At 44.0% G+C, this 109811-nt stretch overlaps 1 protein-coding gene across 2 annotated transcripts; it reads right to left on the reverse strand.

Annotated features, from left to right (window-relative positions):
* Nucleotides 1-13992: 13992 nt before the first annotated feature.
* OTUD7B (OTU deubiquitinase 7B) lies at nucleotides 13993-85558 on the reverse strand. 2 transcript variants are annotated; one of them, XM_054011296.1, is made up of 12 exons: nucleotides 85420-85558; nucleotides 54349-54499; nucleotides 46438-46608; nucleotides 44827-45042; nucleotides 33514-33615; nucleotides 29947-30074; nucleotides 26879-26991; nucleotides 25059-25186; nucleotides 24222-24371; nucleotides 23175-23289; nucleotides 20796-20880; nucleotides 13993-19010 (listed from the first exon to the last, which is right to left on the reverse strand). In XM_054011296.1, the coding sequence occupies exons 2-12, from the start codon at nucleotides 54431-54433 to the stop codon at nucleotides 17697-17699; spliced, it is 2607 nt and encodes an 868-aa protein (XP_053867271.1). In that variant the 5' UTR covers nucleotides 54434-54499; nucleotides 85420-85558; the 3' UTR covers nucleotides 13993-17696. The 2 variants fall into 2 exon arrangements, with proteins under 2 accessions (XP_053867271.1, XP_053867272.1); XM_054011297.1 differs by lacking the exon at nucleotides 54349-54499.
* Nucleotides 85559-109811: the final 24253 nt, after the last annotated feature.

The raw sequence follows: 109811 nt of genomic DNA on the forward strand, positions 1-109811 counted from the left end.
CTTAACAGCCTGATAGGACAGTGTTTTAATGTCATTGAGATGGAATACGAGGATGGGACTTCCTGCTAACGGTTACTGCTCGGCCGCTCTTTTAATCTGGCTGCAGACGAAGGCCTTAGGCCGGGATCCCCGCCCTGGCGCCCGCCGGGGTGTCTAAGTGCGCCCGCGTACGGGCCGGCGGACGAGCATCTGCCAAAATGCCGCCAACAAGCGGCGTCGTCCAGAGGTGTCACTGCTGAAATGCCGCCGAAATTCGGCAGCGACACCTCTGGATGACGCCGCTGGTCGGCGGCATTTTGGCAGATGCTTGTCCGCCGCCACGGTCCTCCGTGGCTCATTGTCCGGCACCCGCCAGACAAAAAAGGTTGGGGACAACTGCCTTAGGCTTTAGGCCTTACCCTTACAGCACCACCTTGGCATTCAGGAGACCCGCTTTCCAGTCCTGCTACTGAGCTGCGGGTGACCTTGGGCAAGTCCGTTTCCCCTTCTACCTGTTGTCTATATAGGTGGTAAGTTTCTGGGGACTGGGCCAGTCTCTCAGTAGGTTGATGCAGCTGTCCCTGCAGTCTAAACAGAGCTGAGCAGGATTCAGCTGATGGGACCTGGAGCACGTTTGCAAGAGTCTTCCACTGTTTGAGATTCGACATGGGAGGAGGGACTGCGACTGGAACAGGGGGACCACAAGCTCGGCTACTGGCTGCCAGAGGGTCTGTGGCAAGGCACCTCGCGCTCTGGGCCTCCAAGACCCATCTAGGAAATTGGTTTAATCGTGCTGCTCCCCCCAGGGAGGTGACAAGGACAAAATTCATTAGTGACACCGAGCGACTGAGGGCCGGTCTGCACTTAAACGCGAGGTCGACCCAGCTACGCTGCACGGGGGTGTGAAAAATCCACCCCCTAGCACTGTCGCTTTGCTGACCTATATTTTACACAGATGCAGGTGGGTGGGTGGCAGAATGCTTCCATCAACCTCACTACTGTCACACGAGGAGGTGGCATTCCCACAACCATGGGGAAACCCCTTCCGCTGCTGTAATCTGCATCTACATGAAAGGGTTATGGCATAGGGCCGTAGCTATTGCGGGTAGAGCCCCTGTAGTGTAGACCTGGCCAGAGATACTACAACGATGAAGGCCAGGTAGAGACAGATTTTTAGGCCCACGAAGGACCATTAGATCATCTAGTCTGGCCTCCTGCATAGCACGGGCCAGAGAATCCCTCTGTTATCTCTATATTGAACCCAATGTCTTGTATTAGGCTCAAGCATCTTCCAGAGAGGGAGCCAGTCTGGATCTGAAGCCATCAAGAGCTTGAGAATCCCCCATCTGCCCTTGACAGTTTGTTCCACTGGTTAATTGCCCTCACTGGTCAAAATGAGTGACTGGGTTCTCATTTGAATTTGTCTGGCTTTAACTTCCACCCAGTGGTGCTTGTTCTGCTTTTCTCTGCTAGATTCAAGAGCCTTTTAGTTCCTGGTATATTCTAACCCTACTGGAACAGTGCAGAGAAGGGCAACTAGGATGATCCAAGGGATGGAAAACCTACGTTATGAGAGGAGACTCAAAGAACGTGGCTTGTTTAGCCTGACCAAAAGAAGGCCGAGGGGAGATGGGATTGCTCTCTATAAATACATCAGAGGGATAAATACCAGGGAGGGAGGGGAATTATTTAATATAACATAATAATATGGATATAAACCAGCCATCAACAAGTTTAGGCTTGAACTTAGATGAAGGTTTCGAACCATCAGAGGAGCGAGGTTCTGGAACAGCCTCCCAAGGGGAGCAGTGCGGAAAAAACACAACTAGACTGAGTTTGATAAGTTTATGGAGGGGATGGTATGAGGAGACTGCCTACGACGGTACGTAGCCGATCTGCGACTGCTAGCAGCAACTATCTCCAATGGCTGGTGATGGGACAGTAGCTGGGGAGGGCTCTGAGTTACTACAGAGAATTCTTTGCCAGGTGTCTGGCTGGCGGGTCTCGCCCACACGCTCAGGGTCTAACTGATCGCCAGATTTGGAGTCAGGAAGGAATTTTCCCCAAAGTCAGATTGGCAGAGATCCTGTTTTTGTTTGTTTTTCACCTTCCACTGCAGCGGGGAGGGGGGGCCCACGGGTCACTTGCAAGTTTTAAGTAGCATAAATGATGGATTCTCTAGAACTTGAAGTCTTTAAACGATGATTTGAGGACTTCAGTGATTCAGCCAGAGGCCGGGGTCTATAACAGGAGTAGGTGGGTGAGGTTCTGTGGCCTGCAACGTGCAGGAGGTCAGATTCAATGATCACAATGGTCCCCTTAAAATCTATGAGTTTTATACTCTAATCAAGTCATCTCTTGATGATATACAGCTGTGATACTCAGGCCTCAATGGTTCAGGAGCCAAATTAGTGACCAACGGTAGCCAAGGGAGCCACAGGAGTGTGAATTCATTGTTTCATTTACTATCGTACTATCCATTCATATTGAAACAGTATGAGAACTATTTAGAGAGAGAGGGAGAGAGAGTGTGTATATTATATATGTAAAATTCTCACTGCAAAATGACTGATTACGTATTATTGTATCAACTTCAACTGGTTAACACGGTCAATTAAACCACCCCATGTTTTAATATCACGTGCAGTAGAGTTGCATTAAAGAGCCACTCCCAGCTATTGATCGTGGGTCGGAGTATCTCACTGATCCCCACAGTCGGGTCCCACACAGTCAGGGTGAGAAGAGCCCCCGTCGGAACACACGTTGTAAATATTACTACCCGAAGCACAAGGATCGTTAACAGCCCCACTATCCCACCGGCCCCGCCTACAGCACGGCTCTAATCGATGGCAAGGCACATTCTATGCAAACATGGGAACAGCTTGTACCATTTAAACTGTGGGTCCGTGTCGTACGTAGGATGAGTGCTGGCAACTTCAGCCGTTCGACACGTATTAGCTTCCTCGACCTCCCCAAAGCAACATTGGAGTCTTCCGCTAACAACCCAGGGAGATCCACCCGCAGGAGTCACGTCCTTAGCCTGGCTTCATTTTATTGGCTGATCGGACATCTCACGCGCCCAGAAACAAGCACTGGGGACGTGGAAGGAGGCCCAGAGGAGATGGGCAAACAAGAGGGTTCAGAGCACACAGGACCCTGGAATTTTCGTTTGCGGCAGTTCTGCTCAGGGGAAAGAAATGGGAGCTGGGGGGGCTAAGAGATGCTATCTGCACTCTGGAAGTTAAAGACCTAGGGGAATTTATTACCGTAGTGCCTAGAGGTTCCAATTGAGACTGGTGCTAGGAGCTGTACAGACAACATGATCGACAGTTCCTGCAATGAAGAACTTACAGTTTAAACAGACAAGGGAAAAGGTGAGAGGGGAAACTGAGGCACGGGGCTAGGAAGTAACTTGCCCACGGTCACCAGCAGGCCGGTGGCAGAGCGGGGACTAGAACCCCCATCCCCTGAGCTAGGTCTCTTAAACTAAGCCGCCCTCATCTCAAAGCAGCTGGCACTCATCAGCCATTTCGTTTTTGGAATCCAGCAGAAGTCTCTTTTCCCGTTAAGCGAAGCCAGCTCAGGCGTTCTCCAGGCAGTTATGAAAACTAAAGCCTGCTCTACACTTAAGAGCTTAGCTCAATGTCCTAAAAATTCACCCCCCTCCGGGCCACGGCTTGGCCAACACCACCCAGTGTAAATACAGCTAGGCTAATGGGAGAACGCTTCCAGCAACCAAGCTGCTGGCACCTGGGGGTGGGGAGTATCTAAAGGAACAAAAAAACCCATCAGTCGTTGTAGGATGTGTCTACACTATGGGGGAGGGGTATAGGGCCATAGCCGCACCCTAGTGTAGACAAGCCCTACGCCGCTGCGTGCATAGCTATAAAGAGATTACTTCAAGCAAGAGGTGAGTGGAACGCGGGCCCCGATCCCTCTCCGCCTCCGCTTCAGAAACGGCTTCCTTTTCCGAATCAAAAAGGTGCGTGTCAGCCCAGGAAGCCGCCTCGGAGAGAGATTGGCCGGGGACATCCCAAGCCTGGCTTCAATGAAAGGGGTCATTATGCAAGACACCATCTGTTGGAAATTGCAGGAAGCTTCGGTACAGCCAGTTCTCAGGCACGGCTCCCACCCCGCGCTCACAGCAAAGCCGGCTGCCAATAGCCAGGGTGGAAAAAGGCTGACTGCAGGCGAAGTCGTCTCAGCTGATGGGGAACAGCTCCCGGGGGTGTGTGTGTGTGTGGGGGGGGGGAGACTCCGTCCCCTCCAACTGCTGGAAGGCGTTGGGGAATCACAGCCGCCTCTCGCTCCTAATGAAGATAGAATAAAAGGAGGAATCCATTCAGCTGGAAACGGAGAGGGTTAGAAAGGTTCTGTGGCACGCCCCGTGGAGCTGAATGTTAAAAGCAGGGCCTATTATGGACAGCGGATAAAAGGAGCCGGGGCTTTCAAAGGAGAACGGTTTGGACGGCTGTTTTCGACGCAACCCACTGTGCGATGAAGAGAACTCGAAAGGGATTAACCATGTGAAGACTAAAATACTTTGCAACACACTCGTCCCACAGCCTGGGAACGTAACCCCCAAGCCCCCAGTCCCGTCCCCGGGTCTACCCATTTCCGTCCCTGAGTCAGGACTAGAACCCAGGACCCAGCCCGCTCGAACCATTAGTCCACGCACTCCCCTCCCTGATTCAATAAAACCCCAGCTTCCTGATGCCCTGTGCTCTGCTCTAACCACTACACAATACACTCTCCTCCTCCAGACAGAAGGAGAACCCAGGAGTCCTGACAGCCTGTATGCTGCTCTAACCACTAGCCCGCACTCCCAGGAAAGCATTCCCAGTTTGCCAAAAAAAAATGGGGGCTTGAGGCACATGCAAGTTGCAGCCCTCAGACACTAAGCCGCCGGAGCACAGAGGGAATGGTAGGAATGAAGCAGGCATTTCTCTGCACCTCCTGCTTGCTGGAGGGACCGTCTAGACTGCACTGTACCCGCATCTGACAGCAGATCAGGCATCAGTCACCCCAAATGAGCCTTTGAGATCATCACCGGATTGCAATCGCAGATCACAACCGTGAAGGCCCGGCTCTGAAATGCAGCAAGGCCTGGGGAGTCAAGGTGAAACTACAACGGTAGCAGAGAGGCTGACCCCTTCAGCTGCAGCTCTCTCAGGAGGATGAAGGCAAACGGGTTGCTCCGGCCATACTCCCCTTCACCAGCTGCCTGCAGGCACATGGAGCGAGAGCCAAATTCTGGTTTAGTCAAGGACCTTTCCCTCGGGATCTCTGATTGCTAGGTTTGGAGCTCCTGGTTCTTCTCTCTCCCAGGCCTGCAAAAGGGACCATAGGCTGCTGGTACCTGTCAACCTGCAGGGGCAGGAAGGCTATTTGGTTCTATGTCCGTGATGGAGGAAATCTCTCCCTTTCCACTCCAGGAACATCAGGGGCTCTTTCCTTTCCAAAACACCTTTAAAAGCTTTTCTCCCCCCTGCACAAAGCCTTTGGGAAATCCCATTGACTTGACAGGACTAATACCACTGAACTGTTTTAACCTTGCAAGTGGCATCATCGACACACGTTCTACTGCAGGATGCTGGCAGATCATGAGGGGCATCAGGTCCGAACCAAGAATTGAAGTACTGACAGAGAGGAAGGGTGACAAGACACTGGACTAGCTCTCAAAAAATCTGGTTCAGTGTGGGCTCTGCCACACATTCTTCCCACGACCTTGGTCACATCACATCAAGCCTCAATTACCCATCTATAATATGGGTATAACCGCTCCGTTCTCTGCCCCCCTTCGGCTTGTCTGTTTAAATTGGGAACTCTTCAGTGCAGGGACTGTCTCGCACTAGGGGGTTGTCTTCACTACAGAGCTGAGGTTACTCCTAACCCCACTCCTGTCCACACACCAAACCCTCTCACCCAACTTTGATTGTGCTTTCAACCCAGGCCAACTGGGGGACTCACCTGTGCCAATGTCTTCCCAGTCCCCTCCCCTCCAATGGGCCCAGGAAGACAGAAATTTTCCCACAATTCACTGGGAGAGACTCAGCTAAGAATCAAGGGTTGCGTCCCAGAAGCCCTAGCGACACACACAGGGAAAGCGCCGTGCTAGTGAGGACGGGGTAACTCAGCCAGGGCGGTGCAGCGCGGCTACTCACACAAAGGCTAGCTTTTAGCCTGTGAAGATGTACCCTGAACGTCTGGACAACAGCCAGCACTATGGGGAGGGCCAGGTGCTGCCGGAATAGCATTAGAACTAGTGTTTTAATTACTCTAGTTTATTCTGTTCCCTTCCCCTTTTAAGTCAATCCATCACGTGCAGGTTTTAAAAAGTTAAGATTCTTTCACTTAACCCTCTCCCCCCCACAGCTGTTAGTTCCAACTGTGAAATCTGCCGTATTAACTTGTTTTGGGTCCTGCCTATGGGATTCCCTGTTCAAAATGCAAGCTTTACTTCCAAAATGCCACCTAATGCTCTAATGTATTTGGACACAAGCCTCCGCCAGCTCTGGCCAGTCAGTGCAGCTTTTCACCGCTACGGGTTTTCAAGAAGAATCGGAAGACTACCCCCTCTGGGATTGGCCAGTGAACGTGCTGTGAAAGTTCACCCGAAGACCCTGCTCAACTTTATCATTCAAACTTCGTGATCGGTAAAAATTCCACAGCTAAGAGTCAAGCGAGCATGAACTCAGCCCTGAATTGGAACTCAAGTTTGATGGACCGGCTGTAGATTTAAGTCTAGGCTAACAGATACCATAAGGGATGCAGAGTTAAAGAGAGATTTTCCCCTGTAAAAATCAGAAGTGTGTGTGTGGGGGGGTAGAAAGCAGGGGGAATTGCTGGAGATGTATGTTCTTTCACACAGGGAGGCGCATTTAGGATCATTAACTTAACAAAATGGTTTTTTCCTGTAATCAAAGATGGGTAACGGAGTTTAGAGCCAAAGCGGCCACAACAGCTTTGCAGAAACTGGCCGCATTGGACCACACATTGGTAACACAAGTGTCTTTATTCACCCCTCGCTAGCGTGTCTGCCAGCACAAGACTGAGGCCGATTGAAGCAGAAAGGCCTGGTAGACAGCTTTTGACCCAGGATAACTACGTGGGTTAGGTGGTGATTAATTTTACCGATACAGTTATAACGGTACAACTTCAAGCGCGGATGCAATATAAGCGCCTTATAGCCAGATAAGTTATTTCCTTTCCTATATGGAAATAAGCAACACTGGTATAAACCCCTTTATCCTGATCTAACAGCATTCAAATGAAGGTGTCCGCACTGCTTTAACTGTACCAGTGTAGTTCACTGGGATGCTGTGTGTGTTTAGACAAGACCTTACTGCAGGTAGATTGTGAACAGGCCACCCCCCAGCAAGGCAGCTGTAGGTTTAGGTGGGAGGTGGGATGGTTTAGTTCACAGAGTAGCGGTCTGACAGCCAGCTCCCTTGAGGCCCAGATGCTGCTCTGGTCTCTAGTCCATACCACCTCTCCCTTGAGATTTGCAGAGGGACATTTTGTAAGTGCACTAACACGTCTGATGCTAAGTTACTGCAACTTTTCAGCCAGTCAAGCCAGGCCCACAGCCCCGGTGATCCATCAGAACTCACTGCGTGTATCACAGCGTAAGGAAGCCGGTCCATGGCATTTAAAGCGCAGGCGTCACTCTCAACTGGAGTCGCCCAATGACAGCCAAGTCAGACAGAGAAGGGAAATTTTATCGGGTCGTCTCTGGCTTTGGTAGAGGAGCCGTGGCAAGACGGCACTAAGACCGAATGCAAGCAAGGACAATGCAGGAAAAGCTGCTGGTGGGTGGATAGTTGCTCCCTTATCCTAGCTTGCTTTTGGGGTGAAGGTTTTTCCACCAGTATCGACGGCACATATTCCTTTTATTTAGGCTTGTGCTCCCAGATGCTTGGTATGCGTTTCGACTCTCTTTCAAGCATTCAAGCAGCAGGAGATCATTAAAGCGAGGGCAGGGGACTGAAGCAAAGACCCATTAAAAAAAAAAAAAGAGGAAAATTGACAGTCCAATGACTTACGCCAACAACGAACTCTCCAGTCAATTCCAGCCATTCCATTTTTTGTTAAGGGAGAACTTGGATGCTGTCTGACCTTAGCTCAGAATCTGGCACCTCGTGAAAGAGGAATTTCCTCCAAGGTTATAAAACAAAAGCATTCTTTTCGAGCGTACGAGCTGGAGAAACCCAGCCCTCGCTCTCGCAATGGTTCAATGCCACGAGTGCAATATTGAGACCGGGGGGCTTATTCTGCACGTCAGGCTGGACTCTAATGGAAGGTCCAATACCACCGCGAATTGGGCTGTAATATTTTGGTCTCTGCCAAGTGACTGGGCTCAGTGCCAGGGGAACAGAGCACGGGTTAGCGGCAGGAGGTTAGATGACTCGGTGGCCAGTTCCGGCCTTAAATTCTATAACTCTCTGACCAATTCAGAGAGCGCACAGAGGTACAGGGTGCCCAAGGACATGTACCATAAGGCCTGTTTCTGCTCTTATTAAAGAGAGTGGTAAGACTTCCATTGGCTTCAACAGGAGCCTGGAATTGCCAGACTGCCGTGGTTCTCAGCCGGGGGGAGGGGGGGGGACGGGACGGGACACAACCCTGGGGGTACACAGAGGTCTGCCAGGGGGCACGCAACTCCTCTAGATATTTGCCTGGTTTTACCACAGGCTACATAAAAAGGACCAGCAAAGTCGATACAAACTAAAATTTCATACAGACTTGTTTATGCTGCTCTGTAGGAGAGACCCTGAAACGTAAGCACAGTATTTATATGCCGATCGATTTATTTTATCATGCTGTGGTAAAAATGAGAACGTCAGCACTTTTGCAGTACTAGTGCGCTGTGTCGCTTGTGTATTTTTAGGTTGGATTTTGTAAGCAGGTCATTTTTAAGGGAGGTGAAACTTGGGGTACGCAAGACAGATCAGACTCCTGAAAGGGGGACAGGAGTCGGGAAAGGTTGAGAGCCACTGACACACTGCAGCAGTCTATTATGGTAGCACCTACTGACCCCAACTGAGATCAGGGCCCCATTGTGCCAGGCGCTGCCTAGACCCACAGATTCTGCCCCCAAAGAACTTAACTAGACAAGCTAACTAAAGGGTGGGTCACAGATAAAGGATGGAAGGAGACAAAGGCAGAGAAGGGGGATTACTCATCCAAGGTCACTCAGCCAGAGAGGGGCAGAACCAGGAATAGAACCCATGTTCTGCTTCTCAAATCCAGTGCCCTAACCACTAGACCTGCACTACCTCATCTAGTCCAGTGTCTGAGTGGCCAACACCAGCTGCTTCAGAGGAAACTGTAAAACACCTATAGAAGGCAATTATAGGATAACCTACCCCCAAGGAAAGCTTCTTCCTAGCCCCCAGTAGTTAGCCACTGACATATGCCCTGACACATAAGGGTTTATTATCCCTTCCAAATATACCCCTACCAGTATATTTACCCTGGTCAATCTGGATATTCTTGTTAGCTATATAAATGTCCAGTCCTGTTTTAAATCTGGTGAAGCTCTTGGCTTAGCTGATATCTTGTGGCAAGGAGTTCCACAGTTCCAATGAATTGCACACGGAGTTGAAAACTGGAATGTTACAGTTTGGACTATTGTATCTTAAATTCAGATGCTGAAGTTCAAAAGGATTTCACAGTAAATGCTAAACCCAGATCAGCACAGTGCAAAGTGTAATGAAAAAACAAGACAGTATTTATACATGAGCACACAGCAGATGCTGAATCTCTTTTACAGGGTCTGACTTTCTACAGCTATAATGGTATTATTGGGCGGAGGTGTTGTTTTTTTAGGCTTACTCAGTTCACAGCTATGGAAAGAAACCATGCTGCGTTCCATAATATTAATATCATCCAGTCCTCAGAAAAAGGGATCAATTCAGAAGATTATTTTTGCACCGGAGGGTGCGGGGGACAGGAAGTGAAGTGATGCTAAAAAAAATGGTTTGTGCTGGAAAAAAAAAATGAGGGGACAGTTTGCGATCCTCTCAGCTGTGCTGAAACGTCTGCCTGCGGCCACTAGAAACTGAAATCCAGCATCTCAACAGGGGAGAATTCACACACACAAGATGCGTAAGTATGTTTCAACCTCTCCACTTTCAGGCTTGGAAAACGATGGTCACGCACAGTCACTATAGCTTTACCTCACCGCCCAGAGAGAGTCGGTAGCGTGGTTTGAGGAGGGTGCACACCAGTGCTTGACAACTGTTTGTTTGACACAGCACAGGCTGGGACTTTTGCCCATCAAGTCAAGCTAGATGGAGGGTACCAATGGGAAGCAAGGATGACTAGCAATAATCCAGATCCTCTATTTGGGGGACTTCCCACTTTTGGAGGCTAAGTAGAATCCAGAGAAAGAAGAAGCCACAGAGCTGAGGATGTTTAAGTTATGGTCAGATTTAGCTGGAATGTATCTATTATGCTATCATTAATATTCACTATAAGCAGCGCAGGGGAGGGTGGCTAGAGGTGCATGCATGGAACAGTCAAAGATGTTGGGCTGGGTGGAAAAAAAAAAAACTTTGTGGGCCTCTAGAAGTTTAGTCAGGAACATATAATAGCAAGGAGTCCTTGATCCAACCAGAGCAGTGTGATGGTCAGGTAACCAGGACTCTCTCTGGCCATCTGTGTGACAACCACACGAGCGCATGAGGGCTGAGAAAGAAGCAGCCAACCAGAAGGACAGAGCAGTTAACATGAAGCTCTGACCCCACAAAGCAAGAGGATGTAGCTTTGATACATGGCAGGTTTCTGTTATGACAAATGAGTGAACAGGTGGGGGAGGAACCCATGGCAGAGTGTCTCAGAGCCTGGGTCAACTGAAAAGCAGTGTAGACATTCCTGCTTGGGCTGGAACCCACGGTCTGAGACCCTCTCCCCTCCCCAACCTTGCTGGTTCTCAGAGCCCAGGCTCCAGCAGGCGTGGGACATCTACACTGCTATATTTAGCAGCGCAAGCCCAAGTCAACTGACCCAAGCTCCGAGACTTGCTGCCGCAGGGTTTGATTTGGTTTTTTTGCAGCGTAGATGTACGCTGGGATGCTTAGGACCTTTGCTCGTGTGTCTGCAACAGGTTGAAGCCAATCCCTCTCCGGTCTTAAAGCTGGGTGAGAAAGCGACCAGTGAGAATAAAAATAAATCAATCTAGGGATAAACATCATGGGATAATCCCAAAGTGCTAATCCAGGATGAGGGGGTCAGAGAATGCTGGAAAGTGGTGGCTTATTTGATACACCAACTGGAAAACCAATATACTTGATTCATTTACTAAACTGTTAATTCATACAATGTAAAACCAATACCAGGTATGGAGGCAAAACAGGAAGTTAGGAGTCACTGGCAAACAGCGAGAGATGCGCTGCTAAGCAAATGCATCTAAGCATGCTCCATGCAGGTAACATCAGCATCCGAAAAAGTGGGAGGATTTGGGCAGGAAATCTTGGCATTCCACGAAGACCTTCCATTATTCATGCTCTGTGTTTCTAATTTAACACAACTAACAGGGGGCACAATTCCAGCTTGGTAGCAGATTCCAGCACAATTGTCGACAATCCTCTACAAAGAATAAAAAAACCTAAAATAGGATAAAGTGTGGATTTTCCAAACAGTCATCTGAAAGCACTTAAAGAAACTCATGGTAAACCCGAGGCCATTTACCCTGGTTACTTATTACAGGCCTGACTCAAAGCCCATTACACAGAGCGGAAATCAATTGATTTCAGTGGGCTTTGGAACACAGGAGAGAGCCAAAGGAATTAATTTTACACCCAAGTCAACAAAGCACTTAAGCATTATTTAAAGTTAAGATGCACTTAAGTGCTTTTTATTTATTTATTTATTTGGACTCAGAGCCTTAAATCTTTATCTCATCATTAAAGCCATCCTCAGATCTTTGACACTTTTTTTTTTAAATTGACTCCTTTCCCAGATTTATAGGGTTTACTTTTCTGCATTCCTCTCAGTTTGGATGGAGAAGTCAGTTTCACCTTCTTGTTCTTATGTGTCGGCGCTAGCACTGCTGTGGTTAAGCTTCTAACACATCCGGGGACGGTTTACGTTCAAAAAAACCTTTTAATTCAAACAACTGCACAGAACCATTTATGTACTGGCAATTGGAAGCCTTTTCCCTGGCTTGTTTTTAGTAGAATAACCAAAATTTGTTACCCAAATAAAGGGAAACTGGACGTTTAGCACAACCCTATAGCAGCACTGCCAGCTAGTAGAAATGGGATGCTACATTACATACTTAAAAAGAGCCAACAACTAAAGTGAAGAAAATGGATACAAAAGCAGCGTAGCCCAGACTGGTTAAGGTGGAAGTTTGAAAAGGTGCCAAGGGGACATGCAAGGACCAGATACACATCTAAATCCGTGTCCTTCCTCTGTTCACAGAAGTTAGTGCCACGAAGAGAAAATTCCGGGAGAAAATTCCACACAATTTGGACTCTGGGCACCACACTTTAGGAAAGATGTGGACAGAGTCCAAAGCAGAGCAACAAAAATGACTAAAGGGTTAGAAAACTTGACCTCTGAAGAGAAGTTTGGTTCCAAAAAGAATTAGATAGATTTGTTGAGGACAGGTCCATCAATGGCTTTTAGCCAAGATGGTCAGAGATTCAACTCCATTCTCCGGGTGTCCCTAAACCTCTGACTGCCAGAAGCCGGGAGTGGGCGACAAATGGTGGATCACTCGATAATTGCCCTTTTCTGTTCATTCCCTCTGGCACTGGCCACTGTCAGAAGACAATATAGTGAGCTAGATAGACCATGGCCTTCCTTATGTTCTTATGCAAGAGGTTGACAGACCTCCACACGGTCAGCTCTTTGGGTCAGGAGGACCATCTTTTTGTTCTGTTTGTAGAGCACCAAGCATAACTAGTTTCAGAGGGCTAGCCCTGTTAGTCTGGATCTGTAAAAAGCAACAAAGAGTCCTGTGGCAAGAAAGCTTATGCTCCAATACATCTGTTAGTCTAGAAGGTGCCACAGGACTCTTTGAAGCATAACTAGGGCTCTCCTGCAATACCAATAAATCGCCCACACAGGCCGTTTGGTTTGTGTAGTTGCAAAGTTGCATCCCTCAGAGCTGGTTTTAGCAATCCAAGAAAGAAGCAGACAAAACAGCCATGGCTGCTTCTCGGCGGCTGTTAGTTGAACTTTTCTTTTTTATTGGTCAGTGAAATCTACGGTAGCATAAATGAAAGTATACCGTGTAATAAGACTGATTACAAAGCGCCATCTAGTGTTCATTACAGCAGTGCATTTCAACTAGAGTAAAAGTTGCCAACCCAATATTTAAATTAAAAAAAAAAAAAAGTTTTGTCAATAAGCAATTGAAGAATTAATTCAGGTCACTTCTCGTATGACTGGTGAAAACCAGGGTATGTGCCAAACCTTTCTATGGAGATTCTCCAGGCCTGCAAATCCCATCCATGGCTCTAAAAGTTGCTCTTTAAAATCAAATGATGCAGCAAGGCGTGTAGAATTAAAGTCTAGTAGGTGAAATACTATAAACGATGTATCCTACGGTGCTTCCCCTGCAACCGAGCTGGAGTGTAAAACAAAGGTGTCACACAGTTAAAATGCTCTTTAATGGTTCATTAAATATTTTAACCTATAAAAAAGCCTCTAGTGTCTCTCTCAGGAGCCAGGACAGTGCAGAATAAGAGACTACACCGGAATATCCAGGTCTCGACAGCAAGCAACGTTTCTTCCAACTGCACCACTAAGTGCACTTGTTTTAAGACCAAATCAAATGGCATCCTCCCCTTTTTCCGTCTCTTACGCAAGTCCTCCAGGAGCCTGTTCTGCCTCTGGGGCGTGTGCATCCTGCCGGGCCAGCCCAGACCCCGGAAAAGCCCCCTCCCGTTTGGTTCTTGGAAGAGCGGAGCGTTTGGTGCTCATTGTAAAACAAAGGTGCTTTGGAGTCCACACTGCTGTTCTTCCTTCCTCCCACCCCCCAACCCCTCCCGCCCCCTTTAAAAAAATAAAGTACCGTAAAATACTCTGCCCCACCACAGGAAGTTTAATGCTGGGTGGGCAATTGATTCGGTATGTTTATGCAAAGGAAAACTGAGGGTTAATACTGTCTTTCAATAAATATAAAATTTATATTTAATCATCCCTTTTTCAAAAGAAAAAAACCTTTCACTACAAGGAAACAAATGACCTGAAAAAATCCTAGCAGCTCTAAAGAAATTCAATTGATACCTCTCTAGTCAATTCATGATGACATAGCTAAGGCAAGAAAGCTTTGGAATCAGTTCTGCTCAGGGTAATAGTTGAAACTTTGTGGTTTATAGAAAAAATACACTTCAAGTTTTTTTTTATTGGAAACTTAACTTTGTTTGAAGTTCAAATTTTTCTTTTTTGATTTAAAAAAAAAGCTATGAACTAGACCTAAACGGCAATAAAAATGGCAGACAAGCAGATGCCAGAAACTGACTGCGAGGGTAAGATCCTACAGAAACCTCTGTCTAATAACGGACGACACACAGCAGCCTGTGGTCAGGGCCCCATCCTGCAGTCTCAGCTCCAAAGGGAGTTGTTCTTGTGCAAAAATTGCAGAGCTGGGTTAAATGGGAGAACAAACGTTTGAGGAAACTTGCCCTTCACCTGCTAAACTTCCACCGTCTCTTTGCCAAACTACTGAACAATCGGATCCTGGCATATGAGTGTCTGACTTTGTGTGTTTCTCTTCCACGCTTTCAGACTCCAATCCACTATGTACAGATTTACATTCACACCACAGTACAGCAAGCTGGGTTCAAACAGTCTTCAGAGAGGGATGACAATACAGTCAAACTTCATTAATAAGAATATACTGTCAGTGAACGCTGCCACTGGAGAATTAAAGCACCCAGCTAAGCTGTTTTTAAAAAGAATAAAGTAAGAGCAGTGAATCTTTGTAGCAAAAGCTGAAGAGATTTCAAATGAATTTCTTTTAGAAGAGTGAATTGATTCAGTGTTTGTAGCTCGCATCTTCCTAGCTAGTCTGTTATTTTTAACTAGTATTGCGTGTGTGGATGTCAGCCTACAAGATAAGTGAAGTTGCCTTAAAACCGATTGGTTAATTTCAATTTACTCTGTATGGCTAAGATTTTCTGAAGCAACTAGTGCTTTTGAGTCTCAAGTCTTGGGGGGCCCAACTTCAGACACCTTAGAGGGGTCTGACTTTGAGAAAGGGCTTCTGAGAACGAGGCCTTGGCTGGGTGCCCAAAAATCACTAGGCACTTTTGAAAACCCTTGGCTTACATCATCCTCATGAAGCATGCTGCAGACTCGTTTACCTGATAGCAGGGAGAACAGCCATTGTTCTTTCATCAGTTTGGTCTGGATGGAACAATGCTGATAGCATATTGGAATCAGCCCAGCATGGGATACGAATCCCTGTTTAGAAAAGGATACGAGACGGAAGGCTGATGTTTTATCAGCATAGGAAATGTGGAGCTGCTGTTTTGGTTCCTGGGAAAGAAAAAGGCAGCCAGGAAACACGATGAGAATATAACACTCAAACTAAACACCTGGGGCATTATTCTGTTACACTCACGCTTGGAAATACCACTCTGGCAGTGTAAATTGAGATCCGTCAATTAGTTACTCTACTTATAGGGCCTTTTACGCTGCCACAGTTGTGTACAGGGGCTTCTGATTGTCTAAACACAAAGCAGCACCAGTTTAATTAAAGGTGTGATTTAAAATCAATTTAGTGAAACCAGTGGAAGAGGCCGAGTGGACACTCATATCAACAGTCACTTGGCATCAATCTATGATTGATTCTAGCTTCAGTTAGAAAGAAGTTTAAGCTAAATAGAAAAAAGGCATTCCAGCCAAAAATAATATCCACAGGGGGTTAGCACCATTTTAAATAAAACCTTATCTACGCAAGAAAGTTACACTGGTTTAACAAATCAGTTTAGTTACGCTAGTGCAAACTCCTGGATGGACACTTATTTTGGTTTAAGAGCGGCTTCTTTCGGCTTAGCTTAAGCGGATTCCTAATTGGATGAGAGTCCATCCATTTTAAAAGCACACCTTGAGTTAAACTGGTACAACTTTTCCCTATAGACGAGGCATCAATCAGTCCTTTAAAACACACTTATGTTAAACTGGTGCAACTTGTGTGTTCAGACACAGCCTGTGTGTAAATGAAAATAAGGCTCGAAGGTCATTTTCCAGTATAAGTATACTTTCACCTTCTTTGCTGATCCTTCCCTCCCCCCAAGTTAAGGACGATGAGCAGACTTAAAATGGAAAATAATTGCATAGTTACGCCTTCTTAAACCAAAAAGGGAATGTTGTAAAGCTTTTAATTTATCACTATGATTCAAATTTTATTTCAAATGTTTGACCCTGCTCTGTACAAGACTGGAATAAGGACAGCTCCAGTTTGGGTTCTACAGTTACAAATGTCTGTGCAAACACTGCAGTGCTAAAGTTATGCCGACCCTAATGCTGCAGGGGACTCAGGGAAGATGGGGAGGGAAAGTTGTGGACCACGTAATAAAAGTGTGTTTAAAATTAAGTCATAGCTCTGCTTTACTTATTACAGCTCCTTTAGCCCTGTTATCAAAAAATATCTTTATTCCCCATTGTTCAAAAGTCAGCTATAGCTCAACAAAATAGAGCCAAATTAATGCTATTCAGCAGAACAGAGGTAGTATAGAAACAACTTGCTGAAGTAGAAAAACCAAGTTAGAGAGAGAGAGAGAAAGAGCGTGAGTGCGTGTGTTAAAATAGCAGCCAACTGGTATAGATTTAGCTTCCAGCGCTGCAGGGCGCTTGACACGTCCTTTCTACTTCTACTTCTCCACACTGATGGTTATTGCTGGGTGGAGACACCAACTTCATTTTCACATTGATTCTTACTAAGTAGGTTTGACTGTATCAGTAACAGAACGGTTTTGCACAGTACTTCTGTAAGAAAACGCAAACACCTGGTATTGCCGCCCTCCCACCCCCACAAAAAGTTTAAAAATAAAATTTAAAAAATATAGTCAAGCCCATCTAAAGGTTAGAGTCCTGAACCTGCTGCTAAGAGGCACGCTCAGAAGACATCGGATGGAGATGGGTCTTGAGGAGAGGGCCCCCCTCAGAGCCACTACACTGAAACGGTCCATTTCCAACTTTCAATTCTTTTCAGTACCAGCAAAGAATAAAAACCATGTTAAAATCTCTTATTAAAAAGGTCCAGGATATTTCAACTAAAATTGCTGGGTTGTTTTGCTAACTCCTCTGAAAAGCGATTTTAAATTAGTTTAAGTTGGAATCCAACTAAAAGGACACAGTCATGGTATTCTCCACGTGCCTTCACTTAAAGCTTTGGTCTTGTTGATTTGATCATTTTAAGAACCTGGGGTCTTACTCCCTGCTTCATCATGTGCTCTGACCCAACCATGCCTCCTACAGGGGCTTGCTAATCTTAGTCACCCTTTGCCAGAAGAAACCTGTTCGATAGCATCCCCCTCTCTCTTTCAGAGTCTCCTGGAAGGAAAGGTTTGTTTTTTTCCCCCCGCCTCCTTTTAAATGGATCCCCACTATAACACAGTAGTGGAATCACATTTGCCACCCCAGCCAGCCAGCCATCCCCACCCTCCTATGAAGAGGGAGAGAGGAGCATGGAAAAAAAGATTATTGCATTCCCCATACTTCATGGGTCCAAATGTCAGCGCGAGCCAAAGTCTTCAAAACCTGTGTATTAGTGCTTCTCGTTCCCTTTCTTTGCGTTTCAGTTCCTCTTTGTAACAGCAGGAGCAGAAATTCCCAGTTTCCGGATGCCCGTAAAAACTGCAGTTCGGCTGCTTGCATTTGGTCTGCTGAACGTTATAAAGTATTCGGCTTTTGCTTTTGTCCCCGTTTGCTCCCTTCGGCAAGCTGTCCTGCTCTAGGGTTTCCCGGGAGCCGTTGCTGTGGGGGGGCGCGCAGGGAGGGTCGTCGTACTCGACGGGGTAATTTGGGGGTACATCCATCTCGGTTGGGGAGAACCTTCCCAGGTGGGAAGGGCTGGTTTGGTATGGGTGAGGACGCCCCTGAGTGCAATGTCTGGGTAAGGTAGCATACGGAGGAAGGGTGCTGCAGGACCCACCTGCTACCTGCCTCCGGGTATCTTGATAGCTGGGGGGATGTGCGCCTTCTACACAGTTGACCACAGCGGGCCGGGGAATGGTAAAGACCCCTGAGTAGCTGGAAGGAAAAGCTGTCATTTTAGCTCCTATGGCCTGCTCCGAGGTCTGGATGCTGTAACTAGGAGCCAACTGGGGGTAGGATGGATTCAGAAGCACATCCTCGCTTTTGTGAAGATTAACCTCCGGCTCCAGCTTCTTGGCTGTGGCGCCGTTTGCAAAGGCCTTCTTCTCCGCCTCCTTTTGCTTCTGCTCGGCCAAGAAGCGCTCCTCGGCATCGGAAAGGTACCTCTCGATCATCTCTTCCTGGTACTGGTGCCGGTGGCTGGTCTTGAGGTGGCCAGCGAAGATAAATTTCCGCTCGCCCTGCATGGCGGCTCGTAGGATGCTCAAGCCAAGCTTCACGTCATTGCTGTATTTATAGGGATCCGGCTGCTTCTCTGCGGTCACTTGGCCTGGGCAGGTTTTCTCAGCAGAGACCGACAAATCCCCTTGGGAAGTTTCTTCTTTGCTGCCTTTCCTCGACTTTAAGGATCCTTTCTTCTTCTTCTCCAAGGTTTCCCCCTGCCCGTTGCTCACGCCTCCTTTGACGGTTTTACTGTGCATCAAGCCGCCCATGTTCTTTTTTAGCTTACTTCCCAAAGTCTTGCCAAAGCTGCCCAGCTTATTAGCAACCGAGTCGGCCCGTTTCTTCTCTTTCTCCTTGTCTTTGTCCTTCTCTCGGTCTCTCTTCGGCTTGTCCTTACTGCTCTTACTGCCACCGTTGCTGGTGGTACTGCTGCAGACGGATTCCTTGTCCGACTCCCCGGATTCCGCCGCTGAGCGGGCATCATCTCCGGCAGAAGCAGTAGGGGATTCTGGCTGGGCTAGCGGGGCCTAAGGAGAAAGAAAGCAACCATTAGAGAAAGCCAATTAGTTCAGCAGTTAGGTCTTCAGGCCAAATTCTGAGTGGATGCAGCACACAGGTGCTCACAAGAAAGGCCTAAACATGCACCAGGGGGAGCCTTTTCCACACCAACGCTGGCTCCCCCAAAAGCCACAGACAGGAGCCGCAGAGGGGCATGCCGAGTCTCAAGGCTGCACGTACATCACTGTCTGCAGGCCCCTGCCCAGTTAAAATACAGCCCTAACGTTACATTTACCAAGTAGGCTCCGCAGATGCAGCGACTTAGTGCAAGATTTAAATGGGGGAAAGCAAGACCTTAACTGGAAGTGTCAGTGCGCTCTACCAGGTGACCTCTCTCCTGCTGGCCAGCTACAAAAGCTATTTTGGATGCGTTCTGGAAATAGCCCTCATGGGCTGCAAGGAAGGTCACCACAATGGACAAATGCAGGAATGTATGTAGCCCACCTAATAAAACAATCCGGGAGTATAGTGGGGTGTTTCTTTAGAGTGTGTCTGTATGGGACACAGGAGCAGCCGTTTGAATGCCGGGATTCTGGAAGTAGTAACCACCATCAAGAATCGCCACATGCATCTGACAAAGTGGGTATTCACCCACGAAAGCTTATGCTCCAATACTTCTGTTAGTCTGGTGCCACAGGACTCTGTCGCTTTTTACAGATCCAGACTAACACGGCTACCCCCTGATACTTGACACAATCAAAAAGACACCACAATAAAATGGTAGATATTGCTCAAGCTCAGACCTGCGGCCCATTTCACTAGGGGGCACTATACCCCCATAGTTCACTAATGTCATTTACTTGTAATGACCTGGAGCCATCATGGCAGGTGAGGATTTAGACTCACAAGTATTGTGGACAATCTATGGGGGAGAGGGAAGGGGGTGAAGGGGGGGGGAAATGGGGACAGAAGGAAAACCATTACTTTTAAATGCAGTCATTTGAGCTTTTTCCATACAGACCATACCATGGCAGCATCTTGTTCTTGGAAATGATCCAAATTGAAATTTAACAGTTCACACGGAATTTGGAGGAGTCATTCCAGGTCCTGAATTACCAACCCCACAACTTCCTTTTAAAAAAATAATATCTATGAACCTGGAAGAATCTAAGCCATGTTTTCACTGCTAATGCAGCTGTTGTGACTTGGTGAGATGACAGCATGGGGATTTCCGAAGTATGCTAAAGTATTCAGAACACTACATATGATCCCTTAAGGTTTAAGGCCCTGAAGTTACAGCTGTATCACCTTAATATCTTGATTCACTTTCTGGTTGCTGGAAAGCAAGTGTCCAGCTCCAGCAGTGTACAGAACATAGAATATCAGGGTTGGAAGGGACCTCAGGAGGTCATCTAGTCCAATCCCCTGCTCAAAGCAGGGCCAATCCCCAGATTTTTGCCCCTGATCCCTAAATGGCCCCCTTGAGGATTGAACTCACAACCCTGGGTTTAGCAGGCCAATGCTCAAACCACTGAGCTATTCCTGTAGTGCAGTAGGTTGAATTATCGGCTCTGTGTATTGAGATCTTTAACATTTAACGTAAACTATTACTAAAGTGTGCACAGAATCCAAGAGGTCCATCTGCACGGCATTTCTCTGCTCTTTCTGAGCAAAACAAGGACAGCCAGGCCTTCTAATGGCAGGTTAAAGAAATGTACAAGAATGAACGCAAACGTCCATCCCCTGTCTAGTCCTCTGTGGGAAGGAAGCAGGACTGTGTTCAAAGGAGTAAAAAATATTTCCTGTTTCTTTACCTGCATTTCACAGGGCAAGGTGATCCATTTAACATTCATGTAACTGTGCAGCAAATGTAGTTTTGCTTCCAACGATAATGTCACACTGAAAAAAAAAAGATATGAAACAAAGTAACAATCCAGGATCATTTTAGTAACTGGGGTTCTATTTTCCATATATGGAGATTTAATTACATTTCAATTGCCTTTTTCTTCTATTAAAACTTGCTGTCTAATTTTTATAATGTAATAACTGGATCAAAAGATATTTTGAAGTTCTCAAACTGGGGGTTGGGACCCCTCAGGGGGTTGTGACGTTATTACCTGGGGGGACGCGAGCTGTCATCCTCTACCCACAACCCCTCTTTGCCTCCAGCATTTATAGTGGTGTTTAATATATAAAAAGTGTTCGTAATTTATTTGGGGGGGGGTCGCACTCAGAGGTATGCTATGTGAAAGGGGTCACCAGCATAAAAGTTTGAGAACCACTGTTTTGGAGTGATACCTGCACTTTTTTTAATATGAATTTCCTCCTTATACGACTAGCATTTATGTAAAAAGTTAACTGGAAAAATCAGCTTAATTTAAGCTCCATATTCAGGGTTTGTGTAAAAGGAATTTCTGAAAAACACTTCTGTTCACACTAGATTTGTAAAAGTTATTTCACTGAACTTTTTAAATTCAGATTCTTCTGCAGTTGCAGAAACTTGGACAAAACTAGTGCCTGAGAACCAGAAAGGAAAACTGACCACGCGCTAAAAACTTTAGTTTTATCAACAGTTTTTATCAACAAAAAAAGGCAACAATTTTCTCGTCTCTTTGGAAATCATTTACATTTTTCTGATTTTACATAACGTGAAACAAACAAATGCTACATATTCTTTCCATAAAAGAAAATAGCTTAATATTGGCCACAATGATCTCAGTTAACTGAAGCTGAAAAAGTGAAGTGGTCACATACATTTGCTGCATACTGATTTCTATCGTCGGTGTCCCTTTAAGAGACAGCAGCAATACAAGAGAAATTTGAGCATCATCCAGCATTCTAACTCAACCTTAGTAGCACGCAGACATATCATGGCTCTGTTCCTGCCTACACAGAAAGGGGAGTTATGTTGTTCTTTGGCATACCAGGGGATAAATTCCTATGAAATTAACAAATCACTTAAGAGATCCTGAGGAAGCAAGGATTAGGTTACAGCAAACATGCACGTGCAAAGTCAAAGAACAAATACATCGTGCCTTCAATTATTCAGGAGAGCTCTATCCTTTAACTGGCTGAAATTTACGAGACTGTAAAATGTTAAGACACTTGACCACACTTAAAGGGTCTTAAAGACCAAAAGGTTAGTTAATTTTGTCCAGCAGAGGGGCCTTTAAAAATAAACCCATTTGAAGTTCTGGAACTGAATAAAATAAGGCTTGTTTAAGCCTGTGCAAGAATAGACACAAGACTGAGCTGTAGAAAGTTAACTAGTGTCATTGAGTTTTCTATAAGCTTCCAAGGTCCTCAATGAGATTCTTAGGCCTGGTCTACACTGGGGGGTAGTCGATCTAAGTTACGCGACTTCAGCTACATGAATAACGTAGCTGAAGTCGACGTACTTAGCTGGACTTACCGTGGTGTCTTCACCGTAGTGAGTCGACTGCTGCCTCTCCCCCGTCAACTCTGCCTGTGCCTCTCGCCGAGAGGGAGTACAGGAGTCAACGGGAGAGCGCTCGGGGATCGATTTATCACGTCTAGACTAGACGCGATAAAATCATAGTGAAGACATACCCTTAGTATCAGAAACTTTTGTACTGTAATTATGTAAAATTAAATTACTGCATGTGAAATGTGGCCAAATTCAAAAATATTTTTCTGTATTCATTTGGCATACAGGATTATTTTTGTATTAATGTTAAAAGGCCAGTCATTTCGTACATGATGTGCACTTATTCCTGAAACGGGTATCACAGAAAAAAATCTAAATACAGCTGGTTGGGAAATAAGCATTTCCCTCCACAAAAATATGACTGTTGTTTTCAGTCAAAAGCCATTTTTCACAAAAATGTCTATTTGGTCAAAAGGCAATTGGCCCTTGAAAATACATTGCTAGAAAATTTTCTACCAGCTCTAGATCTATAACTTCAGAGAGGTTACATGTTCCATATAACCTACATAAACCTGCGCCTACCTTAAGTACTTTGATCTTAAATACTTCTCCCCACAGTCTCACGGCCTTACAATAATTGATAGCATTTGAAAAAAGGGCTGCTACATCTCTATTGATGATTTTCACACACCAAGCACAAGTTTGAAACAAGACGCTAGTAATTAAAGTTTCAGTTATTAGCTGGGGGATGCTAGGCGACAGAGCAGCTGCAGTCAGGCAGTTTGATTTCCAGCTGAGAACTCACCTTGCTAGTTTGACATTATCAGTGTCATCTCTGTCCCACTCCCATTCTTTCCCAGGATCCACAGCAAAGTGCACAGGAAGCAGTTTGTGTTCAGAGTCAGTCAGAGGGATCACCGCTGTGATGGAAAGAGGAACGGCAGCTTGTTTAGGGCCAGAAAGGACAAAGGCCTGGCCAACAAAGTGGAAGCGGACAGAGGTCGTGGGGAGCAGAAACGGCAAATCACCGTTTACTATTTCTACGGGACATCGTTTTCTTTGGAAAGCGAAGAGAGTATTAGTGAAAAGCTCTGGAGGGTGAAGCCAAATGTTTATCTACACAGTAGGACAAAATAAGCTTCCTTCATATCACCCAGCCCGCCAGTGTCCAGACCCTATCCCTGGGAGGGTCACCTTTAGCAGTCAGAGTGATTCAGTGTCTCTCTGGCTCAGCCTTTGACTGACTACTGAGGAGGGTGTCAATTTTGAGGGTAGCTTGTGCAATGCCAAAACATGCCCACGGCCTGGGATCTGTAGCATCTCTTAGACTGGCCACCAGGCAGCCTTATTGCTCATGACTTAAAGTCACCGGTCTTGTTCGATAAACAGAGATCCTGTCTTTCAGGGTTTATTAATTTAATTTGGGGATGGTGGAGGCGTGTTTTAAGCAATTTTTGAGTTCTACGTAGACGTCTAAAAATTAGTTTTTTTCCAGGGCTCTTTGTATATACTGTACTGAGTAATCTGTTCACAACATTCCCTAGTGTGCTTTAACATAATACTGTTTCAAACAGTACCACATTAAAAACGCACTAGGGAACCTTTAATGCGCACCAGCAGGGTCTACATGGACCAATTAACATGCAATACACTAGTGCTCTCTAGAAATCACCCCCACCCCATGGTCCACATGACTGTTCCATGAAGACAAGCCTTTTGACACAAGTAACCATTTCCAGTGTTTCTCCTGTGTCTACTGGATTTAAAACAAAACAAAAACAAAAAAAACAGACTTTTTTTGTATTGGGCCGTTAATTGGTGAAAATCAAAAATCAGAAACCTTATGAGGTACCTTGATCTTTTGTGGGTTCCTTCTGCTCCATGGATACTAGTGCAGAAAAATGGGCTTGATCATATGCCAATACCAAAGGAGAGCGATGACATTTGTTGGCTGGAACCTCCAGGGGCAGATAAATGCCTCCAAATGGTATAGGAGCAAATGCTGAAAAGAATTTATACTGCATCATTTTTCAGAATAGGTTATTAAGAACCATTTGTATTGAAACCTGTGACAGACCGAGCCAACTTGTTTCACCTCAACTTTCACCTTCACATTAGATCCATCTATCTAAATTATTTTACCGGGGAGGAGGTAACAGACACCACCACATTAGAAAGGATAAAAACAATCAGAGGTGCACAATTGCGGAATTAAATTTATCTACGCACCCTTCTTTTCTCTTCCACAAACACCCAAAACTTATACACACGAGATCGGTAATTGATTCATCTTTTCTGACAGGAAATTAAAAAGTCTGCTAGTGGAAAATTATCTTCACGGGGAGTGGAATTTCCCTTCTGCACAGGAGTACATGGGGGCAAAGAATTTGGAAAATAACATCACGTACATGCTGTCTCAATGCCTTCTTTGAGACCTCACATTATAAGGTGTTTGTGGTATGCCTTAGAGCTTCCATCGGAACCAAACTGGTTCACTGCGGCAGCTCTGCATAACCCAGAGCCAGCGCAATGCATCTTTTCTCCTTGTCAATTTCAAGGTACAAAAAACCCCTGTGGAACTGAGTGAAGGGAGGAAGGAAGCATTCCACTAAATTGCACCACATACATTTGAATTAATAAAAGCAGCTTGGCAGTGGAGCGAAGGGGACTGCAAATCTGTGGAACTTACCTTCTCCCCCAGAGTCTCGCAGCATAGTGTCTGCCACTACTACAATAGGCCTCTTCAGCACATGGGCAAGAACAAAGACATGGAATTCCTCCAGGCTCTCGTATACTGGCTCTTCAGAGCTGTCAACACTTTGGAAATAATGGAGAAATGTGATCAGCCCTTCACCTCTTTCACCTTTAAATCGCTTGCTTTACAAACAGACTCTGAACAAAGTGTATATCAAGCATCCGCATAGCTCATATTAATATCAGATGGGGGGAGGAATAGCTCAGTGGTTTGAGCATTGGCCTGCTAAACCCAGGGTTGAGTGTTCAATCCTTGAGGGGGCCACTTAGGGATCTGGGGCAAAAATCAGTACTTGGTCCTGCTAGTGAAGGCAGGGGGCTGCACTCAATGACCTTTCGAGGTCCCTTCCAGTTCTAAGAGATAGAACTATCTCCATATATTATTATATTAGATCAGAGATGGGGCAAGCAGCGACTAAACCGATTTGAACTTTGGGCCAGTATGGATCCAAATCCAAACGACGAGACAATGACTCATCTCCAATAATACTAAGACGTGGCACTTCTAAAGGGCCTTTCATCCTAAGGATCTCAAAGGTGGCGATTATTCCTGTTTTTCAGATGGGAAATGGAGGCAGACAGCCAATCCCTAAACCAGTTAGAGGGCTGTAGTGCTGACGAACTTCCCTGCCAGCTGGAGCATCAACACGTCTGGTGCTGCAGTGCTCATTCTGAAGCCCCAGTGTTCCCATGCAGAACTGGGACAAGGTTACACAAACACGAGTTGTGAGCCAACAAGATCCCTCTAAACTAGAGAAACACGCCTCCTTAAATGTGTGTTCTGTGGAGAGAAAGCGTGCTCCACCATCAGAACATAACAAGGATTTCATGGTAGCCTTTGCAGAGACATTAATCTTTAGGAACACAAATACGTAGAAGATTAAATTTCTTTCCTCTTCTTTGTTAAACTTGGTGTGTGGCTATTTTTACTTTAGTCTGCCATCTGGCTGAGAGGTCAGACAATAAATAAGAATTGTACAAACACTAGAGGGCATCAGCTAATTCATCTGGGCCTTACTCATGAGTGAGGATAAATAAATATTTTAGATTTAGGGCTCACCTACATAAACAATTCATTCATGGCAAGCTGGGGTGTCAATCTACCTGCTCTAGCCTGCCGCAGCCTGTCTGTGCAGACCCTGCTGATGGGCATTAACACACCGTAGATTCATACCCCAGCTTGCTGCGGACTAAATGTTTGTACAGACAAGCCCTTCGCTAGTATTTGTGAAGTATCGGGGGTAGCCATGTTAGTCTGGATCTGTAAAAAGCAACAGAGTCCTGTGGCACCTTATAGACTAACAGACGTGTTGGAGCATAAGCTTTCGTGGGTGAATACCCACTGTGTCAGATGCATTTGAGTAAGTTTTAGTGAGACAAAGCGCTGGCTAGAACCAGACTACACAGAGAGGCACTGCTGCTAGTAGCACTGAAGAGGCTCCCCATCATGGACCATTGTGCTCGGCCCTGTACATACACACCATAAAAAGATGACCCCTTGCCCCAAAAGTTCACCGTTTAAGGAGGGATGCGCCTGCAGCACCTTCTGGTCCCAGTCCTGAGCTCCCCACAAGTAATTACTGCAAGTCACGCACCGATGGTGTCCAGTGAGTTTTACGAGACCACTAAACTATTTTGTTTTTGAACTGAGGGCATCTCAGGGGGAAAAGAAAAACAAAAGACTACTGAATTATCTGACTGGGCCGCCAACCCCCTGTGGCATCTGTCATCTTTACACAGCTGTCTTCTACCTACCCTCCACAGTTGCCTCCGTTTGTACCATAATGCATGCGGGGCTCACTGGATGCAAGTTTGATTAGCTCATTCCATTCCTTTTGCCACTCCTCTTCTGTGTAAACAAGGCCAGACTAAACAAAAAACAAAAAACCCACACAGAATAAGGGTTTACCAACTCGCTGAAGCAAGCTGCTTTCATTTGCCCCAGCATCGATTTCTCTACAGAATTTTGCAAAGGCTAACGATAGATTTCATGCAAAAGAGTATACAGTGATATGATCTGGAGGTATACCAAGTAACCTGAACACGTAATATGGTTAGAATCAGAATCTACCGTTCACGTGAAAGATAATACGTTTCTGATGCACTGGAAATATGAACCAATATTTAAAGCCAGAGAATTGGAATAAAACTTAAATATCCCCAAATTACACCAGAGGCATCTTGATTCTAAGCATAAAGGATTGCCTAAACTATCGATGAGAGAAGGTAGCAGGAAATTATAACTGGATTAGCAGACATGCAGGTTTTGCTTTAGAAAGCAATTTACCTTCCCTTCCTACTGAACAAGAAAGCCAGCAGCAAAGTGTCCAGAAAGGTCCCACATGATTTTCAGATATTATTGATTCTTCAAGGTGTTACCATTAAACTGAGTTTACATTTTCAGTCCCACTTTCATTTTAGTCTGCACACACTACTCTAGTGCTTTCATTTATTCATTTCATTTCAGTTATGAGCACCGATTGGTCTCACATGATATACAGCACGATTCTGAAATATCATGGGGTCTTCCAAAAGAGATTGGTGCCCTGTTGGCCAAAACACATATGAAAGCACAATCCTTGCCCTGAAAAGCTGATAATCTAAAAAGATTATTGGCGAATGGCATTACACAGGTGCCATCTTGACTACGTTTTCTTTAGCTGTGGTTTTCAGAATTATATCATTCAGTAAGAGTTATATTTTGGGAATAGGTTTCAGAGTAGCAGCCGTGTTAGTCTGTATCCACAAAAAGAACAGGAGTACTTGTGGCACCTTAGAGACTAACAAATTTATTAGAGATTTTTTTTATATATATATATATATATATATCCTCAATATTTATGCCACTCTGTATGCATCCAAAGAAGTGGGCTGTAGTCCACGAAAGCTTATGCTCTAATAAATTTGTTAGTCTCTAAGGTGCCACAAGTACTCCTGTTCATTTTGGGAATAAGGAATCTTCAACCAGCCCTCTTGGCTGAAGCTCGTATGTTGCTATGTTAACATCCAACATGCCCACAAAGAGGGACAATTTAAGGTAAAAAGTACCAGAAACTATCACATCGCCAAACAAAACACAAAAAAAGAAGTCAGACTGATTTTGAAGTTAGACTACACAAGACGTTATGCCAAACTTACTAAATCAGATTTCAGAAATCCAATTTCCCAGGACTGGAATGGGGGACTGCATGGGAGCATGGTGTATTCACACCTCTCTGCTATCTTGTGCTCCAGAATCGGAGCTTCAGTTTTAGAAAATTAAATCACTAGTCTTCTGAAATCATTCAAAATGTGAACCAAGAGGAACCAATGCAGCGATGTCCGCCCCTGCTGGTCTCGGGGAGGTGTTCACTCAGAAGTATAACGATGATATCATTTAATCGTCAACACTGTGAAGTATTTCACAGTTGATCTAAGCATGTAAAGAGGGGGAAGAGCTTAAATTGTGCAGATCGGCACAATTCACTGTGCATCTACAATGTACATCTCATTACAGTGAGCTTATTTGGGGATAGGGGGGAGTTTGCACCACTAATCTTTTTTAATCCAAACCCCAATTTACAAGTCAACAATTCAACTGCACCTTTAATATTTCCAACGGGATGCTCCACTTTCACTGAAATGAAGTCACTCCACTCAGAGATACCAACACTATTTTAGTATCTTACTCTACACCCAAAGAATGTTTTTGCTTGTTGGATAACATGCTTCCCCAATTCTACTAGGGCTTTTACTCATGAACATAAGAACTGGTGGCAGCCATCACCTGAACTCTGGAATGTCAGTCAGTCACCAGGCGAACGGTCAGACAGATCTTCCAAACAAAGAGACTAGCACAAGCCTGTCTTTCATAACACTAGAGGTCATTAAAGCACACAGGATAATTGTGCTTTATTGGCCGTCTACAGCTGGAGACAGCACTCAGATGCCACAGACTGATGAGGTGCTAAAACCTATGCTTTTAACATTAAATGATGAAAAGTCAATTTGTGTTTTTAAATATTCAGTTTTAACAAGGATGGTTCTCTTTCTAAAGCGGGAAATATTAATCTTAAAGTCTTATTTACTAATGACCTTTTAAAAGAATCAAACAGCTCTAAGGAAAACGTACCGTGTTCTTTAGCACCTAAAACACAATGGTATTCTAACTAGCTACTCAAGGACATCTGGTAACTTTCCACCCTGACAAACATACGTCCTTGCTTTCCTGGGCTAGTGTCACAACTGTAATGGTCTTTTAATGTGGTGAGAGTGTGAATTTCCTTTTTTGGTGGTAAAGTCCACACAGCGCTCCGACTGAGAAGTGTGTCTCTGATCTTATCACAAGAGAAGCCTACACAGAGTATGATGCATTTCTTTTCTCTGAAAGAACTGTTTTGTTGGTAGTGACAGGATGTGATCCCTAATGGAGGCACAGTAGGAATGGCTGCAGCAAATCATAATTTAACAATATGGGGAAGTATGAGTTTTCACAGTCACGTTGTATTATCCTATTTACACTGGATCTCACTTGGGAACCTAACACATCAGGAACAACAACGTACACCAATACTGCTAACACAGCTATAAGTTAACAGAACATCGTTACCATATGAAAAGAATCTCTTTAAAAGTTTCACAACTGTACTGAAAATGGATGGCTACTTCCCTTCGGAGCGAGCCAATTCACTGTGCATTATGGATTTGCCCAAAATTCACATTAAATGTTTAAAAAGCAAAGCTTTCCCCAGAAGAGGAAGCAGCTCCCAGAACCATCTAAAATTGTGTCTGGACATGCCTCCTCGAGTCATAACTAAGAACTCAGTCTTAATTCCTTCTCCTACCTCTTTGTTCTGCTGTGTTTGCTGCCATCGCCACCGCCGCTTGAGGGCTTCCCTTTCCACACCTTTATCCATTAAGGTATAAAGCGATTTGCGAAGCATGAGATCTCGATCGTGGAAACCCCACATACCTACATGGGGGAGGAGGGGAAGGAAAAAGTATTAATAGCCGCTGGCCTTTCTCCAGCCTCTGCCTTCTGAAGATGTGTCTCACTAAAGCCTTACAACAGCCCTGTGAAGTAGGGAAGTGCAGTAGAACCTCAGAGGTACGAACGCCTCGGGACTGGAGGTTGTTCGTAACTCTGAATAAAAGGTGATGGTTGTTCTTTCAAAAGTTCACAACTGAATATTGACGTAATACAGCTTTGAAACTTTACTATGCAGAAGAAAAATGCTGCTTTTAACTATCTTAATTTAAACGAAACAAGCACAGAAAGTTTCCTTACCTTGTCAAATCTTTTTTTTAATTTTCCGTTTTAGCCGTTTACATTTAACACTGTACTGTATTTGCTTTTTTTTTTTTGGTCTCTGCTGCTGCCTGACTGCATATTTCTGGTTCCAAAGGAGATGTGTGGTTGACCAGTCAGTTCGTAACTCTGGTGTTCGTAACACTGAGGTTCTACTGTATCCCCATTTTACAGATGGGGAAACCAAGGCAGGTAGATAAAGTGACTTGCCTAAGGACATCTCAAGAGAGTCAGTGACAAAGTTAGGAATGGAACCCAGGAATCCTGACCCCAAGCCCCTAGCTTATCCACAACACAACAGCTGTACAGAATTTTTCTGTAGCACACAAATACGGACGTTCGAGTTAAAGTTGCCACTTTTAATTTAAAATACCAAAAAACTCATCAATGATAGTAAAGTATTGTGTCCATAAATTACTTGAAATCAATCAAGGGGCCAGGATAACATCTATTTACATGAGGCAGGCTGGCTTCACTACTTATGAACGGCACCAGTCCCATATAGGAAATACTCCACTTCTGTTGACTTCACTGAAGTCAGAATATTATAGCAACATTCAGGAGATTAGATCACTGGGGACTAAAACTTGGGCTTCTAAAATGGTCCCAGTCCAGGAGGCAGCATCCCATGTGTGGGGAAGGAATGGGTGGTTCTGCTACTTTAAATTCCCCTGGCAGATACAGTAAGCTTTGCCAGAGGGAAGGCTAGAGACAAGTATTCTCAAGCTTCTGATATCTTAGGTGCTTATCTGGAGAATCTGAGCACCTCACAATCTTTAACGTCCTTATCCTCACAGCATTCTTGCTATTAGCTTCATCTTGCAGATGGAGAACAGAGGCATTGCGAGACTATGTGAGCTGCCCAGGACCACACAGGAAGTCTGGGACAGAGCAGGAATTGAACCTGGATCTCCAAAGGCCCAGGCTAGGTTCCTATACCACTAGACTATCCTTTTCTCTCTGCATAAAATAGATTAAAACCAGAGGATAAGCTACCCTAAAGCAGAAGAGGGTCCCCTGTTTATACAACTCCCCAGCATTGAAGTCCCTTTGGTCCGCTGAAGCCAATGACTTGGGATGCAAAACATTTACTGTTCTCTATTACCCATGCTCTCTCCTTCACTATTTTTATTAGCTTGTCCCACCCCAATCTGAAAGCCCACAATTTCAAAAGCAGTTCACCGCTATTAAATTGCAGCTAATTTGGCCCTATGGAGATATCACCTATTCTCTGGAAGTTATGGAAGTCATAACCATTAACCTAGTCCAAAGAAGCCTTCAGCAGCTTGCTTTTGCAAACCTTGGTGGCAGGCACGGTTCATGCCACATATCAAGTCCAGACAATCTTATCCTGAGATCTGAGTCTCACCACAACGGTGATAAAATATTGAACACTGTGATTTTTATGCAAGATTGACTATAAACCTCAAGCTACATTATTTCAACATAACATTACTATTTTCTAAACCAGGGGTGGGCAAAATTTTTGGCCCGAGGGCCAGATCTGGGTATGGAAATTGTATGGCGGGCCATGAATGCTCACGAAATTGGGGTGCGGAAGGGGATGAGGCCTCTGGGGTGGAGCCAGCAAAGAGGAGTCCAGGCTGGGGCTGGGGATTGGGGTGCAGGAGGGGTGAGGGCTCCAGTTGGGGGTGTGGGCTCTGGGGTGGGGCTGGGGATGAGGGGCTTGGAGTGCAGAAGGGTGCTCTGGACTACAACCGAGGGGTTTGGAGGGTGGGACGGGGATCATGGCTGGTGCAGGAGGGAGTCAGAGGTGCAGGCTCTGGGCAGTGCTTACCTCAAGCAGCTCCCAGAAGCAGCGGCATGTCCCCCCTCTGGCTCCTATGTGGAGGCGTGGCCAGGCAGCTCTGCGCGCTGCCCTGTCCGCAGGTGCCGCCCCTGCAGCTCCCTTTGGCCAGGGTTCCTGGCCAATGGGAGCTGCGGGGGAGGCGCTTGGGGCAGGGGCAGAGTGCAGAGAACCCTTGGCTGTTCCTACGCTTAGGAGCCAAAGGGGGGAACAAGCCGCTGCTTCTGGGAGCTGTGCAGAGCGGGGCAAGCCCTTGACCCCGCTCCCCAGCTGGAGCTCGAGGGCCGGATTAAAATGTCTGGAGGGCCAGATGAGGCACCCGGGCCATGGTTTGCCCACCCCTGTTCTAAACAATGCTAAGAATATTCATTTACTACCAAAAAACTACTTTCATAGTGGGAGAACATATTTTACCCTTCATACATTTCGTTCAGAAATCCATGTCTAAAGATAGAGACACTGCGGTGGGGTGGGGAGAACCAGGAGTTTTAAAATAATGGGACTAGGACAAAGTGGGGAAATGCTACATGCTTCGCTTTTAAAAAAAATTAAAAAAAAAAAAAGAAATAATCCTTCTCAATTAGGGATGTTGGCACTATAGGAACTTTTTATTCCCTTCTGCTCTTAGTTCAGTCTTTCATGGAAACACCAGTTCAGAGAATCACCCATAACTTCCCCACAGCTGCATATCTACCTCATTACTCTGACAATACAAATCCTTTGACTGAAAAAACCCCAAGCCCATTAAAAATGAAAGACAGGCTTAGTTTGCATCATCCTGAAAGGACTAACGCTGTTGGGGAAAGAATAAATCTCTTCTAGGGGTGGGTTCAGAAAAAGGCAGACAGGTGCACAAACCAGAATTCACTGCCCCATCCTAGGTTATTCTGGACTATGTAGGTTTTCAAGAAGGGAATAACACACACACTTACACAGGGCCTTTCAAACTTTAGTTGTGTCACCCTCCTGTCAAGCAGGTGGAAAATGGAGGCACAGAGAGCTGAAGGGATGTGCCCAAAACTACAAATCTAGGATTGGAAGTCAAGTTCCTGACTCCTATTCCTGTTCTTAGATCATCTCCCTCTCTGAAATGTAGCAAGTTTTATTTCTCTCCTTTGATGACCCCTCTTTATGTCCTTTATAACATGCTATGCTGTTAAGGGAGGAGATAAAAATCAAGTGAGCGGTTGGAAGTTGTGCCTGCAAAACTTCTCTGCATCTGTTGATACCCAAGTGTCAAAAACTGATCAGTCACGACTGTTATTCACTTCACCATGAATTGTTTTGAGGTCTTACCCAGGGAGGCAGCATGAAGCAGGCAGTTCCCGTCGCCTGTCGTCGCCAAAGGAAGTAGCCTTTGGCAGCTGGGATCAACGTTAGCCCACCAGTTCAGGCGACCTGTGGAAATATTTCAGAGACCCCCCACTGTAAGCTCATACTTGACACAGGAAGAACAATCGTTGTCTTTGCCTGTTCAAAGGCAAAAGGTGGAACGGATTGTGGCTTGGCCTGTCTCAGAGCACCCGACAAACAGGAATAAGCAGTTATGTATCCACTTTCCAGTGGGGAAGAGAGAGGGGAACAAACATATTTCATTGCATTTTCTGACCTAGATGACCCTTCCCCGCCCCCCCCCCCCATCTGTTTTTCAGCAGAGAACAAATCTATCTGAAGAAAAAAAATAAGGAAGGAGCTCAAAGTAACAAGTAAACAGCCAGAGAAACCCTCTTACAGTAGTAGCTGAACAGCGAAAGCGTCATTATGGCTCAGTTGATACCAATCATGCAACTGAACCAGAAGGATGTGGGACTCAAGTTATGCCTAAGTAGATCGAGGTGGCCCATACTGCTGGCTGTGTCGGCTTTTGAATGAGACATTGGTATTCTCTGTGGCTGGATCTGATGAGGGCCCTTGTGGAAGTTAAAGATCCCTATAGCACTTTAAACAAAAATAGCAATTGGTGTCTCCAGTATCAGAGACAAACTTCCCTGGCCACTCTGGAAAGCCAAGCCCTACCATCTGTACACATATTAAAGATGTAAAAGGGAGGAATACGAGTTGCCATAAGCGACAAGTACATTAGGCTACACTGACAGGGGATAATAGGGGAAGTTCAGGGATGGTGGGGTTTTATCATCTTTTCCAGAAGGTGAATGGACAACCAACTACAGTCTAAACTAACATGCACGCCAAACAAATCCATTCTGCAAGACGCTCAAACATTTAGTGTCTTTCATCAGATGTCAGGTTCTTTACAAGCTTTAATACAGTACATTAAACCACACAACACCCATGTGAGGTAGATTACCATAGTGACCCCATTTTACAGCTGAGGACACAGGCAGAGAGGGTGCAGTGACTTACTTGAGGTCACATGAACTAAGGGGCAGAGCTGGAAACAGAATCCAGGAGGCCTGGGTCCCAATCCTCAGCTTCAGCCTTGAACAATTTTTCTGCTGATGTTCAACTGCAAAATGCTATTTTAGTTTCTCCTGGTGGTTTCATCATTCATATCTTAAGCATGCAGAGGTATACCGTACCATGTTCTTTTTCTCTGTTCGCCAGTTCAGGAACAGGACTTGGTGAGATCAATGAGTTTTCCCAACTAAGCAGCTTTGAAAGTCTTTCCCCACACGATCTTAGCAGCCAATACGTGAACTGTCAGATTAGTGCTTTAGACAGTTTAAAAACTGGGAATCCGAGCTCTCAGGTAGTATAAAGCATTTGAATCACTGCAAATCAAGATATGGCCTCTCGGATCATGTGAAAAGCAAACTGACTTTGAAAAATTAATATTAAGAATCATGGTCATGTGTAGTGTAACTGGAAGAAGTTGAATCTTTGTTTATACGAAGAAAACAAAGTTAGTTTACAGTAGTATCCAGCAGAGAAATCTACAGAAGTGTTCCAAGCCATCTTTAAGCAGGATTCGACTCTCCCTGTATTTTAAACCATGTCCTCTAAACAACGTGTTCCCCAGCTCCCAATGGCCACTGTTAACGTCTCCACAATAGACCAACTGAATGTCAATCAGCAGGCAATAGGCTGGCGTGCCTCTATTCATACTCCAAATAAGTGGAATCAGCATGTGAACCCATCTTTAGAAAAGCTAGGTCTCTTCCCAGCACTGCAATTTAGCTGTCTAGTCCACAGAGTCCGTGAAGAGTCTCTGCTAGTTATTAGATACAGACAACACTTAACTTAGGAACACACATTTCTTGTGATTTTTTCTTTGCAGTTTGACCAACAACAGATGCAGAAGAACTAAATTAAGGAAGTTTTATCACCACAAAGACATAAACAGAGACAGCACAAAATGGAGCGCTAACTGCAATCTGATGCCAGTAATTTCTTTCCCTGGGACTAGAAAAGGAATCCACTCTAGATGAAAACTGTTTAGTACACAACCTCTCAAGACAATAGCGCCACTCAGAAAAGCAGGCTATTTTCAGTCAATATAGCTTCTGGCACAGCAAAGTAACAACCCTTCGCCAAGTGGAATGGTGCCAGAAGAGTAAATTGAGAAACAAAACAGCTTCTGACAAAAGCTAAACAAAATTTAACACTGCCGTAGTGACTTTTAAGCCTTTTGTCCACTTCACATGTTTTCCTGGGAATTTGTTCCCCTTGCAGCTACTAAACTTTAACGCGTACAAGGAAGTTAACTTTCCTGGCTTTTAACTGTAACTCTGGTTAGTGTCTGACTAGATTGTGCAGTCTCAGGCCTGGGCTACATATAAAATTTAGATCAACATAGCTATGCTGCTCAGAGGTGTGAAAAACCTCACATCCCTGAGAGCCAAACCTATGCAGACCTAACCTCCAGTGTAGACACAGGTAGGGAGATGGAAGAGTGCTTCCATCAACCTAGCTACTGCCGCTCGGGGAGGTGGATTACCTACAGTGACAGTAAAACCCCTTCTGTTGCTGTAGGAAGCATCTACACTACAGCATGACAGTGGCATAGCTTCAGCACCGTAGTTTTGCCTCTGTAGTGCCCATAGTGTAGACATGGCCTCTCGCAATGCAACACCAGTTTAAAGTCAGAGGACACGCTTTAGAGAGGCATTTTCTATTTGCAGCCTGTAATCAGGATGTGCTACATACACCCAAAGGGACATACGAGTAGCAATTTGTACCTATTTCCACATGTGCCAAGTTATGCAAAAGTGGGCACCTCAACTCCATTCCCTTAAAACATTTCCAAAGGTTTTGCTTTTTCCAAGGTGATGGAAAGACCAAGATACCTGCTAAAAGTCTTGAAAACAAGATACCCAGACACAATTAGAGAAGTCTATCTTAAGCTGTGTGCCCAGCGCTAGCCCAAAAGCAGGCCAGTTCTCTCTGCAACCTTAGCTTCAGAGATACAATTACACTACAAGTGGCTTTGGTTAGCAAGTCAAATGAATATGAGCACTGAGAAGTACAGCTAACAATAACCCAGGAATAGTTTATTTTGTACTTCCAGTGAAAATCCCAGTTTGCTCTTTTCCAGCCTCAGACCTATTATGCTGCCTTACCGTGGCCTAGAGATGGATTTCAGATAATAGGTAGTTGAACACTGTGGCAGACTTAAGTGTAGGGAGAGAGTAACCACAAGTACCTAAAAGGTGCCAACACTCAAACCACCTGTCACCAGAATTGCAGTAGCTAGTGGCTTTAGAGACTAGCAGGAGATGCACATTTCAAAGGGTTCAAAGTTTGTATCAAATGCCAACACCCAAAGTCTTAAAAGATCTGATTTTAAACACCTAACTGTCCATCCATTTTTTTTAATGTTATATAAAAAACCTCTGTAGTGACTCTTAAGCCTTTTCCCAGGAAAACATGTGAAGTGGACAATTTGTTCTCATTTCGGCTGCTAAACTTTAACATGTACAAGGAAGTTAACTTTCCTGGCTTTTAACTGTAACTCTGGTTAGTGTCTGACTAGGTTGCGCAGTCTGGTTGAAACTACAGTAAATACCAGAATTATCGGACACAGATGAACACTATTTGTTGGGGTAGAGTCAACATGGCTTTTGTAAAGGGAAATCATGCCTCACCAATCTATTAGAATTCTTTGAGAGTGTCAACAAGCATGTTGATTAGGGTGACCGTGGACATAGTGTACTTGAACGTTCAGAAAGCCTTCAACAAGCTCCCTCACCAAAGGCTCTTAAGCAAAGTAAGCAGTCATCGGATAAAGGGGAAGGTCCTCTCATGGATCAGTAACTGGTTAAAAGACTGGAAACAAAGGGTAGGAATAAATGACAGTTTTCACAGTGGAGAGGGGTACATAGCAGGGTCCTCCTCTGTACTGGGCCAGTGCTATTCAACCTATTCATAAATGATCTGAAAAAGGGGATAAACAGTGAGGTGGCAAAGTCCGCAGATGATACAAAATAACTCAAAAGAGTGAACGCCAAAGCTGACTGAGAGGAGTTACAAAAGGATCTTACAAAACTGGGTGACTAGGCAACAAAACGGCAAATGAATTTCAATGTTGATAAAGGCAACTCTACATACAAAATGATGGGGTCTAAATTAGCTGTTACTACTCAAGAAAGATCTTTGAGTCACTGTGGAGAGTTCTCTGAAACATCCGCTCAATGTGCAGCAACGATCAAAAAAGCTAACAGAATGTTAGCAAGGGATAGATAATAAGAGAAAATAATGCCACTATGTAATTCCATTGTATGCCCACACCTTGAATACTGCATGAAGTTCTGGTCGCCTCAAAAGGAAGCATTTCTTCACACAAAGCACAGTCAAACTGTGGAACTCATTGTCAGGAGATGTTGTGAAGGCCAAAAGTATAACTTGGTTCAGAAAAGAATGAGAAGTTCATTGAGGAAAGGTCCATCAATGGCTATGAGCCAAGATGGTCAGGGACACCACCTCATGCTCTGGGTGTCCCTAAACTTCTGACAGCCACAAGCTAGGATGGGACAACAGGGGACCACCAATGATTGCCCTGTTCTGTTCATTCCCCCTGAAGCATCTGGCACCGGTGACTGTCGGAAGACAGGATTGTGGGCTAGATGGACCATTGGTTTGACCTATTATGGCCATTTCTTACTTTCTTAGTATTTGTACTACAGTAGCACTTACAGGCTCCAACTGTGGGAGCTTGCCCCGCTCCGTGAAGCTCCTGGAAGCAGCAGCACGCCCTCCTCCAGCTCCTATGCATAGAGGCAGCCAGGGGACTCCACACGCTGCCCCCGTCCGAAGCGCTGCCAATGGGAGCTGCGGGTGGTGGCGCCCGTAGACGGGGCAGTGTGCAGAGCTGCTTGGCCACGCCTCTGCATAGGAGCTGGAGGGGGGGGACATGCTGCTGCTTCTGGGAGCTCCTTGAAGTAAGCGCCGCCCGGAGCCTGCACCCTGCCCCCCTCCCGCACCCTAAGCCCCAGCCCTGATCCCCCTCCTGCCCTCCGAACCCCTCGATCTTAGCCCAGAGCACACTCCTGCACCCCCAGCGCCCTCACCCCCCCCCCGCACTCCAACCCCCTGCCCCAGCCCTGATCCCCCTCCTGCCCTCCGAACCCCTTGGTCCCAGCCCCCCTAGAGCCCGCAGGCGGAGCCCTCACCCCCTCCCACACCCCAACCCCCAATTTCAGGAGCATTCATGGCCCGCCTTACAATTTCCATACCCAGATGTGGCCCACGGGCTAAACAGTTTGCCCAAGATAAAGAAAGGGTGGGGTGGAAAGAAAGTCATTGCCACTCCCAATTTACAGATGAGGATCTGAGCCACAGAGAAATCAAGGGAGCTGCTCACGGTCCAGAGAATCTGGAGCAGAGCCAGGGACTGAATGCAGAACTCGACTCCCACTTCCTTAGCCACAAAACCATCCTTCCTCTGTAACAAGAGAGCACAGTAACTACCACGAGTTACTTGTCCTCTTGCGTCTCAGACTGACGCGACCAATTTAACATCAACGCCCACCACCACATTGCTCATTTACTGTTGGGCACATTTTTTCCTCCTACTGAATCACTGAGCATTGGGTGTGTTGGGTGGAATCAAAATTTAAAGTAGGTTAAGAGAGCAAAGAAATGAATAAAGAGGACAGCTTGGAAAGTGCAATTAAGAGAACTGGTGTCTATACTGAGGCGAGTTCTTTTAAATATTAATCATAGCTTCTGCTTTTTCACAGTTCTTGATTATATATTAAATAGTAGTTAACTCACCCCCTGATTCTCCTCATCAAGGCTCGGAAAGCCCACACAAAACGGATTTGACAGTCTGAACATTTTTACCTTTGAAATCTGACAGCTATGATGAGAGCCTATTCCCATGTACTGATGCATTTACAGTTAGCTCTCTCCTTGAACACGGGGCTTTTTCAACCTTTCAGAAAGTTACGTGAATTTAAGGCTCATATAAGATGCTGAGTGACAGCCCCAGAGACACAAGTCCTGTATCTATAGAAAACGTACAGTAGAGGCAATGGTGTAGCACAAACTTCACCGGCAACTTGACCAATGTGGCTTAACCCTTGAGGAACCATCTCTATGGAGTTAATTCCACATCAGGGCCCATTCAATCATTGGCCTCTCCACTGAGAATGCCAACAGAGGGTCCAATTAGCACAAAAGGCAGTCGGGGATAGAGGGGTGGGGTTTGCAGCATGGAGCACCTGACCAGCAAGAACTGGAGAGGCTATATATATTACAAATTCCGTGAGTGATCCAATCCCCAGAGAGCCATTAGAGATGCTTTTGAAACAGTATGGAACTAGCAATGAATCAGACTTAACCGTGAACCTCTCTCTAGTAACAGCCAGTCTAGCCAACAACATACTAGCCAGAATATTTGCAGAACCTCTGAAAGCTGAAAATGCATGATATGTAGTGCTTTGGAGGATGGCTTGGAGAAGCGTGTATGCATTTGTTTGAATATTAAACCTAGGCAAAAGGTAACACCCTGATAGAAAAAGACCTTTATTAAGGCCAGTGGAAGTCTTGTATTGATTTCTCTTATCACCCGTTAACAAATGGGAGGTTTCCATTCTGAGCATAAGACATCTGTTCGCCATTCACTCGCTGACTCTTCATCAGCAGGGTAAATTGCGTTCAATGACAGGACATGCTTCGTTCTAACCTCATCATACAGCAATTTCGAAGAGTCTGCCTACAGATGGCGAGTCACAGATGTATTACCCTAACTTATAAATAGAAGAAAGCAGAAGTTCTCTTGCCAATATGCGGTGGGGCTTTTTTAAAAAGCTACTCAGCATTGCTCAACTGATCTCCAGGGAGGACTGATGGTCGTGTGATTAAGGCCCAAGTCTGGAAGAGAAGATCTGGAGCCTGTGCCCAGCTTTTCCACAGTTTTCTATGCAACCTTGAGCAAGTAACTTCACCTCTAGCTGTACAGGAAGGAAAATACTTACAAGGTGTGTAGTAAGACTCAGTCCATTAGCGTTTATGAAGTGCTTTCAGGATGCTCAGAAGGAGAAATACTAAAAGGTCTGATTCTCAGGCCTGGTCTACACTAGGAAATTAGGTCGGTATAACTACATCGCTCAGGGGTGTGAAAATCCACACGCCCTGAACAATGCAGTTAAAATCAACCTAACTCCCCTAGTGTAAACAGTGCTAAGTGAGTTCTCCTGTTGACCTAGCTGCTGCCTCTCAGGGAGGTGGATTATCTGCACCAGAAGTCCCCAAACTGTGGGGTGCAGCCCTGTAGGGGGGCATGGAGGAAAATTCGGGGGGACACAGTGGGCCCAGGCCAGTCCCCATGGGGTCAGGGAGGGAGCACCATCCAGCCCCGCCCCCAGCCTCAATTCCCGTCCCCGTGCCTGGCCCCATCCCCAGCCTTGGAGCAGTTCTGCACCTAGCCGGGGTCCCAACTGCCAGGTCCCACCACAGCCTGGCAAGGGCTTTGTTCCCGGCCCCAGACCTTCCCCTAGCTACGATCCCCTTATCCTGTCTGCGTCCCCTCCCCTCCTGAAGCAATGGTGCCGCTCCTGGCCCTGGTGGAGTGGGAAGGCGAGTTCAGGGTCGGTGGGGCCATGACCCTCAAAAGTTTGGGACCACTGACCTACACCACCAGGAGAACCCCTCCCGTTAGCGTCGGTAGCGTCTTCACTGCAGCACTACAGCTCTGCATTGTTTTAAGTCTAGACAAGCCCTCAGTTACAACAAGGCCTGTTTTCACCACTCTGGCAGTGTAAAGAAGCTTTAAAGTGGTTGTCAATTACACTGCCCTTTTACACAACCAGTAGAGCAAAGGGTCCTTTATGTAACTGAGAATTAGACCTTAAGCTTATGTCATCCACTAACGATACTGCACACTAACCTCACAATAAAGGAATTAATTTAAAATCTGATAATGAACCTCAAGTGTTGTTCTGAATTAACAGGTTTCAGAGTAACAGCCGTGTTAGTCTGTATCCGCAAAAAGAAGAACAGGAGTACTTGTGGCACCTTAGAGACTAACAAATTTATTAGAGCATAAGCTTTCGTGGACTACAGCCCACTGCATCCGAAGAAGTGGGCTGTAGTCCACGAAATCTTATGCTCTAATAAATGTGTTAGTCTCTAAGGTGCCACAAGTACTCCTGTTCTTCTCTTTGTTCTGAATTAAGTTTGGAACATTTGAAATGTTGTTTAATACACAGGATATTTCTATATTAAAAACAAATACCTACAGTATTTAAGTTAAATAAATACAGACTGTAGTTGTATTTCATCTTCAAAGCGCCTTCTAGACATCTATTAATTCAGTCTATCACCCCTCCAATCTGATAGAAATTACCCTATTACACTCAAGGGTCTGGCTCCAGCTCTATTGAAGTCAATGGGAATCTTTCTACTGCCTATACCCATAGTAATTCAGGAAAGAATCCAGGAGTTCTCACTCCCAGGTCATTGGTCTAACCACTAGATACATAACGTGCTCTAGAGTATATAAATTCTGCAAAATTATTGGAATAAAATATATTTGAGTTACCCAGTTACATTTTGAAATAAAATTCTCCTCAATCATGTGTGTGTCAACACACATTCCAGATTTAAAAAATGCATATCTAATATCCATCTAGATATGACCCCAGGCTAGGATACATGAAATTTATTCTCATTAGAAAGAATGGCTTCACTACTGCTGAATGGCAAAGCCACAAGTAACAATATCACCCATATCAAGTGTCAATTTCCAAAACCTCAGAATATTTATTACAGACACACTCAAGCAGATTCGGTCTAAAATTTGACCTACCTTAAAATGTATGTTATCTACTGAGGAAAAAGTCTTTTATTTAGAAATGTGTATCGGTGGTGCAGGCAAAAAAGGACGAGGTAAAGTGCAGAGAGGTTTAAAAAATAAAATTCACACTGCAAGGGGGTGTTAGAACCAGATTAGAATTTGGAAAACTTTATCTCCAAGTCTTCTGCCCAGATCCTTTTAAAAAGAGGATGATTTTGAAGAAATCTCAAGTTTATTAGCTTGAGTCACCCAGATTGTAATAAGCTTCTAAGACATCAGAGTTCACTAGTCCCCTTCTCCTACTTTATTCAGGGTTTCCCACACCCCACCTCTAGTGCTTTTATTACAGCAGTCCAGTATCTGAATTAAGCATCCACTACGGAGACGTAGGATCTACCCTGTGCGCACACATAAAGCATGCCTACACTGCTGGTGGTGATTATATTTGACACAAATTTTCTGGCTGTTGGAGTGTGGAGATCAATGTCTATCATGCTGACCAATACCGTCTCATTGTTTCTTTATACTCTGTCTATTTGTATCCATCTGTTGTCTCTCGTTATCTTAGATTGTGAGCTCAAGGGCACGGACTGTCTTTGTTCTATATATGTACAGCACCTAGCACAATGGGATCCTGGTCCACAACTAGGGCTCCTAGGTGCTTCAATATTACAAATAAATAATAATACACAATACATGTTGGCTTATACATTTCATGCTTCCACCCTCTAGAAAGCCCTGGTAATGTGTGTGCGTCCCCTCATACACAAACCAAATCTTACTTGCAGACTGCACTGTAACCTTTTATCAATAGTGAGACAGGGAAATAGTGTGCTGAAACCATAAACACATCTGCACTCACTATGGGCTTGTCTACACTACCCGCCAGATCGGCGGGCAGCGATCGAGCCAGCGGGGGGTCGATTTATTGCGTCAGAGGCGATAAATCGACCGCTGAGCGCTCTCCTGTCGACTCCAGTACTCCACCAGAACGAGAAGTGCAAGCGGAGTCGACGGGAGAGCATCAGCTGTCGACTTACTGCAGTCAAGGCTCCGCAGTAAATAGATCTAAGTACGTCGACTTCAGCTACGCTATTCACGTAGCTGAAGTTGCGTATCTTAGATCGACCCCGCGCGGTAGTGTAGACAAGCCCTATGAGGTACGTCCTCCGGGAAACCGAAGTTTAGCACGCAGCTCTACTTGCACTACTTATGCATCAGTTTCATGTGTATTTTCAGGTTGCTGCACTAAGGTAGTTACCATGCATCTTTTTCCAAATCGTGCATTTTAAAATGTATTGACAGGCATTAATTGTCACCTGCTATTATATATATTGGGTAAAAACCTCTCCCTCCTTTCTCACATCAATCACTGAAGAAATAGTACACAGGAGAAATGAAATCTTAAGTGAGGGAGAAGTAGGGAGTACTGCTGGGCAACTGTGATGGGGCATCCACCCCACGCTGGCCTGTAAGGGGTTAATGAGCCCTAGGGAGGCTGCGCAAAAAGCAGCCAATAGGAGGGGTGTCTGTGCAGAGCAGCCAATCAGGGCCTGGCAGGCCCATATAAGAAGAGCTGCAGGGCAGAGCAGAGTCAGTAACTGCCTGGAGCTCAAGGAGGGAATATCAGGCTCCTAGCAAGAGGAAGAGTGCCAGCACCCTGGACAGAGCAGAGCAGGGACCAGGGACGCTAGAGAGAGCTCCTGGCTGGCTGCTAAGACCGGCCCGCTGAGGCCCTGAGGTAAGGGTGAAGGTGCTGGGGCCGCAGGAAAATGGCCCAGGGAAATGTACTGTGAGGCTGGAGGGGACACGAAGTGGCTGCCATCTAGAGGGGTCCCTGGACCGGGACATGGAGTCGTGAGCGGGTCCAGGTTCCCCCCCCCCCCCCCCCCCCCTGACGGGGTGACTGAACAGTTGGACTGCAGTTCTGGCCCCCCAGGAAGGGTGGGCAGCAGGTTGTGGCATGGCCAGAGAGCTGTGTCATGAAGAAGATGCTGCGAACTTTGGAGTGACGTGGGTCCAGGAGCAGAAGCGACGGCAGGTGAGACACCACCGGGAATGGGCGTACCAACCTACGGGGCTGACCCCCAAGACGACCAGCAGGAGCCCCGTCACAATAATATTTAGAAATAACATGAACAGATCACATACATACAGTGCCTACACACAAAAACAAAGTAGCTTTAAGCCTGTTTAGGGCCTTCTCTCTTAACTCTATGGTTTGTTTTCATGCTTGAGAGGGGATCAAACAACTTTATCCTTCGTAGATACGGAGTGCATCATCCCTATAACATGTTCCATTCTTTACAGCCAGAAGCGTGTAAACCAGAGCATTCCAACTGGCAATGGCACAAATTGCTACCGCTGCACCAAAACAGTGTTAAGAACAAAAATATCAGGGTAACACTTACCAGCCTGTTCCAATGCTACCAGCATCGACTGCTCGATGAGATCTCGCTCAATGAAGCTGCGAAATTCCTCTGTGTACACGGTGAGATCGGGTAACTGGAAAGTGCAAATGGGCATCTCCAGCAGATGTTCACTGCTACCATTGCTGGAGACGTGGGAGCGGGCCAAAGAGACAATGGTGGAGCTAGCATGGGAAATGCCCCGAGAGAGACGTTTCTCTGAAGCAAGAAAAGAAACAAAACATTAAGATGTGAAGATAAGGCCTATCCGTATTTCCTGCACCACTTTCCCTTGAAGTAAAAGCATTTTACATAGTCTTCAACTAGCATTTTAGTTTTGTGGCAAGAATCTGAAGTGCTTTAGCATATACAGGGGCGGCTCTAGCTTTTTTGCCGCCCCAAGCACAGCAGGCAGGCCGCCGTCGGCAGCTTGCCTGCGGGAGGTCCCCGGTCCCGCGGATTCAGTGTACCCACTGCCGAATTGCCGCTGAATCCGCGGGACCGGCAGATCTCCCGCAGGCAAGCCACCGAAGGCGGCCTGACTGCTGCCCTCGCAAGAACCAGCAGGACACCCCCCATGGCTTGCCGCCCCAGGCACGCGTTTGGAGCGCTGGTGCCTGGAGCCGCCGCTGAGCATATAGAATTGACATGCACTTCTAATTCCAAAAGGGAAGGAAGGGAAACAAAAACTGGGTTGTGGAGAAGGACCATAACCTACTCGTTAAACCACAGGTCTCTTGACTCTGTCCTAAGTTCCACTCCCATCTCTGCCCCTACCATCAGCATGGGACCCTGGACAAGTCATTTCATTTCTCTATGCCTCAATTTCCACATCCAACACTGAAGTTAAAGCCTTCATCAACCAGGAATTAAGGCTTAATTCATGAAAGTGCTTTGAGATCCTCAGATGGAAAGTGCTACAAAAGTGCAAAGCAACTTCAACGAAAGGATTCTCAGACCCCTCACAAATTGCCCGGACTGTACAGAGCCTCACTATCAGTTAACAGCAGCCTGGACTAGTGGCAGGTAAGGAACAGCACTGTTTTAAAAGACCTAGAAGGGGTTCCAGCTTGAAGATTAAAAAGAAGAGGCAACAACTCTGCTCTGGATCCAGCACTCAAATACAGCTTATCATCAAATAACCACTTGAAGACTGACTAGGCCCAGTTTCCATGCTTCACTTCCAAAAAGGCAAAGCCAATGGAAATGGGCAGCAAACATGGTTTTGTGCCACCTTTTGCAATCTGTGAATTCTGGGCTGCTACAGGTGCTGAAACAGCCTCTGACATAAGTCAGAATGGCCCCTGGTTGCTCAAATTCTCTGACTTTCAGGATCTCATCCTCGGCTGCCTATAGACAGCAATGCAGCCCTGAATCCAGCAGTGCACCCTATGCTGAGGCTTGTAAGGAGTAGCTTAGGATCACTTCTAGTGGCCCTATAATGCGTGTCTGCATCAGGGGAGTTTTCCCCTTCCTAGATTCCATCCCCTATATTGCCAAAGCAGGGGACAGCATCTGTCCCACTGTATTTTAAAAAGGCTTTCATTCTCCTTTGACACATGACTGAGCGTGAATATGATCCAGTTGAAAATCCATCTAGAAATATTGCTTTACCTTGAATAATGTCATCTTGCCGCTGGAGCGGTGGCCGCACCGGTCGAGCAGCTTCTTTTTCCAAGGATTTAAAGTTGCGCCCTTCGTTGAAGGAATGCGGCAGGTTCCCAGCATGCACTTGCCTCAGCTGTTCAAAGTCACTTAGTGCTGCATTCACATCCCAGTTTTTACCTAGTTTGGAAAGTAGAATGAAAACTCTCAGCATTAGAGACAGAGTTAAACCACTTTTGAAACATAGGCCCCAGAGGAATGCCTTAAATGCAATTTATCAACCTGTTATCAAAACACTAACCCTAACCTGGAAATAAACCATGAAGACCATGTGATGAAAACAGCCACCAAGCCTACAGTTCAATAGTACTCAATTTCACACCTTGAAAGATGCCTATTGTGTCTGTGAAGCTGCACTGATCTTCAAACTTCCTTCACACTCACCAAGCACTTCCTATGCAGACCAGTTGGTCAGCTGATTGAGGTCATACTTAATATTGTTTTGTAAGTCTCTTCTACTGTATTTAAGAAACGTATTACAATGTAAGCATCAACTGCTCTCCAATAAAGCGCACAGCACACAGCTTTCCATTCCTCATCCACATTAGTGCAGGGCAACACTAGGACCAAAGAGTCATGCAAAGCCAAATTCAGTTCTTTTAAAAGTTGACAATTTATTTGGAATTTAAGGTTCTGATCATTCATGTCAGGGAGAGAAAAGAGATTTCTCCCAATAGGAGACCAAACCAAAGTACGAAAGCATGAAGCGTTGCCAGCCACACCAGTTAGCTGGAACATAGAAAAATCAGATGCACTAACTGAATGAGAAACAATGTAGCTGAACAGCAAACTCAGTGGGATTGACTGTATCGTTAAAGTAAATCCTCTTCATTTTAACACTATCCACCAATCTGAAACGATCACAGATAAGATTTATCAATATAAAATTAAACCATGTAAATCTTTCAGTATGCAATAAATTGACCTTTTAGAAACAAATTGTCATTTTAGATATAGAAAAAACAGATGCCACCAAGTGGGTTATTATGTACGTTGAACCTGCAATAGAGAGGATTTATTAATTATCTAGAATCTTAACACATTGTTTATTTACTGCTTTAAAAGAAAGCCAACACACGCAGTACATTCACTACAAGAAAAACAGTTACATCGCTGACTGTCCATGATCTATTATAAGCCAAATCAAAACAAGGTTCACAATCTCTAATTTCCTAAGGCAACATGCTTCTGAAGTGTTTAACTTCTTCTGAGGGATTTAATTGATAATGTTTAGTGACTGACTCTGCACAGCAATCTGCTTGCAAATGATCCACTTTTTTGAGTCAAGCTTTTTATTTAAAAGAACCAGCATCAGGAATTTCCTGACCCATTAAATCAAAATGTAATTTGCAATCACAAGTCAAAATCTGCCTCACTCGCAAACATACAAACCCAACAGTTTCTACTGTTACATTGCTCAAACTTCTGAGCCCTTGAGGTAATACACATCTGTGAAGACTCAACTATTATTACAACTTCTGAATTTCTATATTAGCCAAACAATTCACCAAATCTCCCACCCCCTCCCCATTTTCACCAATGAGACATTAAGTTTATATGGAAGATCCCATGGGATGCCAGTTGTGAGGATTCTTAAGTATTCACAGATTTACAGTGAAGTTCTGCTTCCTAAAAGCAAAATCAATAGCTAGAGCTAGTGTATTTTGTTTTTTAGTCGACTCAGCATTGAATGACTTCGTTATTCTAAATGCAAGATGGAGACTGATACAGCTGTTCAGTGAAACCGCTGCCCAAACTAAGTTTTCACCAGATTTGTGTTATAAGATGAGGCTGTTGGTCAAACTTCATTTATATTTAAAACAAGTGAATAAACTGTGAAGTCAGCTAAACTAGTATTAATTCACACAGTAACTCCCCTGCATAAAAAACCAAAATATGAGAGAGCCTAGGGACTTGTTTTTGGCTTCAAGTAGAAGCTGCAGGAACTCAGCACCTTTAAATAAGGCCTTACGCACATGCCCTGAAGATGAAACTCTAGCTCTGTCAGACTTAGGGCTTGTCTACACTACCCACCGGATTGGCGGGCAGCAATCGATCCAGCAGGGGTCGATTTATCGTGTCTAGTCATAGATGCAATAAATTGACTGCTGAGCACTCTCCCGTCGACTGCGGTACCCCACCGGAACGAGAAGCACAAGCGGAGTTGATGGGAGAGTGTCAGCTGTTGATTTACCGCAGCGAAGACACCGCGGTAAGTAGATCTAAGTACGTCAACTTCAGCTACGCTATTCACGTAGCTGAAGTTGCGTGTTTTAGATCGACCCCACATGGTAGTGTAGACAAGCCCTTAAGGAGAAAGGCAGAGTAAAGGGCCCTGTCCACAGACGTATGTCTGTAGGGACTGAGACAGACAAGATAGGTGAGGGTAATATCTGCTATTGGGCCAACTTCTGCTGGTGGAAAGGACAAACTTTCAAGCATCACAAAGCTCTTCTTCATTTCTGGGGAAGGTAACTAGAGTGTCCAAGCTAAATACAAATTGGGATAGATTAAGCATAAGGGGATTCACACATGAAGGAGATCACTTAAAAAAAATCTGTCCCATTTTATATTTAGCTTTGATACTCTGGTTACCATCCTCACACCTGAAAAAGAGCTCTGTGAAGTTCAAAGCTTGTCCCTTCCGCCAACAGAAGTTGGTCTAATAAATTACCTCACCTACTTTGTCTCTCTAATATCCTTGGACCAACACAGCTACAACAACACTACAAACAAATATGTAAGTATTGGCAACCCAAGTCTTCCAGCCAACGATAGCTGCTAGGTTAAAATACAAGGAGAGGAAGTTTGATTTACATATAAACAAACAAAGACTATAAAGGATTTTAGAGATCAACACTAAACAGCTTAAAAACTAAGACCAGCAACCACTAGATTGTTTATTGTAGAGTATCCTCTTACAAAAAATAGCCAGTTATTCTGACATCATTGAGACTGCCTGAAATAATGGTTCAAATTTTCTATTTGAATCAGACTGACACCTACTGAAAATGTTATGAAAAGAAATTGTCACGGTGTTTCTGCTCATAAAGCCTCATCTGCAGTTAGCAGCAATTAAATTGGGTTAACAGCATTCTTCAATATTGAGCCATTCTAAGTTTTAGAAATAATTACTAATTTTTGAAAAGCAAAATTTGGAATTTAACCTGGAGGAGATAAGTGTGCTCATTTCTGTTACTACAATAATTCTGTTACCTGCTACCGCATGGACAATTTTATATTTGGCTGCTACAAACTGCATTTCTCCTTTCTAAATAAAAGCCTGCATGAGAACTGATAAAATTTAGTTCAACTACACAAGTGCCTGGTAACCACCCCCAGATATGATCAACTGCTCACGTTTTACTTTAAATTAATAGTTCAAGAACTAAAAAGTTGTCCACATATACTGAAAAAGTCGGAGACAAAAATTTACACCAACCTTGTAGTCCATATGCTCACAATTGTAAGAAACTTCACATATGTAATACATCACTACCATACAAACTGATGAGAGCAGATATGCTAACTCAATAGATCCTATACAAAAAACATTACAGCTCCTTCAGGTCATCAGCATTATACAGTACAATGAACTGTCTAATATAAGTAGATTTACACAACTCTACTCCAGACTCAAGTTTTATTATTGAAAAAGTACATTTTATCTTATGCATAAAATATTGAACTAGACAAGGCTGGGAAGGAGCCAGATAAGGAAGCCAAGAAAAACTCTGGTTATGATATTTTATATTATCTTCAGGGTGTCCTACAAACTCCCAGACTATTTGGAAGAGAGCTGTCCCTAGATTAGCAATAAAGTCTTAGATTTAACCCCACCACAACACTGCCATTTTTAATCTACCACCAATAATATCAGATATTTATATAAATAAACTCTTACTATAACACATTAGCAAAGTAATTTAGAGAGATAAGATGAGTGATGTAATATCTTTTATTAGACCAATTTAATAAAAGATATTACCTCACACACCTTGTCTCTAATATCCTGGGCCCGAGACAGCTACAACAACACTGCTTAAAGTAATTTTGGTAGACATGTAAATAAATATTGTCGAAACTAAATTTTGCATGCAGTTATTTTGGAGAAAAGGGTGCTCCACTGGGCACTACTGTTTAAATATTCTATTATAACTTAATATACATGGCTGTGAATGAGGCTAAAGTAAATTTTCATTGAAAACTGAGCGTGGTTTAAAGTAGCTCATACCCATATGGTTTCTGAAAGCAAATGGCAACATGAATTAATCCAATTTCACACAGACTGCATTGACATCTGAATAACCAGACTGAAAATAAAGGGGTATTCCAGAGGTTAGAACTTCAGTGGAGACGAAAAGGAAATTCACCATGGACAACTGAGATCTGTCAACTATTTCTGCAGAATATTTTGTTTCTGGAGGCCACAAAAAGAAAATCTAACAGTGCACATTCTAACTGGAAGACAAAAGAACTTAAAACATTAAGCATGGATGATCTTGCCAAATGACGCGTTTTCCAGATTCTTCATTTTTTAATTGAAATCCTTACACCTGAAACTTAACACCAGGTCTTGCCAAGCCAAGCCATTTACACTTAACAGCATTAGTAAAGTTAGATTCTAATCCAGCTACAAAGCCGGTATAAAAAACCTGTAGCTGTGCGTCTGGGTGTAGGAAAGGTAATAATTAAGATACAGGACAATGTGTAATCAGAGTCAGACAGCTTGAAATTCATATGTTCAGCTCTGTATAGTGGACACAAGCATATCGCTCTTTATACACAAAAGGGGCCATGCTGCATACTTTCAGCCTTCTTAAATTGTCAAGGTTTTGGAAAATTTAACTTTATAAAATATTCCTATTCCAAAAGAACACAGCAGAACCATAGGAATCCCCCCCCCCCCCCAAAATCAGCCTCGCTGCCTTGCCCCAGCTCTCAAACATTGATCAGCAAATGCAATTAAATAAGGTTTTGTATTAACAGACTACACACTGCATAACATCTCACTCTAAGGTATCGCCTTCCTATTCATCCACACAGCTACAACTCTTATCACCTCGCATCTCGATTACTGCAACATTCTTTTCCCTGGTCTTGATAAATGCAATCTTGTCCCCATCATATCCATTCACAATGCTGCTGCAAGGATAATTTTCCTACCTGGCGCTTTAACTATGTCATTTTTCTCTTTGCATCCCTCCACTGGCTCCCTGTTCTCCATCACATCAAACATAATCTACCTGTCTTCACTTGCAAGGCCCTTCACGGCCTATTCCCAACCCTACCTATCATCTCTCATTCAGTATCAAAAAGTCAACTGTCATCAGCCTCCATCACTCACTTGTTAAATATTCAAACAGGCAACCTCATGCTTTCTTCCATGCTACTCCCCACACTTGGGAGGAGTGCCTCAAACATCCACAAAACAAACTAATTTTCTTTCAAAAAGTCATCTCAAAACTCTCCTTTGCTGCCATGCCAACAGAAAGACTGGACAACATTTAGATGGATTGTGTGCTGAGACCACAGTCTATCATGCTAACCCACATGGTCTTATTGCTTCCCTGTACTTCCCTGCTGGTCTCTCTGTAGCCCTCTGTTATTTCATCTTATACTTAGATTGTAAACTCAAGGACTATTTTTGTTCTGTGTTCATACAGTGCCTAGCACCACTGATCCTGGGCCATGTCTGAGTCTCCCAGGCACTATGATAATGCAAATAAAAAAAAACAGATAAGACTGCAGTTGTTCTGCTAGTGCATTATGAAAATTAATTAAGATTACAGCTGTCAAAATAAATAACCTCACAAGTATTAGAATGGGAGAGAAAAATCATAAAATACCTCTCCGTCCCAAGCTCAAATATTTCCCCTGAAAGACAACATTCAAAATCCCTAAATGAAACACGAACTTAAATTAGAAACCAGAAGATCTATAAACACCACAAAACCCACACTCGACAGACTTCCTTCTAGACAATATTACCATCTGTAAACACAAAGTGAAATCCTGGCTCCAGTAAAGTAAATGGGAACTTTGCCCATCACCCAAAGTAATCTGAAGAGCAAAAGCTCTCTATATATGAGTATGAGCCAACCCTCAGCCCTCGAGGGGCATTATCAAGGGGGAAAATGGGAGCTAAGAGGTGAAGCAATTTGCATCTATACGGACAACTTTAGGACCTGCACCTCATTACTGTTGTAGCTCCAAAGTGGTAGTAGCCGCAGAGAAACTAGTGCAAGTTGGGTGTAGATGTTCTCTAAGTGGGCTACATGACAGCAGTAAAAACACTGGCAGCTGGTCCCTTCTTTGTTAGCACCAGTAGTAAACTGACAACATGTCCCATTAAAGAACAAAAAGCAGTTGCATCCTAGCATCATAACTTGATTTTAACTTTAAAAAACCCACACCTACCCGAAACTGGAATTTTTAAAATATCTATAGTTAAGGTTGACAGTGGTTGGGAGAAGACTTGCTCATTTTCCCCCTCAATACTCTGCTACCAGGTTGAAAGTGTTTATAAATATTAGATGGGAGACTGGACTGAAGTGTGATGTCATTTTAAACAGCTAAAATGATAAACAGAGTTATTTTCATAACAAAGATAGACTATTAACCTACACCAGTGGCTCTCAACCTTTCCAGACTACTGTATCCCTTTCAGGAGTCTGATTTGTCTTTTGTACCCCAAGTTTCACCTCACTTAACAACTACTTGCTTACAAAAAATCAAAAAATACCAAAAAGTGTCCCAGCACACAATTACTAAAAAACTGCTGACTTTCATTTGTACCATATAATTATAAAATAAATCTACTGGAATATAAATACTGTGATAAACAAGTCATCGTCTGTATGAAATTTTAGTTTGTACTGACTTTGCTAGTGCTTGTTGTGTAGTCTGTTGTAAAACTAGGCAACTCTCTAGATGAGTTTATGCACCCCTGGAAGACCTCTGCGTACCTGCAGGGGTTTGTGTACCCTGGTTAAGAACCACTGACCTACACTATGCTCCTCTGAAAAAAACAAAAATTGCATGCTATCAGAATGCTACGTAGGCAAGAGCTAATATTAATACACTGATAAGAAATGTAGAATTAATGTAAAGAGAAATAGCTGTTCCGAACTAGATTTTACAATTCAGATTGTATTTGCTTTGGGATCTGTATGTCTAAAGCACAACACATCCCCACGGTTGTATACATTTTCGGAAGCTGCAATTTTTTTTAGGATAAAAAGCTGTCCGATTACTAAATGCATGGAAAGTTACTAATCTGAGAGATGAGACAAGTTTACTGCATTTGTATAAAGTCTTAATCCAAGATCAAGGTTAGGGCAAAGTAATAAGAGTAATAGCAGAAAAGTTTGCAAGGGAGTAGTTCAGAGGCAAAAAGGGCACAAGTGAAATTCACACCTTCACAACACAATCACTCACAAAAGTCTGAAATAGCCATATGGTAGAGTACATTGAAACTACACTAAAGGCTCTTTTTCCAGTACAATTTGTTCAAGCTTTAGAAAACACCTCTGAACAGATTTTTTTTTTTTTTTTTAGCCCTTTAGATGGTTGCTTATGGTGTGCACCATGCAAGAATAAAAGGCATATTCCAACACTATACTTTTGTTTTATGCATTCTACCCCTAGCAATCATTTGAGGTTCGTTACTGTAGTGCCCTGGAACATGAGATCAAGCCAAGATTTCACTAACTGTGCTATAAAGATAATCTTAATATGTGTAGTACTACCCCCACTGACAACCTACCTGCCACTCTCTCGACTCCTTTTTCTATCATTTATACCAATACAAAACCTACTAAAGAATTAACTGTTCCTACCCCATCACTCACTCTTTACCTTCAAGTAGGTCTCTGGCCAGTCCTGGCTCCGCCCCCGTTGAGCGAACAAAATCCGACAAGACGACATCCATATCCAGGGTCATGTGATCATGAATTCCTTGCAGGCAGTTGGAAACAGCTGGGACATAGATCAAAGCTTAGTCTTCAATCTAAGAATGAAATGTACACAGCTCATGTTACAAAGTATAAAATAATTAGCCTGGCAATGCAGGCTATGAGCAAACTGGGAAGTATCCAATATCAGATGGTTCAGTCTCATCTTTTAAAAACTCATTTTGTTTCAGGATTATAGGTGGCTGCTTGCCTGACTGTTCACTAATTGATAGCGAATATGAATTATGTTGCTATTCCTGTTTCCTGGAACACAACCCTAATTGTTTCAATACACCTAAATTATGTGACAGAAACCCTAATGGTTTGTGATACCAGAACTTTTTAACTAAACCTAAATGGGATGTTATCCAAAACCAGAAACACAGTGGCAAAGAATATTCAGTGTACAGATAAGTGGCTTTACTAACTAAAAGAATATAAAAGCTGACTCACTTAAGAAAAGCCATTCCTTTAGTCAGTTGGACTTTTATTTCAAAAGACTAGACAAGTAGTTAGCAAAATAAATTAGTTTATCTAGAGAATTTGCGGAAAGGTTTTCTTATCTCAATATCTGTACTGAGAGCAGTACATCCTTGACCTCTCCTCTAGAGACATTCTTCTTCAAAGCATGTTTGTAATTCACAAGAAAAAAATTAGAACAAACCGATTTTCATTACTAGATGCAGTCTGTACAAAACAAACTACTTTTCAGGTTAAAAAATTATCCTTCCTTTGGACTAAAATAGTTTACCAATCAAACTCTGTACTAGGAAGAAACCATTTCAGCATGCACTTGCTTTAAAAAACAAACCATGAATAAAGCTATGAAATAGCCAGTGAACAGCTTCATTTGCAAAACTTTCCAGTTACAAAACCCTCCAAGTCCACCTTGTAAAGACAATGATGTACTTCAGCTTGGTGGAAATATGAATCAGCTTAGCAGCCTTTGTAATTTTCCGTGCAAGATCTCTTTCTACCCCTAGTCACTACTCTCCTCAGTGAAAGGCCTCTGGAAAGAGGTGTACCAAAAAAAGATCCTTCCAATGGCTAAATCTCTTCCTACGAATCAAACAAACAAGCCAGTCCTAAAAATTTAAGTCCAGATGCAAGATTTATGTAAGCAGTTCCAAAGAGTTGAAGTCACATGTAAGGTGTGTGCTTCTACTTATACATACAAATCCAGATTTGCTACGTTCCTCTAGGTAAAAATTGAAGTATGCATCCACAGAAGTTTGGACCAAGCAAATATCCTGGAGAGATTAAGCAGCACTGTAGCTAAGCGGCTAGATTCAAACCTTTATTTTCAGGCAATATAAACAGTTTGAAAATTTCATTCTAAACTGAAACTTGGCATACAAATCAGAGGGGGAGGGAAGTGCGTGTAAGGTTGATTAAGATAAGATATTTCCAGTACTCTACCAAGACAGACTAACCCATTTACCCTACCAAAATGTCAAAAGTTTCTAGGCCTATGAAAGATGAGCAAAACTGCAAAATGGCATAAAGATCTCAAACTAACTAAAGTAAGCAAACATTAACTTCGAATTTTGTGTCTTTTTTGTTATCTTAATGTAATTGTATGTTTGCTAATCACACATGGATTAATTTCACACATGGAAAAGCCACAATATTTATCATAACTTGTGCAATTTCTGGACTGTCCTCATTTGTAGGCCATAAAAACATTAGCATATGCAAGTATAAAACAATTTTTTTGCTGGCAATATGTGGGGACCCTTGCTGTGGTTATGGTAATCAGGTATAGAAACGTCTCTACATTCTAGCTCTGGGTCACACACTCGTATCCTTTACATGCCACCTAACCTCTGACAGATGCTATATTCAGTGTTTACACAGCTTTTAGATGAGAGTTTGTGTATTGCTGGAACCAAAGATAATCTCATATTTCCTTTTGATGGTTTCAGCAATTTTTTAAAAAGTTACATAGCAAAGCACTGACCTTTGAAATGTAGAAAAAAGCAGCAAAAACAGCCTACACCCATTCACCCAGAGCATTTACAGTTGCTTAGAAAACTCCCTCATGCAAACGAATGGCAATACCTCAGAAGCGAAACAGATGGAAAACTTCAGTTCCGAAGACACAGTAATGAACTTTAAGCAGACTAATTGCCAGGGTTCAAACGAAGAAACATCCACACCCTCATTAGTTTTCAGGTTTTGTGTTTTTATGTAACACATCTACATGTGGTTTCACCATCACTATGGCTACAGCGAGGACAAACTGGAGCTGCACCATGCAGACTAGAAGTCACTATTTCATAATCCAGACAAAACTAGACCAAGGCCTCAAAATTCTGTTTAGGATAAGAGTGCTTTCTACTCACCACACCAATGCCAAATATTTTTACAACAAATACCTGAAAGAATTGAAGCACAAGCACACATGCTGGCCTTAAAAGCAATAGCTCATACGGAGATTAAGGTCAGAAGAGACTGCTGTAGTCAACTAGTCTGACATCCTGTTTAGCAAAGGCCATCAAATTTCACCCAGTAATTCCTACATCCAGTCCAATGACTTGTAGCTGAACTACAGCACATCACTAAATCAAGCCTGGATGTCTTTCTTAAAGATGTCAAGTGAGGGAGAACCTACCATATCACTTAGTGAATTGTTTCAACAGTTAATTACCCTTACAATTAGAAATGCACACTCTGATTTGAATTTGACTAGCCTCAACTTCCAGTCATTGCTCTTATTTCTTTAACTGCAAAATTATCTGATTGCTTCACAAGTGTTAATATATTCATCCTCAACACCTCCTGTGAGGAAGAGAACTACCCCACCCCCTTCTTTCCCACCCCCCAATTTAACAGATAGACAACCAAAGCACAGAGATTTGGTGGTTGATTCAAGGTGACACAGGAAGCTTGTGGCAGATCTAGGATCTCCCGATTCCCAATCAATGTCTTAAAACACAAGAACTACCACCTCCTCATCTACACATATTGTCTAAAGCAGATTATAAATAAGATTAGCTCAATTGAGGAATGTAACCCATGAGTATGGTTTCCTGCTTGCTGTAAAAGCAACAAACACTAATGCAAAAAAGTGTTAGGACTGGTTTTAACATACACAACATTTACACCAGTGGACGCTAAGTCCTTTCTGTGCTTCACAGGGAACATTTTGTTTTAATCTCTTTCCTTCGAAATCCACATGGGAATGGGTCAGCATAATGTTAAGATTCTGTTTAAAACTGGTTTTAAACAAAATGTAAGTGTCTTTTTTATTTTAAATGTACTTTTCACCATGTATGCAGTTTTACCTCGCACACTGCATTCATCCTGCGTAATAAAAGTTAGTTCAGTCAGTTTCACTTTCAAGACATGTTAGCACAATGCTGAAGTACTGACCACAACCAAAACACTGAAGTGGGTTAAACACAAATAAACATCTCACTATTTTTTTTTTTAAATTCAAAGTTAAGTTATTTTCCATCATGTGTTTTTTAAAAACCAAAACGTTTTACAAGGCCCACCTTTTGAAAATAAACGACCCAATCTCTCCCCCATTAGTGTTTCTCTGTTAGATTCAGATGACTAAATGTAAACAGGATCAGAAAAGCTTCAGATAAATCAGTATTTGAGACTTGTTTTATTATTGGCTTCAGCTTTTGCTATACCCTAAATATTATCGTAATTCACTTTCTGAACCCAAATTTGCCTTGAATGAGATGGGATACCATCACTTCCGTTTAAAGTGAGCCAACACTGAAGTTAAACCAGACAGTCACAACAGAGATTAACCTCTACCACCTCAAGTTCCTCACTAATTCCCAAGCGATTGTTTCCAGCACTGTGTAAACTCGACAGTCTCTCTCTCTCACCAACAGAAACTGGTACAATAAAAGATATTGCCTTACCCGCCTTGTCTCTTAAATATCCTGGGACCAACATGGTTACAACACTGCATGCAGAGATCAATATCAGTCTCATTCACTCATTGAGAGATAGTGCTACCACCTCTTAAAATGAAAACAAACAAAAAAAAACCCCATCTTTCTGATCACATACAAAATATAAGAGGAGGAATTACTGACAAGTCACAACATTTACCCACACTCAGATTAAAAGGAACTGATGAAGGCTTTCCTACAGCCAACACATTCACACCTAAAAAAGGTTTCAGAGGGGTAGCCATGTTAGTCGCTATCAGCGAAAAGAATAAGGAGTACTTGTGGCACCTTAGAGACTAAGGCCTTGTCTTCACTTACCGGAGGGTCCGGCGGCACGCCATCGATGTTCTGGGATCGATTCCGGAAGTGCTCACAGTCAGCGCCGGTACTCCAGCTCGCCGAGAGGAGTACGCGGCATCGACGGGGGCAGACTTCCTGCCGCGTCTGGACCGCGGTAAGTTCGGACTAAGGTACTTCGAATTCAGCTACGTTATTAACGTAGCTGAATTTGCGTACCTTAGTCCGATTTGGGGACTTAGTGGGGACCAGGCCTAAGGCTATGTCCTCACTAGGGGGGGGAGGGAGGGGTTGATTTAAGATACGCAAATAGCGTAGCTGAATTCAACGTATCGGCTGTGAGGACAGCAGCAAATTGACCTCCGCGGCTCCCCTGACGACGGCGCTTACTCCTACCTCCGCTGATGGAGTACAAGCGTCAATTCGGGGATCGATTGTCGCGTCCCGACGAGACGCGATAATTCGATCCCCGAGAGATCGATTTCTACCCGCCGATTCAGGCAGGTAGTGTAGACGTAGCCTAACAAATTTATTTGGGCATAAGCTTTCATGGGCTATGAAATGATGATGAAGTGGGTTTTAGCCCATGAAAGCTTATGCCCAAATAAATGTGTTAGTCTCTAAGGTGCCTCAAGTACTCCTCGTTCTTTATATCTAAAAAAGTTGTTACTCTTAATAAGCCATTATGGGACACCACGATTTTCTTGTCTTTCCTTGCCGTTTCACCTTTTACAATGGATACTTCGTTTATTCTACTTCTGCTATAGAAAGCAGACATCTTGGGATACCCAGTTACTACTATACTGTACCCCTACTTACTACACAGGTCAACCTCATTTAAGGACTGGCATACAGACAAACCGCAACAGTTTAAAATCAGATTGAAAATGGATTCAGTGACACTGGGGCAAACCTTTATGTGGACACACATACTGATCTAAAACTGGTTAGATGTGTTTAGCTTGCACCTCTAAGTTTGCTAATACAAGCTAAACCCACATAAACCAGGTTTAAATCCGATTAGGAGAATCCACAGAACCTTTTGAACCAAATTTAACTGAATAGATTTAAAAAAAAAAAAAAAAAAAATCACACCTTTAATTAAGCCAGTGGGTAAATTGAATTTAGACAAGGGCCTAAACTGCAACTCCAAGCTGCGCTGTAACTAGGTCCCCCAACACAGTAGCTTTTTGTATTGTGGAGGGGACCAAAGTGCCTTTGACAATGAAACAGCTGTGCCGGACTGTATAAACGCAGCAATGCTCAGATGCATTTATTTCTTGTATCAACAGTACCAATGGAAGTGCCACACACACACAGCACTTACAGGTCTTTCAAGGTTCATCAACTCCAGAATTCATCCTTGTCAAGATTCCAATGCAGTGAACATTTCAGATGCAGTAACAGAGTTGAGAATAAAGCACAGGAAACGGCATCAGACTGCTTTAGCATGCTGCGCTACCTCAGCCGAGACCATTTAAAAAAAACAAAACAAAACACAAGCTTTTGTTAGCTTCTGAATGGCCAGAAGGATAAGCTTGCATTGTAATAGGAATAATAAAAATAAGTGAGGCTTTGTTTTTTCTTCCTGTCAAATGCAGGATAGGCAAAAACAAAAACAAAAAAAATCTTCTTATGGACACAAACGAATAGTACTGGCAAAGTGATGAATATAGCTTCCTTGATCTTCAGACAAACACATTCAATACTTCAGAAAGATGAACAAATGGTGTTGCCATACAAGTGAAGGGTGCTCGGTAAATATTAAGGGACTGGGGAATGCTTCCTCTTGTTTCTGCCACCAGTAATAGGAGTAGGTCTTCAAAACCAACTCTAAATGCAACAGCTGAACATAAACATCCTCCCGCAAAGTTCTTTATAGAACCTATTTTCCTTCTCCAGTTGACGTGTCACGTTCTCTGAAGACCCCATGGCCTAGCAGTTTGCACCTAAAGGCAAAGGCGTTTACTCCAAGGTTTCTTTACACCACTCCGGCAGCATAAATGGGCCTTAAAGTGAGGATATGTCTACACTAAGGAGACTATGGGTATGTCTATACTTACCTCCGGGTCCGGCGGTAAGCAATCGATCTTCTGGGATCGATTTATCGCGTCTTGTGTAGACGCGATAAATCGATCCCGGAAGTGCTCGCTGTCAACGCCGGTACTCCTGCTCCGCGAGAGGAGTACGCGGAGTCGACGAGGGAGCCTGCCTGCCGCGTGTGGACCCGCGGTAAGTTCGAACTAAGATACTTCGACTTCATAACATAGCTGAAGTTGCGTATCTCAGTTCAAAGTGGGGGGGTTAGTGTGGACCAGCCCTACGAGGCCACGTGTTGGCACAACGCCATAGCATAGATGCAGCCTACACCAACAGGCGTTTCCGTCAGTATAGGAACACCGCCTTCCCAAATGAAGTTAGCTATGTCAATGGAAGCCCTCTTTCGTCTACATAGATGTGTCTCTGCCGAGGCTTTTGTTGCAGAGCTACATTGGTATTTTTCTTCCATACCCCTCACCAACATACCTATGCTGATATATTTTTCAGTTTAGACCAAGCCTTAGAGTAATTATACATATAGTGACAGATTCTAAGGCCAGAAGAAACCACTGTGATCATTTATTCTAGTCCTACAGCCTATGTTATACAGGAGGTCAAACAACCCTGAAATAATTCCTGTTCAAATTATACCATCTCTTTCTTTAAAAAAATCCAATCTTGATTTAAAAGATGCCAGTGATGGAGAATTCATCACAACACTTATCTGTACACAAACCTGCATTAGTTTAATTAAATTGGCTTAAGTAAACCAGCGCAAACTCCTGTGAGGACAATCATTTCAGTATAAAAGCTCGTCTGTATACAGAAATTGTATTGTGAACTACACTTGTACAGTTAAAGCAGTACAACCTCCCCTTCTCCCCCCGGCGGGATGCAGCACCCTCTATCAGTATAGCTTTCCCTGTACAGGAAAAGGAATAAAGCTAAACCAGTCTAACTGCTTCCACACTAGATGAGCTGGTATAACTATTTTGGTAAAAAAAAAAAAAAAAATCACATCCCTATGCAAAATATTTGTACCAGTACAAAAAAACTGGGTAAAAGAGTAGTTTGTTTGGTTTAACTTAAATGTGTTCCTAACCAACTTCAGCAAATCTGAAGAAAATCAGTCTTAGGCCATGTCTACACTGGGCTCACAGCGGCACCGCTGTACCAATGCAGCTGCACTGCTGTAAGATCGCTCGTGTAGCTGCTCTATGCCGACGGGAGACCGCTCTCCCGTAGTCTAATAAAAACACTCCACTAGTAGCAGTAGCTATGTTGACGGGAGAAGCTCTCTCACCAACATAGCATTGTGCATACTACCACTTATGCCCGCAAAACTTATGTCACTAGGGAGGTGTTTTTTCACACTCCCTGAGCTACGCAAGTTTTGCCAACGTAAGTGGTAGCGTAGACATGGCCTTACTCTATCTCAGGGATCGGCAACCTTTGGCACGCGGCCCTTCAGGGAAATCCACTGGCGGGCCGGGCCGGTTTGTTTACCTTCAGCATCCGCAGGTTCGGCTGATCACAGCTCCCACTGGCCGTGGTTCACCGTTCCAGGACAATGGGGGCTGTGGGCAGCGGCGTGGGCCGCGGCGTGGGCCAAGGGATGAAGAATGAAGGAAGGAAGTATACGTGACTAAAAAGGATGCATTTCTGATTACAATCAACATTGCTTAATTTTAAGGAAAAGTCATCTTGATCTCTTTATCAATGTTTACGTCAAACAGTTGATGAAATTCAAATAGTGACTCATAGTTAGTGAACTCTTACTTTGCAGTCATCGACACAGCAATACATTCGGTTGAAGAAAGATTCACATTGATGCAGCAAATTAAGTCAGTATTTGGCTTCCTACATGATGTTTACAGTTTGCAAAATACAACACCAAAGCAAATTATGGAACATCGCTTGAATCTGGAGCAAGCTTTGCAACATGTTGAATCCAAAGATATTGATGCCGTTGACTTGTGCAATGAATTGCAAGCTACTGCAAGACGAGTCCAAAAGAGCGCATCATCGCAAGATGTATTGAACGTCATATGGGAAAATAAGCTGACAGATCGTGTCCCCAACACAGTTACTGCTCTTTGCATCCTCTTGACTCTCCCAGCTTCTGTGGCCAGTGGTGAGCGAAGCTTCTCAAAGCTCAAATTGATAAAAACATACATGCAAACATCAATGTTGCAACAAAGCCTTGTTGGGCTATCTACTTTGTCAATAAAACATGACATTGCTCGCAGCATTGACTTGGAGGAACTTGTTTCTAAATTTGCTAAACTGAAAGCATGGAAAAATAAATACTAAATTGTAACATGTTACTCTGTGACAATGTATTGTGTATAATGTATGTAATTTATTTTAAGATCCATGCTATGTTGTGCAAAGTGAAAACAATAATGTCAACCCTGTCAGGTTATTCATTTATTTTCATTAAGTATGTAGACTAAATAATGAAATTAATAATTTTTCAAGCCGAACGTGTATTAATTCTAATGAACAATGCCACATTATGCAGTATTCATTTTTGAAAGTTTATAATAAGCAATGCTACGAGGGGGAAGGGGGGCGCAAGGTGGAAGTTTTGCCTAGGGCGCAAAATCTCCTTGCACCAGCCCTGCCAATACCTGCTCTAGCTTATAAAAGAGAGTGTCCACATAGGCATTTACATCAGTTTAGTTATACTAGTTTTAAATTAACACTCTAGGTTATACCAGTGTAACTCTGTGTAGATAAAGCCTTACACCCCTTTAACAATGCCAGAACTGTGTAAAGGGGCCTTAGCGTAACTGAGAATGAAATCAATAGTCTTTAGTACCCAAGGCATAATTTGTTTCCCTGGATGCTATGACCCAAGCATGTAACTACAGAAAAATTTAGGGTGAAATTTAAAAAGCACTTAAGTCACTTAGAATCAGGGTCCCATTGGAAGTCAATGGGATTCTCAATCGTAAGTTACAAAGGCACTTTTGAAAATGCCACTCTAAATTTTTTATTTATTCTTACAATGTTTTAGTTTGCTTTATTTAGTCTGACTGGCTTTTTATTTTTTTTAGTTTCTTTGATATTACAACAGGTTATAATTCGTCACATTTATGATTTCTGATTTGCAAAACTGACTGTATAACCGACATTCAATTGTTACATGTTATCCTTCTGAATTCTACAAATACTCAACATATTTAATAGTTGAGAAAAAATATTTTTCTATTTGACTACTTACATTTTAAGTCTTTTGGGGAAGAGACCATTATAGGTTTATAAACTGTGTAAGCTATAGTGCTGTGTGTGTGAAAAAACGGGTTTCCGTTTTTGTGTAAAACGGAAATAATTTGAAAACACAGTTCTCAAATTCTCCTTTTGTGGGGTCCAATGCATTCACTGTCTTAAAGGCCTGTGGTAAAATTCCTAACTGATAAAATGACAGGTTTCAGTGGGCTGTAGTCCACGAAAGCTTATGCTCTAATAAATTTGTTAGTCTCTAAGGTGCCACAAGTACTCCTGTTCTTTCTTCTAACTGATAAAATACACTTTGGCAGAAACAAGCATCCCAATGATTTGGGCAGGTTTTTTCCTACAGAATTTTTTCTTCTAGTGAACATTTGCCAAGTTCCATATTCTTTTGGGAGATCTGAAAATATCCCATTGATGCTTCCCTTGAATATGTTTCTCTCTACTCATTTAATTTCACTGTTGAGCTTTCCAGGAATAAGCAATTTATTTAAACATTAAGGGAAGCATGCTGGCTTTCCAAATTATGTTTTCAGACAGCCATAAAAGGCAGTTCCTTAACGCATTTTCCCCCCCGAATCAGGATGTTTGTTATTTTGAAACACTTTGAAATGATTCCCACTAATGTAAAGGTTTAGCCTTGGAAGCTATAAGCCCATGTCTGTATTACGGACAGCAATGACACTGCAGCTGCTGTAGCACCGTAACGTAGATGCTTTCTCCAGCGATGGAAGTGTTTTTTCCCCATTACTGTAGGTAATTCACTACTCCAAGCAGCAGAAGAATTCTTTCATTGACCTAGCTGCATCTACACCCGCAATCAGGTTGTCAGAGCTCTGGGGTGTGAATTTTTCACAACACTGAGTGCTGTAGCTATGTCAACCTAACTTTTAAATATAGACGAGACCTAGGTTTGGTTTACAAAGACACCAGAATCAGTGAAGCTTCATAACTGATGACACTAGATATATTAAAGAAGTATTTCAAGGAATTTCAAAATGGGCATCAAGTATATGCACCAGGTGAGAATTCCTTACAATAACCCTCCTTGCTGTGAAAAGACCCAGCGGTTCCCTCCCAACAATTCTTTGCCTAGAAACAAAAGGCTCTTATCCACTCCTTTTTGGTACTGATTTTAAACCCTTTGCCCAAAGAATCCAGGATGAACACGCAGATAAAATAATCAAAACAGTCAAACACAATGCCCCCTGGGGGCACCTGCTTTGTAAATAGATTTCTGAGACCAGAGCCATCAAACATTACAAATCATATCTATTTCACCCATAGGTTAGATACCTGTGGGTTTCTTGGTTCAGACTTGGTTGTAGTGCCAGATACTTTCATGTTTAAAGTTGGCCAGCCCATCTAAAAACAGGAGTGGCAACTACTTCACAGAGTAGTTGGGATACTTAATTCATTAATATTTACAGCGCTTTGAAATCCTCATTTGGACTATATAGAATGGTGCATTATTGATTTTACCCTAGAGGGGGAGCCCTATACACAGAGGTTGAAGAATTTAATTCTGAACTGGACCTTACAGGAGGTGTTTACCTTCCATCTGGAAACTTGCATGGAATAAGGACTTCAGTAATCAGATCACCTGAGAAGTAAAGAGCTGCATCAGGAAGTCAGTGTGAAAATACTTCCTATGATTTGAATGGCACAATAAATAGAAGCTTTCCAGACTGCTTTAAATGTATAGCTATAGGTCCATTACTTATCCTCAGATACTGTTTTCTGAAATTATTTTAGATAATATGCTTTTTGTGGCAGGAATAGTCTTCCAGCGAGTCTGTACAGTTTCTAGCACTTAAGGTGCAACTGTCACATAAATACCACAACCAGACCTTCAGATTTGTAAGAGCTGTAAATCCAAGTGATAGTATCCTATTTCTCAATGAAAAGACACGGTATATTGGTTTTGGGAGACCTTAGCATACATGACATTACAATCTACACAAGTTAATGTTTCTACAGTTATTTCCACTCCTTCCTAGCCAGCTCCACCTAAATCAGCCTTTCGTTTGTAGACAATTTAAGGAAGCGCTTTGCATTCCAGACAAGCAACTTGCAGAGATCATTCTAGTAATTAAATTAAATGGGCCATTGGGCCTTCAGTTCCTAAACGTTATGGGCTATTACTGTTTCCTCTGCTTTGGTCCTCTAGTCTCTATCCTCATTTTCAGCCGTTACTAGCCTGGTTCTTTCCTTCTAATGCAATTCCCCTCCAATTTGCTCTGCTCCCCTTCCAGTTTTGGGGTACATCCGCTCTAGAAACACTGCGGCTGCGCTGCTGGAGCATGGACACTTACAGCAGCGATGGAGTGGCTTCTTCTGTCACTACAGTAAATCCTGCGAGAGGCTGGAGCTAGGTTGACAGGAGAATTCTTCCATCAACCTAGCAATGTCTACACTGGGGCTCAGGTTGGCATAAGTACATTGAACAGGGAGTGAAATTTTTTTTGTTTTTTACAGTCTTGAGCAATGTACTTTAAGCCAACCTAACTCTACTGTAGACCAGCCCTTGGTCTCCACATGGGATCCTGTCACAACTATTAAAGTACAAGGGCTAGCAGCCTTGCTGCCATCCTACTTTTGTCACTGTTCTCACGTGCACTCCAGTTGACCTATTGCTCGTCAATGGCACGACACTGAGATCTATGTTCCGAGAACTCGGTCTCATGCATTTCTGTCTTCGGCACATTAAAAACAACTGAGGTATAAACTTATGTAATGAAAACAGGAAAAATAGTTAGTCACCAGTGCATTGAAAATGCAGTAAATTATAACTAATGGAATACAGAGACCACAGTAATGCTCACTGATTGGTTACTACTGAGAACACCACATCTTTACAGCTTGCAACTTTTAAGCCACTTAATTTTCTTGACAGTTTCTCTATTATCCATGGTATGCCAACAATCACCACCCCACTAGATCAGACATTTCATGGTAAATTGACTGGTTTGACAAAAGGTCATAGCGGAAAACCATAGAGCCCACCATAACCACTTACCAGGAAGTGCCCTCCCACTAGAATAATACATTCCATTGAAGCAACTTTAAACCCTACTTCCTCTTGGTCAAACACTTCAAAACAGTAATAGTTTATTTGTCTGGACATTTCCCCTCCTCCAACATTTAAGTCTTGCTTGAGTTTATGATATTACAGACTCAAATCCTACTGTATACAACCCCACAATTTGGCAAAACAAATCTCACTAAAATTCAGTTTCAGAACCTGGCACTGGCAGGTTCATCTTGCAATTATGACATTCATACAGAAGTTCTATATATGCTCACTCTAATCCTCTCGTTTTACTGTTTTTGTCTTCTTCTATTGTGTTTCAGGCAGCCCCTGGAGCAGTCTCTCCTTGTCCCCAAACACACTATCTCTCCTAGCAATCCCCCATAATCAATAGCCTATCACAATATCTTTTTTCAGCTGCTGTCCTGTGCTCTTCTGCTTTATCTACTTAGATTACCAGATCTTCAGGGCACAGAACATTTTACCTTTGTAAAATACTGTAAGTTATTAAGTATTTCCTCAATACAGCTTTCCATACGTATTTTCCTAAAATACTGCCTAATTTCAAAATACAATAGGTCCTTCCAAGTCTAACATACCAGTTCGGATGTATTAAATTCCAGCCTTCAAAATCAAAGAGGAAAACCATGAAAAAAGAGATTTAAAGCAATGAAGTTTGATTAAAAAGGTAATCCTCAGAGTCAAAAGAAGAGCCGTTTAGTACAAAAACAAGCAAAAATAAACCTCCCAAAGTTGTGGCAGTAGCAATGCCACTAGCATCTCAACAACTGGAGACTTTGAGATGTAAATAACACCCCAGCCTTATTTTAGACTATTGAGAATGATGTCAATATTTTCCTCTAATGGAGCAGGACTACTCATTTTAAAACCACAATGTCCAAGACTGTTAGGAATTCTCAAAGTTCAACGCCTCTTCTGCTATGATGCAGACTCTGAAATATGCATGCAAAACATGAGGAGTGATCCGTGTAGAGTCAGGCTGATAAAATGTCTTGCACTTCTTGATTAAGAAAACCGCTCTTTGAGACAAACACTGGCAAAAACTTCCAAGTCTACAAAAGACAAACACCAAATAGCAGGAAACAGAAGGAACCACTAGAACTTAAACTTAACCGAATTTTCAGACACACCAAACAAATTAGGGCACGATAAAGACATCAAATCAGCTATAGAACTTTGCTAGAGAATGTCAAATGCTGCTAGTTCACATAATTTTGAATTTTTTTTTAAATTACCTTTTTCTGGTAATAGATATATAGATAAAATTTAGATGAGCACTGCTCATCTTGACAAGATTACAACAACGTTGCTTACAAAATCCCAGTTTGTTTTAAGCAGTCTGAAGTACAATTTCTTAGCACCATGGCTGATTTGTTTCTGAAAGGCATGTTAGGATGAATACATAGGTGCACCTTTACCTCTCTGCAGACGAGAAGTGCATACAAAACACAGTGTTCAGCTCCTGTCAGTACCTCAAGCTTCAGTAGCACATTACAAGGAAAATTAATTTACAAGCTACTGTATTTTTACCATCAGCCTCTTTATCTTGACTGTCGACCACATGGACACCTATTATAAGCATATTAACATGACAGCTCATTGCAGTAAGTTCAGCTGGCTAGTTCTTCAGGGAAGCCTATTGAAAGGATGAAGTATCTCAGGATACCTCTATGAAATCTGTACGATTTCGCTAACAATTTTTGTAAAAGCTAGAACTAAATTATGACTTAGTTTTATCACTCTTCCTATTCACTACAAACGGGCAGTAAGTCAGTTCAGCCGCAGTTTGGTCTCTACTCCCCAAAGCTGCTGTTAAGCTTACTAAAGTCTGGTTACATCACAGGAGGGATGGCTTTTTATGCCTTCTCATAACTTTGCTTGTTCATATTCAGACATAAGGCATAAGGTTGCTTAGCACTGTCTTGCGCCCTTCTGGAAGGCGAAGGATAACTAAACTTTACCATAAACCTCTGAAAACCCCAAAACATACATGTAACATGCCCCACTGCACCCCTAAATAAACTCAGAGGTCTGAAGGGGCTCAATCAAATCAATGGGATGATCTCAGCAGAATGAAAGCGCAACATGGAGATAGCCTGAAACAACAGCTCTAAGACGTGTAAATTGTACCATTCATCTTAATGGGAGTTCTCCAGCCCCTTCTGAATTCAGAGGTCTGTGCCTGTAACATCCACTTAGCCACTATGTCTACACTCTACCCCATTGTGGACTCCAGGGGTGTGAACGCAGAGTGCACCAAAATGTTGCACTCCAGCAGCCCTTTGTGCATGCTGCTGCAAACTAAAGGTATCTTTAAAGGTTAACACAGTCCACGTGTTGCACGGAGCGTGCAACATTTTGGCACACTCTACAATTTGCACCCCTGCAGTCTAAACCAGTGGTTCTCAACCAGGAGCCTGGGGCCCCCTGGGTGGCCACGAGCAGGTGTCAGGGTCTCTGCCAAGCAGGGCTTGCATTAGACTTGCTGGGACCCAGGGTAGAAAGCCGAAGCCCCACCACATGGGGCTGAAGCCTGAGCAACTTAGCTTCATGGGGCCCTGGGTAATGGCCCTGTTTGCTACCCCCTAATGCTGGTCTTGGCTTTTATATGCAAAAAAAACAAAACCAGTTGTTGTGGCACACATGGGCAGTGGAGATTTTATAGCATGTTGCGGGGGCCTCAGAAAGGTTGAAAACCCCTGGTTTGAACCGCAGTGCAGGTAGACAAGTCCAACAGTCTCATCTCCCCTCAATACTGCATGCCTGTGGCATGCACTGAGCATGCCTGTTCTCAGCTCCCCAGCCCAATCTCAGCACTACATGCCTGCATCAGGCACCAAACAGCCCTGTTCTTACCTCCCTGCACAGACTCAGACTGTGGTACCCAGTGCTGCAGAGTTCAGCGAACCCCTCCTAGCACAGTTTCATCCTGTCAAGGACTCTTGGGTACCTCCCTCATCTCATTTTCAGTATGGCAGCCTCGCCCCATGTCACTGTTCCAGGCTTCCTATCCCAGACAGTACTACCCACCAAATTCTCCCAAGTTAGATGGCATCGTGGGTACGCTGATAGGCTGCTGACCCTCGTCAAAATTGCACTTACAGCTTAATAGTGTCAGCTGAGGTGCTCAAGCTCTTGTATAGCAATACTTTGACATATTTCTGAATGGGTCCTTCATTCCACTGAATAGCTGAGCCCAGGGGCAGTCCAGCAATATGAGTTTTACGAGGGTCAAAGGTTAACTGTTTTTCCTAGCTCTGCCCCAAGAAATGTTAAAAGAATTGAAAATTCTAAAAGCCAGATCATTTTTAGGTGTAGCTATATCTTGAGAAACCCCTTGACCAAGTGTCCCCAAACTTGCTCCAGGCATATTCCAGGCCCCAGCGAGGCATACCAATTCTCAAAACAATCAGAGAATGCATATGGCTCAACCTTAACTATGATGCAGCATGGGTGACCCCCATAAAATAAAAATAAATACACACATATATATATATATATATACACACACACACACACACACACATTTTGCCTACACAGATCTCCATGTGCTTTGCAGACATCAGTTAGTTATCCTAATAGAACAAAAATACCCACTTCATAGTGATGTCATGATGGCTACTTAGCATTTTACAGACATTAACTAAGCTATAAAAAGGCTAATTAACTTCACAGTTATGACACGTTGGTAAGTATTTGCTGTCTTATTTTACAGATGAGAAACTGAGAACACAAGGGAACTGTCACACAGTGAGAGCATGAGGTACAGCCAAGAACAAGCCTCAATTTCAGTACCTTGGTCAAATCTCTGAACAACATTCCATGATTCATTTTTCAAAAGTAGCGTAAACTCAAGAAAAAAGTTTGGAAAACAGAAGTCCTGTTATCTTAGTACACACAGGAATTGGTTTTATTCAATATTCAACTTCTAGTGCAAAATATGAAAGAATATTTTTAAAGGCGCGCGCACACACACACACGGTTGAACTTATTACAGCTGACACTGAATTATAGTAGCAAATCACCTTTACAGAGGGTCTTCTCAACTTTTATCACATCCTGTTTAAGCAGTTTATGACTTGATTGTATCATGCTGAGACTTGAATATTTACCCAGACTTAAATCTACAGTTGTTTAAGTTAGTCAATCAGTGGGGGAATCCAATCCTAATAAGTGTTCGGCACCTCCAAAGACCATGTGCAAAGTGTCAGTTCAGTTTCAGTTGCTTTTCTCTGCTCCTCTAACTAAAAACTTTTTAAATCCCAGTGGACTTTCAAGAATAGAATTGTGTCCAGATAATCCTCTCTTCGTGTATTAGGTTTAAAGAATTCTGCCCCAAAATGGAGTTAAAAGAATTATTATTGGGATTGAAAGAAAAAAAATGAAATACTTCTAAAATGTAATAATAACCACAGGGTCAACAAGAATGAGGAAAAGAGTAGAATAAAGGCTATTAGTACATTTTGTACTTATCCAGTTGCGCATACGTATTTCAGCCATGGCATATCCTTATATATCACAGAACTACATGTTGAGGATTTCAGTCTGATTCATGGATCGTTCCTTGGGCCTGGTCTACACTACGACTTTAATTCGGATTTATCAGCTTTAATTCGAATTAACCCTGCAACTGTCCACACAACGACGCTATTTATTTCGATGTAAAGGATAGAAGATGATTGGATTTTTGGTTACTGGATGTTTAACTTGGTTTGTCCTACTCTGTACACACTGTCATACTGCAAGAGTGATATTCAGGCACCAATAACCTCCTTTTGAGGAAACCAGTTTCTCCAGAGTCGTACATCATTTTTTAAATAAATTCCAGTGCACTAAATAAAACAGAGACAGGATGGCAGTGATGCTAAGTGAATGAATTAGGCCTGGTCTCTGATTAATCTCTGGAGGCATGTGGTCAAATCAAGATTCCCTTTAGGAGTTCAGTTTGTGACATTTTAAATGGCTGATTTTTTTTCCCCTAGATGCGAGCATGATATTTTAATCAGACATTAGAAGTTCAGCACTTTCCTCTGATACTGGCTTGTAGCGGACCACCATGTGCTGTGCTCAAGACAGATCTCTCACAAAGCAGAGATTAGCAAACTGAGTGAGGGCTGCTGTACATTGCGAATTTACATCAGTGAAGCTACATCTCTCAGGGGTGTGAAAAATCCACACCTCTGAGACATGTAGCTATACCGACCTACCCCCTGGTCTAGACACTGCAAGGTCAATGGAAGAATTCTTCTGTCGACTTTGCTACACACAGGTGATCCATCTTTCCAAGAGGCGTAGCTAGGTTGATGGAAGAATTCTTCCATTGACCTTGCACTGCTTGGATGTGAAAAATGCTGCATCGGCACAGGTGCAGTGCTTAGGTGAGAACACTCCTATGCCAACGGAGAGAACCGCCATGCAAAGTTGTCTGCTGTTAAAACACCCGAGAAATAGCTGCATTTGAGCAGTGGGTAAAGTCACCCCTATGTATAATTTATAAAGCTTTACACACACACACAAAAAGTTATATCCAAGCCATTTTTATTGGTCAGAAGCGAAGTATATCTGGTATTTTACCCAAGTCTCTAACAAACACAATGCAAAAATCAGAATAGTTCTGTGGTCTCTTATGGGCCTCTGGAGAGATCAAGCCCTGATATAGGTTTATGCAAAATACTATATTGAGTTACAGTACAGAACTTTTCTGCCAACAATTAGAGTCCTTATGTCCACAGCCTACAATACTGGAGTCATTTGCCTTGTCAATACCACTTGTCAAATAAAAAAAAAAAAAAAAAAAGCTATACACCAAACTTTGTTTTTAAAAACCGTTCCCAGGTTTGCATTTGGCATTGAATCAGATCAATGTGCCAGATGCTATATCGGTTGTACACAAATATGAAAGCAAAACATTACAGATTCTCAAATTGGCAACTGCCCTTTCAGCACGACTGATAAGAGCCTCTTGCATTACAATTGTTTAAGAATTTTAATAATTTGGCTTCTATAATAAGTCGACCTTCAGAAAACTGGGCAATCTTATGAAAGCCAGTAGTACAGCATCCAATCTTGGTTCTGGCACAACACTAGCAAACTGAACGGGGGGGGGTGGGTGGGAGGGGGGGGAAGGTTTGGTATTTATTTTTGCCCAACTTTAAGTAATTACTCATGAAAAGACTGAGTGCACACATTGTTTTGTTTAAGGTTTCTCAAGGTTTAGGTTTCAAGAAAGAACATTCTTAAAGGATGCTAAAGGATTTTGAGCCTTTGGGTCAAATCCAGCAGCCCCGTGGAAGTCAAAGAGACTGTTCATGCCGGTAAGTGTTGCAGGAACAGGCTCTTAAAAATGCCCAAGAAAGCATTTTTGTCTTAAAGTAACTATGAAAATCATAGTATGTGCACACCTGTTTGTTTACAGTACTTGGTGTCAATTTCCTATTCACTCATGATCACACAGGTGACTTATTTATACAACACCCAGCACTTCATTGGGCATCTTTGTGATTTCAGCCCAAGAAATATATTTCATTTTCCAAAGAATTTAAAGTTGTTTATCTGACTTTGCCTTTTATTTTTAAAGGTGCTTTTACTTGAAGAACAGCAGCCAAAGAAGATGTCTATCCTAACTTCAAGTACATTCAAATGTTTCCTGTGCTGTTTAAAATAAAAATATATACATTGAAATTGGGATGGGTATGTGCAGTTCCCAGCCAAGTTACAGAAGCCTGTTTTTAATAGGGCTTGGGTGTGTCAAATGTCAGAAAGACTATGTCATAAGATGGTCTAGGCTATGAGGTAGAATGGAGGAATTTAATGAAGATGTACTTAACATTAGTAAATGTACACCAGGGATAGTGAGGCAGAAGCAGACTAAGTGGGTCCTAATCCATCTCTAGAGCCTATGATTCCAATTTAATTAATTACTAGTGCATTCTCTAACTTCACGATATAGGATTTTTTTTTTTTTTAATATGGGGAACATTTTAGGCACAAAACCTATACCACGATATTGAAGTTATGATACAACTCTAATGCTAGCAACTTCAAAGCTAAGCGTAACCTTTAAGTTTCTCTCTTGCATTTTTACCCCTTCCTTCCCTTCACCCCAAATTGAGTGTGCAATATTTAACAAAACGATCACTACTTAAACATAGGGTTAGCAGCCATAAATTAAACTGTGGCTCAAAATGTTATTACATAGAAGCATTGGGAAAACAATATTAAGATTGCACTGTGCACTATGAGCCACACGTAGCTCTGATGTCTAATAAACCTTACATGAATAATACTCCTTGCTTGGCCACCACACCCACAGAAATACAGAAAATGAATGCCATAAGTACTAAGTCACATTAAGAACATCCATATTCATCACTACTAAGTTTAATTGCCTTCTTCTTAGCAGTGAAACGATAGATATGTAAATGCACAGAAAAGGAGGCATCACTTTTAGCTGTAACCATACCCTGATGGAGCCATTTGAGGGAGGAACTGGGCCAACCTATCAGGAAAACTCAGACAGGCCTAGTAGCTGCTAATCTCTGAACAGGAGGTGAAAAACAATTTGTATGAATCAGATTCAGAAAGCAGACCGCATTCAGTATGTAGTAACCATAGGGTTCCTCCCTGGACTCCTAAGTAGGTAGTGCAAGAGACAAGCCCACAGGACTGCCAAATAGGGTTGAATTGTATTTCAACTTTTAGTATGAACAAGGCTATATTGATAAGGTGAAGTATTTAAGTGTACAAAATCTTTAGATTATTCACGCAAAGCTTAAGCACACAAGACACTTACAGAAGTTAACAACCTACTTTTGCAGCCCCCCAGCAAAAGTTAACCATGTTGCAAAGACGGTTATAAATGTTGTAGTGCCCCGGGATGGTTAAAAAACAAGACACGGTTGAGTCTTACATACAGGACTGAACTACTGCAAAACTGTAGCATAGTAGATGTAATGTCTATACTAGACAAATTAGCAAAGCTGTACTGGCAAACCCTCCTAATGTAGAACGTCGACACAGGTTATGACAATATAAAAAAAGGGGTTTTGACAGCATACTGCACCTACACTATGACTTTTGCCAGTACAGAAATGTCATAAAAATATCACACCCCTAATCAAAATTATACTAGCAAAAGTTTTTAATAAAGATCTGGCCATAGACAAGTTTAAAAAACCCAAAACGAAAAAAAAAAAGCAATCCTGAACATCCATCCTTTGGGGTCCATGAGAGGAAAAAGCTGTTAATAGTTTGTATTAGGAACTTGCTGTCCTTAATCCTACCTTCAAACCAAACAAACTATTCACAAATATAAGTAACCCTTTAATCAGTGTGTTGTATATGAAGCTCATATTCCATTCGCTAATGTTTAGAGCCAGGTTTTCAGAAAGTATTGAACAGCATTCATACAAATACAGCCCCAAATATAAACCGAGGCTGATCTGTCAGTATCTTTCTGAGTTGCATCTGCCTTTCTGATCATTTATGAGACACATACCAGCCAAACTTTCTGAAAAAAGAAGGAGTTATTTTCCAAACCATTAAGCTACGCAACAGAATTACACTGTTAAGCACACATGGTATTCACTGGTTTCAGAGTAGCAGCCGTGTTAGTCTGTAGCCGCAAAAAGAACAGGAGTACTTGTGGCACCCAGATTGAATCTATGTCCCCATGTTAAGTATCCTTACACCTTGTCAACTGTCTGAAATGGGCCTTCTTGATTATCACCACAAAAGTGTTTTTTTCTCCTGCTGATAATAGCTAATCTTAACTAACTAGCCTCTTCGAGTTGGTATGGCTACTTCCACCTTGGTATGTTCTGTGTATATCTTCTTACTATATGTTCCATTCTATCCATCTGATGAAGTAGGCTGTAGCCCACAAAAGCTTATGCTCAAATAAATTTGTTAGTCTCTAAGGTGCCACAAGTACTCCTGTTTTTATGGTACAGTGTCCACTGTTACCATAATGGTGGATACAAGTAGTACCTTGCAATTGTTTATGTAGCAAAGATAGTATCAGAATGTATTAATCTAATTAGCATGCTACAATCAAAAACAAACATATGGAACCATAATTTTGCATGGCAGTTTACAGAGACTAGAGTCATGGTCCCTGCCCCAAAGATCTCAGTCTAAATTATACACACATTCAACATGAGAATAGACAAAGGAAAGAGAAAGGGGAAAGAATAAAACTAACTGATGAAGTATGTTTATTCACTTACTGTAAGTTAAGCACATTAGATACATTCTTAAAGTCACATGTGTCTTCCAGAGCATAATGAACGAAGTGTCAAATTTTACCAAGCATCTTACCAGAACACAAGTAAAAACCACCGTATCAAAGGAACTGTTTGTGCCTGCACCCAATACACTAGTTCCAGGATTGAGAACTTGAGAGTTTTCACATGATCAAATATACACTTCAAAACGTAAAGAAAATGAAGTGAGATGAACAGCTGCTTTGTTAAAACTTTAAATTTTACTGGAAAGTAGTAGTTTATGATTTCATAAGGGCCACTGCCAAAGTTAAGCATTAACATTGATCTTAAATGCAACCCTGTGTTGTACATCTTAGGTAAATCCAGAAAAATATCTCCAAAGAAATACATTAGGAACATGAAACTTAAAACATATACACCCCTTCCCCAGCTTTACTGTGTGATCTTCTTGTGTGGGAGGAAGCACAGACTAGTGGATAGACCATGGGGCTGGGAGCCAGGACTTCAGGGCTGTAATCCCATTTCTGTTACGAATTCACTGTTTGTCCTCTGGGGCTCAATAGCCCCCCCAAACCATAAAACATGGATGAGAGCATTTTAAACAGGGGTACTGGGACGCTTAAATGTTTGCAAAGTATTTGGAGATCCTCAAATGACACGTGACAGAAGATGCTACTTTTAAAAAAATTAAATAAATGTGAGCTATAACAAACACACCTACAAGAACAAGACCTACAATTTGGGAGAGCTTTGGAGGCTGACCAAGTTGAAAGCACCCATCATTTTTAAAAAAAATATTCAAACATTTTTAAATTCTGAAATAGGATTGTGTCACCCATACCACAACCCTATTAGGAAGTCCCTGAACACGAGACAACACAACATGCCATCGGGAATCAATTTCATCAGTTAAAGAGCAAGGATGCATCTGGATACGAGCACTGTGCAATGTTTTCTTCCTCCCTTATCACAATACGGTTACACAGAAGGAATCACCCCAAAGAGGTGTATTGTGTCTTGCATTGTGAAACCCCATATGTGCTGCAATGCCCTGGCATACCTAAATCTTAACTTTACTGTCAAAACCTCAAACCCAGAAACCCACTAAAAACCCTGAAGTGAAGTGGTACGTTTTCTTTTTGTTCCTCCTATAAATATGGCCTCCTTAGACTTGCACTGAAAACCTGCTTGAATGGAATATTCATGATAAAATCCTTAGGGTAGGCAGGAAAGACTGCCGTGCATTAAGCAGTCCAACACCTGTTCTGACCAAACCCTGCTCCTTATCAAAATAGCTATTCGCAAAGCAAACTACACAATTGGCCTTGTTCCAGATACGTGAGATCCAAAACACAAAGTCTTTCAGGGTGGTTTCTAACTTTTGTCACAGTTAGCTTTTAGACACCTCTCTTCCTTCCCAAGCACATTGCTGATCAGACATATGCAACGCTGGTTAGGTGTCTAATGTACTCTAAAATAGCCAACACACACCAAAGCCAGACTAGTAACACAATGCAGAGACGACAAACACAATGAGCCTGATGTGATCCAACACCTTTATTATATTTGCTAAGTGCTGACTATGTTTAGCATTGTATAAAAGACAACATACAAATAATTCCTGGTTATTGGGCAGCCTTGAGGAAGGATACCTATTCTCCTCGCACTGCCAAAAACCCATCAGTTGAGATAGCCCGAGTGAAGACCTGTCCCAGTCTGAGACATCCAAAAAGCCAAAATGTATTAAGTTTCAACTTGAATGACGATCCTTTGTAATGAGATGAGCTACTGCAGGATAGCAAATTGTATTCTCCCCCCAAGTGGGGTTTTCAGACACGGGAGGCAAGACATTTTTAACTGAATATCCTGGGTCCAAAAGCTGTATGCACATTACAAAAACCAGCTGCTAAGCAAGGATAGTAATAATGCTAAAAGTAAGTAGTTTCAAAACATTTTGAAACAGAAGTGTGTCTCCTTTCTAAATTAAGGACGTTTTAACTTTTGTAAAAAACAGCAACTACACTTTTTATAAGTTGCATCTTCCTAATTAATTGTATTTTTGTGCTAGAATTAAAATATGACCTAACCAATTTCAACATTAAGGCCGAGAGCTTAAGACATTTCAAACCCGATTGAGTTTGAAAGAGTCTAGAGGTTAAACCTCAAAGTATGAAATGCAAAGAGGTCTCTAGACAGAAAGGAGGCTGTCTGAGTAACACTGAGCTCCTACCCACTTCACCACTATCCAGTAAATGCATGACTGACTTCACCCTTCATTTTACATATTAGTTCTAAAGTGTTTCTCTCTCTCAGGTTAAATTAAAAACTCTAGTTTTCAGTTTCAGAGCGCCGCCAAGACAGAGTAACTGACCAAAATGCAGCAAGGACTGAATCTTAAATAATATACATTATGTTAATATGCATTATTATTATTAAAGTACAGTGTTTCATACTAAAAGCAGTGAACTGTGTGTGTTCAGTGACTAATTTTCAAACAATACTTGTGCCCATCTAACTTTCAACAGTATTATTTAGCACCATTCATCCTTTAGGATAATTTCTATAGCATCAGCACTGAGATAGGTTGCCAAAGTTCTGCACAAACTATATAGATACTGTACATATGTAATGCAGACATCTGTAGAGGAAAGGATGGCAACCAGTCATAACAGCAGCCTACAGGAGGCTGCATAACTTAAGGGAGGAGGAATGGTTGGCCTGAGATACCCAGAGTAAACCAGGAGTCTCATGAAGACTGCCATCGGATCTTTAATATCCATGCAAAGCAGACAGAATTCTGGACTGTAAGGTTTTGTCCTAAGGACCCCTATACTGGAACATTCACAGTGTTGCATTTAGCCTCCTCATGAGGGTGAAGGGCTGTGCTGGCAATGAGAAGACAATGCAGAAATGAGTGTGTGAAATGGAAGTTTTACACAATTAAGCCTTTTTTATGGTAGAACTTGACAAAAAGAAAACACTGTAAAACCATGAAAAAAACTTCTTTAAAAACATTACCCTTCCAAGAACAGCTTAAGCAATGTATGCTCTCATGACATTTCTAAGCATGGGTAAGTACAGACTCACACGTGTTCTTACAATGCCAGAGCCAGTTAGCTTCAAAGGCGCCAAACAATGTGTGAATGATCCCTATGCAACCGTAATACTGTTTCTTAGCCACACAGTCACATTACAGAAATTATAATACCTAATGAATCAAGTTAGAATCTTTCCCCCACTTCAGCCAAGTACGAGGCACTTATCTAATATAAACAAACACAAGTAGTTTTCTTATTGGCTATCTGCACGGATAGAAAGTTTGAGAAAACTGCACCTGTATAAAAGTCAGGGTTTAGGCCGGAAATACTTAGTGACCTGATTCTCAAAACTACTGAGCCATCTCGGTTCTCACTGACCTCCCATAGGAGCTGAGTGCACTCAGCACCTCTGAAAATAAGGCTGTAAGAGATTTAACTACACTATTAGGCACTGACTCTTACATATACTATCTTTGATTTAGTAAACTTCTGGACGGTATAGATATTTCTTCGGTTTTCATACAGCTTACAGGACACATTAAAGAGTAACTTATGGTCAACCTGTTTAAAGAACTTTTACAGCTGTGACACTTGAGGAAAAACACATTTAGGCAAAGAGATTTATTTGCCTGATATTCAGCATCTCTTTTTGCAATACTGACCAAAAAAGACAGCAATGCCATTTTAGACTGCAAAAGCATCATGTCAGGGAACAAAGATTAGATATTGCTTTATATATGGTTCTGGCACTGGGATGCCCAGAACTTTAAGTGGTCTCATCAGAAAGATAGCAAACTCTGGAGAAGAGTAACAAAAATTAAGGCGCTGGAGAGACCAAGTCCGGAGGAAAGTTTACAGAGCTAAATATAACCCACTCATACCTGCAAACACTTATATTAAGTTTGGAGGAATTTCACATGCATAAAACACAAATGGTGAAATCCTGACTCAATTTATTTCAACAAAGTTAGGATTGCATCCATTGGTGGGAAAGCAGTTTAGGAGGATGGATAGAATTACAAATAAATAGGATGAAGTTAAACAAATGGAAGTTAATTCTGAGTATCTGGAAGTTCATTAAACTATGGAGCAGTCTCCCAAAGCAAGAGGACTCGACAATGCATCAGAAAACGTATTACGGGGCTCAATCCCGTGTTGATTAGGGGATGAGCTAGATGGGACCTAAAAGGTCCTCAACCCTAATTTCTATAATTGACTCCTTGTGCTTGTATAACTCTCCCCACCACGCAGTGTAGTGTTTCCTGTTGCTCCGTCCTGCAATGAAGTTATAATACTGTTTTTTGCAGCACCACAGTCTGGTGCTATGGCAATGATGGGGAAACTGTAAATAGAGTCTATGACTTCATGGCAGGATCAACCAGAAGACAGGAAGGGAGGGAACAAGCCCTTAAAGATGTGCATGCATAACAGATTTCTTCCTTGGATTTACCTTTAAAATATATCAATTTAAATACACTACCAGCTGAATTCACCCACTCCCAGTATAAGTTGACTTCTTTAGTACATAAAAATGGAAAGACATTTTAAAAAAAATTCTTCCAATCTGGCATTCCACAAAGGGAGATGCAAAACGTGGCAGCTGTTCCAACTGCCACACAACTACTTTGCCAGTACATCTTATTTTTCATTAGCAACACACTCCTTTTTCACCATCGGATATCTCCCGAGCAAAGACTGCCATTCTTGCTAACCTGTGGTAGCATTTGGTTATTAGGACACAGGAGCTCATCACCAAACAAAAGCAAAAGGAAAGGTTTCACTCCTACACCTTAACACTCAGGAATGCTTAAGTATTATTCCCATTTTACAGACAGGTAAACTGATCATAAATTGTCACAGCAACTCAGTGGCAGCCATCAGATAGAACCCAGCCGTCCTGTGTCTCTAGGGTAATCACTAGACAACACTGCCTCCTGAAAGCATACAGAATACCTGTCCCGTTATTGCATTCCTTACATAGTGACTCCCACTATCGAACATCAATGCAAGGACTGTTTCCCTTAAGCATGGGTTTGTCTGGGGTGCTCAATAGATGAAGTTGGTGAGTCATGAGCCCTCTCACCCACAGTGAAAGCACACAGAATCTACTGTTCTGCAGTGAGGTAACCTTTAATTATCAAGGCAAGAAACTCCCTTTCCTCATCAGATTAAGACTTGTAAACTCAGGTCTTGTTTTTAAGCCTGTCATTGCCTCACTACGCTCACTTCAAGGCAATGAATTTCTTCTAGCCTGTATACTCATACGCACACAGCGCATGCTGCACTGCAATATAAAGCCTTGCTTCCCAGCATTTATCAGCAGGATGCATCTCTAGCTCATATTTGGCACCATTAAAAATAGCAGGCACATGACAGACAATAGGCTTCTAATAAAACGAAATCCTTAGTGCGACCAGGCAGGATGATAGCATAGTCCATTCTGATTTATATCAGAAAGTAGTATTTACATACAAAGATGGCATTTGCAAGCCATGTCGATTTCTAGTTTGTTAATATTAATCCTATTTGGTCCACATCAGAGTAGCCTAAACAGATTAAAATGATTTGTTATTACTCCCTTGCCAGTGAAAACATTTTAATAACCTCACGAGGAGGCAGGTGGCCAGAAGGAACCAGTGACATCACTGTCCCGCTTGTTTACTATTAAAAAGCAACCTTCAAACCTGAAAGTTCTGCACTACTTCCTGTCACTGCTGCCCTTATCCTCACTCACCCACCTGCATTTTATCTTAGCTATGAGCTCCTTGGGGCAGGATCTAGAAGTGCAATGGGTGCCTAGCACAACGGTGAACCATCGCACCCTGTGGGTGCCACTGTCACTCAAAAGTAGTATTTATTATTCATGACAAATGAGAAACGAACAACGCTTTTGGACTTCTCATAGTGGCTTTATCCCCACTCGATCTTTTCCTTAATATTAATATAATTGTGCAAAAACGTATTATTTCGTTTCTATAGGACCATAAAACAAAATGACATCTTGTTTGACTTGGCTGCCATCTGCAGAAAATAAAAGTTGATTATTCTGTCCCAGAATCTAAACCTGCAAGGTGCCCCAACTTCCACTGACCACCGTGGGAACTGAGATTGTTCAGCACCACTCCAGGTCAGCTCCTTAGTGCTCTTTATTAAACTACTTTGGCCCTGATCCTGCAATAAGCTTGGCACAGGTAGACAGAGCCCTCTGCCTGCACAGAGCCCCAATGGCTTCACCAGGAGTCTGGCTAAGTGGAGCTCTTTGCAAGACCAGGGTCCTAGTCAAGACCAAGTTAGAAATCACTGACTGAGCAGCAAGAGTTCAGACACAGCCATTTATGCAGCTATTGACTTCCATTAGGATTAACATATGCACTAGCATTTCTGACAGGACAAAATATTATAGTAGAATCTTGGGCTATTTCAGAGCATGCCCCAATTAGGAACTATTTTGCAGAGTGCAAACCTGAAGGCTTGATTTTTTTTGAAAGGTTCTCTTGGGTAGTATTTGGGAGGAAACCCATTAATTAAATTTGCTAGAAGTTTGCTCCCACTTTATCCAGGTCATCTAATATATCTTTACGAAAAATAAAGATGTTCAACTGCATACTTCTTTTCAACTTCAGGCCTTAACATAGGTAACATAACCCTGGAGTCATCATTAAAATTCTCAGGACAGGAACCTCACCTGCATCTTTGTTCATGAAAGCCCTAGTATACTGAAGGTGCCAATAATTACTGATGCATCATAAGAGTTAGAAACTTTGATGAAGTTCATCCCCCTGCCAGGGCAGTGCAAAGTCCCCAGTTGAGCGCATGTGACAAACTCTTTACTACATTGGAATTAGTCAAAAGATCAAGAGATAAATAGAACTGAAAGTAAAAGACACTTTACATCGTGAGTAAACACTGGGAGTAAACACCCATTTTTCTTTTGAATTCAAGAGAAGAACCAATGATGCAGATATAGGTGAATGCATGATCATTCACCTATAGCCTTGTGGATGCATGATAAGGTGCAGAAGACAGGGTTGGACTTGATGGTATAATATAGCTTTTCCATCTTTAACTGCTGTGAGCCACTGAGGGTAGCCAGTCTAAAAATACACAAGAGTAGTAAACAGATAATGGGGATTCCTAGCCCTATGTCCACCCCTATCCACAGTTAACCTATGAATTACAGACACAGGAAATCAGCCTTAGTCATCAGCATCTCCTAAAGTTTCTGTTTGCATTGCAACTTCAAGTTAACAGGTTTGTGTTACACACACACAGAGCTTCACCAAATACTAATACTAACTTAGCACTTGTATAGCATTCTTAAAAAAAAAAAAAACACTCAAGAGGGCAGCTCATCACCCTTTCATATCAAGACTGAAAGGACACTGTATTAGAAAACCAAAACAACCCTCTGAGGACACAACAACAGCACTTAAGATAAAGCTGTTTCAAAGCTAATGACATTGTGACCAGTGTAGCCTAAGGAAGATGTTACCCAATTTCAACCTCATTTATCAGAGCTGACTAGCCTAAGAGAGAAAGTTTAGTGAGACCAATTAAACAAATTAAACCTTGCATTGAGGCTTCAGACACATGGGTCCCTAACTGCTTATCACAGGAGAGAGAGTCCACAAAGCAAACACTGCCTGCAGCTGTTTGTCCAGCAAAGTCACCCTTAAGCGTAATGAAAAATAATAAGAGTCAAGGAGATAACACAGAAAAACAAAACTCGAGAAGGGGAAAATCATCAGCCAGAAAGGGGGCGGAGGTGAGGGAGAGTTGGCCCCTGCCTGGTGCTGAAGCAAAGGAGGAAAGAGGGAGGAAGCTGTAGTGAGAGGTGCGAGGAGGAAAGGGAGAGTTGGAGCGAAGTGAGTGAGGGCGAGCAATAGTACTGCGTAGCCAGCTGGCCCGCTTGTGGGCACCGTGGGGAACAGCTGGGAGTGATGGGGGGATAGGGTGACCAGATGTCTCTATTTTATAGGGACAGTCCCAATATTTGGGGCATTTTCTTCTATAGGCGCCTATTACCCCCCACCCCCATCCCGGTTTTCCACACTTGCTGTTTGGTCACCCTAAGGTGGCATATCGGGGAATAAGGCCGCAGGGGCAGGGAAGGGAGTTAAAGGGAGCAGTGGGGGAGTGCTGTTGGGAAGGAGGGGGCCAGGTCTGGGGGTCCTGGGATGAGGGGGAAGACCCGTGAGTAGGGACTCCAGGAAGGGGCTGAGGCCAGGGGTTGGGGAAAAGGGCTATGGGAGGGGAGCGGGGAGACGAGGCAGGGGGTCGTGGGGGCAGAGTTAAGGGCGAGAACGGGGAGAGGTTAGGGAGGGGCTGAGTCAGAGACCTGGGAGGGGTTGATGGGGGGGGTTATACATAGATCTCGGAGAGAGAGTTCGAGGGGGAACCGGGAGAAGCCATTGAGGGGGGGCTCGGCGGGGGGGGCCAGGAGGAGCCATTGGGGGGGCTCGGCGGGGGGGGCCGGGAGGAGCCATGGGGGGGGCCGGGAGAAGCCATTGGGGGGGGCGGCAGGGGGGGACCCGGAGGGAACATTGGGGGGGGCTCGGCGGGGGGGGCCGGGAGGAGCCATGGGGGGGGCCGGGAGAAGCCATTGGGGGGGGCGGCAGGGGGGGACCCGGAGGGAACATTGGGGGGGGCTCGGCGGGGGGGGCCGGGAGGAGCCATTGGGGGGGCTCGGCGGGGGGGGCCGGGAGGAGCCATTGGGGGGGGCCGGGAGAAGCCATTGGGGGGGGCGGCAGGGGGGGACCCGGAGGGAACATTGGGGGGGGGCTCGGCGGGGGGGGCCGGGAGGAGCCATGGGGGGGGCTCGGCGGGGGGGGCCGGGAGGAGCCATGGGGGGGCTCGGCGGGGGGGGGCCGGGAGGAGCCATTGGGGGGGCTCGGCGGGGGGGGCTCGGCGGGGGGGGGGCCGGGAGGAGCCATTGGGGGGGCTCGGCGGGGGGGGCCGGGAGGAGCCATTGGGGGGGCTCGGCGGGGGGGGGACCCGGAGGGGGGGGGCGGGAGGAGCCATTGGGGGGGCTCGGCGGGGGGGGACCCGGAGGGGGGGGCCGGGAGGAGCCATTGGGGGGGCTCGGCGGGGGGGGGCCGGGAGGAGCCATGGGGGGGGCTCGGCAGGGGGGACCGAAGGGGGGCGGCAGGGGACCCGGACGGGGTAAGTTACCCGTGGGCAGCTCCAGCTCCATCCCCGCGCTCGGGGTCCCCGGCCGGCCGGCGCTGAGGGGTCCCCGCCCGGGGGCGGGTGTCTGGCGGAGGCCGCTCCGGGACCCTCTCGCTGCGCCGCCGCCGCCTGCTCGCCGCTCGCCTCGCTCGCTCCCGTCTGGGGGAGGGGGGTGTGCGCCGCTCCGAACCCTCCGCCCCCCGGGTTTCCGCCCGGACGTCTTTCCCGGGGACACGGGACACTCAGGCACCGCCCACCCCCGGCCCGGGGCCAATCACAGCGCTGCGCCGCCACTCCCCCCGCACTGCGCCTGCGCGGCCCGTGGAGGCGGGTGTGGGCTTGATGGGCAGGGGGCGCGCTCGCGCCCCTGGCGCGCGACAGCAGCCGCCACGCCTGCCCCCGCCCCGTGCACCACCTCGTGCGGCCCTTCCCCTGTGCAATCACCCTGCACCCCTCGCCACGTGCCAACCCTCCCCCGTGCAATGCATCGCCTGCCTGGCAGCCTCCCCGACACAACCCCCTGCAGCCCCCACCACAACGCTGTCCAGTGCCCCCCAGGCACTCAGCCCCAGGCTAGAGGGCTATTACAGGGGTGGGTGGGTGAGGCGCTGTGGCCTGCCATGCGCAGGAGGGCAGACTAGATGATCATGATGGTCCCTTCTGGCCTTAAAGTCTGGGTGTGCAAAAAACTTTCCCGTATAATGCACACACCCCCTCACACCCCAAGAACATCCAAGGGCAGCAATTGCCAGGAGTAGCGTTCTCCCACCCTGCCGACAGAAATACTTCCCCTGGCCTTTACAAGCTGCTTGTTAGATCAGCTCCCTCGCTCAAGGCCAAAAAGTATTTGTTGCTAATTTGAGATTTTATTACAAGTCTCATGATATTTGGTGTTCTCAAAGCCCCAGCTTCTGGAAGCATGTGATCTATGTGCATCCGAAGAAGGGGGCTGTAGTCCACGAAAGCTTATGCTCTAATAAATTTGTTTAGTCTCTAAGGTGCCACAAGTACTCCTGTTCTTTTTGCGTGACTAGGTGAGTATCTCAGCTTTCATTAAAAATCAAACAAACAAACCAGAAAGTTTCTAGCCTTTATGGTTCTAGAGAAATGCTGGAAAATATGATCCCAACGGTAGCCTAAAAGTTCAGAAACCACCAAAGCAAAGGGAAAGACCCAAAAGTATTAATTTAAAAGATCATTTAAAAAGTAATGCTTATTTTTAAGCCAATTTCACAGTTTGCGGGGGGGGGGGGGCTGATTCATGATTTTTGAATGGTTGGGGTTGGTGCAGAGACTGCATTTCTGAAAAAACCACTTGCTGAAACAGTAGAAATGAGTAAATGAGGGGTTTTCTTTGGGTGTGATAAGGGAATAATGATGTCTAGGAGTTGTGAGGAAGACACAGACAGATGCAAAATGGTAGTGAATTTTACATCCTAGCACATGTTCAGCAAAGACCTGATCTCTTGCCCCATGACTGTAGGTTCTAGGCAGAGGGGTTACTTGAATATTTCAGAGTGGTAGCCGTGTTAGTATTTATCCATTTTAGTTCAGCAAATACATTTTAAAAAAATTAACCCCCTCTCCTCCCCCCGCCCCCAAATTCCACTGTTTCACTAACTCATTAATTGCTCTGTGGATTTTGCTCCAGTGTATAGCCTCTAGGTTGAGATCAAGCATGGAAAATTTCAGCCCGAAGGGAGAATTTGAGAATGTAATTGATAAGCCGGATGGTCATGTGGGGTTACAATGCTGGGCTGGAACTCAGAATATTTGGGTTCTGTTTCTGGCTCTGCCAAGAGCATCTCTCTGTGTGACTTCGGGGGAGTCACGTCATTTCTCAATTCCCCATCAGTAAAAAGGGGATAAGGCTTCATTTGCCTATTTAGATTTCAAGCTCTTTGCGGCAGGGATGTCTCTTGTTATGTGACTGTGCAGCACCTACCACAACGGGGCCCTGATGTTGGTTGTGGCCTCTAGGTAAGAGCAAGCAATTGCTACTTTTGGAGATTGTTAGTTGATGGTGCTTCTGTCTGTTGCACAAACAACACAGTGCTATCCTGAAGCCCCCACCCACTACGAAGAAGCTCCTCAGTGCAACCCTCCCCACAGCAGCTACATGGTGAGTTAGTGTGCAGCAAGCCAGAGTGTGAATGTACAGGGCCATGCACTAACGCACTGTGTGGTCACTTACCATCACTCCAGGACTTTCACTGCACAGTAGCAGTGTCCACATGGTGAGTTAGTGCGCAGCAAAGTGGCGCGCTGTAGATTCACGTCCTGGCTTTCTGTGCACTAACTCACCATGTGGATGGGCCCTGAGTAAGGTCTGCGTAATGGTCACTGAGATGCTGACGTACAGCAATGCAGGGAGAATGCTCCATATGGCAGGAGCTGCGGAGGAGAAGGCTCTTGCACCAGCAGCAGTGAAAATTCAGGGAAGGGGCTGGATCGAGCAGGGAAAGTGATTTGGGGCCCAATCCTGCTCCTCTTGAAATCACTGGGATTTTTGCTATGGATTTCATTGGGGGCAGGAGCAGGGCCTTAGGGCCAACCCATTGCAAAGATAGTGGAAATGTCCGAGGCCCAGGGAATGTGGTTGCTCTTAAGTATGATATTGTGTTATATGGACTAATGGCCTCATCCTGAGATCCTTCCTCTGGCAAACAGTCTCACTGCAGTCAATAAGATTTGAAGGAAAACATAAGAACGGCCGTACCGGGTCAGACCAAAGGTCCATCTAGCCCAGTATCCTGTCTACCGACAGTGGTCATGCCAGGTGCCCCAGAGGGAGTGAACCTAACAGGCAATGATCAAGTGATCTCTCTCCTGCCATCCATCTCCACCCTCTGACAGACAGAGGCTAGGGACACCATTCCTTACCCGTCCTGGCTAATAGCCATTAATGGACTTAACCTCCATGAATTTATCCAGTTCTCTTTTAAACTCTGTTATAGTCCTAGCCTTCACAACTTCCTCAGGCAAGGAGTTCCACAAGTTGACTGTGCGCTGCGTGAAAAAGAACGTCCTTTTATTTGTTTTAAACCTGCTGCCTATTAATTTCATTTGATGACCCCAAGTTCTTGTATTATGGGAATAAGTAAATAACTTTTCCTTATCCACTCAGCACCTGACAGGATCAGACCCTTAAGCAGGACCTTCCAAAAGGTCATTGACTCATACCCAGTATCCCTTGCCCCCTTCACTCTGTCCTCTCTCCAGTCTGGAATCCTTTTAACCACCGGAGGGGGAGGGGGAATGCCTAAGCCTTTGCCATAAAATCATAAAAGCTCCTTCTTCCTCCTCTGCAATCGTTTTGGCCTGGGTGCCCCAGGAAGTCTGGGGCATAGAAGATGAGGGAGCAGAGGGAACAATGCTCTGTGGGCTGCCCTGGCGCTCAGACCCTGAAAGGAAAGGGACGGCTTGTACCGTATGGGCTAAGGGGCACCAAGTGCTTTGCATTCCCCCGGCCGTAGGCTGCCAGCGCTGACAGGCGAGGCATGCTGAAAATGCACCGCATCAGCTGCTATTCATTTTATTTTTAAAGGCAGGGAGGATGCAGCTCCCAAAGCCAAGCAGAGGTTCCGATAGCCACGCCGCATGGGATTCTGCCACCGGCCCAGAGTAACTCTATTGGCCCCTGGCTTCGCACAGGCGCGACTGAGGTCAGGATCTGTCCTGCAGCGACGGGGAGTTATTCAGGGCTGAGAGAACCCTGCCAGCGTAGGAAGGAGACCTCACTGCAATGCATGTGTAATAGGCCCACGTTTTCCCCGAGCTCTGGGTGAGCGAGGGAGGAGGCAGCGCTGAGCGACTGGCCTGCAGCTACACATCAAAGTTTAAAATCAAACCAAAGCACCGAGGGCAACAGTAGCCTGGAACCCATCACAGCATGTCAGCAGGGTGTAATCCATACAGCATGTGCTAGCTGCGCTTATTCTGCATGCCAGTGGGCAGGCGCTAACAGACACCAGGGTCTAGTGGTTAGAGCAGGATGCAGGAAAGCTGATTCTCCATTGCCCTGCACTTTGGGCGGTCCTTTACATCCACGCAAAATGTTACCGTTCCCCTGGGGTAGCTTTCTGCATGCACTTTGCGCTGCCAGAAATAACTCCCCAAGGAGCAAAGGACTCGGAGTCAGGACTAGTGTGAAATTTTTTTTGTGGGTTGAAAACCGTCTTCGATTGAAAATTGTCAACTAGAGGAATGAGTTGTCAATCCAGAGTCGGGCTAAAGATGTGCCTCTCTGCACTGGGGGCACTGCTAACAGCAAACACGGCAGGGAAGAGTGTTTACAGCCATGGGACTGGCCTTCCAGCACTACATTTATCTGATGCTCTTTTTTCTAGCCTCCGCTTCCCTAGAGCACCCACTCTCTGCTAACCAGGCCCTTTTCTGGGCGGGGGGCGTGTCTCATTTTGGGTCCCTAAAAATTGAGGTGCCCCACATTGCTGGATGCCTTAATTTTTGTTGGGTAGAATAACGTCTTAAAATCTCCAAAACATTTCTATTGCCAGCATTGTTTATAACCAAACCTATGTGCTAGGATGCCCGTAACAATCCCAGCACAGCCATGGAGCCTGGGTCACCCCTGGTACTTCGGCTGGGTTTCTGACTGGTTTGATCAGGCCCAAGGGACAGCACAGCAAGGCTTCACACCGCCCCCTGCAGGCGTCTGGTGGATGTGGTGCTGGGTTGGGACTCAGGAGGGAGATTTGGTTTCTGTTCCTGGCTCCAACCTGTTGTGACTAGAGGCAAGTCCCTTTCCCTCTCCGTGTGTCTGTTACCATCCACAGAGGGTGGGAGGGGAAAGAGACCTGAGGCAGGGCTTAGCACTTACTATGGAGATGTGCAGTGCACAGCAGAGTGATCATAGCTGGGGCCTCTAGAGTCCAGGCATTACTAATACAAGTGATTTGCCAGGACTGATTCTCCAGGTATCAGTTTTAGTTGCTTTGGTGAGTTAGTTCTTATTTCTAGCCCCTCCATCAGCCAATAGTAATCAACATATCATTTGCATTAAGGGGCAATGTTGTGTCATGCTGAAGAGTTCCACCCCAGAAGTGGCTGCATTTCAGTAGCTATCCAGGTGTGTGATCCCAACATCTGGGGCTGAGCAGCATCGAGGTAGTTTATTTTTACAACTCCCCCTAGGGAACATCAGTAGGATTTCAACTGCAGAGGAGACCTTCAGCCCCAAAGCACAGATCCCTCCCCCTTGAGCTAGAGGAGTAGCTGTAGTAACAGGTTGCTATCTTCTGTGCAAGATGAAGCCAAGCTTTGTACTTTGAGCCTGAATCCCACAGTACCACACACACGTCTCTTTCTTCCTCTCTTTACTAGCACCAGAGTGGGGAATAGCACCTTGGCTTCTGTCTATAATAATGCTTAGCTCTTATATCATTATTTTTATCCATAGGTTTCAAAGCATGTTACAAAAGAAAGTCAGTATCATCACCACTCTTTTACAGATGGGGAAACTGAGGCACAAGGTGACCTCCCTATAGTCACGCAGGAGGTGAGCAGCAGAGTGAAGAATCAAACCCAGCTGTCTTTACTCCTGGCTGAGCCCCATAGCCACTGGGCCTCACCGCTATGCCAATGTCAATGTTCCAGCCCAGTCATATTGCTGTAGAAAGCCAAAACTAAGCCACCAAACCCTGATGAATGGGCTTGTATTGCTCAGGGGGCTGGAAAGCCAGGATATGGAGGTCACCTAGTCCAATCCAGCTCACGTCAGTAGTGACGAGAGGCTGGAACCAGCTAACCCCTCAGGGATGCTTTGATGGGTTTCAGTTTCTATGGGCCAAAGAGCCAGCCCCCAAGGCACTGATCAGCTCCCTTGCTAGCCGCCTAACTGAGGACTGAAGGGACCTTTCATAACATTAATAAAGGGGAAAAGTCATTTTTCAGACAGAAAGGTCTATCCTGCACAGTTCCGTTTTCTATTATATGAGGGTATGTCTACACTGCAAGGTAAACCCGCGCCCAGACTCAGGTTTGAGCCCAACCAACCCCCCTCCCATTCCCACACAAATCTGTCTGACTCCGGTCAGCCAGCGCTCAGGACCCAGGTCTTAGGACCCACCTGGAGAGGGGAGTCCAAGCCCAAGTCTCGCTGAGACTCTGATCCAAACCCTGCCATTTTGCACCAGGGACACAGCTCAAGCCACAGCGCCCAATCAGAAGGTCTGGGTGGACGTGTTAGCACCGCTGGGAGATCTGGGTCCAGCAATTGTAAACCCAGATTTACGATGCAGTGTAGACGCTCACGCTTGAAAACACCAAGTCCTCATGGGCAGGTTCTCCCGGACCCAGCTTTGCGATGCAGCATCGAGGTACCCTTAGGTGCCCACTCATGGACTGGAGCCCCATTGCATTAGGCACCACATGCCCATGAGGCTTCTGGAGCTGAGCCCTTCGCCCAGGAAGAAGTGACACGATGCCCAGAACCTGGTGTGGGCCCTTTGCTTAAGGCTTCAGCTCTATTTCTTCTCATAGAACTAGCAGAGCACATCCGCCGCCCCATCCCCAATCCAGGGCTTGCTGCAAATGACCACAAGGCCCATAGGCTTTGCCCATGAGGATGCCTTTGCAGGATCGGGAGAGAAGCTTTGCTTCTTAGCTTTGTGCCATATATTTCCATCCACACTACCCTCTCAGTCTCCTTCGGTTTCAAGCCCACCAACATGTTATCCTCCGTGAGTTTATAAGGAGTCCCACTGTATGCAGAGTGGGGCCCCCTCCGCCAATCCAACGCTGCTCTTCTAATCAGAGGAGCTGTTGCTCTCAGGGCTGTTTCAGTGGCAACCGTCCACGTCAAGGCAGGATGGGGCTCGTCATGTGGACAGCTCAGCTGACCCAGGGAATGAATCGCGGCTTTTGTTCTTGTCCAGCAACCTGGTGTTGTTTGTGTCGGACACAAAAGGATTGTTTATCGTGTCGGAGGCATAGAAAAGTCCAGCAAAGAAAGGAAAGGCTGTGCCCTCAAGGTCGGCCCCTGTGAGGCCGGGCTTGATTTTCATTGCGGTGTTTAAGCAAAGATCTTTCAGAGTGACTGTGATTTTACAGAAATCAACCGAAACAGGATTTCAGATGGTCCCAGCTCCCCATCACTAGTGTGTTGTGTGGGATTTTCCTTTCTCAGCACTTGCAGGGTTTGCTTCTTTCCAGCAGCCTGGAGCACACAGATCAACGCGAGAGGCTCAGAGTGTAAGAAAAAATAAAAAGTCTGCTTGTCCCTTTTCTGCCAGTTCTTATTTAAGGCCCCCTGATTGCATAGCCCGGGAGAAATTATTTGTCAATGAACTCACCTCCGCCAACACCACAGCGGGAGCAGAGAGACGGGGCTTCCTCCCAGTTCAGATAACATCGGCTTACATTTCCACAGCCCCTTTCATTCCAAAGAGATTGACAAACCTAAAGGGGCCACGCAGAGGGACGTCTCTGCTCTGCCGCTGAAATGCGGCCACTTCTGGGCTGAAACGCAGCAGCTGCGGTGATGGCACACACATCATCATCATCATCATCATCAAAAAACCCCGATTCTCACTGATGGCAAGGCCATTTTACACATGAGGAACAAGCCCACCCTAGCTCAGCGTGGTGGGTCAGGTGGAATCACAAGAGGTGAGACAGCACCAGGCCAAGTGACACAGTGAATATGAGAGACCTTGAATTGGTTCCAGGAGGAGACACACAGAGAGATGCACACGCTGCGGCTAAGCTTCCTCCATTTGCTTCCTAACAGCATGTGTCCCACTCTGGCGCTATCTAGCACGATGAGGCGGCAGGTCAATATTCCCGCCATATGTGACAACTGAATCCAAGCTGCTGCTAATGCAGCTCTCTCCAATATATATGCAGCCGGGCTGTCAACACAAGCATGGGAACCCTGCATGAACCTGCTTTATGCTGAACTTTCACTCGGCCAGCACAATTTTCACCTTGTCACTATCCCCGTTAGCGGATGGTTTGTAGGACTCTGGTTTTGTAGCACTGCCCGCCCCCGCCCCGTCTCTGTGTCACCAATCAAGCTTTAATAATAGCTGTTGAGAAACAAGGGCAAATTCATCCTCAGCTTCACTGGCCTGCACCTTGCACGGTCATTTGCACTGGTGTAACGTGAGTGAAAGACGCTGCCCATTCTGACCTGGTAGCATTTAGATCTATTTTCTCCTGGCGTACAGGATTGTGCAACATGCAAGGCAACAGAGAATCAGGCCCTCCGGTGACTCGAATGTGAGTCTGGCTAGATGCAAACGGTGTAAAGAGCTTCAGGATTTGAACAGCTGTGTGCAACACCGTCCCCAAGAAATGTAGCTCTTTCATATGGGCTGGCCCAAACCACTAACCCCAATCTACTTAAATTGGGGGGTGACCGTGCAAACAAGCCCCTTTGTGGTTTCTCCCAGGCTGCCCCTCAAGCTCAAAAGGAGCTCCCCGTAGACACCCACAAAGTCACCGCTTTGTCCTCCTTAAAACTCTCCTTTTCCGTGATGCCTACAAAAAACTTGACAACAGTTAGCTTGCTGGTTTGCTGAAACTACAGCCCACCATGCTGGCCAATACTGTCTCATCGTTTCCTTGTGCTCCCCTGTCTGTTTCTAGCCACCTGTTGTCTCTTGTCTTCTTGTCACTGTAAGCTGTTTGGGACAGATAAAATCTTTGCTCACCTAGCACACTGGGGTCCTGGTCCCTGGCTGGAGCTCCTAAACGCTACCCCAATGCAAATAACACCTGGCCCTTTTCGTCTATCGATTTAAAAGCACTTTGCACAGATCAGTATTATTGTCCCCATTTTACAGATGGGGAAACTGAGGCACCCAGCAACAGAGCCAGAACTAGAACCCAAGTCTCCTGAGTCTCTATCCACTAGACCACACTGCCTCCCATAACACAGAGTAATAATTACATGCGCACCCAGGAGCCAACTTTGCAGCTCACCTCATGTCTAGCTCTAATAATCCGACTGCAGAGCGTTCGAAGACTAAGCTCAAGACGCAAAGCCAGAAGCTGCACCCCCCCCCAGCAGCCGTGCACGTATTTCACCTACCCATGTGCATCTCAGTGCTGCTGCTCCAGTCAAGTGAATTTCGTCTGGAGCTCTGCAACTTTGTGGTCCTGTCACTGCAATTCAAGCCCTTCTGTGAAGTAGCCTCGTCCTGGGATCCGGGTAGACATCTAGCAATCCTAATCATTCCCGGCAGCGGCTGCTCTGGCAGTACTGAGGCCAAACCTGGAAGCAAAACGGTTCCTAAAATACATCTTGGCACCTTTGGTGGCTCGGCAGAAAAGGAGCCTGTTCGTAAATTTCAAGAGCCAGGGAACTAGTTTTTGGAATCCAAAACTAATAAGAGACGCCAGGTGATTTGGGCTGCCTGAGCAAGATGGGATGGCAGAGGAACAAAAGCGCAGGCACTGCGGTCCAATGTGCTGGAGGCAATATTCTCACTCGGGGCAGTCAATGCCCAGAGCCTCCAAGGAGGTATTTTCAGGTGGTTCCCCTTTCAAAAATGTGTTGGCATCAATTCTGAGGCTGGAAACAGCTGACAAACCTGGAGACTGATTTCCATGGTTTCACCCAAGAAGCAGTGAGAGGGGGCAGTGGGACACGGTTAGGGTGACCAGATAGCAAATGTGAAAAATCGGGACATGGGGTGGGGGGTAATTGGAGCCTATATAAGAAAAAGACCCAAAAATCAGGACTGTGCCTATAAAATCGGGACATCTGGTCACCCTAGACACGGTGAGGGCAGGGCAGCACAGTACCCTGGCATGTTGCAGTCCTGGGGTCTAGACACTTCCCCTCGCTCACCCTTTGTCCACTGACAGTGGAAGTTTCGTTGGGGCAGGGGGTGCAAACTTTCTTGGGGTATCTCGGTGGCAGTGCTACAGAAATATTAGTAACAATGAATAACGATGCTGTACTTACCAGACCTGCCTGTAACGGGTGATACCAGCATCTCCCCCAATGAGAATTCAGCGAAGCAGATCAATGCCCTCATCAGTGGAGGCAAGTCTCTGACCACTGCATACATCATCCCACTATAAACCACACCCTCCCACTCAGCGTAGTGCTCTGCAAGGCTGTTGAGAGAGGCGTAAAGGGGGGACAACTGTACCGGGCCTTTCCCCCCTCCCCCGACATCTCTGTAAATAAAGTGAAATGGGAGGGGTTGGGGTGCTAGCAAACATGATGTACCAGGCCCCAAATTTCTCTTGATGGGCCTGGCCCGCTGCTCCCTGCTGCTGCTCGCAGAAGTGCCACATTACAACAACCTCAAGTAATGAGACCCCTTCTTGGTGCAGCAGCAGGACCCTCTCATTAGCCAGCACAGTGGAGACACCAACAGCGGGCGGGCTGGTGAACAGGGCTAGGCATGGTCATGCTCACAACTCTGGTGGAGTTGTGGGAGCGCCTGCTGTTGCTGCCACCAGAGATGGGAAATCGTAACCAAAAAAAAAAAGGGAGTGTTGGTGCAGCCCAACGGCGGACACTCATGAAGCACTAAACTCTCCAGGCCTGATGCTCAGTCACCCGTGGGCCCCTTTCTGCTCCGGCAGAATAAAGGGGCCTTGAAGTGAAAAGAGCCTTTTGAGGATCCCCCTATGCAGGTGTGGCATTAATGTAAAGGCCTTGCTCCCAGCCCCCAGCAAAAGGCTGGGTCAAGGACATGGCCAGAGAACACTATGCTATGACTAGTCTCTGCTTTCTGGGGGCCATGGGGTACAAAGCATAAGTTAGAGCAGCCTCAGGGCTACCTTATCCCAGGGGCCTCCCAGAATACATGGAATGCAAATGTGTCTTAAAACCACCTTCATCCCACCCTCCACACCAATCCCGGCCCCCAGTGTCAAAACAAAGTAACTAAGACCAGGCCCTCCAGGTCAGCCCACCGCTCCGTGAACTCGAAACCAAGGTTGTGGGAAAGGGACAGCACAAACGAGGCTCCATGCCTGTCTCCCTACACTCCACCTAGGCAGGGAGCTGCCTTGAAAGATTATTGATATCAGGAAGCACAATGCAGTCTCTGATGATAGGCGCTGGAGTTCTCTAAGAGCTTGCATCGGTCACTTCTTACCACACAACATGATGCCGTCAGTCGTGCCACGCCAAATTCTGACCCGATGTAAGTCGATGCAACTCCGTCGTCTTCAACAGTTTCACTCACTAACACCAGCTCTGAACCGGCTGCTCCTTTCCTGCGGAGATTCTTTACGGATTTTTGTATTCAGATGAAAGCTTTTTTGGAGCTTCCTGGTTGGAAACGTCTCAGTAGCCACCGCGTGAGTTGCTCTTCAAAGGCCAAAGAGATCATAATACTTTGCACTTCTAAAGGGCCTTTCATCTGAGGAGCTCGCGCACTTTACACATGTTAATGGATTAACCCTCTCAGTGCTGCCTAAGTCCATTTTATTGTATCAATTTTACAGATGCAGGGGGAGGAACCTGCAGCACAGAGAGGATAAGTGACTTACCCAAGTTTACACAGTGAGTCAGTGGCATGGCTGGGAAGAGAACCCAGGCGTCCTGATTCCCAGTGCCCTGTTCTAAGCTCTACAAATTGGAAGAGTACAACCCTGATTCTCCAAATTCCACATACCCAGAGGCTGGTTGTGTCCCTTGGGTTTGCAAAGTCTGAGCATCACTCATGAAAATGAACTGTAATGTAATCTCTGTAAGAGGAGCTCTGCATATGACATCGAGTCTCAGTCAAGAGGCAAAGAACGGGATATGCTGGAGCTTAGAGGCTAAATGTGCCAGTGTGCTGAAAAACAGGATTATTATTTGTATTATGGTAACACAGGAGTCCCAGTCACGAACAAGGACCCACAGTGCTAGGTGCTGTACAAAACACAGAACAAAAAGACTATCCTTACCCCCAAAGAGCTTACAATCTAAGTAAAAGATGAGAAACAACAGGTGGATACTGACAGATGGGGGATTACAGCGAAAGAATGAGACGATATTGGTTAGCATGATAGGCAGCCGTCTCAGCCCACCAGCTGTCCAACCGGTGTCAAGTTTTTTGCAGGCATCACAGTAAAGGAGAATTTGAGGGAGGACAATGAGCTGGTTTTGTGGCTGACCACAGGGAATTTGCTCCTGTTTCTCCCAAGCAGGGAACAAAGTACAGAAGTGCTGCCTGAAGACCAGAGTGACCGCTGTTGGAAAAGGAGGTTTCAACCCCTTTGGAGAGTCGAACTAAATGAAAGAGCCAAGCAGCTGGTACTGAAAGCAACGCTCCATCTCCACTTGTCTCCAGTCCTTTGGAGTGAGATTGGACCCTTCATCTGGTTAGTTTTAACTGGATTGTCCTTACCGATTGTGACGGTGCACGACTCACCACTGCGGTGCCTCCTGCTGGTCGTCCAGGGAATCAGCGTTTCCAGCCTCCGGAGTGCCCTCTGCGGGCCGGTGTCCCGCTACCACTGGTCCGTCGCCGTGTCCCTCCCAGGACCCAGTGCCCCTTGTCTTTGGGGTGCTGCCCCCTGGCAATACCCCTGCAGTCTCAGGGTCTCCCCACCCAGGGGAACCCCCAACCCTCTATCCCCACCTTGCCTCAGTCATGGGTTACTGCCAGTCACCATCTAGCCCCCGCTCACTGGGGCAGACTGCAGTGTAAAAGCCACTCATCATAGGCAAGGAGGATTTGGACCTGTTGCCTCTGCCTGCCCCCTGCAATCCCAGTACCTAATTGGCCTTCCACTAGGCCACAGCCTGGGGGGGTTTCCAGGCTAGAGCTCCCCAGCTCCCTTGGCCTTCCCTCCAGCCCTGCTCCACTCCAGGTACCTTCTCTCAGCTCCCTGCAGCCAGGTCCCTCTCTCTCAAAATTAGAGAGAGTCTATGGCCCCAGCCCTCTTATAAGAGCCAGCTGGGCCCTCATTAAGCCAGCCTCGGCCTGATTGGGGCATGGCCCCCAACTGAGGCTGCTTTCCCCAATCAGCCCGCTTTTCCTTCTCTGCCACAGCCCTCTCCCTGGGCTGTTTTAAGCCTTTTAAGGCAGGAGCGGGTGACCATCCTGCTACACCGATCAAAAGAGAAAGATGGAAAATGCACGGGTGTGGCTGCCCTGGCAAATGCCAGATATACAGTTCCCCAAGGTGGCTGCTCCACCTGGGGGAAGCCCAGGAGTGGTTTTGCCAGAGCAGGTGCACCCTGGCATATGACCCTTTCTTTGCAACCCCCCTCCCCCCTCAAAGGAGGAGCAAATATTAGACTAGAGTGGATCGATTTGGATAAATCTCGCTCACCTGTGAACTGTTAAGTTTAACTAGGCTACAGCTGGTGCTGTTTGTCTGGGTTTTAATGCCTTGGAAGCAAAAAAAATGAAGAACTCACAAGAACAGTATGTTCTTTGAACTAAAACACCAAGTTTGCGTTTATTTGGGTATATTGGACCTATTGTCTTCGTCTGCTATAAGCTATAGCTAGACAAAAAGAGAAGATGCGATGCATGAAGTTAATAACTTCTTGGGTCAGATCCTCAGCTGATGTAAATCAGCATAGCTCTATGGACATCCATTGGTTTACTCCAGTTGAGAATCTAGTCTCTTGTCTGTCTGTCTGCATACGGACTTTCCCCTTTGGGTCACTGCAGGTCTCAGGGAATTAAGGAAATAAAACTGAGAATCCCCTGTGTTCACATATGGTGCATTACGTAGTGGACTTGAATTTTATAACAGCAGGTTAAAACGTTCGCCTGGATGAATTCAGGGGGTGGGTATTTAGATGTAGAGCCTTTTCATCTCCATGGTGCCAGTTCAACTACAACCCAGGTTGGTATTTACTAAAGATTGTTCCCATCGGATGTGAAACAAGTTGTAGATTTCAGTTAATTTCTGAGAGGGCTATATCTCTGTCCCTAAGAGGGGGTCTTTGTGGCTTTGCAGCTGAGGCAGGAGATTAAGTAACAGCGCAGTTCCAATTAGCAGAGTATTTGGGACCTTAGCCACTTTCTGGGACTTTAGGTCAGCTACGCAATATGGTTAAATTCCCATCTACACTAAACATTGTAACTGGGCCAGGGGGTAATTGTATTATTTTTTTAGTAGTTCTGCAGCACTGTAGATCTCTATGTATGGCACTAAATAAAGCAGATGACAATGGAATCCCTGCTCCAAATTGTTTGCAATCTATATTGACAATACTATGGGGTGGAGAAGGAAGTGCAGGAGGCCCCAACAAGATGGTCACTTCAGAGACTAATGAATGCTGCTTGACGGTAACTATGTCTGTTTCATTTATAAGAGAGATAAATGTAGTTCATAAGGCTCCTTGAAGAAATGGGGTTTGAGAATGGACTCAAATGAGGAGTGAATTATAAGGGATAACCAATGACAACTGAGTCAGTAATGTAGATACAGAAGAAGCAAGGCAAATAAAGATGATTATTATTATATTATTATTGGTCAGTATCAGTAAAATACTTTTTGCTTATATTGTACGGTTCGGTATTTCAAGTGACCTAGGGGATTTAGAATGCCCCATTCCTCTTAATATTAATGAGAGCTGAGGCCCAGATCCTCAAACGTATTTAGGCTCTTAACTGCCATTAAAATCAACTGCAGTTAGGGGCCTACATACCTTTGTGGATCTGGCCCTGAATATCCCAATCTCAACCCAGCCTTCCCCCTGCCACCCCCGCTATTTTTTATTGCAGTCAAGCTTTTTAGCTCGAGTCTCCCAGTTACTAAGACGCTATGTAAACAGGCTCTGCTCGATAACAATATTCCATGGCTCCACAGGCAATAAAAACTCAAAGCTCAGGTTCCACGGAACAGGCCCAGCATAGAGATTTTCCGCTTCCTTTGGAGCATCAGGCATTGCCCATTGGCAGAAGTCCTGTACTGGTGGTTCAGTGGTCTGTTTCAGGGCTTGGTGTTTCTGCCCTTACCACCTTCACAACAGGCTGACACCAAGGCAAACAGGAACCTTTATGGAAATTTACATCAGTGATATTAAGGGAGATTAAGATGCAGGTCCTGAGTCAATGCTATGACTAGTGGGAGATCACATGGATATGTTAGGGGACATTAGTGTAAGAAGAGCACAATGAAGAGGATAAGGGATTGGAATAAAAGGGGATAAAGACACAGGAACAGATGGCCTGCGTGCCAACATACTACCGTAGGTGAGGGAAGACATTTGTTAAGCTAGGACTGCTATTGTCTGCGCTTTGGATAGAAAATATTTCAGTGGAGAGAAAAAGATCACAACAAAGCACCGGGGTTTGGAGCATAAAGCCTTTTCAGCTTGAATTAGAATCGAGCAGTTAATACTGGACTGATTTGTGAAGGAGACAATGAGAAGTGACTTGATGATAAGGGCCTTAGCTAACCGGAAGGCACTTGGGTTAGTGAAAGCTTTTCTTGCCTTAAAACTTACTTGACTTTTTCCCAAACAGCTCATAGAGTGGGTAATTAAATTGATACAATTGACATATCTATGCAGCTTCCAAAGGGCATTTGATAACGTTCTGGATAGAAAAAGACCTTTTGTTTGTTTGTTTTTCCTCTCTGTAAGACAGGAAGCAAGAATTAGATTATGAAAAAAAAATAATGAAGTGATGCAGCCCATTCCAGATAATGAATATGCACATTTTCCAAATGACCAGCAGGAAACCATAAAACACACTTTACTGTAGGTCTGTTCAATAAATACAGACTATCCCCAAGGCAGTTGAATACAGCTATTCATATTTACTGATGACATAACTGGGTAGAAAAAAGACATGCATACTCATGGTACGACGGATGGATTTACTAGATAAGAAAATGAGAGGTTTAAATGGCAGATGACATCTCATATATCATATCAAGTCAAATCAAGTTATGGCTTTATGGACCATCAGCTCTCCAAAGATGGGGTTTGATCTAAGTCCCATTGTAGTGAACAGGAGTCTTGTCACTGACATTAATGGGAGTTGGATCAGCCTTGTGATGAGGAGCTCAGTAGAGAAATAAGTATGGTCCGATGGTAATGGCACTACCTGAGAACTGGGTTCAAATCCTTTCTTTGCCACAGACTTCCTCTGTGACCTTGGACAAATCACTTAGCCACTGTGTCTCGGTTTCCCATCTGGAAAATGGGAATAATAGTAATCGTTCTTTCCCCCGGGTGCTGTGAGGATAAATACATTAATGATTGAGAGGTGACAGACATTACACCACTGGGGGCCATGTATAATATCTAGCACTTTTCATCAATGGATCTCGAAGCAATTTACAAAGGAAGTCAGTATCATTATCCCCATTTTACAGATGGAGAAACTGTGGAATCCGGCAGCAGAGCCAGGACTAGAACCTATGTCTCCGGAGTCCCAGTCCAGTGCGCTATCCCATTGGAATACCTTAGATAGCAAAGGAAAATGAACCCATTAAATATACTAGAACATTTCCTAGTAAATATTCCAGACAACCAGAGGAAGGAGAAATATCACAAAGAAGGGGACATAGACGCATTACTGTCGATAAGCACCTACTATATTTATCAGTTTTTCATGAGCTATAGCTCCATTCCACTAGCAGCTCTTTAAACAAGTTGTTACTTTTGCTGGTGATCTAATGATCCACTGTAGCTTATTACCCTTCAGTGATAGGATAGGAAAATAATTTTGTTTGTGCATTGAAAATATTAATTTACGGGACCAGATCCAGACCTGGTGTGTGAGTGGAATCCCAGAGCCATATCCTGTTACACAAAAGATGAATTTGGCCCAGGATGTCAAACTAAGAAGTACAAGAGAGGCCATAGATTTTCTGATGACATGCAGAGACCTGCACATTTAGAATGTGGTTAGTCTCCCATGACACACACAGACAGGCAGGAATGAGATCCAAGGAAACATTTCCAACATGCATTTCTCATCATAAGACTCCACTGCTTTTAAAAATTATTCTATCCCTCACAGAGATGAAACTGACCTCATTTCACTCCTAATGTCTGACAAGAGGGTTAACATGCTGGGTGTGGCATGATTATACACAGATCTGATCCTGCAATCCTTTCACATGCAGTGCTGTCATTGCTTTCAACAGAAGCTTTGCACATGAAACAATGACAGAATGTATAGAAGGATTATCTTCTATGGCTTGATATCTGATCATGTGTCTCACTGCAGTTCTGATACTTCCCACCCACAGGCATGGGAGCTTTATAACTGAAATGTTGTAATTTGCTAACCAGTTCATCATGCAGATCTGATATTAGCGGAAAACAGACACTGATGTCCGAACAACTGAGACAGCTGGTTCAAGTGGACACATCCAAATTTTTTTCTCAAAAAGAACAGGAGTACTTGTGGCACCTTAGAGACTAACAAATTTATTTCAGACACAATTAACTTAGGCCTAAACAGAGACTGGGAATGGTTGGGTCATTACACTAATTGAATTTTTTCCCCCCCATGTTAAGTTCTCCTCACACCTTCTATGGGTCATCTCGATTATCACTTCAAAGTTTCTTCTTCTGCTGTTACTGATAGCTCATCTCAATTGATTGGCCTTTTACAATTGGTATGCGTACTTCCACCTTTTCATGTTCTCTGTATGTATAAATATCTTCTGTCTGTGTGTTCCATTCTATGCATCCGATGAAGTGGGCTGTAGCCCACGAAAGCTTATGCTGAAATAAATGTGTTAGTCTCTAAGGTGCCACAAGGACTCCTGTTCTTTTTGCGGATACAGACTAACACGGCTGCTACTTAGAAAAAAAATTTACAAACAGTGAATCCCAGTGTTTATAACATCTCAAGCGGCAACATGTAAACATAACATGAAAAGTTATTCCGTAACTCTGTTTTTGTTTTGTGCAGGATGGTTTCTTGTCCTCCCAGATATAGTTTGCAGTACTACTTCTTATCTTTGGGAATTCATTTATAGATTTCTGATTAAACAAGCCAACTGGAGCAGCTATATATGAATGTCAAAAGTAAAGGTATGACAGAAATCTATGGCATAAATTTTATAGCTGCAGGAAGCTACTTGATACAGGTCAAGTAAGTTACTCAAAGAGAATAAATGTCATGTAAAGAATGACTTTGTGGAGTCTCACTCTTATCAGGAGAAACCACCCCCAAGCCAATCCCATTCAGAGCAACAAGTTTCCAGAATGGTTGGCATAGAAATCTGTAACCTGACGAGACGGGCCAGCTATACAAATTGGACCAGGATTATATGCTAAGGTACAACTAGTGGAAGGTGATTATTTTAAGTGAGAATTTAATAAAATTATTTTGAAGAAAATGACAGTAAACCCCCTTATCCATGCAGAATCTGCCTCTGTCATCCTTCCTTTTGAAATGAGAAAAGGAAAAATCTATTTAGTTTTAAATGACAAGGGCCAGATTCTGATCAGTTTACTCACACTGAATAGCATTTTACTGCTCCAGTAATCTCATTGACTTTACTGGGATTGGAGTAGGGAGCCATTCAAAATAAGGGTATACAATCTGGCTCTAAGAAATCCTTTTGTCATCAGAATGTTTTAAAAATAACTGAACTAAAATAAAGAATCAGTGGGATTAGAATAGGTTTTTATTTTTAATATATATATTTGAATAATTTGTTCAATAAGAGTTCAATGTGAAACAATGTCAAATATGTTGTCCAGCAGCCAGACTAATTAAAGTGAAATTGTTCTTCTACCATTCAGACTCATCCTGTGAAGAGAAGGCAAGATGGTTACCATTTCCTTGAAATACAAAACAGTTGCTGGAAATGTCTTTTCTAAAAATAACATATTAACTTCCTATAAGGGTACATGAAAATTTTCATTCTGCATGTTTAATAAAAGAACTATCTGAGCTATTTTTAATTTGGACCACTTCATTTCTGGTAGCGGTGGAAAGTTTTTATCATATTCTTTATTAACTAATTTGGAAAAAAATCAGTAGATCAGAATAAACCAATTCCAGTTAATAAAACATGCTTCGTTTTTATGCCACGGAAGTTTAAGCATGACTTCAGTTTATCCCAAAAGCTGGATAATGTTTTTGTTGATTCTTCCTCAAAGCAATAGTGGCATTAAGATACCAGTCTTCTGCAGTTAGAAAAATGCCACAGTGAAAAAGTATTTAAGGAAAACCCTGGGCCTGATCTTGCAATTCTTTTCTAAGAAATCTTTAGTGCCTACAGTAGGCCTGTTGGTTTCAATGGGCCTGTATGTGAGAGCGAGTATGGGTTGCAGCACTGACCCTACCAAAGCAGCCTTGAAATTCTGGTGATCTCAGTTCAAATCCCAGTTAAGATGGCAAAGGAATCAATTTTGTGGTCTTGCTCTAGTTCCCATATGTTCACAGTTACTTTGGCCTGACTGATGCTGTCTGAACAGCACAGGGTCAGGAGTGAGGGGCATTGACAAAACTCGGTAGGAGGAAGTTTGCATAGCACCTGCCTACAGTCTGCTGGATTCAAATGAGGCAAAGCCAAGAGATCTTGATTACCTGTGCCAATGACTCTTCAACTATGCAGCTGCGTTTAGAAGAAAAACAACAAATTAAACGAGATATCAATATCTCCAGCATGAGATCTACGCCACCTTTTTATTCAACTACTAAACTCTTTTATTGAACTACTACACTACTCCTTTCAAAGCACTATAGTTTTTGCTACCGTATCTTATATTTTTCAATAAGACTAATCTATAATCGACATGACTATGCATTTGTATTGCACCAAGAGGGTGCTAGATGCTTTAAAATATTTTTATTGTACTGCAGTAGCATGGAGGAGCCCCAGCGCCCCATTTACTAAGTGCTGTACAACACAGAAAACAAAAAGGCATTCCCTGACCAAAGAGCTTTCAAGACACGTAAAAAACCACAATCCTGCTACCGTTGATTTATAAGCTAGGCTCAAGGCTCAGGCCACAATTTAAAACTCATTTGGGGTGTCTCCATTTTTGAGTGCCTGACTTTAAACATATAGGGTGAAATCCTGGCTTCACTGAAGTGAATGGGAGCTTTGCCAGCGATTTCAGCAGAGCCAAGGTTTCACCCTTAGGCTTGATTTTCAGAGGTGCTGAACACCTGCAGCTCCTATTGCGTTCAAGTGGAGTTATGGATGCTTAATGCTTCTGAAAAACTGGCCCTATGTGTCTCAAGTTGGCCATCCAAACATACAAAGAGGCAGCCAAATTCTTTGGTACCAATGAAGTGGTTACATAAGAACAGCCATAATGGGTCAGGTCAATGGTCCACTGAGCCCAGGATCTTGCCTTCTGACAGTGGCCAGTGTCAGATGCTTCAGAGGGAATGGACAGAACAGGGCAATTACTGAGTGATCATCCCATGTCGTCCAGCCCCAGATTATAGATACTTTAACAGCGAATACTTGAACTTGAGTTTTTGGGTGTATTTTGCATCTTTTAAATGTGAAATTAAGTAAAAACCTATGTACAATGAGCTTAGAAACAAAGTGCTTTGCTAACACCTGAAGTGCAATGTTTTTAAGAAACATTCAGTGTCATCATATGGTACCTTGAGCTATCTTCACCAGTCTGAGTTGCAACAGTCCTGTGTTGCAAAAACAAACAAAAGCAGATTAATTACATGTCTTTTGCATCCTTCTTAAGTACGATATTAGTTTTAAGATCAGAAAATCAAATCTACTTTAAGCTTTTAAAATTCACTTTGGCAAATCCAACACGATACAAGCTGGTGAATGAACAAAAAGACATTTCTTATTCTTTCAAGGACGATTACAAAGATGAATTTCTAAAGAGGAGACAACATACTACGCTTATTTAGTCAAAAGTCACATCACTGACATCATTACAAAAGCATTTCCACAGAAACAGAACAAATAATTAAATAAGTGCTTTCCAGACATTATCAAAGCATTTTAAACCAAAACAGGCCCAGAAAACAACAAAATGCAATTAAGCCCTAATTCAAGACCTGATTTTACAATCTGATGCTACGATGAGTAGTACTTTATGCTATGTGCAGTGCAGTCCCATTGACTCCTAGAGTAAGGGAATATGACTGGTAAAATTTGGTCTTTAGAAAATATCTTCTTATGGATCTTTTAAAAACATACAAAACAGTACAGTATAAAGATCTCTAAGTGTGTGTAGCTTCTTGGCCTACAATAGTTCTTATAGGAATATATCTGAGAGCTCATAAATTAGCAAAGTGAAATAAAACACAGTCACACCTGTGATCAAAAAGGCAACCAATACATATTTTACAAGATGAAGATAAGGAGAATTGCTTAATTTGAGCTGAAAGGCAGGATTTATCCATTCAAAATTATTCTATAAATAGTGACATTATAATGGAGGTGCACTGGATTGACTATGTTTAACCTCTTTTCTTAGCTCTCTCATGCTAGGAATAGCTTCTAATCCCAAATGCTATTCTTACTGAGATTAACAGGACCAAGAGCTGTTCTCTGTTCTTCAATATTAATGAATCAGAGCGGATATTCTTTAAAAGAAGTATTAGCTCCTTTCCTGTAAAAACAGAAACCTTTCTGGTACTCCAAACCAAGGGCTACAACAGTCTGATTTGCCAGGCGCTGACTTCCATGTTTAGTTCTGAGTAACAGAGACACTTGGTTCTTAGGCAGTTATAAAAGCCTGTAATACAGAAGTTACAATGCTGAAGACGCCGCTTCCCCGTACAAAACAATCTGATCACTCAGATTTGATACAAACCGCTTTGGTGACAGTTTGAAGCCAAAGCCACTTCCCGGGGTTGGAAGGAAAATCTCTGCAGCTGTTTGAATGCACCACTCTCAAATTAGGGGCAGAAGCAACAGAGAAGTTGGAGGAGGTGAGGAAGGGAAGCACAGAAAAGAAGCGAGTGAGAAAGCTTTTAAAATATGAATTATAAAAAAAAAAACAGGTGGCTTAGAAAAACAAAGTTGTAATGCCATCTTTCTTATGGTCAGCGTTATGACCAGGAACCACTGAACAGATGAGATGCAATAGGTAGCACAGGACAAAAAGAGGCATCCTTGAATACTAGAATCTGACAAAGGAAAGAAATAAGTGGACCAGTCAGTATAATACTCCCTTGCCACCTATAAAAACTGGACTTAGGCCCAGATCCTCAAAAGGTATTTAGCCACCTAACTCCCATTGATTTTAAAGTACAAGTTTCTGTCTGACAGGGATTTATTCATATAGGTTGTATGCCTAATGGCCAAAAGGAAACGTCATAGCTTTTTGAAACAATAGAATGCTCCCAGAAATCTGCTTTTTAACAACACTGAAGAGAAAAGCTGCAAGGGATTTCAGGATGTCTCTACTCTACTCAAAATACATTTGGATTTCTTCCACTCTGTTCCTTGAGAGACTCCTCCTATTACATGGTAACCAATCTTGCATATATGCTGGCTGCCTGACCAGTTCCAGCGGTGGCGAGTTTTCCTTTGTTCCACATGTCTCAAGGCCCATCCTTCTCACACTAGGTTTAATGTTCGCTTTTGGTTTCGAGATAAGTCTCTGCTCACTGCCTCTTATGAAAAACCTTTATTCACTAGCTGAATTACTCATTAGGCATGACGTCCCAATAACTGGTTATACAAGACATCTGAGCAAATTGATAAGCCCTCTCCATCTGTGGAGTCCTATTTATTACCTGTATCCTCAGCACAGGAAATACCTAACTAGAATGGCATTTGGGCTTGTGTCACACCTATAGCTGCTCCCACATTTACACTCTTGAAGAATTAATTAGGAAAGTAGCAGGTGGCAACCCTCAATGCCAAATGCTTAGAGAAGGTTGCCAGCCAATGCCTTTGCCACTTGACACCCGGGGTGTATGCTCAATGGTTACTCCCACTCCCTTCACTGATTCACATTCATTTTAAGGACAAATGTAGCTGCAAATAACTCCACTGAGACCAAGCATAGCTGTAGCAATTAGATAAAGCAAGTAATAAAAGCTAGGGATGCTTCCAAACACACTCCTTAAATAAGATCCATAGAGAAGAACAGAAATGATACCAATAGTTAGAAAAACTGAGGTCCTGAGCAACTGTGGTCATTATTTATTTATCACACATTTAGCAAAGCACCCATCCCTGCTTACAAAAATGAAGAGCTATGTCTGTCTGTCATAGGTACTTACATGAGCCCCAACTGAGCACCACAGTCTTTAATGCAATATCCTTGCAATTCTCCTGAGAGGCAGGGAAGTGCTATTAACCTCATTTTACAGATGGGGAACTGAAGCACAGAGACATTAAGTGACTTGTCCAAGGTCACACGAGGAGTCTGTGGCAGAGCAGGGAACTGAACTCGAGTCTCCCAAGTCTTAAGTATTTGCAGGTATGAACCTTGCCAAAACCTGAATCTGTGTTGACAGGGAGTTTGGTAACTGCAAATCAGATGTTCAGACCACTAAAGCATCCCCATTTATTTAATAAAGGTCTCTCAGGTCAATGCAACTGAGATATTTTTAATTTAGATCTAATTCTGGATATACATTTTCTATTGCACATCCATGCGGAGGCAAAGAGGTTGGATGCTGATAAATCTGGATAATTCACTAGATGTCTTAGTGACAAATTAACAATAAAGACATGTATATAGCAATTTTCTTCAGAGGATCTCAAAGCACTTTAGAAAAGTGTCTTAGTATTATTCTTATTTTGTAGATAGGAAAAACGAGGCATGAGATAGTTAAGTGTGTTGACCAGTGTCACATACTGAGTGGGTGGCAGAGTCAGGGGGAGAAATAAGAACTCCTGAATCCCAGTGCCAGGTTCTAATCTATAGACCACTCTCATACTGAGAACTGGTTGCACAAACATTTTTAGCAAGATACACAGAGATTTAACTATGCAACTTTCAAACAGTAAAGGCAGCCGGAAGGTTGGACTCCCAACGCACCACACTGAAAGTTCACGCCTTAAGGAATCTAAAGACTATAGTTGGCTGCAGAATCCTTCACAAGTTATTGCTATTTCAATGCACACACAGATTTAGGGACCCATGTATCACAGCTATATACAAAGGACTCTGAGACTGGCTAATCCTGTCCAAACATTTCCAAAAGATGCTGTCTAGCAGATCTTCTCATTATATTTACCAACTTGTCATTCACCTTCTCTTATTATTCCCTCCTATGGATCTTCACTAAACCAGGTGCAAGGGGAGATGAAAATGACACACCCTCTCTTTCAGAAGAAATTTACCCCAAGGGAGGGGCATGGTAGTGACACTGCTTGCGGTACTTACTAGTTTTAAATCCCACTGGGAGTTCCTCACCAATCCTCCCAAAAGCTGCTAAGAGGATGCCCTGCCAGCATCATCCACACTTTGGGCAGTGCTGGCCCTTTACAGCATCCCTCCAGTCAATGGAAGACTGTGGCCACTTAATTCAACATGGAAACCATCCCAGTAGTGTAAGTACCACAAAAAACACAACATTTACATG

Source organism: Malaclemys terrapin, chromosome 21 (genome assembly GCF_027887155.1).
Source record: "Malaclemys terrapin pileata isolate rMalTer1 chromosome 21, rMalTer1.hap1, whole genome shotgun sequence".
Lineage (NCBI taxonomy): Eukaryota > Metazoa > Chordata > Testudines > Emydidae > Malaclemys > Malaclemys terrapin.

Coding starts and splice junctions, on each gene's coding strand:
- OTUD7B (XM_054011296.1), bottom strand. CDS start 54,433: ATGACCCTGGATATGGATGTCGTCTTGTCGGATTTTGTTCGCTCAACG. Junction 30,075..33,513: donor GCTTCATGCTGCCTCCCTGG/GTAAGACCTCAA, acceptor TCCCCCATGTAG/GTATGTGGGGTTTCCACGAT. Junction 26,992..29,946: donor AAACACAGCAGAACAAAGAG/GTAGGAGAAGGA, acceptor TTTTTTGTTTAG/TCTGGCCTTGTTTACACAGA.